General features: G+C 35.4%; 8 protein-coding genes, 2 long non-coding RNA genes and 1 other non-coding gene across 18 annotated transcripts; 5 read left to right on the top strand and 6 right to left on the bottom strand.

Moving 5' to 3' along the window:
* Positions 1-1,045: 1,045 nt before the first annotated feature.
* LOC137722147 (uncharacterized) lies at positions 1,046-2,678 on the top strand. The gene is made up of 2 exons (XM_068461121.2): positions 1,046-1,118; positions 2,050-2,678. The coding sequence occupies exons 1-2, from the start codon at positions 1,049-1,051 to the stop codon at positions 2,676-2,678; spliced, it is 699 nt and encodes a 232-aa protein (XP_068317222.1). The 5' UTR covers positions 1,046-1,048.
* A 6,921-nt stretch (positions 2,679-9,599) lies between these two features.
* Positions 9,600-10,774, top strand: LOC137723475 (nicotianamine synthase). Its single transcript, XM_068462670.2, has one exon. The coding sequence runs from the start codon at positions 9,707-9,709 to the stop codon at positions 10,679-10,681; it is 975 nt and encodes a 324-aa protein (XP_068318771.1). The 5' UTR covers positions 9,600-9,706; the 3' UTR covers positions 10,682-10,774.
* A 3,704-nt stretch (positions 10,775-14,478) lies between these two features.
* Positions 14,479-16,467, bottom strand: LOC137721771 (uncharacterized). Its single transcript, XR_011066714.2, has 3 exons — positions 16,045-16,467; positions 15,370-15,432; positions 14,479-14,684 (listed from the first exon to the last, which is right to left on the bottom strand). It is a non-coding gene; the product is annotated as an uncharacterized LOC137721771 (long non-coding RNA).
* Positions 16,468-17,601: 1,134 nt separating this feature from the next.
* Positions 17,602-21,667, bottom strand: LOC137723635 (homeobox protein knotted-1-like 1). Of its 3 annotated transcripts, none has more exons than XM_088692970.1 (6): positions 21,291-21,470; positions 20,763-21,021; positions 20,315-20,425; positions 20,015-20,159; positions 18,144-18,397; positions 17,602-18,021 (listed from the first exon to the last, which is right to left on the bottom strand). In XM_088692970.1, the coding sequence occupies exons 2-6, from the start codon at positions 21,018-21,020 to the stop codon at positions 17,818-17,820; spliced, it is 972 nt and encodes a 323-aa protein (XP_088549096.1). In that variant the 5' UTR covers position 21,021; positions 21,291-21,470; the 3' UTR covers positions 17,602-17,817. The 3 variants fall into 3 exon arrangements, with proteins under 3 accessions (XP_088549096.1, XP_068318933.2, XP_068318932.2); XM_068462832.2 differs by having other exon boundaries at positions 20,763-21,010; positions 21,291-21,374; XM_068462831.2 differs by having other exon boundaries at positions 20,763-21,667.
* Positions 21,668-25,472: 3,805 nt separating this feature from the next.
* LOC148697624 (uncharacterized) lies at positions 25,473-26,912 on the top strand. Its single transcript, XR_015961832.1, has 2 exons — positions 25,473-25,556; positions 26,294-26,912. It is a non-coding gene; the product is annotated as an uncharacterized LOC148697624 (long non-coding RNA).
* A 1,441-nt stretch (positions 26,913-28,353) lies between these two features.
* On the bottom strand, positions 28,354-36,352 carry LOC137722802 (protein SEMI-ROLLED LEAF 2). Of its 4 annotated transcripts, none has more exons than XM_088692968.1 (20): positions 35,957-36,352; positions 35,292-35,437; positions 34,503-34,577; positions 34,267-34,382; positions 33,822-33,936; positions 33,157-33,279; positions 33,018-33,065; positions 32,629-32,825; positions 32,307-32,496; positions 31,930-32,226; positions 31,697-31,843; positions 30,901-31,314; positions 30,649-30,798; positions 30,404-30,482; positions 30,204-30,316; positions 29,870-30,067; positions 29,618-29,755; positions 29,322-29,462; positions 28,964-29,170; positions 28,354-28,738 (listed from the first exon to the last, which is right to left on the bottom strand). In XM_088692968.1, the coding sequence occupies exons 2-20, from the start codon at positions 35,424-35,426 to the stop codon at positions 28,622-28,624; spliced, it is 3,000 nt and encodes a 999-aa protein (XP_088549094.1). In that variant the 5' UTR covers positions 35,427-35,437; positions 35,957-36,352; the 3' UTR covers positions 28,354-28,621. The 4 variants fall into 4 exon arrangements, with proteins under 4 accessions (XP_088549094.1, XP_088549095.1, XP_068317998.2 ...); XM_088692969.1 differs by having other exon boundaries at positions 35,292-35,429; positions 35,957-36,161; XM_068461897.2 differs by having other exon boundaries at positions 31,930-32,213; positions 32,300-32,496; positions 35,957-36,144.
* A 2,200-nt stretch (positions 36,353-38,552) lies between these two features.
* Positions 38,553-43,343, bottom strand: LOC137723471 (uncharacterized). The gene is made up of 9 exons (XR_015961831.1): positions 43,216-43,343; positions 42,816-42,908; positions 41,600-42,417; positions 41,405-41,487; positions 40,815-40,970; positions 40,183-40,585; positions 39,998-40,092; positions 39,866-39,911; positions 38,553-39,112 (listed from the first exon to the last, which is right to left on the bottom strand). It is a non-coding gene; the product is annotated as an uncharacterized LOC137723471 (transcript).
* Positions 43,344-46,237: 2,894 nt separating this feature from the next.
* LOC137723577 (uncharacterized) lies at positions 46,238-50,322 on the bottom strand. 2 transcript variants are annotated; one of them, XM_068462775.2, is made up of 9 exons: positions 50,008-50,322; positions 48,618-49,145; positions 48,454-48,519; positions 48,110-48,276; positions 47,865-48,021; positions 47,687-47,777; positions 47,183-47,589; positions 46,979-47,083; positions 46,238-46,758 (listed from the first exon to the last, which is right to left on the bottom strand). In XM_068462775.2, exons 1-9 carry the CDS (start codon positions 50,137-50,139, stop codon positions 46,486-46,488), a joined length of 1,926 nt encoding a protein of 641 aa, XP_068318876.2. In that variant the 5' UTR covers positions 50,140-50,322; the 3' UTR covers positions 46,238-46,485. The 2 variants fall into 2 exon arrangements, with proteins under 2 accessions (XP_068318876.2, XP_068318875.2); XM_068462774.2 differs by having other exon boundaries at positions 47,687-47,780; positions 50,008-50,272.
* Positions 50,323-56,927: 6,605 nt separating this feature from the next.
* Positions 56,928-62,245, bottom strand: LOC137722899 (solute carrier family 40 member 3, chloroplastic). The gene is made up of 14 exons (XM_068462012.2): positions 61,489-62,245; positions 60,856-61,066; positions 60,675-60,738; positions 60,428-60,552; positions 60,255-60,344; positions 59,994-60,167; positions 59,809-59,883; positions 59,440-59,541; positions 59,236-59,353; positions 58,976-59,122; positions 58,282-58,388; positions 58,086-58,199; positions 57,302-57,604; positions 56,928-57,213 (listed from the first exon to the last, which is right to left on the bottom strand). The coding sequence occupies exons 1-13, from the start codon at positions 61,677-61,679 to the stop codon at positions 57,308-57,310; spliced, it is 1,815 nt and encodes a 604-aa protein (XP_068318113.2). The 5' UTR covers positions 61,680-62,245; the 3' UTR covers positions 56,928-57,213; positions 57,302-57,307.
* A 2,117-nt stretch (positions 62,246-64,362) lies between these two features.
* On the top strand, positions 64,363-67,046 carry LOC137722146 (putative high mobility group B protein 11). 2 transcript variants are annotated; one of them, XM_068461120.2, is made up of 6 exons: positions 64,363-64,562; positions 64,988-65,063; positions 65,445-65,610; positions 65,684-65,818; positions 66,007-66,230; positions 66,663-67,046. In XM_068461120.2, exons 1-6 carry the CDS (start codon positions 64,414-64,416, stop codon positions 66,891-66,893), a joined length of 981 nt encoding a protein of 326 aa, XP_068317221.2. In that variant the 5' UTR covers positions 64,363-64,413; the 3' UTR covers positions 66,894-67,046. The 2 variants fall into 2 exon arrangements, with proteins under 2 accessions (XP_068317221.2, XP_088548151.1); XM_088692025.1 differs by having other exon boundaries at positions 64,406-64,562; positions 65,717-65,818.
* A 9,930-nt stretch (positions 67,047-76,976) lies between these two features.
* Positions 76,977-78,068, top strand: LOC137723601 (transcription factor bHLH149-like). Its single transcript, XM_068462799.2, has 2 exons — positions 76,977-77,168; positions 77,275-78,068. Exon 2 carries the CDS (start codon positions 77,340-77,342, stop codon positions 77,967-77,969), a length of 630 nt encoding a protein of 209 aa, XP_068318900.1. The 5' UTR covers positions 76,977-77,168; positions 77,275-77,339; the 3' UTR covers positions 77,970-78,068.
* The last annotated feature ends 50,223 nt before the right edge of the window (positions 78,069-128,291 follow it).

The following is a 128,291-nucleotide window of genomic DNA, read 5'->3' as shown; positions in this document are numbered from 1 at the left end:
TGTTCACAAAAAGTTTAAGTACAGGCAAGCTCGAAAATTTTCGCTGTCTGCTCAGCACAGTGCAAAGAATGAGAGCTGACATTGAGGGGGAGTGTTGAAAATCAATGTCAAAGTTAGGCATGGAAAGTTAGGCAATGTTAGGTATGGTTGAATAAAAATTATTAGGTGCAATTAATGTGTTTTGTGTGGTAATAAATAATCTTAGTTTAATCATTTGGTTTGCTATAAATACCCAAGTTCTCAAGCATTGTAAATCATTCAAAGAAAAACAAAGCCTAGAGCTAAAGAAGAAAAGCTTTGCTAATTAGCTTGTTTTGTGAGCTTTCTTTTAGTGTGTGCTCTATTTTCTTCTTCTTGGGATCATTAGAGTTATCTTGGATACTCTTCTTATTCAACAGAAACCTCAGGGCATCTTTGAATGCGAGGACACATATGGAGAAAGAAAGCAAATGTAGCACCATATATAATGTGTTGATCAAAGGATATAGCGTAGATTAGAGTAGTTGGGCATAACTTTCTTGCTTGTATCTTGTGTTTTGAAAAGGAAAAGCAACCCCTCCAAGAAAATGATAGACAAAAAGAAAAATGTAAGTTTTATGATACTTGTATGTTTATTACTTTGATCTTTAAAATTGAGTGTCATTCAGTCTCATATCTGAAGTTGATTATCTCACATCAATATCTTCATTTCATTTGAATTCCGTTCATAACTCTGTTAGTTTACCAACGTGGCATAAAAATCAATCTAAGTTCTAACCGTAAGGTGTCATGTGAACTAACCGTGAAAAACCAAATTTTTAAATATGTAAAATTCTGAGAGCAGGCTTACAACAAAACGCAGCGTTTAGTCCAGTCACTCAAATCGAATCCCATGCAAGAAGCCCATGCATAATTGAAGTTAGGGAAATCTGGAGTCTGACTTTTCATTCACACGGTAAGAGATTCTTCCCTGTTATTGGAAGCTTCTTCAATTCAGAGCTTTTCTAATTCCACCTCCATTCACCATACAAATCCAAGTTAGGGTTTTTATTTTCTCCCCAAAAATCCAATGGATTTCCAGAAGAAGAGAATCCAATTACTGCTCTTCATTGTTGGCATCATCGTCCTCAGTATCACAGGTTTACAGAGATATATGTGTGTATATTACATATATATATACACACGTATATATTGTCAATTTGTTTTTTCTTACTGGGAAAAACTGATGGAAATAATTTTAAAAATTGAAGTATTTTTTTCCCCATTTTCTGGGAATTTAAATTTTTTTACGTCGATAGGTAAAGATCTGCCCTTTTTGCTGTTTTATTTGCTCTTGAATCCTCGCATTTGGTTGCAAATTAACAAAATGCAATGTGTGTAAATTAAAACCCCAAAACGCTAAGAACCCAGATGTGTAATTAGGATTTTGTTATAGGAATTAGGATCTCTGTGGTGATGTGATTATGCGTTTTGCGTATGAAAGTTAACAACAAGAAGTAACAGATAGCAATCACAAATGACCATAGTTGTATGGTTTACAATGTCCCATCGTATTCCCAATCCTTCGGTTGATTCCTTAATATTTCTTTTGGTATGAATCTGAAGGAGGGGTGAGTTTGATTTGTGCTAATAGACCTGAGCTGATAGCTTAAAAGGTTTCGGATTTAAGGGGCATCATTTAAACAATGCTCGGAGAAAACCTAGTGGGAGAACCCCGACCGAAGTAAAAAAAGAGTACCACACCCACATTACACATGAGTATAGCACATCAGAAACAAAGATGAATCACTGTTTTGATGTTAATGTTCTGTGGCTGTTTAATGTGCTGATTGAATGGGGATGTAAATAAGATGTTTTATGTTCGTAATATTGTACATATGTGCTTGTTTAGACTAGAGTCTCGATTTTGTGCTCGTGTTAGGTGTTTTGAAGCATTTTGCGATTTACCTATATATATATGTGTGTGTGTGTGTGTGTGTGTGTGTGTGTGTGTAATGCAATATTCGGTTCTTAGTAATTTAGTATTTGACAATGTGTGTCAAATACTTATTTGGATTATTTTCCTTGTAGCTGAAAAATGTCGGCAACTGGTTGGGGAAGAGAGTTCATCTCAGAGTGGGAAGTTTACATTCTTGAACTGCTTTGACATGAGTTCCGGAACACTAGCTTGTTCTGTCAAAGAGGGAGTGAAGCTCTATGTTAACAACATCAGAGCTTCTCATGTTGAGACGATGAGGCATAAAGCAATTGAAGGTGCATTGGCTGATGCATTGTCCCAGGGGATATCGGCTAAAGATGCAGCCAAACAAGCACAGACAGCAGGAGCAAAGGCAGCGAAACTGGCAACACGGCAAGCAAAGCGGATAATAGGTCCTATCATCTCTTCTGGATGGGACTTCTCTGAAGCTATTTACTACGGTGGTGCAATAACAGAAGGGAGTGTCAGGGGCACCGGAACCATGTTTGGCACCTATGCTGGAGGCTTTCTAGGAGAGCAACGGCTTGGGAGATTTGGTTACCTTGTGGGAAGTCAATTGGGCAGTTGGGTCGGAGGTAGAATTGGATTGATGGTCTATGATGTGATTAACGCGGCGAATTACATACTCCAATTTGGTATACCCGAACAAAGTTCAGCTGAAGCTCGTGAAACTTCCGCCTATGAGAACTCCGAAACACATGAACATTCTGAACTGAGGTGAATGAAATGAAATATGTTCGTTCCTTTGCTTCTTTTCGCTCAATGTTATTTTGTAGATGCCAATATAAGAAAATAGATCAGTTACTCATTCTAATATGCGTATACTTTTACAGATGGTATTTCCATAGAATTGCATGCTTCGTTCTTACGCTGAATTTTTTTTTTTTTTTTTTTTTTTTTTCTCTCAAATGTATCTGGAAACGCCATTTTCCTATCGTTTTCTTATATTTTATCCTTCGTTACGTATATTCAGAAAAATAGGGGAGGGGGTAGTAAGTTTGTAAGCCTGTCGGCCCCATCTCATGGATGTCTCTGAATATTTTGAAGAAGAGACTCTCATTCGGCAAGTTGGCAACCCAACCCTTGGGCCTTTGAACATAATTTACTGTCCAAAAATTGGATCTATAACACACCTTCCCCAATAACACTGTTGGACTGAGATGGGCTAATATTCCTAGATTTGGGCAGCACTCAAACAAAGGCGTGAAGGTAGCGGTATCATAAACCTATTATGTGTTGTCATGTGAGAGGTTTGGGACACTATAACCTTAACGTGTCTCTTTCATGGTGATTGGATCTATAAGAGCAACTCCACCATTGCTAAGGCCCTCAAGGCTATTAACTATTTAATCCACCCAATGAACAGTAATTGCCCTTTATAAACAATAATTGTCTTTTGCATCTCCACTTCTACACGGAATAGCCTTGGCAATAGACAATAAAATAATAGTATTTTATTTATTTATAAAATAATACAAAATAATTTTATAAGTAATTTTGGATAAGATTTTTAATCGTTCTCGTTGTGTCACGTGTCATTATCCGAAAAGACAATTATTGGTGATGGATTTCGATAAGATTTTTATCCAATGCCGTTGTGCCACATGTCGTTACATTTTCAGAATTGTTGAGGATAGATTTCCGATAAGATTTTTAACCAATCACGTCGCGCCGCGTGTCACAATCTGTTTACAATATTTGAGGATAGATTTCGATCAAATTTTTAACGAATGACAGCATGTCACGTGGCATTATCTACAACCTAATCTTTTCGAGCACTTCTTCTGCGTCATCTTCATGAACATGCGAGGCATGATCGGGAGTAGAGTGTAAAAGGGTGTTGTTCATGAAAACTTCTGGACCGACAAGCACAACTCTAAATTTAGGACAATCTTTGACAATATTCCAACATTCCCACCGGGTGAATGATTGCTTTTGGTTTTTGGATTTGGCATTATACCAAGCTTGTGCTTAAAATGTCTACACAATGGAAGAGAAGAAATAATTATAATCAAAGTAGCTAATGTAAATTTGGGTATAGTACAAACAAATAAATAATATATTATTAACTGATCCGCTAATTTTCCCCACTTCGAAGATTACTACTAGTTTGTGCTAAGGCGTCTCTTCACATACTAAACGATTGGCTAAGTATTCTCCAACGACTAGACATCGATTTTTTGGTTCTTTTCCCACCAATTTTCTCAAGATAATTGGCATGAATAAGGCTCCACATTTCTCACAACTGCATCTCATTATCTGTAATCAAATCATGAGTAACTTCAACCCAGCTAGTACACAATGTAACATCTTCAACAAGCAACCAATTCGTACATGCATCATTAGTCATTTTGTTGGAAAAAAATTGGATTGAAACTTTAAGAGAAAGATAAGAATGTGGTTGAAACTAGTTGACAAAATGTGAAATTGTGGTGTAAGGTAGAAGAAAGCGAGAAGGTATTTATAGAAAAGTAAAAAAAAAAATTTATTTTTTGGATTTTTATTAATTTTTTATTCACATAATTAATCTCTACCGTTGGATTTAAAAAAATTTGAATTCCAACACTCCAAATTGTACCGCGTGGCACAACGATAAGATTTCATAATTTTAAACTTTTTTCCTTTTTTTTTTTATTTTTAAATTTATAAAGCCGAATAACGTGAACCGTTGATCTTAAATCCAACGGCTAAAATTAATGATAGTTGGAATTATTATTTTTACCGTTGAAATCCAACGGACGAGGAACTGTCGTGTGGCCTCCAACGGTAACATTGAGCAAGCCTACGCCACGGGCCCCAACGCCTGAAACTGGTCGGGGATGCGCCCCCTCCACGCTTGTAATGCACACGCCTGACTAAAAAAATATTAAAACCGAGCTAATGTCGCCCTGACGCCAGCGTTGCATCATACCCACCTCGGGCTCTCGGGCCAGCGATTCTCGCCGAGCCTCTTGCTTGGGCCCACTCCTGCGCAATCGCCCGAATGGGCTAGACGTGGTTGCTCAGGCTATTGCCCTTTGTTTTGGGGCTTGTCGCTAGGGCTACTCCACACAGTGGAGTTGCTCTAACACACCTTCCCCACCAACATTGTTGGACTGAGATGGGCCCTAATATTCTTAAATTTGTGTCTGTTTCATTTTAATTGGATCTATAAATCACCCTCCTCGATAACATTGTTGGACTAAGATGGGCTAGTGTTCTTAGATTTGGGTAGCACTAAAACGGGGACGCTAAGGTAACAGTATTCTAAACCTATTATGCATCATCACGTGGGAGGTTTGGGGCAATGTAAACTTAACGTGTTTGTTTCATATAAGTTGTTCTTGCTCATCACAAGTCAGAGATTGCAAATACGAATCGACTATAGATGCTAAAGCTTAGGGATGAGTTAGGATTATCAAAATCTTGTGTTCCGATTTATCTATTTATATTCATGTCGTGTTCTAAGTTAGGTAACTTGTCACGTCCGAAGTTTCCACTTATGGGGATGACTGATGAGTCCTATCAAGTTATGAATAAGGGGACGAATGATATCACCATGAAATGAGAATTGAAAGCAAATTTTGAATTTGTGAGGGCCCAAGTTGCGGCATAAGTGTGGGTCAAAACCTAATAGGCCCATCATTCTCAGGGCCAGAGTATGGCACATGGAGTCGTGTAGGTAAACACACACTTGTTGCTCAAATGGCCACTGTTCACTTCACCTTTGCCAACCAATATGCTTATGCCCTTTGCTTTAATTTGATTCTTTTTATTTAAAATTCATAAATTGTGAGAAAAAAAAATAGGAAGCACTATGATTAATTAGAGTTTGATAGCATGGGCAGCAGTTACTACACACAATTTATGATTGTAGAATATCAAATTAGGAGTGTGAATAGCATTTCTCTTGAAAAAACAAACAAAAATTAACACAAACAATCGAAGATCCTACTAAACAAAGACAAACAATATTAAATCCTAACACACAAATCATATATCTCAGAATTAATCCAAGACATCGACTTAGCACATTTGAAAATTATTGTCAAGGCTTTTTACCAAATGCCCATAAAAATTTTACCATCTAGGAGTGAATTTTGGAAGTTATGTAGACCAGATTAAAAAAAAAAAAGGTAATTAATTCAAGTTAATTAACCACATTCAAACTTATGATTAATTCATAAAGCTTGATAGTCTCAGGTTAATGCAGATGTGATTTTAGGATATGCTAGGGTAATCACATTTTGGAAGACTACATAGGTCCCATCGTAAGTTATAGATAAAGAGATCACGAACGGTAACCATTAGATAAAGTTCTAAAATATTGGAGCAAAAGAAAATAAAACGGAAAAGTACAAAAATAACCAAAATATTTAAATATGTTTTTGACTCACTAAACGATCTCAACTCCCTAAATCCATCTGAGGTTGTAGAAAAACAATGAGTTTGACTCGTCTCGTCATTTATTTTCTAAAAAGGTATTTTGAATTGGAAATGGACTTTGGAAACTTCTAACACACTATTTGCGCTGCAATTCGCAAATCTAAAATTGCTTTTCCAGTCTCGAGTCACCACATAAAATCATATCTCTAATAGAGGTTTGACCTACTTCTATTGTGATTTACAAAATGTGATCACCCTACTTAATATTTTATGTGATTTTATATATATATGAAAAGAAAAATATAAAACTTTCTAAATGTTGAACCCACTATTTCTAACTGGTAGTGCTATTTACACATCCACTTTTACTTCTCTCATACCTATTGTTAATTTATATCATTTGATTTTCTTCAATTCATTCTATTCGACGGTTGAAAATTAAAAGAGGCGTGTGAGAAATAAAAAGATGTGTGTGTATAGCACAACCCTCTCTGAAAAGAGATCCCAAACTTTAGTGTCGAGTAGTCGCGGTACTGCTATTGTCGGGAGAAGTGGCCAAATTGGCCAAAATGGAAAGACTTCTTTCTATCCATACACGCATGTTTCATCTTTTTCTTCCGACCAAAAGGGACATAAAAACATTATCAAAACCCATATAACCCTATCAGTTGTCTACATCTATGCCTTACTACCTCCCTCAGTGGATTCTCTTTAAATGACAAAAATATAAGACAGGCAAACTATTTTTTTTTATTTTTATATATATAAAAGGAATAATTTCTGGGCTGCCATTGATTGAAGGTCTAAGTAATGAGATTAGGGTTTGATTAAATTTTTGTAGTATAGAGTGCCACGAGTTATGCATGCTTCGATGGTACAAGTAAATCTTTGATGTATTAATCTCGATTGAGGATGAAAAAACAGGTCAAGCTAATTTTATCGGAAGAAGTCACCCATGCAAACCCTGGATTATATATTTGCATGAAAGAGACTTTTTTTAATAAAAGTTAGAGAGAGGGAAGGTTACACCATCTCAAGGTGCATACCACAAACCTCTCTCACGATCTATAGAAAGAGTCTTAGTCCCCTTTTTAGTTTTTATAGATCACACATCAAGAGGGATTGCTAACAACTAAACTCAAACTTAGCTTTTGATCTAGCGAAGAGAATAATCTTTATCAATTCAACCAACCCTCTTTGACTGCATGAAAGCAACTTTCATACACTTCCAAATTGTCTTTGCTTATAAGAATCTGTATACCTTTGGAGGTTAAAAAATGAGGTCAAACAAAGAGAAATTTCCTAAGCATAAAGCAATCTTGTTTGAAAGCTTGCACTACCTAAAAGAATGATTGTATCGTACCCTTAAAAAAAAAAATGGAGAAAAACCATTGAAGTAGAAGGAGAAAGTAAAGCTGAAAAAAAAAGGTTTAAATAATTATAACAATATCGTGCATTCGAAATAGCAAAGGGGCTTTTACCGAAGAGACTTGTCGACGTGAGAATATGAGTCTGATACACTAAATGTAATAATATAATTAGTTAAAAATTTTAAAAATAAATTCAACCAATTGTATTATGATAGTATGTATCAAATCAATTCCCGACACGTTGAAAAATCCATCCTTTTACTGATTGAAACTATGGTGGCCATCCAATTCCTGTAAAGCCAACTTAATCTTCAGCGAAAAAAAAAACCCAGAAAAAGCATAGTGGAAGCTACGAGGCACTTTGACAACGTCTAAGAACTCAGTGTGTATGACAACATTGTAGACACATAAAGTCCCGGGGATAAGTCTATTGCTTCTACCGTCTTTGTGGTAGATTTTTACCTGGGTGTTTGAGCTAGTATGTGCGCTTGTGGTAGCCAATTAAGGGATTATCATCATTGCTTATTTGTGCAAATTACCTCCAGATTAATATTTAATCACTGGAAATTGTACCCATGTGGTAACCCTTGTATTTGTTATTGTTATCGTTATTAATGAAAAATCGCTATCGTTTCTTGTATAAAATAAAAATAAAAAATAAAAAAAGTCCTACATGATATGTATAGTATATGTTGAACGCATCTGAATATCGAAATTATATTTTTTGTGACATCTGAATATTTGAGAAACTATTTCTATGCTATTGATCATGTAACATGGAACACCTAATTAGGGTTTAGGTGTTTTCATATCTAGGTGTTAGTTTTTCTCTTAATTTAATAAGAGACGTGCGATTAACGATTATATATAGTGTGTATGACTTTTTATCTTTGGTGAAGGTGGATGTTTCGCGTTCTACATCGTTCTACCCCGAAGAACTAATCTCGCCTACAAGTCCTCCATTTACAATCCACAACCGTAATTAAGAGTACAAGTATTATTGTTAAATGGATGATCTTGTCATTTGTCACTAGCTTTTGATCCATGAGTATCTACCATAAAATAGGTTTTGGGGACTCATTTCTCCATTTTAATTTATTTTTTAATTTAGATCCCATTTTGTGCATTCAATGTAAGAAAGAAAGAGATGGCATCATTTTCTCTCATCGCTACATCACATATAACTACTTTTCCTGCTGAAGTAACAGAACCATTGGTAGAGATAGACTTGCTACTTGTTGCTTTATTTTAACGGTCTATCGAGTGTTGTAACTCTGAAACCTATCTGTATGCCTCTTCATGGGGATAATGGCCTTGTCCTGAATCCCAAGAAAAGCCAAGACTCAAGATAAGAAAAACTTTCATGAAACATAATTTATGTAAACTCCACGCATGTAATTCTATAATTCTTATTGAGATGTAATGTGAGAGATAGAGAGTTCGTTTAATTGTTATGTGTTTAAGTAACCTAAACTCGTCATAGGCAAGCTTTTTTGGGTTCCAAAGAGTTTTGATAAACTGACTATACACCCGAAATTCCTACAATGAATAGCAAAACATGTGCACAAAATAAATCTGTATTTGGATGCACATATCTCACCTTTTATGAATAAAAATAATAATTATTGTTTTCATTTTTCCTTTTTTAGTTTAATTTTATGCTGCAAATAGAATATGAATGTTATATTTTCTTCCTCTACAAGACTATATACTGTATATATGTGCCATCACGAGGAAAATAATATGTATGAGCAAATTCTTGAAAAATAAAATATTGTCTGTATATATCAATATATGTTAGGAATATTAACTGTTACACCATGGAAATTTTGAGGTGGCAGTAGAGGTGCCATGGACCTTCACGACATGGACCCCACAAGTGCCCATAAATAACGACTCTCTGGAGTCCGGAGGATGTCACCAATATTAAGCTGTGAGATTTTTTTTCAAGGGTGTTTGAATTTTCAATCTTATTTCCCAAGGGTCTTTGATCACCATATCCTCAAGTGTCGACATGTGTTGCCAGGGAGATGCCTTGGTACAAAGAGTGTGTGAATTGTATGAGAAAATCTCAAGCTTAGAGAGCCTCAAACCCTCCCAAGATGTCAACATGCTCTTCACCCAACTCGTCCTGACATGCATACCGCCAAGTCCAATCGATGTTTCCAAGTTATGCCAAGGGGTGCAAGAAATAAGGTCAAATCTTATAAGGCTTTGTGGAGAGGCAGAAGGACTTTTGGAGAATCACTTCTCAACAATCCTAGGCTCATATGAGCACCCTCTCGACCATCTCGACATTTTCCCTTACTATTCCAATTACCTCAAGCTTAGCAAACTTGAGTTCAACATCCTTAGCCAACACTTCACCCGTGTGCCCAGCAAAATTGCCTTTGTGGGTTCTGGCCCTCTTCCCCTTACTTCAATTGTCTTGGCCTCCAATCACCTCACCAAAACCTCTTTTGACAACTATGACATCGACACTTTGGCCAACTCCATGGCTCTTGGCTTAGTGTCATCCGATCCTGACCTATCACAAAGGATGGTCTTCCACACCACAGATATAATGGATGTCACAACTGCTTTGAAAGACTATGAAGTTGTGTTTTTGGCTGCTCTTGTTGGCATGGACAAGATGGAGAAGCTGAAAATTATCGATCACTTGGCGAAATACATGGCCCCAGGAGCAACTTTGATGCTAAGGAGTGCACACGGTGCGAGAGCTTTTCTTTATCCGGTAATTGATCCTTGTGATGATCTTAGAGGGTTTGAGGTTCTCTCTGTGTTTCATCCCACCGATGAAGTCATTAATTCGATTGTCATCGCGCGTAAATACGCATTGCCTGTTCAGCATTCATCATCAATTGATTCTCAGGAGATTAATGCTGGTGCCATTAGACTTCCCAGCAAGTGTTGTGAGATTGAAGCCTTCAATCCTTTCCAAAAACTTGGCAGCATGATTGAGGAGTTGACTTTCGAGGAGCAGCTTTAATAAAACATCGATCCTGTGATGATTTTTCTTTATATGCCTTCATCTATGTTGCTTCGCATATGCAGGGAAATAAAATCCATTTATTTGGTTTAACTGATATGTGTTCAATGCGCACGTATCTGACCTAATTATATAGCTACTTATTATATCTACATATTAAATATGTGTTATGGAATCTTAAATTTTAATAAAATCACATGGAAATTGGATCCTTATATTTGGATACATAATGTTTGTTGTTTCACCTTGCACTTACGGAAATGAGAAAATCCCAATTCAAATTGTTAATAGTGGAACTAGAGGATGATTCTAGCATAATTTTAGCGCACCTTGGTTTCTCCATTCCTTGCTTCGCTCTAATTGTTAGAAATAAACACAGGTGTGTGTGGGAAGAAAAAGATTTTGTAGAATTCAATTATGGTTTTTTTTTTTTTTCTCTTTTTTTTTTTGTGAAACTTCTTCAAAAAATTCATTTTACACCCTCACAAATAAAGTTTTACATTAAAGTGTTTCAAACCCTCAACCTAGCCTACTCACCCTCATCACTAGGCTAACTCGATCAGCAACTTAATAAAATTGTCTTTTACGTAAAATATGGATAAGAATGTAGGGTTTTCTTCACAGTTTGAGTGGAGGCGATACCTCAGTGACGAAAAGATTGAGAGAGACCAGAATTTTGTTGCGTTCTGCAGTCATTCATTATTATGAAATTTGCGATGTTGAGCGATCCTCAGGTGAAATATTTAATGTTTTTTTTTTTTGCTTTTTTGGACACAAAAGGCTGTCATTGTAGGTCATCTGATAGCAAGTCGTTTAGGAAAACGACAATTGATTTGCGTGGGTCTGTCTAACTGTGATTTGTTCAAAGAGTTTCACCATTCGCGGTTGGTCTCCTCTCCCGATCCCCGTTGGTTTCCCATCACATTTAATCTGAAAAGGCAGAGATGTCCGGTTCTTAAAGCTCCCATAGACGGCGCTGTGGGAAAATGAAAGATGCAATCGCATAAGGTCTTTAAATTTGAAGGACCTTCAAAAATTTTGATATCTTATATTTTATATATAATAATGTTATATATTAAAAAAAAAAAACTTTTATTAGCATTTTAAAATCTTATAGTACACTTTTATAAGTGTAATTTTTTATCTAAATATAAAATTTAGAATGCACAATGAAATATTAGGAGTGCTAATAACAACACCTTAAAAAACGACTTTCTTTTCAATTTTATTAATTATATAATAATGTTATATATTCAAGTGAAACTCTAAAGTTAGAGTTTTTGAAGCTTTTTTTCTTTCTTTATTTGATTGCTTAAGATTGAACTGTTTTTTATTATTTAGTGAAGGTTATGTTTGTAACTTTTTTTACTTATTTAATGACAATTGTAAACTTACAATCAATGAGTCCTAAAAGTTGTTTTGATTTAAGTTATTATTTTCTAGTACCAATATATTGTCATACTTTAAAAAAATATATCTTAAAAAGGAGCCCTTTTATAAATTTCACATAGGATCTCCGAAATTTCACAAACGGCCCTGGAAGCTCCACTAAATTAACATTTAGCCTAGTTAATGACTATAATTTATGAGCCCCCTGGATATCAGCCCTCCTTGGATATCTTTCACTGTGCTTTGACTAAGGTTATATAAATCCTAGTGACTAGAGATTTCTATAGATCTACTTCCATCTGCAATAAATTACAAAATCCACTGACTAGAGATGCATGAAGTTCCTCTAATGCTAAAAATTCATTAATTATCAAATTAGCAGAAGATGAAATATTGTCAAGATCAGAAGAGAGAGCTGCAGAACCTTATATTATAGAAATATTAGGGAAAGGTACAGAGAATAGACTTTGAGGTTTCGAGTTCTCGTAAATTTTTTTACCACATTCATTTTCCTATTATATTTAATTTGCTAAATAGCTAGCAAAGTATACTTGAGGAAATATGGCATGGAGAATTCGGAATTTTTCTTAAAACTATTTTCATTGTTCGGATTTGGTCTTATAGCCCATAGCAGTGTGCTCTTCCCTGCAATCAAGTTTGGATCTCTCACCCCTTAATTTAAAAGAATTAGTGCACATAAAATATCGCTTATATGAAGAAAAAAAATCTTTAAAAAATATATTGTTCACTATTTTGGGTACATCGATCTAACTTACCCTATCAAAAATATTACATTAACCAACAAGATTTCAGTTAAGTGTACACAATATATACAAATATTGGGCTACCTTGTTAATTAGGTTAGAAAATTAAAAAGAAAATTTTCGGCAGGGGCTAGGGTTTGTAAATTGTAAGCTTATGCATATGCATGTCGAGTATATATATATAGTATCGAGTGTCGAGTGTCGACATAAAGGGAATGTTGTCCTGCATAAGTGCACTTAAAATAAGGGCCCTTTTGGAGTGGTGAGTGTTGTCATATGCAGATCTGCAATATGAATCTCTTTCTCATAGTGTCGACATGGGGTTCATGGGACTATGGGAGAAAAGCACAAAAAAGTTTATAAGCTAATTGTATGAGAAAATCTCAGGCATCGACAGTCTCAAACCCTCCAAAGATGTCAACATTCTCTTGAGTCAGGTTGTGAACATATGCCACCAAGCCTTGTTCATGTTATTGAAGTGTCCAAAGAAAAACAATTATTAACTCATTGAATTTTTGGAATAGTTAATCAATAGTGAAGTAGGATTAATATATAAGACATTAATTCAAATCTTTACAAAATAATATTGAAATTTTATATGTGTTCACATTCAATTCTAAATCAGTGTGCGTGATTCCATCACGGCTTACATCATAGTGAGTCGCATTATTTTTTATTTATTTGTATTTTTTCAAAGTATAGCGTAAATCATTTTGACTTATGAATACTTAAAAGCACCAACATTTTATTACTAATGTAGTTTGAATTGTGCGTGTTGGTCTTTTGGGTATATGAATATATAACATTACCTAAAAGATAACAAAATCTAATCATGGACACCACCTTGAGTGAGTTGACAATTCTCATCACCAACAGAAATTGCTCTTCCCCTTGCATCAACTGACCAACTATATGGCGTATCGGATGCACAAGAGTTTCCCCAATTATAAAAGATTCAGGAGATATTTTTGTATGTCACTAGTTTATTACGTGACAATCGTTTATTCATGACTAATACGTTTTTTAGTGAAAAATATTTAGTGGATGGTACTAGTTGCATAAAAGAATTCTCCAAATTTAGACTTTCACTTAGTTACATGTTTCTTACCTATCAAAGAAAATACGAGCTTTTTTACCCAACAAATAAAAATTGCATAAAACAGAGACATAAAAGTGACAATTTTCTTAACCTATCAAGTACATTGAGCTATTAGTCCAACCCGCCATATTAGTGTCCAAAGGGTATGTGTATGTTCTTCACCACAAATCGACATGTAAAATCATGAATAAAGTTATTAGACTTGATTCGCTCCAAAACAGTTGCAAAGATTTCAATCTTAAGATTAAATTTGAGACAATACTGACCTTTAGTAGCTAGATAAAAAGGTCATAAGACGTCCAATCCACATTAGGCAAATCAAAATTGCTTGGTCGGAAGACATGCACTTAAATGCCATTTAGCTTTGCCGGTCGACATTCATGTGCACGGAAGTCCTGCCTTGCACGATTCATGTTCTGACTTCAATTATATATCTCAAGTACCTAGCAACTAACAATTCTTGTGACACGCCCCGACCCCGATATTACGTGCTGGCCGACACCCGAGGGTGACGAAAGCCATTTATTAAGTGTAAATGCTGAAAATAAGGGATAAATAAGGTTTATAAATATAAAAGAATAATTAATATGCAAATAAGGACCGTTTTCAGAGCACACCTCTAAGCTAGAACACTAAAAAAAAATAATATAAAATTGAATGAAACAAAGGAGTGGGTCCTACACCGAGAGGACTCGAAGATGCCGATGCGGAAGTGCCTGGACGTCGGGATTGTATGCCTCGATTCTAAGTCCTGAAGGGGGCGCAAAACAAACATGAGTGGACCAAGTTGATATATATATAATAAAACAGTTATCAACATACTAACCCCCAGGTTTTATGAAAACACATATGTAATGATAAACATAGGTTTTCTGAAACCTAGCATGTCGTGCAATGTCTCAAATCATAATTCGCATAAACAATAATAATCACTAGTGAATGTCCGATATAACACTTCAGGCCCCATGCCGGCTCCCCGTCTCTGAGCAGACAGTCAGAGGAAAACACACTTCAGGCCCCTTGCCGGCTTCCCGTCTCTGAGCAGACAGTCAGAGGAAAACACACTCCAGGCCCTATGCCAACACCAAACCGTCGCCCGGGACGGACCGGATCTATCCCTACGTCCCGTAGCGGAAAGGACCACTAGGTAAGTACAAAACCAGTGAACATACATATATTGAAAATCAACTTCATAGTATAAAGTCATCCATCATCTATACTATAAAGAAGTGTTCTAAACATGTTCTAAATATCATATCGTCATCCATCAGATATTCTATAAGAACATGGGTTATAGGAAAAATAGTAATAATTCAAACTAGCCTTAGTAAGCATGTTATCTCAAAACGTTTCATAAAACATAATCGTAAAATCATGCTTTTCTGTGTATGCAATTCTACCATTAAAACATGCATTTTTAGAAGGGGTCCACTCACAGTACTTCGCCGTCGAAAAGCCACGCCGTTTAGCGAAGAAGGAAACGCCACAGATAATCGCCCCTAAGCACATAAAAGGTACATTTAGTCAAGCTCTACTCAAACAATTGAATTTGGGAAAACGGACATCGGAAACGGGTTCAGAACGTCGAAATTAGCCTAGGAGGGGTCCCACACGAAACGAAAAAAGTCAACGGTCAAAACCGGTCAAAGTCAAAGTCAACGCTGACCGTTGACCCAGTCAACGGTCAACGCGTCAAGTCAACGGGTCAGGGTCACGGGTCAGGGCCCTAGGGTTTTGGGTTAGGGTAATTGGGTTAAGGTAATTGGGTTAGGTGTTAGGTGGGTTGGGTTTTAGGTTAGAAACCACACAGCCCAAAGGCCTAAATAAAAGGGTAATGGGTTTGGGCTTGGCAGGAAAGGCCCAAAGGCCTTGGGTTTTTAAAGAAACAAAATAAAAATAAAAAGGAAAAGGTTTTGGGTTTTGGGCCAGAGACCAAACAGGCCTAAGGCCCGTGTGAGGGTGGAGAACGGCCCGAAGGCCTGGGTGCGCCGGAGAAGGACGCCGGAACTCGGCCGGAAAATTCCCAAGCTCCTTTGGAGCTCAAAACTCAACCAAAACATGTCATTCAATATACCAAATTGAAGCCCCGAAGGTAAGGAATCGAAATATACCCTTGGTTCCCGTCATCGTGGTCGGAGTTGGCCGGAAAACAACCTGGAAGCCACGGGTGTCCGTCGGAAACTTGCACGCCGGCCAACACGCCGTGGTTTGGCTGGAAATCGCCTTGAAAGTCACTGAGGTCGCCGGAAACTTGCACGCCGGCCAACTCGCCGTGGTTTGGCCGGAAATTGCCTCGAAAGGGGCGGTGCTCGCCGGAAAACTGGGAAATGTCTCCGAGGTGGTTTCTTCATGGTTTGACGTCCAAAACACATCCACGGGGTTAGAAAAGAGTTATAGGTGTGGGCATGGGTGTGTATGTGTGTGGGTGTGTTCGCGTTCTGCTCGGAGGGAGGGAGAGGAAGACAAAGAGAAAGAAAGAGAGAGAGAGAGAGACTTTTCAGAAAAAAAAACAAAAGAAAAGGGAAAGGGAAGGAACCGGGGGAACAAAAACATGGGGTGGGCCCCTTGGGCTTACCAATTAAGACTCAAAAACAATTTTAAAAAGGAAGGTATCCCCCAAACTTAGTGAAAATACAAAAATACCTATTTTCTTACGTAAATTCCGGAACGGGTTGTTACATCTTGGGTGCTCAGGAAGTATCCGGAAATTTGAGTGTTTTAACCGTTAAATTTCAATTTTTGTTTTTAAATAAAGATCTAATAGTTAAAATGCTAGAAGTATCGAACTATTACTATTCAGTTTGTGTATTCTGTGCTGACACATGGCCATGGGCATGAATAACTGCTCATTTGTTTGGTTCTGCAATAGTTGCTTAATTGTCATCAATAAGTATAACCACTCTCTTTACGATTTTTTCCAAATGCAAGTTAACGGTTTGGATTGAAGCAAAGTCGTTTTTTCAAGACCAGACAGCTAACAGCCTCCAAAGTCATGAAAGTGTGGGAAAACTGCATCATTCGTATAGGCCTAAAATATTTTCAATGTTTTTTTTCGGGTTCCGTATCTTTAATTTTTAAATAGTGTGGGAACGGTGCAACCTAGTTTGATTAGGGTGAGGATCTAGGGTTAATTGATGAGGAAAATGAATAAGTACACGAGGGAAATGAATAAGTCTCAATAAAATTTTGTCGAGAATTTCAATTTAGTTGAAGGAAAAAAAGTATCCCACACCAAATTTACAAATCAAAGACTATCCCCAACTAACAAGACTAATTTGATAACAATTTCCGTTTTGAATTTAGGTTTTAGCTATACGATATTGATGCTTGATTTATCTAAGACCGGTTTTATGTTAGGGTCATAGAGATGCAATTTAGCTCTTTTATGGCTTGATTGAGGAATACTTATTGTATAGATGATTTTGATGTATCAGTTCGACTCGTTGTGAGTTGGAATAATTGGTTGCTAATATCCCCTTTGTGGATGCCTTGATTTAGACCCAATTCGACCTTAAAGTAAGAGTTCCAAGACCAACTATTTTTGGCACGTCCAACAATTATTTGCCTTCCTCTCACAAAGAAGGGACACACAACAATTTTTTCTGGTAGAAAGAGTGCACTTATTCAGCTCAAAAGAAAAAGATGGACTCAGCCCAAAGGAGACTATCTACAATAAAAAGGGGGTCTAGGCCCGCACGGACAGAAAATATTACATGTATAAGAGAGGGATCACAGATACAGAATATACATACATGCAAGTCGTAACATTATTACAAGGTTCACAAATACCATATGAAAAAGAAGACATTAGACTGAAATAATCAAAGGCTCTAACGCTACTTAGGTCGAATGTTAGAATCGACCAAACACCTGATACAATGATATCACATACCATCATGAATATTTCCAGTTCCAAAACCAGTGTCAAACATCACAGGTCCTCCGGTGCTCCCACCGACGCCTTCCATGAGAGCAAACCTCATGTCTTCAGATGGTTTCCAATGTCTCTTCCTCTGGTTTATGAACCAGTTGTTGATCTGCCTTTGGTCCAATCCAGTCATCTCAGACAGCTGCAATTTCTCCTCTTCCTACATACACATGTTTACCATCGTCAAATTTTGAAATAATCCTAAACACACACATACATGAAACTAAATTTCCATTAACCTTAATTTGAACCAGAAAAGAGATGACATTGTAATGAAATTACCGTAGGATATGGCCACCTATAGTGAATAGTCCACCAATCCAATAAGGTAGTCCTGGCATCCTTCGGTAGCTTCCCTTTCTTTCTTTTCTTTAAGAACTCCTTCCTCAAACTGCTAAGGTAGCCACTGTACTTATTCAGCAGCATACCTTTCAGTTCCCGATCACCACTAGAATGAGCACCACCAATTTCTTGACTCTCTGCTGCTTCCACCGCCCCACAGTTAAGTTCCTCCTCTGAACTGCCGACCCCTTCATCTGCATTACTAAAAATTAGTCAGCAGTCCTAAGTTAAGCATATAATATTGCAATTTACATGCAAATCTCACTGCCGATCCCTTCTTTAATTTTGGCACGACCAGTAAAAAAGGAACGTATAAAAAAAGGAATCATAACTTAGTGTTTTAGAGAAGAATTCTTGATTGGAGCTGTTATTCACAATCCAAAAAATCATCTTGCAGACCTCATGAAAAAAATGAAAATAAGTGCATTTTGCGGTGCTAATTACTTTTAAGTGGAAGGCCAAAAAGAAGTAGATTACTTTTAATCTTTATTAGACGACCATGACCAGAGATTTATGGATCGTTTAAGGGCTGGTTTGGTATTGTTGTGCTTTGAAAAAAAGATGATTCTGCTGTGCTGTGAGAATAAGCAGTTGTAAAATAAAGCAGCAGAGTGTTTGGTAAACTTTTTTGTAAAAGTGCTTTTGAAAAAAAAAAACAGTATTATAGTGTTTGGTAAACTTTTATGTAAAACAGATGTGAAAAAAAACCGATTTTTCAAAGCTGGGTTTTGTAGCTTCTTGTTTTTGGCTTTTTTTCACCAAAAACTGTGAAAAAAAGCTGAAGCTGAATGTTTACCAAACACAAAGACAGCTACCAGCTTTTTTTGATACCAACTTTTTTCAGAATCACCTCAGTATCAAACTAGGTCTAACCCTATCCCCCCATTTTCTTCTACTCAGTAGTACACCAAAATTGCATACTTTGGATGTAGCTGATTAAGTTGACTAGAGTATGATGTTTCTCTCCATCCAAATTCGAGTTCGAATCTCTTTTTATAATTTACATTAGATTAATTAAAATATCTCTTGAATTAAATAAAGTACCCGCAAACTTAAACTTAGATTCGTTCACAACCTCGTCCTATTAGAACCACCCTACTATTAATTAGGACAATTTATTAATGTTTAGAAATTAGGGATTTTATGTAAAATTATTTAAAAAATTCTCTCTTCAAAGCCTTCATATGATTTGAGCATTCGCTTTATATAATTTTATGACGAAACACTAATTCACATGTTTCTCTTCATAAGTGGTTTTGATCCTCTCAAAATAACTTACAGACGGTCATAGAAGGCTTTGTGAAAGTACTTATGAATGTTTATTATTGTGAGAATGGAACAAGTGATATCCGAGACTACCGGTGGAGTTATGAGGTCGTCAGGTCACGCTTCTAACTATCCACCACCAAGTCACTTTCAAATGGTTCTCTCTCTCTTTCTAGGGCATCAGAAACACCATCATGTTATGCTCATCCCACGTGTCATGATTTGTCCATATATAAAACAGAAACCAATTAAATGAAAGCCATGTACAATCTCGTACGCATACAACCTCCTTTGGACTGATGAATAAACAGATGTACATGCATGTACACACGTGTCTTCTTCTTCATACAATTAGAAGAAGAAAAAACAAAACCAAAACCTAGACTGGATGAAAGTTAAGGGAAAATGTTTATATAAGCTACTGAGGGTGGCCTAGTGGTGAGAGTGGTTAGGGCTATGAGTAGAAGTAGGTTCAAGGTTTGAAACCCTCCAAAAACTAAGATTGAAAAAGGAAAATGTATTTACAGCTGAAGAGATTTATTTACCAGAGTGATTGTCCCAGGTATTTGGGAATGTCCCTTTACAGAGGTTGCTAAGTTGAGTTTGAATGTTGATCAAGAATGTTGTTGCTTCATCGAATGGCTTAGATAGCTCCTCCTTGAATCTATGGAGAACCCCAATATATGATTCCTTGCAAAACAACGAAAAAGATACATGTAGAAGCTCACAAATTTAACCCTAGTTTTCTGTACATTTTCCTTTCTTTTCTCAGCAATCAAACAGAACTTAAAGAGTACAAAATATCACAAAAGAAATAAATAAAAGTGAATAATTAATCAGTATACCATGAACTCGTCTAGTTCTGGATCAGCTCCTATCTCACTGCAGGTGCTCATTGGGTGGCTTACCCTTCCAATTTCTTCAAGCAGATTTTTCATCTCCGCTGGTGCTCCAACCTGTAAAAGTATAATATTCTATGAAAAACTCAAAACAACCAGATATAATTAAAACCCTGCATACTGTTTGCTTAATTAACGAATACGGCCAAATAGTGAGGATGCATTGATATGGTTAGGAGAAGTTACGTTTAGAGTAGGTTAGGTCTAAAGTTCGAAAAGTCCAAATGGAACTGAAACATTATAAAATAATGCCTGGCCTCTACTATTTTAATTTACATATTTTAATTTTCAGGGTACAGTGAGTTCTAAATAACACAGGAAATCATTAATGTATACTGCAAAAATTAAATAAAGATAAGAGACTATTCATGCACTGGTGCATTAATTAATTAACCTTTTGGCATTCTAGGCATGCAGTAACTAAATCAGAGAAACGAGGGTGACTGGCTATCCGGGACTTGATCAGATCAGACATATGATCGGATCCTAAACCCTCCGTCCCAAATAACAGCATGTTATGATCATCCACCACATGACCACCGCCATGAAACCCACCACAACTGGCGCTGCTAGTACTAGCAGACATATTTTCAACTTGCTGATGAACGTTCACATGATCATTTGAGCCAGCACATGTCACACCTGCGATCATCCTGTAAAATTCCTCCATATGTATATCGTTCTCAAAGAAAAATGTAGCCAAAAATTAAGCAACAATAATGTAGTGATAATTGCGAGGGAGGGTGCAAGTGCAAGAGAGAGAGATGGGAACTAGGAACCAAAGGTTTTTGTTGTTTTTGTTTTTGTTTTCTTGTGGGGAAATTTTGAATTTTCACATGGAAATTGACTAAGACTTTACTTTCTTTTCCAAGAAAAAACCTGAGAAAAAGGGAAAGACACAGAGAGAAAGCGGAGAAGGAACCTCAAGGTACAGTTGTTTGTGCGTGGAGAGAGGATTGGAGAGACGATGGGAGAGAGACTTCTATTGCACAACGGATGGTAGGATGGAAAGGTTTAGGGATTAGGAGCCCATATTTATGGAGATCCAGCAGTCACTTTCCTCAGAGCATTGGAACTTTGGAATTACCTTCAACCGTGACATGACATTCTTGCTACGTTTCCGAACCCTATTGGTTCAGAAACTGACACTGTAATGGTTGATGGGTCCAGATTCAACTCTTCATCGAAGAGTTTGCTCTCCTGTAATTTCTTAACCAATTTTATATCTTACAACATCCGTTAATGTAGAACGAAAATGATACAAAAATAATGAATTTTAAGTTAATATAATAATTAATCGGGTTATTGTTACTTATTAAGAACCTGTTAATGATGAATTTCTTAACAAATTTACACGCAAGTAATCCGTTTTGACTTGCTATTAAGAAAACCTTTCAAGTTGCTACAATAGCAATAATACTTGATCTCACATAAGTGAGATTTTTAAAATTTCCAAAGCACATTAAAGATATAAAGCAATTTAAAAATACTAAAACACATTAAAAAATTCATAATAATTCATTTACAAATGTGAAAAATATACAAACGTTTATGATCGCATCATCTACACTTTAACGATGAGTACATCGTCATTTAAATTTTACTCTACAAATCCTCATGAATAGTGTTTTTAGGGGGACTTCAAAATAAATAAAAATTCAAAATAATTAATATACAAGTTGAAAATGTGAAAAAAATATATAGGAAAGTGTTATTGGCACTCTAAATATCTTATTCTACATTTCTCACAAGCGTATTTTTGCTTCCAAATATAGAAAGTTTAGAGTAAAGAATGAGATTTTGGGAGTGTCAATAATAATTCCCAATATATAAACTTTTATGTTTGGATCATCTACTCTTATACAATGATTACATCTTCGTTTAGGTTTTAAAACCCTCATGCATAGTTTTTTTGTTTGAGTGCAAAATTAATAAAAATTCATATTAATTAATGTATAAGTGTGCAAAATGTACAATCGCTCGTAATAACATGCTTTACTACTTTTGTGAATGACTCAACTCCAAAATATGACACCATAATTTAACCGTAGATTGTCGTTTACACTCTATTCTTCTCACGGGGTTTCATTTTTCAAATTCTCTTTTTCGAAAACATGATCTTTTAACGAATGCATAAAAATGAGTGGTTCGGATCGTTGATATCACGTTTCCAATGTTTATGATTAACTGAAATATTAGTCGATATTATATAATTTATAGAGACTTTATAAACTCCAAGCAATAATTCCACTACCCATAAAACTCTGAATGGGATATCAATGATCTGAACTTTTCATTTTTTTGCATCCGCTAAAAGATCATGTTTTTAAAAGAGAAAATTTGAAAAAATTAATTTCGGTGAGAAAAATGAAAAGTAAACGTAAACGACAATCAACAGTTAAATTTAAATCTATGGTTTATGAGATTATAATGACGAATTTCAGAGTTAACTCCTTTACAAAAATTATAGAGTTTGTCATTACGAACGTTTGTATATTTTTTAAATATTTTTCACACTTCTACATTAATTAAAAATTTATTAAAAAAACTTTACTACACTAATAGCCATGAGATTTTATCTCACATAATTGAGATTAAATCCGTACCATTGGATTTTATATCTCACTTATATGATTATATCTGATGAGATTGATATCACTCTATCGATCTTTTCTCTCAAACTCAGCGTACAAAACAAAACTCCAATCTCCAGTTTCCCATTTTCTCTGTCTCAACTAGGGCTGGGCAAACGGGTCCTGGACCCGCGGGTAGGGGCGGGTACCCGTTGTTTGGGACGGGTAAGGGCCGGGTCCAAAATTTCTAAACACAAAACGGGGCGGGGCGGTTCGGGTATACCATATTAACGGGGCGGGGCGGATCTTGAAATAGAAGTGGACGGGCCCCCGGCCCGGCCCGTTTCTAGAATGAATAATAGAAGAAAAATTGTTTCCTCTTCCTAGTCTTCTCGAACTCTCCTCCCGACTCCTCTCATTTCACTCAGACCTCTCTCCTCCTAACTCTCTCCGATCATCCTAGCTCCATACACCACCGCTACCATCATCACTCATACCTCTCTCATCCTGATTTGCTTCTATCTTCCTCCCTCCGTCCGCTGCCATCATCATCAAGCTTCGATCTATTTTCCTGACTCACTCTCTGGAAATCAGTTTCTCTCCCTCTGACAAACTTAAAGGGACGAACAATGAAGTCGAATAACTCGTGTACCCAGCAAGGTAAATATTTTCTTCTGCTTCCTTTCATTTGCTGCGATTTTCACATGGATCTTGCTTGTTTTTTGGTTGTGATTTGATTGAAATGGTCATCTGGGTCTGTTTTTATTTGATTTTTGGAGCTGGGTTTTTGTTCTTTTGGGATTTAGTTTGGTTTCTCTGTTGAAATGTGTTGGGGGTGAGTTGGATTTGCGGTGAGTGAGTTCTCTGGGTTTACATTTTTATGTTCAAAATGAAATTAGGGTTTTCTAGATTTAGGGGTTTTGTTGAGTTCTTAAATTAAGGTGAAATTGTGTGTGTGATGTTCTTGTTTTTGGTGGGGTTTTAGTGGCGGCATTGATGTCGGTGAAGAGAGATATGAAGGATGAGTTGCTTGTGATGGCCGGTTGGGATATAAACTCCGTTGATCCTTGCACTTGGAACATGGTTGGTTGCTCCACTGAGGGCTTTGTAATCGGAGGAAAGGCTCGCAATTTTGGTGGTGTGATGGTGCCGGATTTGAAGGGGGTTGGGAAAAAGGGTTTGGAATGGGATTTGAATGATTTTAAATTGGAGAAACGGAGAAGGGATGTTTTTGTGGAAAACCGAGAGTTGAATAATGAAGCTGCGTCTCTGAATCTTAAACTCGGCGGGCAAACTTATCCCATTATGGAAGAAGTACAAACCGGGAAGAAAACAAAGACAATTGGGAATTTGGGACTACTTCAAACCGTGCAGTTTGTCAGGTGGAGGACTGTAAGACTGATCTTAGCAAATATGCACTGTAAGTACTTGCCTTATTCATTGTACACTTCTGTCTTAGTGAAGCATTCTATCTCAGACTTATTTGAATCCACATATTATGCCATATATAAATTGCAGCTAGTAGTTCTGATCAAACAAAGGATCAGGATGTCGTATCTCATTTGTTGAGGAGCTTAGCCAATCTTATTTGAATTGTATTTTGAACTTCAGATGTATTTGTCTAGATGAGATAATATTCTTGTATCTCCTGTATAGAAAGATCGTACAGCAGCATTATATAGATTAATGTGAATCACAAAGTTTACATGGTATTCGAGCCTCTGACCCTCTTCTAGGATCATTTTTTTCCCAATCTCATGGCTTCTCTTGTATCCCCAATATTTCTAATCTGGTGTTTGTCAACCTTTATGAAACGAATTACCTCCAATGGGAATGTCAGGTGAAAACCCTTCTTGGTTGGCCAAAATTACTAGCAATTTATTGATCTATCTCATCCTTGTCCTGCACCGACTGCTGTCACCAAGTATATATTTTCTGCTGTCAATCATGTTGATCACTGTCATGGCACCCGGAGTTCCCCCAAACACTTCAGATGCATGGTAAAAAATAAGTTGTGCACCCTTAATCTGGTAAGTTAATTAATTAAGGGCAATGATCATATGAACTGTCCCAGTGAAGTGATCAAGGGAACTCCAGGGAACAGCTGACAATCTCTCTCTCACTTTTGTGGTTTCTTGGCAAGGCAATGCAGTTTTGTGCAGATTGCAATCTGTGCAATCTGTGCAGTTTTCTGTACAGTTTTGTGCAGATTGCAATCTGTGCAGTTTTGCAATATGTGCAGTTTGCAATCTGTGCAGTTTTGTGCAGATTGCAATCTGTGCAGTTTTTGTGCAGATTGCAATCTGCAATCCGTACAAATTTTTTTTTTTTTTCAAACAACCAAAAAAAAAAAGAAAAAAAAAAGGACCCGTGGACCCGGCTCGAACCGGCCCATTTCAACCGGGCCGGGTAATGTCCGGTTCTTATATTAGAAAATGTAATCCCCGGCCCGGCCCGCCCCGTTCTCTTTGAACCTAGGTCCGGTCCGGTCCCTTCAAAATTGGGCCCGGCCCGGCCCGTGCCCAGCCCTAGTCTCAACTCTCATGTTCACTCTCTCTCTGGGTCTCTCCCATCCCCATCTCTCGCTCGGTCTCTCTCTCAGTAATTTCTTTAAGGTAATTTCAATCGGGGTTTATGTAGATTTAGGGATTATATGCTTTTTTTCTCCTTAATATCACTTGTATTTACAATTAAAATACTCTATATGTCATTTTGTTTCTTTCTATCAATCATTGTTCTGCGCACACCAAGTAAGAATGCATGGTTTTTCTTCCCTCTTGGTTCACTCAGAATTATCAAATTTTATAATCCATGATTTGCAGATAATAGCCAAATCTTGATTATTAATATCAAGTGAAAGATAATTAATTTGCTAATGGCGTATGTGGAAAATTGGAAATTGTCTACTTCTTGACGAGTGGTCGATTTCGAGTCGGGTTATATTACCCGTTTATTTTAACAAATGTTACGTGACACGATTTGTTAAAATATCGAATATGTTACGAAAACAACACAAATTGAAGGAAAATGATTCTCGCCGGATCCTTTTCTTAGGGATTCCATGATCTCATCCGTTCATTATATATCGTGGGATCAGTTTTCATTAGATATTATTCATATTTAATTTTAAATTTTAAATTTTGAATGGTTTCTAATCGTATAATATACAATGAACCGATGAAATCACGGGATCCCAGGATCCTAAGAAAAGATCCAACGAGGATCCCTCCCCGAATTGAATACCAAGTCTATTATTTTCGTCTTTTTTTTTTTTTTGTACCGCCACAAACGTGGTTGAAAGTGTGTAAATTTTGATTTACTTCCTAATGTTCTTGTCTTTGTTGCGTTGCAGCTTGTTTTGTAGGTACTTGCTAAAAAAAACGAAAATGTCGGACTGAGAAGTCTGCCAAAAAATATACACCATCATTGGCATATGGAAAGTCAGAAAGATTACTCACGCAAATAGTTCACTCCAACAATTGGCTTCTCCCTTTCAAATTTTCAATGACCAGGTATTGATTTTTGCCTAGAGAAATAGTTTTCCACTGCCAAAGTATAGCCTTCTTTTTCATTTCTTCTAAGCCAGCTGGTCTGATGAAACTAATCCGTGTTGACTATGGCTAGCAGCAAAAAATACAAGGAGCCCCCACCTTTTTGGATGTAATTATATGCTCTCATTATCAAACAAAAAACAATAATTGAGAATTTAAGATAAAGGCTACAAAATAGTACATTTGCGCACAAAGAAAATACAAAATAGTCCGTTTTCCTGGTCTGGGATGGCAGCCTCTCCTTGTTCTAAACTTTTTGTAAAAAAAAAAAAGAAAGAAAAGAAACTCCAAATATCATAGTTTTTTTTTTTTTCTTTTACCGAACAGTAATTAGATACGTTATGATCGAATATCAACACATGAACAATGTATAATGTATTCGAACAAGAATCCACTTAACTGATGATTAAGATTAACAACTGACGAGGCATTTCTAATCAATTTTTTTTATGGTAATATGCATGGAGTGCATGTGCTAGAATGGCATTTATGATTTCTCACATGGCAGTCTGCTGATGATATAAGATTGTACAAATAAAAGGGCTGACAAGCAAAGCCACCTAGAGAAGAGAGGCTTACATAAAACAAAAACATCGTTATTTTAGTGTTCCGAATTTATCACATGTCGACAACAATACGTGTTGTAACTTTACTAATGATCACTTGCTATGTTTGGGAGACTAAAGTAAAAGTGTATACAAGTCCTTATTCAGCTAGCTAATCACCATTAGTGTTTGAGGTAATAGCATAGAAACTATGTTGTCGAATTCATACCCTCAACAATAATCAAGTGATCAATTTAAAAAAGCTAAGATTAAAAGCGTACCAAATTTGGGACGCTAGGAGCAAAGCGTACACAGTTTCAGATAAGTTCTTACCCAACCAGCCAGCCACAGTAGGGTTTGAGCTACACGTGAAATTGAATTCAGATGCTGCCATGAAAGAGTACAGACATGAAGAGAAGAGAAAGGCAGCCAGATCGGTTAGGTTAGTAATTGTAGTACTTTCTGCAATAACAAGCAAAGAACCAATAACATGTGGCCGCAATTGCAGCGGCAAAATCAATCAGAAAGATACAACAAAAAAATTTCACCGATTTCTGATGATAAACATTGCTTGTTGCTTTTTGAGCATTAGTTACCCAAAAAATGTAGGGTTTGTTACTTGCCCTTGCAAGATAAGGCATCTAAGGATTTGCAAGGAAGAAATCATGAAGAGTTAAATAGATATGATGGTATGTTAAGTACAGTCCATCAATCATATTGTACCTAAAATTCATGTGAGGGGTTCACATTCATGTGAAGGAGTGATGTTTCGTTGTCCTGGTGTTAATATTCTCATCTTTCTGTCTTTCTTCTCGCGCAATTGAAATCATTTCATAGAAGTATTTTTCCTACTCAAGGCTAGTTATCATGACTTTTGTCAAAGCTTGATTGGCCCATTAATTTTTCTCCAAAATAACAGAAGAAAATAACAAATAAGCGTACGGAAATCTCTACTCAGATTCAATAGTGCATTTTAGCTGGCTATTCTCCATAGGTTTTTCCCTCAAAGAGGATGCAACATTTTAAACAATATGAGTAGTTTTTCTATGATCAAAGATATAGCTTGATGAGGTGTGAATGTGGCTGACCACACAGGGCTCTTAACATATAGCTGTTACCATTTAGGATTATACGTATTTAAGTACAGTATTGTTTACCCCTTTCTCTCTCTTTACACGAATACTCGTCTCTGTCTCTTTCATCACATAACTGGAGCATACAGTACAGTGTTATATGCGAGCCTCTGCATTTTCCTTTTAACCCTAAACATGAACAATTATGGAAATTTAGCAAGGATTTTCTTGAGAGAGACTACAAACCACAAAGTACATACTACACTGCATAACCCTAGTTCAATTACAGAACATGTTCGATATAACCGTTGTACAAAATACATACTACACTACGCATAACCCTAGCTCAGTAACAGGTAGATGTTCAATGTAACCATCGATAAACTGGGCATGGAAGCCCTCAAATCAGATTATCAGAGTCTAGACTAAATGTAGAGCTATTAATCCCAAGATACTGCCTAATACTTTACAGCAACGATTACACTTGAAGCGCGACTTCTCTACCAAGTTACTAACACCCAGCTGCCTTGAGGAAGTTGTCAAATGGACTAGCAGGAGGCAGCCTCATAGCCAACCAGGGGTCCTGTGCCGATGCAGCTCCATGAGCATGCCCAATGTCAATCGTTATCTGCGTGAAAATTAACGTGTTCCAACATCAAATAAAGCATAAAAACAAGTAAACTGCTACATTATAACTAGTTGCTTTCATGAAAAGAAAATTAAATATCAGAGATTCTGAAAAATCAAACTGTCCCCGTGTGGCATCGCAACAGTTCTTCCACAAGCATGGCCAGAGTCCAATTCACTATAACAATCTAAAAAAAAAGAGTGGGGAAACGAAACAAGGTCTGACCTTCTGGAGTGCTGCACGTCCATCTGCAGGAAATGCTGGAAACAATCTGTCACGACCACTGCTCTGATGATTTTCATGGGCCAACCAGTTGGAGAGTTTCTTCCTTGTCCCTGTGCCAAGGGCTTCGCACTGGCTTGCCATGGTGTTGTAGGGGAGAGGTGATGTAGAGACAGTTGTCCCCGCTACTTGACCAGCTACCTCAAGTGCCTAAGAACAATTTTGTTCAGTTTTGGTCAAATATACAAATACATTAAGAATCTGACAACGGTGAAATCTTGTTGAATTTGTGGTTGTGTTGTTTTGTACAAAAAGATGCTTGTAGACAGAGAGGGAGGTGAGAAGGGGAGCAAGTGCTTACCGACTCCATCAGCTGTCCAATGCTGATAACATGGGGCGGTATAGAGGAGGATGTAGGTATTCTGGGAATGAAACGTGAGAGGTCAGCAACAGATGCTTCACTTGTCACATCATCCTCCACTGATGAATTTGATGGAAATTCCTGCAACATGAGGTGGAGTCATTGAGAATACTCAAACTTTCAATGCTATAGCTGTTATCATTGTTGTTTTTCTTAATTGGCATGATGGATGGTTGTGATCAATGTGGAACATAGCAATCCAGCAGTAGCAAGGGAAGCTAGACTAAAGAGTATACCCCATCAAACGATGATTCCTTTGAATGAACAGGCATTTGATTTTGGTCACAGTCAAGCATTGACTGTGGGCCAAACATGAATGCATCATCAGGTGTGAATGACTCTGAAAGTTGGTTTGCCACATCTTCTGCCTTCATCTTTAAAAAGAAAATCAAACAAATCAGAACATGTCTGGTTATATGTGTGCGTGTGTTTGAGAGAGAGAGAGAGAGAGAGAGAGAGAGAGAGAGATCCATAGTAAACCATCATACCTCAGAAACCTTTGATAGGAACTGAACTAAGATTTCCATCATGATATTGTCTGATTCGTATATTTTGTTCCGCAAATCAGATAGTAACGATGAAGCCATCTCGTTATCAGTAACAGATCCATATTTACTAACATCTGCATCACGCTTTACATAAATTTGAAGATCGTCACTGATGCCTAAATATGGATCAACCTGAATCTGAAAGATAGAGGAGATTTGTTATAATGATAATGTGAAAGCCCCCATCACTTAAAAGCCAGAAAACATCATACTACGATTGCTGCAGAGTGTTCAAATAGCAAGAGTATTCAGCATCAGGATAAGGTATACGCACATCATACGGTATAAATGACTTGAGCAGAGGAATATGATAGATCTTAGCCGCAAACATCAACATGCCAATCGAGAGTACAAGCATAGATCTTTGACATGCTGGAGTCAATGTCCCTGCCAAGCATTTAAGACGTTTAAGCACAAGTTAACCCTTTTTTTTATCGGAATTAATGACTGTTTAAGGATTTATGCTGCCCATACCATTGTTAGAATCAAGGGATGTATTCCTCAGAGACAGCAGAAGTTGAATGAAGCGAACCATAAGGTTGTCAGTTGGATTCTGCAAAATTACAAATTCCAACAAATTTGTAAACAATTACAGAAATACTAAACCATGTCGTCATAGCCATGCTAATAGAGGGTATATAAAGGTGAAGTGAGAAGCAACAGAAACATAATACACGACATAAATGAAGAAAAAAGAAGTAACGCAAGAAAAACTTCACCTTCAAATGTGAAGAAATAAGCACTAAAGTAAAAGAATGAGCTATAGCCTCAATATTTGAAGGCAAATTATCAGGGAGATTTGCTTGTATCCAAAACGCAGACAGCAAGTGTGATATTTGATCCTCACTAAACTTCATAACATACGGATCCTGAGGAAAACAAAAGCCCGAAAGTATAGACTTAGTAAAGCAAGTGAAAGTACTCTCCAAATGTGACCAGTTATATAATAATTGAACTTCTTAGTATCTTACTGGCTCTGTTAAGCTGACTGTTCCAGCCGTCCTGTCAATAATTGAGCTAATTTTGTAAACATTAGGGGAATTTTTTCGGTTACACCCCTGCTTCCAGACTTCTTCAGCAGTCTCTCTATCTCTAAAATCATCACAAGCATTACTGTTCCCGTGCTTTTCGGCTTTGGGGCCATCTTTTTCCTTCCTCAGCTTTTCAAGTCTTGCTGTGATTGATGCAAAGGTAGATGCTGTATTCGATTGCCATCCTCTTGATTGGTATCCAAAACCAGATTGTAAAGATGAAGATTCGTGCCGGGGCTGGTTAAAAGTTGGAATGAGAAGAATAGAAAATATTTGGTGTGCTCCAACACGCACCTCAATATCTGGATGCACCATGACTTTCAGAAGTTGGACAAGAAGGGACTCGGGAAACACCTACAAGAAAAAAATTAAAAACGGTTCAGTATGCCGTACTTCAAAGATAATAGCAGAAAACAGTAATATACAGACTTCAATGACATCTAGTAGATAATGTTGCTTATAGAACCATTTTATCACAGTACTGGAAGCATTTTCTTCAATCAAATTAAAAACATAAATTACACATCCACCAAATTACATCTCCCTTGCGTACAAATCCAAATCCAAATTATGTCATCCAAAAGTATTGAACCAATCATTTTTAGCCTTCCCTAATAAGACTTGCAAGTATGTCTTTAATCAACCAACAGTGAATCTGAGTAATTTCCAAGAAAAAATACTAAGAAGCAATGCATAAAAATTTCCAAAAGCAGCAAAAAGTCTAAATTTCCTTCACCTGCTGCGTACGTGAAGAGATCAACGCTAATGAGATCATATGAGCAACAATCATTAAAGATCCAAGTGTTGCCCTAGCAACAATTCCAGATGGCAGATTCTCCAGAGTTATCGCCATCATGTCAAATAGTGGCCGAACATTGCCAATCTATTAAAAAACCAGCGCAGGCTTTTAGTACTAAAAGAAGCACCTCATACTGCAGCAAGTATAAAAACCACAAGTATAGAACTTACGCCTCTCGAAATTTCTAGTAAGCAGTCTTCAATGGAATTTTGTAGCATGATATTAATGTTTGATTCTTGCTCTCCAACTGATTCAGCAGTGGCTTGAAGACTCTTCCTCAAATGCCTACATAGGTCGGAGACAAATCCAATTTCTGCCAACACTGCACCAGATCGAATCTGGCTAGCCAAAGCACTAGCAACTTGAATGACAGAAGATTTGAGTTGTGGATCTTGCGAAATGGTTTTGTGGTCAAGATGACGGATCACATAGGCTAAAATCAACTGTTGATTCCCTGAAGCCAAATGCTGACATTAGAAAATAGCACCTGCGGTAAAGGGTTTGAGTCCATATGTAATTTTGCAAAGAATATCAAGATACCTGAAGCCTCCATAAAGTATGACATATCAGACAAAACCAGCATGGCCAACCCTTGTCGAGGAACCCAGTGGTGCCCAGAATCAAAGTAGACAAACATTGGATCCAATACTCGGCGCATCGTTGTGCTCTCCTTAGATAACTCTATCATTCTCTGAATACAAATTTGAGCCCACACTTTTGGTGTTTCAAACTCTTCTCTGAAACAATGAACAAAAAGTGTTACAAAAGGGCAAATGGATCAAAAGAAAATGCAATAGCATAGTTTACAATTACAAGTATCGACCAACAAGTACAAAACTCTTCCCTTTTAAACTTTCAATAACTCCTACCTCGTCAGAAGAGCAGGATCCTTCTTTTCTGGTCGTGGCCTGATTATCTTGCAGCTAGGACTAGCGTCATCGCCAACTACACCAACTCTGCTTTCACTTCGAACCACTTCATCCACCCAATTATGATGTGGCTGCCCTCTCTCATCATCTTCATTATGTGTATCTGGCTCATAGTTATCCAAGGTGACATGAACAATCTGCACTCACAAGAAAAAGGTTTGCAATGCTCAGTATTAATGAAAGAGTGGTGCCACTGGCTTGATATCTGATTTCGAAAGGACTAGTGCAACAATTAGACATTTAAATGTCCCCGAAAAGTTTGTATAAGATAACAATAATCACTGAAACATTTTTAATAGCTTGAAAAAATGATACTGGAAAAAACTAACCTCATCAAAATCAACAAAAATATATGAAAATTCTGCCATGAATTTCACCTGCCAAGGTGGAAATCTATCAAATTAACATTTTCCAACTAAAAACAACAACAGTCCTTAAGAGTTTCAAGAAGTCAAATCATAAAACTACCATGGCTGAAAGGCACTGCAAACTTGATGCTCTCAAGCTTTGGTGATCTTCACCACTTTGACGTGCAAGCTTACATACTTTGTGAACCAAACTCTCAATGGTATGTGTGTAAGTGCCGTCTGTCTGTTCAGTGATTGCATCAATAAATAAAACAAGACGTTAATCAAATGTATTACTTTTGTACATAAAACTGAAGAATTTCAATCATCCATTAACAGAATAAGAAATGCCACAGGTAACATCAACCATTATAAATACAATGACAAGATACATAAGGTAGAATTTATCCTCACTGTTCACAATTCCACTTTGACAGACAAATTCCATGTCTTACACTTTAGATGGTGTGGCATTCATGATCTAACCTCATGCATAATTCTAGAGCATAACATTGAGTTTTAGCTTAAACCGAAAAGATCTTCTAAAAATTCCATGTAATGTATACAGGTGGATACCTACATCCACAGGACTTGTGTTATGTCATGTTAAGATAGTAAAATTAAGTTTTTATTGTATCTAAAAGAGTGGTTAGATGTCCATAAAGCCGCAAAAGTGGTTTCTTTTTATTGTATCGAAAAGAGTCCATTGTCTACCTATAGACTTGCGACACTACAGCATTGAAAGGCAGATCAAACAACTATTTCGAGAGTGAACTTTGGAATCACCTGACTATAGATGAAATTAGTTAGAGTTTGGCATCCAAGTATGCGCACAGTATCTTGCTTAGAGTTGTCCAGGAGCTCAGTAACCACACTCACCAGACTGACTGCAAAACAAGCCCTGAAAGATATGAAACATATCAATTCAACAAGAGAATTACATTAAAAAATTTGAGAGAGAGAGAGAGAGAGGGACATTTAAAGCACATAAAACATAAGAACATATCCAATAATATATAAGAAAGATACGTTGTTCTTTGCCAATCTAGAAGAGAACAAAGTGAAATTGTGACTTGAGTATAGAGTTTTCCCAGCAAGCCTAATCGTACAAAATTCAATACCTATACAACAATAGTTGCATCCAAGAGACATATCAAACAGACCCTTTTTCCACAAAAATCACTAACAAACTTGTATTCAATGGTGAGAGAGAAAGGAAACAGCTACTTACATCTGCTCCTTACACAGGCAAAGCAACTTGTTGTAAGTGTCTGCAACAATATTGATGAATTTGATGTGCCCCAGTCTAAGCTCTTTGTAGCACCTATCTTCAAGAAATTTAGCAATCTGTTGAAAAATAAGCAACACCTACTGGATTAATAATAGCCTCAACAGTAAGCAATCAGTTTACAGTAAGCCAACTTTTACCGACCAAGAAATATATAAAAGGGATAGAAAATTTCATACCTTTGGGATTCGAAAAGGGTTTTTGGCAGCATATTCACATAACTTAACAATTTTTCTTTCATTGGGAGGGCCATCCTGAAAATTTTGGCACTTAACTTCAGTATGCCAGCTACTGTAAGAAAAGCATACATAATAACTAAATTCGATCTGAAATAGACTAGCAACTAGTTCCTTGTGGAGCATGCTCTGTTATTTTCTAGTCACAGAAGCTTTCAATGGTCGCCACTTTTGGCTTAATTGAGTTCTTGGGTCCAAGTATTCTAAACCTTATGTATAGATAATTAGATAGAACAATATTCTCTTTCCAAACAATCAGGTAGTTGCAACATTCTCAATCCGATAACATCATAATCATTTAGACTTTATGTGTATGATTGACAGTCTTAGTTCATAGTTTGATAACACACACACACACACACACACACACGAACATACACCTGGTACTTACAACGAAGAACCATTGTGAAACTAAGGATGATATCCAGGTTCCATCTAGATTTAATAATTAGAAGAGAAATGAAAATATAAAAAGTTCAAAGGGAATCCCTTTCAAGCATCAGAACCAACTTTTTTAGTAACTCCATTAGTTCCAATCTAAAATTAAGGAATAACCTTCAAGAACGAGAAAACAGATAAACAATTGGAACGGAAAGTCTGACTTTTGTTCCACCAATACCCACACCAAGGCACATGATCAAGCAGTCAAATTACCAACTACTATCTGCCGTTCACAACGAACGTGTCAACAATGCCATAACATTAAAGGGTTTAAGCTAGTATTATACTCACAGGAGACTTGGGAAAGATTTCCGCAAGCAGCTTTTTGTAACGCTTAACAGGTTGTCTAGATCTCGACCTCATAGCAGGGCAGCATATGCACATGCTTTCACACGCCGGGAACAGCTTTCTAGAGATGAGCCCCATTTCCTGAAAATCTAAAAAGCCTGTTCGATTAACCCAACAAATTACAGTAAACAGCAACTTTACAATCCCAGCAGAAAATCCCATATCATACATAACAAATGCATATACTATACGCACTCAAACATTGACATGATGAGGTGCAATAAGAAAACAGAAACAGAAAAAACACACAACAAGAAATATCAAAAGAAAGAAGAATTCCCACAATCTTCTTATTAAAGAAGAAACGGAACGGATGCTAAAAGGAGAAAATTTGAGACTGCATTGATACAAAAATGAACCAAAATACACAAGAAAACTGTATCACAAGAAAAACAAACATGAAAAAAAAAGGATCACAACCAAAATAAAAGTACAAATCAACAACTATTACTCTAAAAAACAGAAACCGAGTAAATAATGATAACCCAGAATCGAAACCCACATAGAAATCCAAATAAACGTGTAAAGTTTTCACCTTTGAGAGAAGAAACAGAAACCCAGAAGAAAATTACAGAGAAAAACACGAAGAAAACCAGCCAAGAACTCACCTTCTTTTTGCAGAGGCAGATCTGGATAGGGAAAATTTTACCTCCAATGGGATTTAATTTAAACAGGAAGAACAAGTAAGCGTGGAAAACAGAGAGTACGAGCTACTTCACTCCACGTGATGGGGTGTCAGTTTTCTCTTCTTCTTTTTCTTCCCTCGTTCTGAAAAAGGCACTGCTTTGTTGGGTCTGTCAGAACTTGGTAGACAAAACTTTCTTTTATTGGTTTTTTGAAGTTTAAATATTTTGCTAATCTAGGGGGAAAGATACTGTCCAAACTAAAATAAGAGGTGAGCTTTTGTTAATTAATCTTGAAAACAGACTAATTTCATTGATTAATTATTTAACTTTTCAAGCTTTTGGGAATGGTAGGGACATAAAAGAACTTACCTTTTATTTGAACTCTTTCTGGGTCTCTGGACTTTCTTTTGAACTTTCAAATATGTAATGATGTGTAATGGGAACTTTTATCCCTATGTTTTTTAAATTGTGTAGGTTGTCATGATAGCAGTATTTTAAGTCAATGCTTATACATAAGACGTTTCAACATTAAAGCGTTTCATAGATTTAAGACGTTCCAACATTAATGTTTATAAGAGTTAAAATAGTTATCGCATCCACCGATTAAACGGCCTCAAGTGACTTAGTCAATGTGTCCAAAAGCAAAAATTGAAAAAAAAAAAAGCCTATTAAAAAATTTTAGTACTATTTTCTGGCAATAAATCCACAATTATAAAAAATCTTCAATGCAATATATTGTATGTAGTTATTTTGTTCATTTTTTAGTTAAAAACTTACATGACAAGAAAGAGAAAATTTTGAGCAAAAAAAAAAAAAAAAGAGAAGAGAAAAATAAATAGAGAAATGCTAAATGGGCTCTTGTAAATGTGAGATTCCCCGTGGACTCTTTGACATCTTATATTTGTGGTAAAATATTTTATAATATTAACATGAGAATTGACGTTAAATTGTGAGATAAAATAAAATTCATAAAAAATCTCACAATTAAAGAATTTTGTCATTGTTTCTCAAATAATTATACAATATGAGACATGTAAATTCATTTTTGAAGAAATTATATGTGATGTCTTGGAGACTCCAAAAAGAGTACAAATAAAGTGGAACAGCCCACGCTTAATCAAGTTTAGGTCCCGTCATTTAATAGATCATAGTGACATTTTTATTTATTTGTAAGTGAAAATTTTTAGATTTATTTTTCACTAAAGACGAATTTAAACCATATTATTATTGCCAATTGTGAAGCTTTGCCCACTCTCTTATATTGTTAGTGTAAATAATCTCATTTATTAAGCAAATACAAATAAATAACGTTTAGGTCCCTTTCCCAATTACAATTAGTGGGGCCTTGGTTTTTGGGTTAAAAATCTTTCCCAAGAATCTTTATTGTTGTTATTCTATGTAGATGCTTGGACAAAGAGGATCATGTGAACTTTGAAATTACCTTCATTAATACATGCATCTCATTGGCTAAGATAATAATGCCCATATTTTATCAAAAACAACACCGAGGCCAGTTTAGGTCGCTTTCGTAAGAAGCATAATTTACATGTTTTGAAAAAAATTCCAGTGGGCCTAACACAATTCAGTACAGTAAGTGTTATAATTTAAGTGGTTGATTTTTTTTTTTTTTTAGTATACAACTACTTGTATTTTGACACTTCGTGACACATTGAAAAATCGCTCGTATGTTATGGTTGTGGAGGTAGCCTTGCATATATTATGTATTTAAAAAGAGTGAATTGCCAATTTAATTCCTGAATTATCACATGAGTGAAAATTGAAGGAAGATTATCTACCCTCTTATTCTCATCCTCTCATCTCACAAATTACTTTTTGTCTTATTATCTCTATAAAAAAAATCAATATAAAATGTTGATATGGCTTAATCGTAACCGTTCAAATAGGAGGGCATGAAAGGGTAGAGAGATTAGGAGGGTAGAGAATCATTCTCCGTGAAAATTAGGTCTCTAAACTATTTTTCCAGAATCAGCCCTTGAATTATAAAAATATGCCAATTACACCACTAATATTAGATTCAAAGCTACCATATTTAATTTTCTGTTAGTTTAAGTTACGTTACTTGCATGTGATACACATTTGAGCGTATGTGGGTAATTTTTCATTAAAAAAAAACAAGTATATGGAGTTAACTTTGGAGGGTAAATTAGACATTAGATTTGCAACCTATATGAAATGTTAAGGGCTTATATGTGAGAAATAACGGTATTACACTCTAAAGTGTGTCAAGTAACTTAAGTTGACGAAAAATTGGATAAAATAGCCTTGAATATAATAGTAAGGATGAAATTAGCAATTTTTAATGAATTTAGGGACTTATTTTTCCAAATATATATATATATATATATATATATATATACATTCAATGACCTAGTTTTTAGTCAGGTGATAGTTCAGGAACTAAATCGACTATTCACTTATTATGGCGTTGATGGTTGAATTCTTTATTTAATGATTAAAGAATGAGTCAAATCCACGCAGTCTATCTTTATTTATTTTTAACCACAACAAGTGCCCAGTGGTAAAGACGCAGATTCTGGTTCCCAAAATACATAAAGAATGAGTCAAATCCACGCAATCTATCTTTATTTATTTTTAACCACAACAAGTGCCCAGTGGTAAAGACGCGGGTTCCCAAAATAAAAAAAAAACAAGGATATTCTGGTTTCGAAGCTCCAAGCTGGTGAGTCTACTTGTCTGTGGCCAAGGAGAGATTGAAATACATCAGTGAATCTTTCCGGCCCCCGAAAGCGGTGGATACCTATGGACTTTTGTGGACCCCCACTTGAATGCGACTGAACAATAGAGTACGGTAAGGTCCACCCTACCTAACATAGACGCTCACAAATGCACGTATTTTTCAGGGTCATATGAAACAGCAACAATCTTCTTCCCAACAGTTCCAAGTTCCACCCTAAAAAGCTTTCACTTTACAAATTCAATTTACAGCAAAGGCTTTGACCGGAATAGAAAAACTACCGTGGAGGTCGACGGAAGGTAAAATTTTGATTTGTTTTCATCACTCAAGGCAGTACTTTGCACGCAACTTATCAAGCTTCCATGCCTATGCGATTGAAGTTGCCTCGTTGTAGAATACTTCATCCCATATCTTATCCAGGTCTGTTTTGCAAGGTATTGGGTTAGTATAATGATTATGCCCAACTCTAGATATGCGACTAAGAACTGTTCTAAAATTTTAAGCCTAGCTCTGCCTAGGTGTTAGGCGGTGTGCCACCGTTCTGATTAATGTCTAGACGTTTGAAAATTTAGAAGGGACGCCTAGACCTATTGAGGCGCCCGCCTAACCCGCCCAGACATACCTAGACACCTGTCTAGGTTGCAACTCACTTAGAAAGAAAATAAATAACTTTTCATTTTGCATTATTTTTTTAATAAATTGTAAGAAACTTGTTGAATACTAAAATAAACACAAATTATATGTTTGTTCATCATGTTTTCATTATATTTCAATACTTCATAATATACATGTCATTCTATTTTGTAATTTATAATGTAATTATATATTTTTTAAGTATAAACAGACATTTATTTACACGAAATATAATATATTTAATCTGCCTAGACCGCCGAGGCTAGGCCCCAGTCCACTACCCGATTAGCGCCTAGCGTCTTTTAGAACCTAGTAAAAAATGAAGCATATAACGGTAGGCAGAAAACTGAGCCTAACGTATCAAAACATAATGAACAATAAAAATCGTGCCACGTTGAAGGACCTTGTTCGAATGACATTTCTGTTTTCTTTCAACTAGATCGAAACCCTTAAGCTTTTTAACAAATCGAGGAATTGTAAGGATGCATACCGGCCTTGTTCGAGGATGAAAGAAAAATGATGAGTGTGTCAAATCTGGGTACCTTGGTTAACTTTTCCAAAAAATTGACGGCCAAATCCATTTCTTCACTGCCAAAGAAATCATAGGGGGGGCATAAGGCATCTCATCAAGCTCAACAAGAAAAACATACTGATGAGACATAAGCAATACTTACACTAAAAAGGTCGCCACGCATTTGATAATGTCAATTAGTACGGGAACAGTCGAAGCATTTTTGAAAATCTGCAGCAATGCAGTAGCAGATATAGACTGCATGGAAAACCAGCAAAACTAACATGAAACCGGTATGGAAAGTCAGAATTAGTTATGACTGCCTAAGCAATTACCAACTATACATACAATTTTCTTACTCCTTGATGGACATGTGAACTTGTTCATATAAATGGATTCAAATGGGAACCTCTTGGGATGGCAGTGGTCAACGAAATGGATGACCGTCATGCAAAACAAGCACACTAAAGGTCACCCACTTTGAGACGATAGAAAGAACACATGAATCTTGCATTTTGGACGTCTATATTTATGATAGTAAAACACAAGAATACATTTTCAGACTTTCAATAGTGAGGCCTCGCAGAGCACTATCTCCAGTGAGGCCTCGCCAAGAAACCTCAAATTGATATGCAGTAGTTGGTGGTGTGATGTTTTTCTCCACAGCTACAACCTTGGCTTTGGAAGCAGCTCGAGAAGCAAGCTCTTGTACCGATGCCTTCATCTCTTGCTTCTTATTTGTGGTATTTCCCTACAAAACAATCATACAAAAGCAATTAAAAATATGAAGATAATGCCTTTATGATAAAATGATACGGTAGGAGTAACGTATAAGTCTGGTAAGAAGCTAACAAATGCAGTTGAATACGGCTTCATAAACTAGTATATTTTACTTATTAGTACTACCAACAGAAAGACAAATCAATTACAACAAAACAAAAATCAAGTAGAAGGGGCAACAGAAGACTAATCCTTACGACCTTAGTGTGATCTTGAACTGCACTTATTTCTGTAATTTGAGTACTGCTTCAGACAGGCTGGATGCCGTTTCCATTTACGTTGGTATCCGACTTTCCCCTTTTCTGCATTTCTTGTACAGAATTTTTCAGCGCTCCAGATACGTTCTGAAGATTTGACTGGCAATTAACAATTACAATGAGTCAACTTACTAATTCAATGAAATAATCATGATGCTAAACAATCAAAAGCCAATCAAACTCAACTCCATCTCGCAGAAGTTTGTACTGACGAAACAAGCACGAAAACCAGATTCAAGCCTGGATTAAGCATGCAAAAGGCCTCTAAAAAGTCAAGGCAAGTATATCCCATGAATGCCTAACTATTAATAATTGTACTCGCAGGAATAATAACAACGAACAGGAAACGCTAAAATGCCCTCCCCCTTAATTCATGCACACAGTTCAAAAGTTTAAATATGCAGAAGGATAGGTTTTTCTAAAGATTTAAGTAACAATTCCATGGGTTAATTAACACTACTGAAACGGCCCTCACGAATATAATTTAGATATAGAGAACCAACAACTCCAGATGCGTGTGCAAATTTGCTTACTTTGTCATACAAAGATTTGGCCTCCGTGTACTGTTTCTTGATTTCTTGGTTGTGAGGCTCCAACCTCAGGGCAAACTCAGCATCTGCAGTTGGCTATATTCATTACATCAGACAGATCAAAATTACAATATTAGAAAAGAAACCGTATATGAGACGATATCAGGAAACAAGGTCGTTGTTTAGTTTTAAACCAACCCTCGAATGATTCTTTAAGCTTTCCAAGTTCTTTTCTAGCCGTTGCACGTCGTGAGTATGCTTTTATATAACGATCATCCAAATCCAAGGCCTCTGTGCAGTCATCCTTAGCTTCCTGAAATCTAAAGAACAAGATGAAAGTACACATATGCTTCAGGTCATTCGTGAGAAAATACCCTGTAAGAGCTTTTACACAAGCACATGGCTTGCCTACATATGAAAACTGTGAACGGGATTTTGGAAATTATTATGAGAGGGTGCCTTTAGTAGCTTGACAGTAGGAAAAGTCTAGAGGCCTAACCGCAGCTATTGAATCTAGTCTTCACAGAATCCATTGACAGCGGCATAAATGACTGGATTTTTCTTTTCAATTGAAAGTGGTGCGGTTATCAGCTGCATCAACACTTTCCTAGAAGAATTTTCTCAGGAACCAAACACAGCATAGCATATCCCACCATGCGACAAAAATTGTATACGAGGAAAACTTGACCAGAGACACGGTTTGTGGTGGCGAGCAAACATGGAACCTTACAACTTTGTATAGAAAGGGCGGGCTGTTTTATGTACGGTTTGTGCATATAAGTTTCATCTACATATACAGTAGTACATCACCAGCTATTGAACTAAATTAATAAGTGCTGCAGGACTATCCTGCAACGCCAGTTTCCGCGAATCAACAGGCAGAAAGAGGAGCCATCTTTTCATGTATTGCCTTGTAACACTGGAGACTGCACAGAGGGAGCTTCGACTGCGAATCCCGGTACTTGTATGGATTTGTACAATATGGTCCGGCACACTTTTCACGGGGAGGAGGGTAACTGAAATCGGAATAAAACATAAAAACAAAACTAATAATTATCAGATAAACTTCACGACATATATTTTTTTTAAATGGAGAGAGGTGATTGAAAACCAGGTTTGAGACGTAATGATCTCCATAAATTTTACATTTAAGGGGGAAAAAGGTGAGCAACCGAAGCCTAATTTTATAACCAGCTGCTTGTCGTCATAAATTTGAGAAACATTTGAAGCTCAAACGGCTATGAAAAGCCTCCAACAGTCGTGGAGGCTGGATATTAAGGATTGGTTCAGAAATAAGCACAATGATATAGAATTGTTCAAGACCGAAGAGACGCATAGAAGCTGTATCTAGATTTGGGGAAAAAACTACATATAATCGTAGAAATAAGTATCTAGAATTTTCAAATGCTCTTACCTGCAAGGTTTGGAGTCGAATATAGCTGGCAAGCCCATTTCATTGGGGAAAATTACAACCGATCCTGATACACCCATCATGACACATCCCGATCTAAATTAGAACGTGCTAGCCATCACGTAAAAGTGATATAATATGTGCATAGTGCAGAAGCAATAATGATATACAAAAATACGAGTGAATAAAAACCAAACTACTAAAAGTACTAGCTCCACTTCATAAGACAAATCATTGAATCTCCTGTAATACTCATTTGCCGTCGTCATTTTTCCCTGATTGGCATCTTCGCCTGATTCCCATTCTCCACTGCTGCTACCAATCAGGAGGAGAAGGACAAGATGACGGCAAATGAGAATTACAAAACTCAACAGAAAGACCAAATAAATCGAAAAGATTTTACCTTTAAATTGGGAAACGAAAATCCTCGGAGAACCTTGAGATTATTATCACCGACAAGATTGCTCTGATCGAACCAGAATTAAAAGAATACGAATTGGGTTTTGGTGAATAGTTGGCGTAATGTGATTGGAGGACGAGAGGTGTGGAGGAGAAGGAGGAGGAGAGCTGGGTGAAAGTTAGGGTTTTTGTTGCAGGGGAGGGGACCAAAGTTTTCACCATCGTCGTAGTAAAATTGAATGGTGCTGGGTTTTTCCTGGGTTTTTTTTACCGCCTTGTACGTTAACCTGTTCCCGCTGTCGAGTTCTCCAATCGGACCGTTGGGTTTGGACCAGGGAGTGCGTAGGCTAGTAACCGACGCACCCTGGTGCATATTAGCTGTGTTCATTTTAAGGTTTTCTTTTCTTTTTCCTCTTATTTTTCCTTGCTATTTTTCACAAATAAAAATAGCTATTTGTTCTACTTTTCCAGCTTGTTTGAGAGTTAAATAATGAATCTTTACAAGGGATTTATCGAAACATTTGGTAACTGTAAAATTAATAACCATAAGTACAATTTTACCGTCACGAAAAATACAAAGACTCTTGAGAAAACGAATAAGGTTTACAGACAATTTTTATAAAATATGAGCGATATTGAAAAAGTGAAGGATTATTTGTTGTTCGGTTTAGAACTTGAACACTAGAATGACATTTTCTATTTGGAAATAGCCTTACTTGGTCAATTTTATGTTCACTTAGTCATAGGATAAAGAATGTATGAGTTATGTTAGGGTCAGTCGTTCACGTGCGAATGAGAAATTTTTCATTATAAATTAGTGTGAAACTCACTTTTAAACAACGAATGCTCAATCTTTGAGCAACCGAACTTAGCAAACAATAAAGAGAAATAAGAAAACTAGTTTCCATAATTTTGTGATGCGAAACTATGTTATTAAAATGTATACTAAATTCTTACACTAGCCTCATTGGCAAAACACCATTTCTTAAAGTCACTTATTATTTTACAAAAGTTGGTTGGAATAATTGATGAAAGTGTACGTGTGATGGCACTCAAGTTCGAATCACTTCAATATTCATTATAATAAAGAGAATTGTTTTCCAGCTGCTTTCTGTTTAGAAGAAATTTCAATAGTTTTACAGCTCATTGAAAGCTTAAAGTCTATGAGTTCTACTTCCATTCTACAAGCAATTAATGACCTTAATTTACAAAACCACAAGAAACACAACAATTCAAATCAATTCAAGTCATTCAACACTTGTAACATTTAATACTACAGAACATAGAAGAATTTTTCTAAATCTACATCAATAATCCAAGAATGCTGCTAGCTCAAACATCTAATAGATTAAAATAGTTATAGATACTGTGTTGTCATAAAAACATCTACGATTAGTTAGATTTAGATTTTTTTTTTCTTCTCTCTCTCTCTCTCTCCAAACGATAGCATTTATGAGTTAAATTATTAGTTGTAAGAAAAAATGAAGATTGGTGGGGATTGAACCTGCATCATAATACATAGACTTAATTACTTATCACTACTGCGATAAACACTATTTGCAGATAAATTTTGAGTTGGGATTTGGATCCCCGTTGGATCCCCTCCCTAAGGATCAACGCACACGGATTGTTGATCAAAAATCGTGCGGCCCCAATTGAATGCTTTTTATATTTTTAAAAGTAAAACAACTTTGTTTTACATGAAAAATATAAAAAAGGAAAAAATTGTGACTGCATGATTTTTTATCAACGATCCATATGCGTTAATTCCTAAGATTCCTAGGAATAAGGTCTGGCGAGGATCCAATTCCTACGGAGTTGGACATTAGATTTCTTTTCATCTTCTACTCAATACTTTTTTTCGCTTGAATAAAATGAAAATTTGATCAAGTTAGTTGGACTACACATTCAGACAGCAATCCTCTCATTTCTCCAATCCTAGTTGACACGTACGTTCCAAAGAGTGGCCCCACGTTTGCTGGTCTCGTGGGACCCACCCAATGAACTGGAACTAGAAGTGCTATTGAGTTAAGACCGTCCCGTGGGGAATGAGGAAATTGGGCATCTGAAACAGACGGGTCAGGGGGGCGAAAACCGACGTGGCTGACGCAGCCACCGCCTGTGACGGGGCAGATGTACGTGTCTGGTTGACAAGACCGGGGACGTTCGAGTGACCGCTCTGACGACCATTACCAACGATCAATCAGTCAGTCACAAAGGACCCCGGTGGGGTGACGTGGATGACAGATCCGACGGTTGACAGCGACTCTGAGGCCCCTCTTTTCCTAGACATCACATACACGACAGTAGCGCGCGATGCGCGGGTGCTCTCATTCCTCCTTTTGTGCACCCAATTTTGTCATATCAAATGCTCTCTTCGAATATTTCACCTTTTTCTTTTCACTTTGCCTAATTAATTTTTTTCTTTTTTCTTTTAATTGTTCATGTTCGGTTTGGTGGATTGGATAAGATATGTTGTAATCATTTAAAATGTACCTTAGTCAAGTTCGTTGTTTGTTTTGCCAAACTGTGAAATAGATAAAATTGAACAAGATAGGTTATAAATCCACAATGAAGTGGGTTTTCTAACATATCCTTATACATAAGTTACAAATTTATCTTACAAATTTCTGTCAATCTAATCATATCCTTAAAGCCTAATCTTATACAGCACACCAAACATGCTCATAAAGAACTACATGGGAAAATTTCGATTGGTGCTTAAACTTTAATTTAATTGAAGCTTTTAGTCTTTGAACTATAAATTTGTAACTGGTTACTTTTTTCATATATTTTTCAAGAAATATTGTGCAAATAAGCTTTGAAGATAGTATGGATCGTTTGGAAGTGTTCTTAAAATAAATAAAAACGTTTTTGGTGAAAATATTTTTGAAACCAATTTTGAGTAAAAATGCAATTGAATCCTAAAAATAAAACACTTCATTAAATGCTTTTGAAACTCAAAAACATTTTCTCTAGAAGTGTTTTCAATCATTTTATAAGCATGTTCAAACGAGTGTGAAATCTTGACACAACCACAATCATAATGCTCATTTACTAATATACAAGAAAATCATAACTAAGCTAAACTCATAATATTACATTGACTCCAGACACCATACCAGCAGATCATCATTTGACACAAAAGAATTTACATGTGACCAACTAGTATGTGCCTACATCACCTATCTAAAATTACAGAATCTTAAAGACCAAGTTAACATAGAAATTTATGCCTATATATATGTGGTTGTCTCTAATAAGATCCACCAGGTTAACTTCCTGGTCCTCCAAGTGTTAAAAACACGCCAGGAAGATCACTTCTTTCCTTGGCTACAGATGGATTGGCTCGAACGGGCAAAAATGGTCGAGTCGCCTGAGGTTGACTGAGGCCTAGGCCGGACCCCGGCATGGAATTCCTCATTGGCTGCTCGGATAGCTTCAAAGGTGGCTCCAAATGATTCGAGTTTGGAAATGGTTTTGCCTCAGAAATGGGAACTTGGCTTGTTGAAGCGAAATTTGGCCGCCTTGAGATGATCTCGGGTCCCTGGTTTTGGCACATTCAGTTGCGTCAACAAGTTAACGTTGATTTACAAGCACGTTAGTGAATGGGACGTGTGATTTTCGGACAATTTTTTTCTCCCCCTGCACACCTTTGTTGACGAAAATAAAAACAAATGTGTAGAAGGAGAAAAGGAGCTTGCAGAAATCACTTTTCTAATCATTATGTGTTGGTTTTACAATGTAGTTGAAATAGGGAAGCTTACTGGTGCAAATAAGACTCCTCTATAAAGCCTTCCATTAACCATCGCGGTCATTAGGAAACCCGAGTCGAATGCTCCATCAACTTTGCCTTGAACCTCAGCACCCATCTAAGAAGACACAAAACCCCAATCAAAAGCCGAGAATGGTAAAGAGAAGTATAGTTTCTGTCAATTACCGACGGAAAGTGAAATTAAAGGAATGCATACCATGTTCTGAATAGGCCCTGCCTCAAAGTGTTTCGATTCTACCGCTTGAAATTCCATACTTGGTCTACCAAAGTTGGCATGAAGATACGGTTCTCGCTTCGGTTCAGTTTGATGCTCTCCTAACAAGTTAAAGTCTGCAGATCTTTGTGCAGAATTTCTAATATCTTTATGGTTGCTTGTGACATTGCGAGATTGGCTATTGGTCGGACTATGATTGAATTTCTTAAACAGATGAAAACCTCGAGAACCTGGGGAGGAATCAACAACTTTAGGATTCGGGACCTGTTCTTGATCAGAGTGTGATGGTGACGAATGCTGGGAGAGTGATAGAGAATGCTCCTCTTGCTCTGATTCGAGGTCTATTGATTTTGTACTTGTGGTTCTTCTCCTCTTTGGATGTAAAGTATCTACATTTATGTTTGCGAATGAATACTCGTTAACAATGATTTCGTGTATACCTAATAGAAAGAGTATGAATTTTATACTACATAATTTCGTGTATACCTGATTTGAACCGGAGAGATTGTTTGGGTTCTGATTCTGGTTCGTGTGTTGTCTCTCGTACTGCTACATGATTCCCCATTAGCGTAGTTTTCTGCTTTAAGCATTTACAAAAACACTCCTCGTCATTATCAAAACATAAAGGATGCACTAAAGTGCTGCACTATTACAACTTTTGTACCGTGTTAAAATCTGCTCCTTTTGAGATCCTCCGCCTATCTTGGTTCCAATGGCTTCCAAAAGTTTTGCACATGGAAACATTGTAACGACCGTTGGGATGTTCTGCTCCAAGATGCAACACCAACAACTCATTCAGAGGGCGCTCATCCTCCCCACACCTACAAGTTGAAACCAGAAAATTACGATGGAACCGAACTATATGGACATGGCCAAACTTAAGCTGTAAAAATTCACACGGCTAATTACCCTCCATAGACGGCAATGTCAGAATCTGTAACAACAGCAGTATGAGAGAATCGCCCTTGTGGCTGTTGGCCGCATGTTTCAAGTTGAGTCCACGAACAAGTAATCACATCTAGGACCCAAACATCGTTGTAATAATGTTTGTCTCCAACCCCTCCAATGACATAAACCTGCAATTTTTCCTGTAGGTCAATTGCTTTCTCTTCTGATAATAAATGTTACAAGGTGATACTTTAAATTTGCCATATACGAAATCAGTCATTTACTATGATTCAAAGATGGATAATTACCAAACTAGCGCTAAATTTTTTTTTTTTCTTTCTGAAAAGATACATATATTTACTTGCCTTTGTCCCGATATTAACAGCTGCATGACCTGCCCTGGCACCCGGTGAAGATCCTTGAACAGCCAACTGTTGCAAAACCACCACAACCTCCATTAGACTCAATTTGTAAAAAAACTTGTAAGAAACTGATATCGAAATCCTGAAAGAATAAACGGAAACGATACCCTTGACCAAGTCAGTGTGTTCATGTCAAGCATATCTACGCCACCATAATACCTATCACCACGGTCCCCGCCATACACAAGAAGCTTCTTCCCCATCGCAATTGTGCTATGACTGTCTCGAGGGACAGGAATATCGCCCTTCACCTCAGGGGAAGTCCATCTCATGGTATTGAGATCTAGGACATGAAGATCATTCAAGTAATTTCCTTTACCCTCTCCGCTACCCCCGAATATCACTAATTTATCGTCACCAACAAGGGTGGCAGTGTGACTTTCGCGGGGTGAAGGTGGAGTACCTGTACATTCCGGCCGTGTCCATACTTTGGTCACAAGATTCAGTATATGAAGATCATTTACCTTCTTAGAGCCATTTGTTCCCCCGAAAACTATCATCTTGTGCCCTAGAACAACGGCACTATGGCTGTCTCTGGGACCAGGCCCTTGACCAGTTGACACAAGAGTGATCCTTACCATTTTCTCAAGATCAAGCACAAGAACATCGCTGAAATGCATGCCGCCGCAACATCCCTAAATTGGACAAACTAGAAGGATGAGATCAAGATATAGCAAAGCATCACATGATTGTCATCTAATAACGCCGATTTCAGCATATGGAATGTAGGAATTTATTGTCTGCTATAAGAGCCAAGCAATTATCGATGTTTGATGGCGTCTAATATCTAAGAAAAAGGCCTAAAAAAGGTTCGGAATTAGTAAAACAAAATCTGAATTATGAAACTTTTTCGACTCAGAAAAATGCATACAACGAGCCAAGTACATATACTTTTGCTTCAAATTTATTTCTTTAATTTCCTCTTAATAATGTCCATAAATTAAATTTTCCAAACAAATATTAATGCAGGAAAAGGAAAAACTAATTTTTTTTTATTATTTAAAAATAAGGGAAGAATGAAAAATGAAAAATGGTAATTACTACATCAAGGAAAGCTGGAAGATAAGTATCAGCTTATGCATAAGTGTCCTTACTAATAAGAGAAATATACAGGAATCAAGGAAAAAGCATTCTACCATTGTCAAAAGAATTAAAATAGGAGGAGAAACAAGGAAACCACAACACCCAGTTCAAAAAAGCAAGTCTGTCATCACCCAACTATAGCCATATTCCAGATAACAGGACAGGAACAAGAAAAATATTACTTTGAGTTTTGACCAAAACATGCATCAAGGAAATCGATTTTTCAGAAGAAAAAACATTTCTGCATTATGTCAAACTTGAAAAACAGAAGAATTGATACACGTACATGCATACATATAATATATATATATATGTAAATATAAGCACAAAGATAAATATCATGCAGTGGAAAATTATTAGAAACGAAGAAAAAGGAGCAAAAGTTAATTTTCATGGAAGAAGATTTAAGCATACCCCAAAAATATACAAAACCCCATGAGAATAGCAGGCAGAGTGCCCCCATCTTTCAGAAGGATTAAATCCCATTATCTTTGGATAGAGCCACATTGCCTTCTTCCTTGCAGCTTCACCTCCCAAAGACCCCATTTTCTCTCTCTCCTCTCCCTCTAGCTTCTTCTCTCTTATCTCTCTCTCTCTCTCAATTCTTAAACTTGAGTATATGTATTACTTGAACACAGTGTTGGACAATGATGTAGAAATGGAGAGGGGGAGAGAGAGACGATAAAAGGGGTAAAAAAAATAAAGGACATGAACAAGGCAAAGTGATGTATCAACTATCAGTATCAAAAGACATGAAAAGATGGGCGCTTTCAAGTCCAAAACACTGTGGCAACCAACAAGCAACCAACAGAAGCTCGTGGTGAAAGAAAGATCATTTCTTTTTCCCCTCCAGCTAAGGGAGGTTTCTTATACGCTATTTCAAGCTAATCAATCGCTCTTATTTGTTTTAATTTTTATATATGACACAATTTTATAATATACTCGAGATGTTGCTAAGTGATGTTTCTAAGTCATTCATACATTGTTGTTTGTTATAACTTGTATATGTGTAGATACTGTTATAGTGACGTTTCCAAACTAAACAAACACTGCTCTTTGTTTTAACTTTATGTGACACAATTTTATTATTTTGAAATATCACTATAACGATGCCTCTACTATTTATTTAAATTTTTTACGTGATGTGGTTCTATTATTTTTATATACTGTTATAATGGCTTTTCAAACTAATCAAACACTACTATTTGTTTGAACTCTTTGGACACATTTTTATTAATTTGGGATATTCTCACAGTGACAGCCTAAGTTGTAGGATTCTTTACCCAATTGCGTGCTAATTAATCAATTAATCTTGCTTTCGTGTTATTCTCTACAACAAGTACATATATATTGAAATGAATGGAGGATATTTTTTTGGTCGAATGGAGGATAAGTCTATATGCTTGGATAGAATTTCCTACAAGTGATGTAAAATCATGGAAATGTGACTGTATGGTTATAACTCTTTTGTTTGTTTTCCCTTGTAATTATCTATGAGAAATGATAAGAAGAGTCTCTCAAAGTGAATTTTTTATAGACGTTATAAAAATCATAGTTTAACATCAATATCTATATTAACATAATAAAATATTATATAAAAAGTACAAAGTAGCAAAAAATCTATAAAGAATTCTGCTTATTAAGAAATTTCCTTATCATTTCTCACTATCTAATGTACAAGTCAGTCTCGTCCACTTTTCACGCTTGTCAAAGCGAAAATGATGGGTTTTGTGGGGGGCAGTGGGTTGTGGGGAATGATGAACGAGTGTTTGGGTTAGTTCAGGTAATCTGGAGAGCATGGGTCAAGAGAAGGAGAAGGTGAGTGCTTTTTTTTTTGTGAGAAGAAGGTAGCTGCTTTACTTTCCATTTTTATAAACGATAATGTTATAGAGATAAATTTTTTTAAAGTAAATTTATAAATTAAATGACATAATTATTGATAATTAAATTATTACGTAAATATTATTAAAAGTGTTTAATTTTTGTTGATAATACGTCATTTTTTTATAAAAAAATAAATACGTCATTTTTTTATAAAAAAATAAAAACATCATTTAATTTATAAATTTAATTTTAAAATTTGATCTCTTTAATACTATTCTTTTGTAAACTTACAATGGTATTTTAAAAATATATTTGTTCTATTATTTTTCTTGCCTTATTTTTTTCTTTAGTGTGACATGATATTGGGATTGATGGGAGTGGATCTCTCTCTCTCCCTCCTCTATCTATCTCATAATTTTTTTTTTTAAATTTCAAGGTGCGTGGGTTTTGAAGTTATTGATATCGTGCATCTAGAAATGTGTCTTGTTTCAAAGGGATTTTGGGAGAAGTGTTGGTGTGTTGGGTTTTTGTTTTTATGGGAATTCTTTTTTAGTTTTGGGGATATGGGATTGGTGTTGGTTTTAGCTCAGAAGGGTTCGGGTGTTTTATTGAACCCAACAGGATCATATTCGGATATGAGAATCTTTGAATCGTGTTTATTTATCGTACATCGTACGATCAGTTTTTATTAATTATTGTTTGTATTTAATTTTAAATAAAAATATTTAAAATGATTTATAATCGTACGATATATGATAAATAGACACGATTTATAAATTTTTAAGATCCTCACAAAGAGGATCAGGCTTCTTCTCGAACATTGATCTCTATTTTTCTAAAGAGAAATGACAGTGAGACTCTTTCAAAAGTCGAAATTTTCATCCTACACCTCTTATTTTCGATATAATAATATATTTAATGTTATACCGTAAGATGATGGATAGTTCATAAAAAAATTTCTTTTGGAAAAGTCTGATAACATTCCTCTTTTTTGAAAGTTGCAGCTTCTCCACATATGAGAGAGAGAGAGATTCATAGTTTTTGTTTTTGTTTTTTTTTTTTTTGTTCTCAGATGAAAACTGAGACTGCAGCTTCACTGTTGACTGTTAATTTCAGCCCAGACCTGCCTAGAACCAATGTAACAAAGGTCTCGTGATTTGAACCAAACTTTTGACTTTTTTCACAAGAAGTGAAAAAGAATTTGATTCATCTTGTCCAACGAAGAAACATAAGAATTGATTCCAAAAGTAGGAGAAGCAATAGATGAGTAGGTTAAAATGTAATTTTCTCTACAATTTACACATCTAGAACCGTTAGATCAAACACTTGGGTTGAATCTAACGGATTGAAGTAATGGAGTATGTCGTAGGTAGACTCTCAAGTTAAATCTGCAAAGAAAGAACAGTAAATTAACATTAAATTTCTTAATTCATAGCATGCAAATATATAAAATTATAAATAGTTATGAGAAGTAAAAGTACGGGACTTGGTTGCTAAAGAATTAGTAGCACTTCTTGTCCATCATCAATCATGACTGGACATACTGATCACCAATAACGGTTGGACACATAAAATTATAAATAGTTATGAGAAGTAAAAGAATTGGACTTGGTTGCTAAAAAATTAAAAGCACCTCCTGCCGATGACCAATCACGACTGAACACGTACGTCCAATCGTGATTGGTGATTGGCAGAAGGTGTTGCTAATTCTTTCAGCAATGAAGTTCTATCCGAAGTAAAATATCGCGAGCTGAAGGAAAGCACCCTTACCAACGTAACGTTGACAGCAGTAGCAGCAAGAGTAGGAGGAAACATGTAGAATTCACGTGACAAACACAGGGACGCGATATATTAGCACTCTGTTAAAAAAATAGATAACTGCTAAAGGAGCTTTCTCAAACACCGTCGTGTGTTATGTTTTGATAAAAAATGAATGTTAAATTATAAGATGATAGAGAGTTCAGATTGACGATCTCCAGCCAATACCACTTTTAGCCCGAATTGGTGCAAGTCCGTTTCCAATCAGGGGTAAAAAAAAGTAGTTAAACAGGCAGAGTAGATATAGAAAGCTCCTTGGCGGATTCTGATATGTACATTTCAAGCCAATATAGAGAGATATAGCTATGTATGGTAAGAGATGAAAAAAAAATAATTCTACAGTATTCTTTATAATATTAATTTTTAAAGAACTAAAATATATTCGAAGACTACCTTTCATGATCTGAGATAATTGATATTTAAAAGATGAATAAAAAATAAACTTTGAATTATCGTGTAACATCATCGATGGTGAGAGTCAAGAAGATAAAAAGTACATCTTTCAAATGAAAACAGTTCTAGCATTTTATTTACTTATTTTTTTATTAAAAAAAAAAAAAAGGTAAAAACACGTGAAGTATGTGTAGGTAGATTAATTAAGCGAAGTGATATTGAAATGAAATCATGAATGACAACAATCTTATCAGAAGTAAAGCAAGCATTTAGTTTCTCTTAATTTTGAAAAAAACTAATGATTATTAGTCAAAAATCAAAACCTTTCCCTTTCAAGTGACACATAATTTTGTTGAGAAATGTTAAACGAGCATTCAAAAGTATGACTTTCTATAATTTTTTTATCATTTTATAATTTAACGTTAATTTATATACTAATATTATAAAATATTGAAGAAAAAAAATAAGATGGTAGAGATTCAATAAGGAGTTTCACTTTTAAAAAAATTCCCTTAACATTTTTCAAGTCGATAAATTAATTATACGAGTTCAAATCCTCTAAAAAAAGGTTGTGGCCTCTCTAAAAATGTGACCCTTATCCACTCACAAACAAATCTCAACTAAGTTAACTTCTAGAAATTAATTATACGAGTTCAAATCTTCTGTATTGAAAAAAAGTTATGACTCTCTAAAAACGTGACACTTATCCAATCACAAACAAACCTTAACTAGGTTAACTTCTGTTATCTCCAAAGTTTGTTTAAAAAAAAAAAAAAAAAAAAATCAAACGTGTCAAGTTTTTAGAGAGGTCAAAGAGAGACCACAACCCTTTTTTTTTTTAGTGAAAAGTTTTGAACACGAAGGTGGTCAGATTCTACAACATTTCATATTTTCGACGAGGGCTACTAGTCTACTATGACCTGATGCCTAATTGGTTACAAGGACTTTTATTCCCTGATGAGCAATTGGTCTTTAGCGATTTTATACGGTGATTCTGAGTATTTGATATTTTAGATTTTTTAACAGTTAGATTATTGATGAAAAATATTAAGGTTTGACAATTAAAACATTCAAAATATCTTATATCTCGAAGTACCATAGAATTTTTTTTAGTCCAAACCGTAAATGCTGTTGTAGAAAATATTATTAATGTTATTACTATGATGCATTTGGCGATTGTGATATTCGCAACACAAGTTTAGTTTCTGCAAAATCAAATTAAAAACGTATTGTTTAATCAATTGTTTATCCTGTTCTTCGTATCTGACACGTCACAAGATCATGTCACGTAATTTAAGAGATAGAAATTGCAATACATAACCTAATATACTCCATATTTTACCCTAGATTCAGAGGTGCTGAAATCAATAGTCTTTTAATCAATAAATTCAATTAAAGTGTTAATATATCCATGCATGGCACAAACACTAACATAGAAGTTTGACAGCAACAGTTTTATTTATGTGTTCTTGGAAGAAGAGGTGAAGCAAGCGTGACGGGTACGTGCTGTTACTGTTAGTAAATTGGAAACCCGATGCCCGTAGATGTATAGCAACAACATAATCCAGTTTTCCAAACTCGCACCCTCCCAAGAAAAAGAGAAGAGTTTTGTATTTGTGTAGTACGAGGGAGATGCCATAACGCAATCTGGCATATTTCTATGTCCACTGGACTTAGGCTCCCACTGCATTGCATGCATTATTGTTATCGAAGTTTTTGGCATAACATTAAATGAAGATATTTTTCAGTGTCATCGAAACATGTGAAGATACAAAAAGTGTCATAATATAACTGAATGGATACTGGAAAATATATTCTCTCTACTTATATTATGATACATGATGTATTGACTTGTGTTTTGAGTACATAAAAAGATCTCTCCATTAAACAATACCAACAGTCACCAATAATATAATAAAATTATTTACCACCTTAAATTCATGCAGGCACTCACACCGACCGTGCACTCAATTTTTCGAAGCTAAACCTCCAGAATTTAAGAATTTGGGGTGGATTTGGGAGAGCCAAGGATTGCTTCGATGGGTTATAGAAACGGTATTTTTATTGAGAAACACGTGTCGCATGCTTCGTTAAAAAGTACTTGGACTCTTATAAATATTTTGACGTGTTTCTATTAGCGGAATTAATAACGAGCATAAGTGCTTCTTATGTACGTAAGTAATCGTCAACGAATCTAAAACTTATTTATTTGTAAGTGAGAGGTTTTAGGTTCGATTTTCGCCAAAGAAGAATTTGAACCATATTTTTGCTAGCACATTGTGAGGTTAAATCTACACCCTCTCTGTTAGTGTAGATAATATTGTTTGTTAAAAAAAAAAAAAAAAAAAAGAGTAATCATCAACAAACCCTAGTGGGAATAATTTACATCAACAAAAGTCAAGTTCATTTATGTGTTTTTTAAAGCATCTCTAATGCAAGGAGTCAAATATTTAAGTCCAAATATAATGCAAAATATCTCAAATGCACATGAGACTTAAAACTTATATTTTGCTTTCGAGGTAAAGTGGGACCAAAATTTAGATTTCAATATGAGATTTGAGTTCAATGTAAAGCCCATGTCAACTAGAAAAAAATATTAATCAACCAAGAAAAATGAGATTTGAGTATTGAGTCCAATCATCCCTAATGTACATAACCCAAATTGTTTCAATGTTTTCTCCTCCAACGCAAAGACTCAAATCTTAAAACTCAAAATGAATCTTAAGATTTAAATCTTTACATTGGAGAAGAAAACTAAAATATAAATCCGCTACCTTTTTGAGACCCATATATGAGAATACAGGTCTAGAATTTAAGTCTTAGGCCAACTCCAATTGAAGGGTCCAGAGGGCCAGATGGTCGAAAATAACCCTAAAACCATTTCCAATCAAGGGCCAGGCCAAAAGGCTCGTGGGCCCCATTGGACAAAAAGGACCAAAAAACCAACTGGCCAGGCCGGGTTGGAATTCAAGGAATCTAGAAGCTGGTTTTGGTACACAACGCAGCAGCACAGACCAATTGCCGCCACCCGTTTGAAACTATTGATGCAAAATACCACAGCTTTTCATCCCTCTGTACACGTACCAAAAGGATCGCTAATGTCTCAACTTTTGGTGCTTTTTCCTCTGCTTTTTCACTGCATTCATGGTTTTAATGACAAAGCCATGATGCACCGGGGGAAACAAGTTGCAAAGTTACCATGAACGAGGAAGCCTCCGGAGGAATATTGGAATACGATTCACCACGATATTTCAGCAACCTTGTGACAGCATTCAGTTCGCACTTCGAATAAAGCGTGATTGCCGGGGAACAACGATTTTGAATAAAATCAAATGCTTTACAAATGGTTCAAAATGTATGTACAAAGTTGAGCCTGTTGAAGCTAATCAGTATCTATATCAGATATTATACAAAGGCGTGCTACAGATTCTAGCCAAGAAAACGTATGAACTGTGACCACGAACAACAAAATATACCTCACCGTACTATCGATAGAAAAATGTCGGCATCGTAAAAGGTCTTGCTACTATATCTTGGTTCTGATTACGTATAACAGCCTTTGCACCAGGGCCATAGAAAGTAAAACTGCAGATAGTGCAAGTTCATTCAGACTTGGCTGACATGTAAAATGTATAAGAATTAATAGCCTCAATCATGTAAAAAGACAACTTACATCAAGTTATTGACACCGAGCATCAAAAGAGAAGAGACTTCTTTGTTCGTCTGATGGATTCAACAACCACCGGCAGAACATCAACGCTGCCCCAACCACTGATAGGAGTGACAGCACTGCTAGAAAGCCAAAATGTGAAACGTCATTGGCAATTATTGCAATTCCCCACATTGTAAACTCTGCCAGACTGGCAACAGCAACTTCTGTTGCGCCAATAATATTTGCTTTGGATGATGGAATCCCAGTTTGAAGAATCTGTGCTGCCACAACATCGTATGACATGTGCCCCAGCCTTGATAATACCTGCATACAAAAAGGTACACGAAAATAAAGACAACAACAAAATGTCTAAAAAGCATGGCAAAAAGCACCTGTTCTCCAATATTCTCTCTAGTACATAGAATTGCAAGTGGAGCATCTGCCACTACAATTGAAACGATTGCTTTGATGACTAGCCGACGCAGGCAGCAGTCACTACTGAAATCTCCTCATAAAAAGAAGCCTCAACATTATCTAAATTATGTACAGATTTAGCAGAGCAGTCTAAGAATCCCCAATTCTGAAAAGAATTCCTCATCATGCTCTCAGATCTAACCTAATATCATAAATCCCATTCCCAATTGATTCACTACTTAATTTTCTTAGCAGCTCATACGTAACTATCATCCGAAACCCAAATCTTGTTTCTTAACTATTAAGTCCTTTCTTCATAAGTTTTTCTATTTCGGTTCACATTTAGTCTCTTATCTCATATAGGAAAAAAGAATGATAAATAAATTCTTACAATCAAACACAAGAAGAATACAAGGGGGCTCTGCTGGGAGGAGGATCCGCTACAATAAACAGCAACAGCAACGGTGAGAAGTGAAGCTTGAAATATTAATCCCGCCGCTCCTGCCTGGATAAGAAGCTCCATCAGCTATAGACAGAGTATAATGTGACAGTGGACTGTAACATGATAACAATGCAAATTAGCCAACCTTTAAGATGCCAAGTCGCCTGACCAGGCTTGCCGACACAAATGTCGCTGCAACACCCATAAAAGCACACAGTCCACTAAAACCTCCGATAATAGATGGATTTAGACCTGTTGTCACAATACCTTGGAGTTAGAATGGGGCTTAAAAAGAAGCCAATGAAAAGGTTTATATAACCACAGCAGAAGAGGCGTATAAATATGTCTATAATTGAAAATCAATGATGAAGTCATATTCACACTAGAGCACGATTTAAGTGACCTCCTTTTTTGCCTACACTCTGGATGTAATAACAATATGCATGAATCAGTAGGGTTATTGACTTCTAGATGTTGTGCTTAAGAGCTTTTTCTCATCACAAGTGAAATTTATTGTTATTAACACGTGCGTTAATTGGGTATATTTCAGGGTGGCGTGCTAGTGGGTCCAACTCTCTTGGCCGAACTTCCTTATTTTTCCTTCCATGTATTCCTCCTCCCTAACCCCCCCTCTCCCCCCCCCCCCCCCCCCCCCACCAAACCGCCCCCACGCGCGAGGGGATGAATAGTGTTTGCTCATATTCTAACCGAGCTATTCAGTGCTTTCAGAACCTGGGCCTTGAATTAATTGCAAAATAATAAAGATCTTTCATAAAATGCATGCAAAATGGGACAAAATTCCGACCAAAAAATATAAGGCTAAAAGGCATGACAAGTACCACTCTGCGTTAGAAATGCTGTCATCAAACTGCCTGGAGTGAGTACAACATTAAAATAGAGCAGCACATAGGCTAGGCTAGCAGGAAGAACTGGTTGCTGCATGTACTCCTTCCATCCAAGTTTAATAGCTGCCACACCTTTATCCACTGATTCCAGAAAACAGAACCAGTTGGGAACTTAGGACAGTATCAGAAGTATCTTTCGATTACAAAAGAGGTGGTCAGACCTCCTTGTATAAAAGATAGAAATATAAATTTACCTATATCGTTGGTATCAAACAGAGATACTTCTGTAGATGTTCTACAAGAAGTTTGTGAACATTTTGGGCGGTCAAGAACCCCACTCGAAAGCTTGTTGGTCAAACATGTGAGAACAATCTGAGAAATGGAAATTCTTAAGTCAATAATAAAAGTGACAATTTTGAAGCAAAATATTGAAACTGAGTAAGGAGAAGAGAAATTACTGCAAAAGGCAATGACCACACCATCAAACCTCCAGAAAATTTCAAGCATGTTACTGGGTCATATTTTGATAGAAGAATGCCAAATAGTGATGCTCCGGCAATCTGTAAATACAAAGTTATAAATCTCCTCAAGCTTCCCCCAAAAGTATCATCTTTTTTCTTGAAAGTTCTAACCAAAGTAGCATGTACTGGAATTAGCCCGAATATTATCTAGAATAACCATAACCATGTGCCTAGAATTTGTTTAACTCCAAGGAATATTTGCAAATTAAATTTCAAATAAAAGGGCAAATATTTCACCATTGACCACATATGAAAAATCCATGGAGATATTGTTAAAGAATAAATGATCATAAGATTAGAAAATACCTCACAGAGAAGATCAATTCGATTAAGAACAGCATTTGCTTGGGCAAGCGCAATAGGCCTGTTCACTCCTGCCAACTGTTTACACGGGAATGTTTAAGCCAAAGAAAACTTGGAAGGATAAAAACTATGTGTGTGCATGTGTATGAGTATCCTAACGAAACAAGGAAACGTCAAAATAGCAGTACCAGCACCACCCAATCACGCTCCATAGCAATCCCCAATGCTACACCAGATAGCCTCTCCACAGCCCCAGCTAGTACAAGTACAATGAACCAAGGGCGGTGAAGAAGGGATGACACAGAAGGAGGAACAGAATGCGCATAGATTATCAGCGCTGCAGATAATAACTGAGCAGCTGCCTGAATGAAAGAAAACAGTTAGAACACAAAAGTTTGAATATTTGTCCTGCATACATCTTTGGGTGCAGTGCAAACCAAACTACTCACCTGAATAATATTAAGACAGTTATACGCAGGTACCCTGGGGAAATGATCCATAAGTGTGCCAACTAAGGGGCCTCCAGCAATTATCGCAAGCTGTTTAAAATAAATTTGAGCTAGTTAGGAAGTAATGTTTCCTACCGCTTTTTCCTATATACTTAATTTATCTCAATAGCAACCTTACTAAAGAAACCCATAAACGCCACTGGTAGAAGGCTTGGATATATCAATGCGATAGCAGAGGGCCAAGAAAAATTCCAAAATTGCTCCACTAAATTTCCAGCTAGACAACTAGCATAGAGAGCTGAAAAATTATGCCCGTTGGATCAGAAATCACCTCAAGGATTCCAAATCATTCACATCAAAGACAGCTTAGGAAAGATACATCACCATGCTTTACTTGGACTATTGAAGGAAGGCTCTTACCATATAATCCCATTGGATGGGCCGGAGTAGCTGCAAGCGTATGTTGCTCATCTTTTGATAAAACCTAAGCAAGGGAAAAAAAAATGACATGATAAATCTGACAAGACCTAACAGTAATGCAGTACTGAAGTGTTAATGAAAAAGAAAAAAGAAAAGGTTCATAGACAATCTTGTAACTTACAGGCAGTGTCGTCAAGAGACAATCTACATAAGTATCTTCAGTTAGTAAACTCAAAGATTCGGTCTCAAGCATATCAACAATTGGGACTGAGCAACCAGAGCAACCAGGCTCTGCAACAGATGATTCCTCCTGGACCTCATTGTCAGTAGCCACGTGGTTGAAGTGTACATCGGTGTTGGTTATTGAACACCTTGAACTAAAACTGTCGAATCTGTTATCCAAGGCACAGGAAAAGCAACACTGTTAATATAAACACAAGATTCGTAGTGTTTTTTCGATTACAATGTTGCCATTGCTTTAAAAAATTTGAACTCAACTCTTGAAAGGGTGTCCACCTATTTATTTTATACAAACTTAAAAAAACACCTTGATAGATACCATTAAGTACAAGTCCCACTAAGATATAACAATCCAAATTCAAACTTCCTGCCCTTCTAGTTTCTCTTATTTTCCCTACTCATCCCATTCTCCTTCACTTTTCATCAATCTAACAAGCTTATCATGAACTTGATTACATCTTTGATTACCAAACCAATTGAAGTAAAACATTTCAAAATTCCATAACTTTCTTCCATTTTCTTTCACTTTCACAAGCAAACCAAATGACATACAAACCAAAAGCACAAAGCTTACCTCTGAGAACCCACAGAAAGGTGCCTCAAGCCCAACCATCTGCCAGAATCAATTCGATAGCGAATTCGAGAGGAAGGCCGTGGTTGCCTCGATGAAACAGAAGCCCGGCAAGCAGGGAATAAACTAGTAGATGAATTGAAGGAGAGAGAATACTGTGAGAGAGTAACCCCAAAACCGCTACCCGAAGCCATTGATTCTGTTGGCTCCAAGGCTTCAAATCCCAGTTGGGTTCTTGCCCACTCATGCAGCCTCCACAACTAAGCTACCGTTTTGCTCAGTTTCCCAAATTTTCTCAGAAAATCACAGAGGGCACCTCGCAAAACTTAAAAAGAAGCTTAAAGTATGGTCTTTTTGGGTTAATTTTTTCTGGATTGTAATTCAAAAGATACGAACTTGGTTCAGATAAATCAAGATTTTTCTGATGTTTTGGGTTTGACTTGCAGAATTGTAGCCAATAACAGACGGGTTCCTCTCAGACTCCATGAACTACGAAGAAAAAATGGGTTTTGGGGGGTGGAATTTATGTGGGTAAATTGAAGGAGAGGGGTTTGGTGATAAAAAGTTGATCACTTGAATAATTTTATGGGGGCATATTTTTTGTGGGTTTTAGCTTGGTTTCATGGCCTTATCCATGCCTGGTGTTTTCTGAGTCCGCCGGTTAGCGGAGAGTTCAAAGTGGTCTTGTTATGTCGCACTGTTTGTGGCTGTAAAATTTCATGGGTGAAAAGAGTTTGAAGGTGTGGGGTTGGGGTTATGGGCCATAAGCGTGAAGTCCAACCCCACGCCGTGGACCCATATATGGCCACTTTGCACTATGAATAATCCAGTTTTATACGTAAGCATTAGGAAAATGAGTCGTGTCGTCAACTCACTATTAACACAAAAGGACATTTATAACGCTAAACAAGATATAACATGTTTAAAGTTTACCATGATCAGCATTTTAAAAGTACGTGCAACCAGGTGCGGATGGAAATACATATCGTCTGAGTTCAGAAAATATACATATGATGGTTTTTTGAGGATCTTTCAAATGTTTGGTACGGGTTTCTTTTGTGTTCACTAAATGTTTAATGTAATGCATGCTAAACATATTTCGACATGTTGCATCGACAATACTCGACAAATTCTTTTTATATCACTCATCAGATTGCTTCGGCATATGCTGATATCTATTAACATTTGCACAACAAGCCTAATAAGTGAATGAACTGATTTTTTTTTTATGCGCGCTTCGCACTTTGTTCCTATCTAAAAAACTTGTATTTAACATTGGGACTTCCAAAGTTCAAATCTTAGATCAGTCACTGCATGCAACGACCTATTATATATTGTTGTACTAATGCATTTTACCACTTTTTAGCATAGCACATTTTGATTTTCATCACGAAGAAGGTGTAGGGTTGTTTTTGGTTCATGGAGTTTCTCGTTGGGTTAGGAAAAAAATTCAACGAATAACGCTGTCGTTTAAAAAAAAAAAAAAATCCAAATGAAACATAACAATGTAACAGCATGATTTATTTAAAACCACATAATAATACACTAGCCTTCCCGTACGTGCAGAAGACATTTTTTGAATCATGACGTGTTACGCTAAAAAGTACTTATTAATGTAGATGAAAATGAATAATAAATATATTTAATAAAAGTGGTATTTTAACTAATCAAAGCAGCTGAATTCATATTAATAAAAGTGGTATTTCAATTTCCATCTACATTTTATTGAATTTACATTAAGATTAAAAAAATAATATTTAATAAACAACTGATTGCTAGCCTATTGTGAGGCTAAGCCCACTCCATTCCCTTAATGTAGATAATATCGTTTGTTAAAAAAAAAAAAAAATCATTAAAGGTTTTTCGAGAACCCTCCAATAATTGAATGAACTGATTTTTTTTCTGCGCGTTTCGCACTTTGTTCCTATCTAAAAAACTTGTATTTAACATTGGGACTCCCAAAATTCAAATCTTAGATTCGCCACTACGTGGAACGACCTATTATATATTATTGTACTAATGCATTTTACCACTTTTTAGCATAGCACATTTTGATTTTCATCACGAAGAATGTGTAAGGTTGCGGTTGGTACATGAAATGTGGAAGAAATTCATGTTTCTTGTTGGTTAGGAAAAAAGAAATCAACAAATAACGCCATTTAATAAAATAAAAAAAGAAGAAAAACAAAAAGCCAAATGAAACATAACAATGTAACAGCATAGTTAATTTAATTTGCACATAGTCATATAACACTAACAAGATGTCACATAATTTAAAGTAACATCTAAAAGAAATTCAGATAACATTCCATAAACCACATAATAATACATGTATTTTTTTATGTGGTTCAGAAGATTGAAGTAATGAGAAATAACAAGAATTGAATCATTATTGATACAAGGGGCCTTTAATTTTAATTTGCTTAAAAGGCATTTTATTCAAGGACCTTTAAAAGTGCTCATTTTAGACAATGTTTGTGTCTCCTATAGGAAAATTACTTGTCATTTGCTTATAATTAATGTGTTTTTACCATACGAACATTATAAACAAATCATTCATACTCTTTATCATCATCTAAAGATTATATTTACAAAAAATATTTCAATTTAGAGATCATTTAGACACTCATACACATAAAACAAATAAACGATTCATCATAAATATGCTATTTGTAATTTGTAACCAACCATCGATCGTATACTATACAATCAATTTTTATTATATTTAATTTTAAATAAAAAATTTATAATGATTTCTAACCACGTCCGATTCTCCGACCCTCCCGAGTGTATATACACAAGTTAATCCATCTTGCAGCAACATGTGCATAATCTGCATGTCTATATGTCGACATCTGGCTTCTCGTTTCGGGAAATGTACAACTGGAGTTGAGTGGAATCCATTAAAGTCAAGCTCTCTCTCTAAACATGGAAGCAAGTGAGAGCGAGAAACAGAACATGAATTGCAATGTGACAGTTTCTGAGTCTGATGGGAAGAGCTTGCTGGAGAACTCGGAGATTGACAGCTTCTATCAGAGACTCAATAAGCTGCATACTTCATCTGGGCTCAACCTTGTGTGAGTTTTGCTATTTTTTCAGTTTTTTTTTATAGTTTTGGGCTTCTAAGTTTTTTTTTTTTTTTTTTTTTCTCTCTGTTTTTCTTATTATTTGCTCAAGTGGGTTCAAGCAAGGATTTTCATGATGGGTTTTGTCCACACAAACACACAGATATGCATATATGTACATGCATGCATGCATGCATGCCATGTTTGGTATTTGAGAAAATTGTGGGGAAGAAAAAAGCAAAAGTTAGAATCTTTGTTCACAAGAAGCAAAGTCGGAACTTTCTAATTCCTAAATCAGAAGCTGCATGTTAAACCTCCTTTTACTTACTTATGCATGTGGAATATTTGGGGAGCTTCTGTGATTGGAATGGTGAATACTGGTTCAGTTAATTTAACCTGTTCCCGGTTGGCGATATCTTTTTGGTTGCACTGTGCAGTTTTGATCTCAGACAATCAATGCTGGACTTGCATTTGTGTTACAAAGAAGTTACTGCAAGAGGAGGGTTTCTTCAGGTAGTTTGTTTCCAATCATTTGACGATGGTTTCGTATTTATGTAGTGAAAACCAAAAAGAGAGTCCATTACCTCGTTCGTGTTTTATCAGATGTTCCAAAAGGGACTAATAATTTGTTTACTTTGATTGTGTTGATTTTGAATCATGGAACGATAAGTTTTCGAAGTTCTGAGCTTCCAGATTTGGGATTATCTAGTTGAAATTAGAATGTCTTGGTTGTTTAGGAGAGAACATGAATTGTTGAAGTGCTTAGCAGCGCGTTCCTATGCAGTTACGGAATCATTTATTAGATGAAGTGGTTTTCAACTTTTCACCTTAAAATTTGAAGGGATGAAGTTGCAGCACAAGATATTAACTAGACCTATAACGGTTACTTTCCAGGTTACCGCTGATGAGAGATGGGGCGAAGTTGCACTCGCCTTAAAATTGGATTGTGACAGTCTGCAGGATTCTCAACCTCTCTTAAACCTTTACGCACTCGTTCTCTACCAGTATGAAAAACTTTACTACTACAGGGAACCTCAAGCGAAAGCTGCTTTTACTCTAGGTAGAGTAGCGAAATGCATGTTTTCAATATGTTTGTATTACCTTTGTTTTTCTGATTAGGATAAAAATATCAGGTCATGCTTTTTATAATATTGGGGATGTCTCAGCAATGGAAGGGCAGTGTAGGGATTATTCATCTCAGATGTTACCAAATCTTGAAAATTCTCATGTGGAGAAGACGACGCGCAAAGAGAATTGTCAGCCAATAGGTATGTCACAGTTGCTTACTTGGTTGATTGAATTCAGCAAACTAAAAACATGACATGTTGCAGTTGTACATTTAGTGGTTATCAAACTTCTGAAGGAACAGAGAAGGTCGTGGGGCCGATTGTTTTCTTTGTGATGCAAAATTGTGAATTCAGCAAACTAAAACATTACATGTAGGAAATTTGATTAGGTTCTACATCTGCAGAACAGAAGCAGTTCCCCCAGCTGCACTCCCAGAAAAAAGAGATGAAAAAACGTGGCGGTTTTCCACGAGGGACACAAAGTGCTTATACTATCTTCCTCAGGAAAGAATGTGAGCGGTTGAAAAGTTCTGCTCCGGAGCAACTTAAGGGTCGAAGGGTCTTAGACTTGGCCGTCGGTGCATGGAGGTGCCTCTCTGAGAGTGAGAAACAGGTAGAGTTACTCAACTTTTACATAGTCTACGTTAATGTTCAGCCACTTGGTTGCATTCGTTTTTACGTGCTTCGTGGTATGCTATTTTATTCCCTTGAAGCTTTCAAACTGTGCAATCAGTATCTTTTATGATCTACTTATGTTCGGGTCCAGTGTTTATTTGCTTAAACTGAGTCTGGAAGCAAAGTTAACAAGAACTTGTGCATTTGATTCCCAAAATTTTATATTAAACTAGTCCTCATTTAGTGTTGAAATTTTAAAAACGTATTTTTCCTAATACCGCACTTCAAGGACAATCAGTAATTTATCAAGTGGACAATGTTCGGCGGCATGACTATTTAAACACAGGCTGATTATTCCTTTCTTTCTGCAACTAATGTCCTTCCTCTGAGTGTCGGTATGTGTAATTGTGTTTATTTTTTTTCCTTGCAGCCATATATTGAGGCAAGTAAGAGGGTTAAAGAAAAAAGAGTGGCCCAAGAAATGACGGGTGATGAGGAAAACCAGGGCATGCAAAATGCAGAAAGAGGAAAGAAGCCTTCATGTTCACGGAATCAGAGCTGCCGCGCGGCTTTGCAGTCTGATAGAGAAAAATCCTGTGTTCAAAATCTGTCAGTGAACTTTCAAGAAAGTCTCCTGGAAGGGATTGACTGGAGTAAGTAATGTGGTTCACCTAAGGACTCAAGAATTTCGGGTGGGGTTTGTTTTTGAAATCGGAGACTCTTTATATTCCGGGGAAGGTAGGTCTTGTACATTTCTTATATATGTTACAATCTTGCCGGTCTTTCGTGTATATTTTGGAAATCCGTTCCCCTGGATGGAAATGTGGTAGCCTAGCCCTTATGTTTTTGGTGGTGAGCGGCTACAGACGGGGTTCGAAAATGCATCCTCAGACCCTTCCCTTAGTGTAAAGAAAGGTTTTTAGCTAATCGTCTTTTGTTTCAACCGCGACTTTTCTTCCATGATATTTCTAAACAATCTCTCTCTCTGAAGAGAATCTTCTCTTCTCAGAGGCATGGAGAATGATCGACTGTGTTTACAAATGTTTGAAATGACAAAGTTGGTTTCGGCACAGATAAAATGCACCGTGTAGAGGACCGATGGATGCACGAGAAACGAGCTTACTGTCGAATTTTGAAATTTTGGTTACAGGTTAGATCATTGTATCCTAGTGGACAAACGCCTATGTAGGTAAGGGCGAACTTTTGTTAAAATGTCTTGAAGCTAAATGGAAAACAAAGAGAGTTCATAGCTTTCAGGCGGAAAACGCTCCAGTCTCGGCAATAATTTCGCTCGTCACTTACTGCCTATCACAATTGGGCCTAGATGTCAATGAGATTTTTTTAAGTCACCAATTTATTACGTGTTAATCGTTTATTAGATGAATAGTGTACTGTTTAAACACGTTTGTAAGCATTTAATAGACGATGATAGTACTCAAAACAAATCTCGGTTGGATGAGAGAATTTCTAAGTAAATCCGTAAGTTAATTAATCCATTTTACATCAACATTCGCATAATCTGCATGTTTGTATGAAGACATCTGGCTTTAGTTTTGGGGATTACAAATGTTGAAGGAGAGCAGAGTGAAGTCATTGAAGTGAAAGCTATCTCTCTGTGCAAACATGAAGGCTGAGACCGAGACACAGATCATGGATTCCAATGCGACGATTTCTGGGGCTGATGGGAAGAGCTTCCTGGAGAACTCTCTGAGTGAAAGCTTCTATCAGAGACTCAACAAGTTGCATAACTCATCTGGCCTGAACCTCCTGTGAGTTTTCTCAAATTTTGAGGGTTTTTGGCTTCTGGGGTTTCCTTGTTTCTCTGTTTTTCTCCCTATTTTATTTCGAAATGTGCCAGAAAGCAATGATTCTCATGATGTGTTTTGTTCATATTATATAGGCTGTGTTTGGTTTTGATAAACTTGGGGGGTAAAAAAAAGCAAAGTGGCAACCTTGTAATTCAAAAATGCGAAGTTGCATGTGGATATATAGGCAGCTTATATATACATACATATATACACACACACATAAATTAACGTATCATATTATTTTAGAAACGAAAGGGTCAGCATTTTGCTAATAAGCCGTTATCTTCTGGCAGCTTTCAGAGCCATTATGTGCGAAAAATGGTGACGTTTTTTTTTCTAGAATTGCATATGCCGCTTAGAATCTGCATCACTTGAAATTACATTTGTTGTACCGTATATTAGGCTTCAATATTGGGACCTCACTGCTTAGCCATGTAAAAGCGGAATGAAATATTGAGGTCCCACTACTTAGCCCATGATGTATGTAAGAGGGGAAGGAAACCCTTATTCTATAAAAGGATCCTTCACCCTCACTTTAGGAGGAGGGCAAAGAGAGCAAATCCTAGCCTCTATAGCCTCCATGTACATTGTAACTCTCAATTTACATAGTGAAACTGGATCGACAACAGTGTGAACGTAGCCCCAACTTAGGATGAACCACATTATATATTTGTATTTTTGTGCGTTTGTGTGATTTACGGTCGGATTTACGTTGTTCCAAAGTCTCACTGATTTTGTGCATCAACAACATTATAATCTTGTAAATACCATGGAAAATCAGAAAGTGAGACTCGGTTTTATTCCTTATCAGTAACAAGCTTCGGTTTAAAGTTCTCTCTCTTTATTTGTACAAGAAAATTTTTCATAGCTGATACAAACAAGAGTCTCATCAGATATCTAGACAAGGAAGAAGCTGAACTTCTTTCTGGAGCTGAAAGGGGTTCGGCCTCCTGTAGCAAAACACAAATCTTTGAAACGCCTCAGAAGACGATCATCAGCTGACACACAGACCGTTACAGTTGATGGCGGTCCGTATCCAACGAGGGTAACCTGTCTATTAAAATATCAGTAACCGAAGGGTATCATTTTTCAAAGGTCCCCAATCCTCTCTTCATTTCAAAGAACTTGTAGCTTTCAACTTACTACTACTGTTTCGCAGTGGTTTCTCATCCTATTTGTCAAATTTTCTGGTGTTGCATGGCCCTTTCCGTATTTGTCACGTAAAGATTCTAAATGCAGGAAGCTCGCAGTAAGTTTAGCGTCGAAACTGAGCCTGAAACCACGGTTTCCATTGATCCCGTGGATGGATATCTTAGTCCAGAAGGATCAGCAATTCTTCATTTCAAGAGACCCTCACCCTCAGCTTCAACGGGGGAGAATAAATTGCAAGGTAACGCTTATTTTCGCGTACAAACCAATCAGGTCTGCCAAAACAATCGAATTGCACGAGCTGTTTCAACAAATGTGAATTGAATCAAACTTTGCTTGTCTTGCAGATTTACTATTGCAAGGAAGATGAGGTCCGGTTGTATCAATCGTTATTATTCCAAGCACCCCTCCGAGAGGAAATTGCAGGATCGTGTAAACTTTAGGTGGTTATATAATTAAAACATAAACAAGGAGTTGGCTGACTTGATCGTAAAACAATAGCCATTGGATGCCAAGCACAATGATGTCGATGCAACAACACCAAAGTCTTCTACAAAGCATCTAACCGTATACAACTACTTTATGGGAATCGTTTATTGTGTGTCTAGGGTTTGCATGGACCTTAGTATTTATACTGGTTAAGGTATTAAGATTCTGTCCATAAAGGAATCCCAAATCTCACATTTTTAGCCTATCAGTTAGGTGTCATAATCAGATAAAATCAAGAATATTACAAGACACCTAATATAAGATTGATATCTTTAGGAAATCAAATCACAATATCTACATTAATCTTCAATATTACATTCCTATTATATGTTGTAGACGATTTAGGGTTGATTTACATCGGAATAAATCCAACATATCTAACCCAGAAGAAAGCGCACTTGCATGTTATTGCATCAAAACATATAAATGTTGACTAATCTGACTAACATGGAACTTGGTCATACGTTGTAAAGCCAAAAACTTGAAAAAGCAGCTTACAGCTACCGGATGCGCGCTGACATTATCTCCTACAATTATTTGTTCACCGTGATGGCAATATCTCCTACAATTTTTTGTTCACCGCGAAAATTGGATACCAAATTACACATAGCAGCTATAGTTACTAAAAAGTATAAAACAGTTTTGCCCTAACTAAAGCATGAGATTTCCTAATTGTGTTTCTTCTTTTACATCATTATCATTATTGTTAAAGAGTCTTGCTTCTAACTAAACAACCGTCCATGTGACCGACCATCCACGAGCATGTAGCCCGTGTGACCAGATTGTCAACCGTTGATGCATGTGAACAATATTATCGAACCCAAGCCTGTGCTTAGTTGTTATTTGTTGTCATTAGTTTAACATAAAACACCATGATTATGGTTCTTGGGACAAGCAATGGATGGATTGCTCACTAAGACACGCACACTCGTGCGCACCTGTCTCCATTTGATCAAATGATGAAAGTGTGATCACTAATGAGGATTAGGCACCTAATTAGGGTACCCGGAAAACCAAATATAATTATTTAGGTTAGAATCAATCTTTGACAAAAGCTCTTAAGACTTAACCAAATCATGTGAATATGTACCATGTTTGTTTAATCAAATTAGATTAAATAATCACTCGCATTATAATATTAGAAGAGATGACAACTTAAAACGCGCTTCTGCCACCAAATTCCATGTTTATCTTCTTCCCAACATTGTTGTCTGAGTGTTGAATATTTAGTCCATTGCACTATCTAATTGGCTCTACCCACCCACTTGTACTAATTTCATCCTAATTTAGTTGTTCAAACATTTGAACTTAATTTTAATTTCGTTTAAAAGATGTGATTATGAGACGGAGGCTTATATCAAAAGGGATAGAGAAATACCTAGAAAGACTTTAAAAGAGATTTTAAGAAAAGATATGAAATACTTGAAGTTAACGGAAGACATGGCGCAAAACCGAGTGCAGCGCCATTCGATGATTCATACAGTCGACCTCACTTAGCTAGTGGAATAAGACTTAGTTGTTGTACTTCAAATTAGGGTTGTTCATAAAATAAGCATCTCAAAACTTCTACTCGTGTCACAAAAACTTACAATACAATTTTGAAGAGAAAAGAAAAACTCATGATGGACTCAATTGTTGTTAGACCTAACTATTACTTAGCTCAACACTAACAATTGATGATAAGTGGGGATGAACAAGAGCTGCTAGATTTTCATTTGAAATATCTTCTTGTCAGAACAGACTCCTTAACTTCGGAAATACCTTACCAAGATCCCAAATCCCAAATGGGTGATTAGAGGTGGAAACAAAGCTAGGATTCAATAAACAATGATTGAAGTAACAAGACTAAAGATGTGATAGTTTTTTTTTATTTTTTATAACAGTTAATTCTTAAAGTGTCTCTCATTAGCATTAACAACTGTGAGAATGAACTCTTCAACTGCCTCTCTTACTAATTAATCTATAAGAGTTGAAGTCTTCAAGTTTCATGATTTTCCCCAAGACAACCAAATGGAGGCTTGACCAGCAAGTTTGATTCAGATTGGAAATGCAGCTACATTAATTGTATCAAAGTCAAAAACCTAACAATTTAGAAAAACATCCCCCCGTGACAGATGAAACCAAAGAGATATAGAGTTTGCTTGTCAAATTAAACATCATAATTATTGATTAATGAGAAAAAAATATAATTAAAAAAACTGAATGACAAAGATTTTTAATAATAAATTGAAGAAACCCATGTTAGGGAGCAAGGCTGCACCAAAACCAATCAGGGGTTTCCTGTCTTATGCAGTCACAGCTCACAGGTCTTTTGGTTCATCTTTGTGATTCAGTTATTTAGTCCCAATCAAATTATTTTATTTAGCGGGGAACACCAAATGAAACCACATTGGCTATTTTTTCAATTAGTTTAGAGAAGGGATAAGTAAGAATATTGCGGAGGATGCAAAGGAAATTGTATAGTGAATTAGCAAATCCACAATAAACTTGTAGCTTAAGTCATTAAAAACAGTTAATTTTGTAATTGAATTTTTATATTCGATGCTCGGATAGTTATTGTTCCTTGATTAACTCGAGAAGACATTATCTCACCGTAGTCAAGGTTGAATCTTTTACCTCATACGACAATTATCATTACTTATTGACCCAAACCTGAGAAGTTTGGGTGAAACTGTCACAGCCCGACCCGGGATGACTATTTTTTCAATTAGTTTAGAGAAGGGATAAGTAAGAATATTGCGGAGGATGCAAAGGAAATTGTATAGTGAATTAGCAAATCCACAATAAACTTGTAGCTTAAGTCATTAAAAACAATTAATTTTGTAATTGAATTTTTATATTCGATGCTCGGATAGTTATTGTTCCTTGATTAACTCGAGAAGACATTATCTCACCATAGTCAAGGTTGAATCTTTTACCTCATACGACAATTATCATTACTTATTGACCCGAACCTGAGAAGTTTGGGTGAAACTGTCACATCCCGACCCGTGACGGATCACTTCCCGGACCCGCTCCACCACCGTAGCACGATATTGTCCGCTTTGGGCCCCACCACACCCTCACGGCTTTGTTTCTGGGAACTCACACGAGAACTTCTCGATGGGTCACCCATCCTGGGAATGCTCTCGCGCGCTACTCGCTTAACTTCGGAGTTCCCATGGAACCCGAAGCCAATGAGCTCTCAAAAGGCCTCGTGCTAGGTAGGGATGAGAATATACATATGAGGATTACTCCCCTGGGCGATGTGAGATGTCACAGAAACTAAGTGGAGGTCCAAACCGATTGATGTTGAAGAATTAGCGGATGAATTATGGATAGGGGTAAAATGATACTCGAACCCAAAACTAACTGGTTCTCCCCGAAATGCGTTGATGCGCATCAATTAGCTGGACATCTAGGGGTAAAACATTGTTTCTATGCAGGCTGCTAAAGTGATACCAAATCAAGACAAACTTTGAATACAAAATATGACCTCAAAATAACAGAGGTCAAAGTCGGCTAGTGAGACAATATCAAATCAACTTCATCGTAAAATTCAACGTTGAGTATCATTTTATAACTTAACAGGAAAAAATGAACCTGTCTCACCACAGAGTTATAACTGTTGATGTATAACGTGTATTATTTTATGCTAGAAATTTCCAATCCAAGTGTTTTGCATTGAATTAAACATACACTAATTTTAATTAAACCCAACTTTTTGGTAATGAGGTCTGTCTCACACAAGGAGACAAGCTTTCTGGCATGTAATTAGTTGGAGGATCTTATTTTTTTTTAGATTGTTTATATCTTCCAATTTGTGAAATCAGGCCCCTTAATGTGCTTACATAACACATGTTCTAGGGTTTAAGATAATCTAATCGATCAAATATTGCTTCATTGATAAGATTAAGTGGAATAATTATTGTTATTAATTAGTAGATGAGATATTTAAATAAATAAATTTAGTAGTGGAAATTAGAGAGGCCGAACTTTGGCACAATGGAAATATTATTCCTGTGTAACAAAAAATCAAGAATTTGGTCTCTTTACAAAATAAAGATAAGATTGTGTACGATAGATTTATGGTTTTGTTAAGTTGGTGTCGCTCATTTTAGCGAGGAAACCACAAAAACAAAAGGAAAAGAGCATGTTGGAAGACGAAGACGTGAGGCAGGCAATGTGGATCGAACCCGGCCACATCCTTAAATTAGGAGGTCGTCCAAACTCCAAAGCCGCTGATAGAAAATTACAAAAATAATGGTCCAGATGATTGAAAGCGCCATCAAAACAACCACATGCCTCTCTCTCTCTCTCTCTCTCTCTCTCTCTCTCTCTCTCTCTCTCTCTCTCTCTCTCTCTCTCTCTCTCTCTCTCTCTCTCTCTCTCTCTCTCTCTCTCTCTCTCTCTCTCTCTCTCTCTCTCTCTCTCTCTCTATTTGGGCATTACCCACTAATCATTGCTAAGCTAAAAGACAAATTCCATTTGTCCCCAAAGCCAGTTGATGGAAGCCAACACATTTGGGTTTTTTAAAATCAGCTATTTCCACATCATCAATCCACCAAAAATAAATCCATAAATAAAAACCGAATATATTTTCTCAAGTATCATCTGTGGATATTTCTTTTTCGTTATGCAAGCGATATTAGGGAGTGGATAGTTGAACTTAAAATCTTAGCAAATAGAGTGAATGCATTTAACCGGCTGAGCAATACGCATGGTGTATTATCTCAAAGTTTTTAATATTATTTCATTTAACACATAATTAAGTAATTTCTCAATTGACAAAAATATATGATAGTCGCTTTCTGGTTGCTAACAAATTGATATTCACGTATATTATAAAGTTGGATTGTATTCAATTTTAACCGTTGTAACCGTGTTGTTATCATATCTACCTCGAATTAATCAATACGCAAAACGATATAACAATAATGATGCATTAACTCATATTTATTTATTGCCAAAATGAGAACAATTATATATCTATATCCAAATGGATTTCAAGTTATAACGTATAATGTTCGAGATTGTCACCCCAAATAAACTACTATACTATATCAGTCAAGACATGGAACTATTTAAGATTTTATTGATTTAACACATTCGAAATTTTAAAAAGTGGACTTAGTGGAAGATTGCAAATATTATAACAAAAGAAGACATGCCGGCCTTGCAAGACAAGAATCACGACGACCAGACAGACCCATGTTTTTTGGCAAATTTTCCGGTGACACGTTGCCCCGTGGATTGAAGCTTTCACTCTATGATTTGGTAAATTTCAAAGTGCATTTATAATATAGGGCGAACTCAGGTGGAAGGTAAAACATCTATCGTACTTGACAATTGACATTATTTTCACTTTACAAATAGAATGTTTTCATGACTTAAACTTGTGACTATTTGATCGCTAAAAAACAATTTTTCCGTTGTGTCAAAACTTACTCACAAAGTGAATATAACATTTTTGGTAAAAAAATTTATTGGAATTCAATGCGGCACGTTTGAAATGCATTTTATATTTTCTTAAGAGACGTGAGGATATGTTTCACCTGCCAGGGTGACGTACAACTCAAAACATTTATATCACAAAACACATTTCCAACTCTGTTTAGACCGAAAAATATTTTGGTGTGCCAAAAAAATAACTCGATACATTAAGTGTAATTTAATACAATTGGACGGAAATTTTAAGAAAACAATTCCAACCAATTGTAGTATGAGACTGGTGTACGGAGCCATGATCTCGGCACAATGAAAGTTTATCTGCTTTAGACTTTAGTTGCATCTAATGAAGGTTTACCTGCTGTAGTTGACCTAATTAATTTTTTAGTTTTCTCATTTCTCATTTTTTTTTATACATAAGCAATATCAGAAAAGAGAGAAACGCATGACATAATTCGAATGCATGAGCATATACTTTCAACCATTTAGAATCGGTTTGAGATTGCTTATGTAGAAAGTTTTTTTTTATTTTTTATTTTTATAATAAGGATGTTAAAAGTTTTATAGATCAAATACCGTTTTTACGATTAATAAGCAATTTTAAGCATTTATGTCAAACATAGTTACACAAACACAACTATGCTAGATTTGTAAGAGTGGGGAGTCCACAATATAAGTACTTATACAAAAATACGTCATTGCTTTCGGTTGTTAAGAAGCATTTTTAGTTTTCAAAAACAATTTTCAAACGGAGTCTTAAACTACAAACCCATTAAATTTATTTTAATCGTTTTATGTGAATTTTGTGAATCACACGCAAATAAATGTCGCGTTCATTTAATTGAAAGTGAAATAACCCAACATTCACTATTAGAAAAACAAAACTAAAGAGCCCACAAAACATTGTCCGATTGATGAAGATTGCACATGTTCCCAATCACCAGCATGTTCAACGGGGAGGGTCTCTTTTGTTCTTTACTACTAGTGCTCTATTATTTTTCCAATCAAACTTCAGCGTTACGCTGCTAATTCATCCCAACGTCTTTTTCTTTTTCTTTTTTAAATTTAATATTATTAAGAGGAGGAATGAGACTCAACTCGACTCTATTATAATAATTAAGGGAATGAGAGAGTTTCGAACACAGAACGTATAGGTGAAAACACAATACACTATCCAGTATGATATTGAACCATATGCACATCATCCCCATGTTTCATAACTTCCCATTTACCAATTTACTTGTTTATTGTTCCTAATATTATTAAAACAGATTAAATCCCAATGAACATCTAGAAATATTTCTTTCAAATATGAAAATGAATTAAAAGAGAAAAAGAAAATTGCGAAGGCTAATGTTCTAAACGTAGCCTTACTACATCCTAGTCGGGACACTCTCACAAAAGCATAAAACTCTCATATATTTTAATCTCATTTGATTCTGTGTCGTTCTCAGTTCTCACCCTATTTGAGAGATATTATGGTTAGGAACAATAAAAGACGGAAATTTAACTTCTGTTACATTAGTCATTAAATAATTAAACTTTGTTTTACAGGGTAATATGATAGGTGACTGAGGTACGTTCTGATGTCACGTATAAAATTACTGAAATAAAAAAAAATTAAAATAACTGGTGATTAAGATGTTGAGGTTCTATCCAAGCATTCAGAGTTCAAAATTCTTATCTTTGAATTATTATTATAATTTTGTGCCATTTTCCCTTAATAATAATTAATAAATAAATATTTTAAAAATACCCAAAATAAATACTCTGAATGAAAAGGAGAGGAAAAAAAAAAAAGAGTGAGAGAGAGAGAAAAGAATAGAAAGGTAGAGGGAAAAAGGAGGAAGAGGGCGGCAATAAATGTGATTAAGGTAACACCGCGTTGTTCCCGTGAACTGCTTTTATATTCACTCTCAAGCCCTTCCCAGTCTCTCCCATTCCCATTTCTCCTCTCTCCCTCCCCCCAACCCAACACCCCCCCCCCCCCCCCCTTCTCTCTCTCTCAAAACCTCCACCCAAACAAACAACTCAAACTCCGCTCTCTTTTTATCACTTATCAGGTATATAGATACAATCCTACATGTGTGTGTGTGTAAATATGATTTGTTCATCTTCTTGTTTTCATCATCGTAATATAACAATCGTTTTGTATGATTATATTTGCAGGTGTGTGTGTATATATATCGGTGATTGTTGAATTGCACTCTCAACATATTTCAATATCTTCTTCCATGGCGGCGTCGATGATGTCGAACTTTGACGGAAGCCTGGACGCGTTGTCGATGGAGTCGAGCCGGAAAAAGCGGAGAAAAACCGGAGTCGTTGAAGAGGATCACAATCGGAGCTCAGAAACCGGAGTCCGATGGAGATCCGAGACGGAGCAGCGGATCTACTCGACGAAGCTCGCGGAGGCACTTCGTCAGGTGCGACGGAGATCGTCTACGTCGTCGGCGGCGGTGGCGAAGGTAGCGGGAGGCGGGAGGGACGTGAAGGAAGCGGCGGACCGCGTTCTGGCGACGGCGGCGAAGGGGACGACTCGGTGGAGCAGGGCGATTCTAACGGCTCGTCTCAGGATAAGCAAAACGATTCACAAGAAAAGAAAGGCGAGGGTGACCGGGGACAACAGGTTGAAGAAAACGGAGGTTAGGAGAGAGAGAATAATGTTACCAGTTGTGCAGAAAAAAGTTCGGGTTCTGAGCCGGTTGGTTCCCGGTTGCCGAAAGACGTCGCTGCCAAACCTTCTAGAAGAAACGACCGATTACATAGCGGCTTTGAAGATGCAGGTCAGAGCCATGGCGGCTCTCGCCGAGTTACTTTCCGGTTCGCCGGTGAACCGTCCCGGTTCGAGTGTCAACAGTTGACGCTGAGAGCCGGCCGCCTCGGGTTATTGTGCCAGGTGTTTTTTCCATTTTGTAATATTTATAAATATTTTAATCTTATGAAAATTTTATTTTCTTGTATTTTATTGTATACGTAGCTTTTTCTTTTCTTCATTGCCCCGCTATCATTTTTTTTCTTTTTATTTTTTAACCGTTAATTTATTGAGTTGATGGAGTATGCCACCTAATTTATTCTCATTTATCAACAAACACTGCTAATTAAACAGCGTGCTTCCGGCTTCTAATTTTTGTCGTTTGCTTTTAAAATTGTTATTAGCGTTTGAAAATATCCGTGCCTATTTTTATTTTCTTTTTTAAATTAAATTTTTTTTTTACCATATTTCTTAGATATGTGCAATTTTTAAAATATAGGCATTGGTGAAATTATCTATATGCAAATTTATGAAAATATCAATGGATATATCGATATCAATTTCGATATCGGTTGCTTTCAATGAAAATGATGAAAATTTAAAACGAAACTTTAGGGAATGTCAAGCACTCGTTTTGATGAAATATAAGATAATAAGAGTTTATCTGATATTTAATTGATATGTCGGAAATATTAACGAAATCTGTCGATTTTAGCCAAAATTTAAGAGTTTTTATGGTATGTAGTGAAGTTTAGACTTCAGTCCCTTCTATGTCTTTCTCTGATTTTCAAATATTTTCATGGAAATATCGACTATGTCGAAGAAATTTCAAACATTGGATACATGGGGATCATGCTTCATTTTACTAAACTTCAAATAATTAGTCTTCTTTAATTTAAATTAGTGTAGAATATTGTTTATGTAAAAAAAAAAAAAAAAAAATTCGAACAGGTTATCAACAGAAGTGTGGTTAGTCTTGCGTTTAAATCTCGACTAAACCAAATCTATTGTTTTCTATGCAGAAACAAAAACCATAAAGGAAAAGTGATTAGCTCCTAAGTGCGATTATGACTTATGATGCTACGATTATATTCTCTACTTTACTTTGAAGCTAGGCAAATAATATAAGGGCTAATTTTGGGTACTTAGAGCAGTGTGGTGCAATTATAAGTCGAATTTTCTTCTATGTGGTTTAAATTACTTTCGGATAAAAGGAAACGACATGATCAAGGTCTAATTCATTTTGGGTCGATCTTTCCCAAAATGAGAAATTAACCAACATTTTTTTTATTCATTTAGTTTTAAATCAAAGTTGAAAGCAGCTTTGAATCCTTTTGCACTCATGTTCGTATCTCTCATTTCGTTTAGTTTAATGTCAACTATTGCTTTTGTAAAAAGTCTAAGTTGAAACCCAAAATATTGTACAAAATTTACCTTAGTTTTGATTTCAATGAAAATTTGCAAAATGGTAAGTTTGGCTTGTTTGAAGTAAAAAATTGGTCTTCTTGTAAGTTTGTAATCAAATGATGAACTGAAATCGGTTCACCCGACTCCTGACTTTAGAATGTAGAAAATAGAATGTATCTGACAATGTAGTCTAATATCCTAGTTGATAGGCTGTTGGAGTTCCACCTATGTGTCCCGAGTTTGAAACTCCCTTATCCCTTAATTTATTGTTATGGTTTGAAACTTCCCCCCCCCCTCCTTTGAATAATAATATGAGGGAGTTTCGAACCCTTCCCCCTATCATATTAGAGTTTTTTTCTATTTTTTTGGTGAATAAATGATATTATCTACACTAAAAAGGTGGGGGAGTGGACTAAGCCTCAAAATGGGTTAGCAACAATGTGGTTCAAATTCGTCTTTGACGAGAATCGAACCTAAAACATCTCACTTATAAGAGAAGAGGAATACACTAGACCGTAGTACTAAATGACAACTATTATATTAGAGTTAAGTACAATGAACTCTCTTACTATTGCGGTCAATTATGTCTTTCCCTTAAGGCCCACCAGATGAATGATGGAGATTAGAGACCATGTATGCTAAATCTCTTCCAAACCTTTCTCCTTTTTACAAAAATGGACCTGCAGCTTAATTGCTTATCGCTTGTATTGTATGGCACTAAAGACTTCTATTTGTCTCATATTCACCGATAAAATCTTTCACTTCAAGCAAGAGTAATGCTCCACGTACCACATTTACTGATTACCTTGCTAATCACTTCTTTAATACACATGAACTCTATTTGTATACATGAAACTCACATGTATTAGAAAGGTGATCAGAAATGTGATCCAAATAGCTACACTCTTCAAAGCAAATAATTTGCAGCTCGGTTAGTAGTAGTCGTCGTCGTCGTCGTCGTCGTCTTTCATGTACCACACGATTATGCATTCGTCTCCTTTCTGACACCGTCCCTTCCAATAATTTAGAAGATAAAGTGAAACTAACTTCAGAAGAAATTTAAAAAAAAAAAAAAAATTTAAGATTTTTTTTTTTTGTTGTGGGGGGGGGGGGGGGGGGGGGAATCGCGTTAGTCCCACTTCCACAAAATTGTGGGTCTTACAAGATACAGCCGCACATCATGTGCCTCAGGGACCCTACAATTCCAAGGGCACTGACCCTCCAACAAGTCCAAACCCTAATTCCAAAAAGCATGCATGTGCGTGTAAAACAAACCGTCACATGCTATTTGAAGCAAATGGGATATGCCCTATAACTAAAGGGCAATCAAAAGTATTGCTCCACAAGCATTCAAATGTTTAGTGTGGGGGAATATTTATACAAACATTTTGGTCCCAAACAAGGTTTTATAGGGCATGTCCTACCACCAAAATGTCACTCTTAGACATTTCATATTCCTATTATTGGGAGGGGTTAGCAAGTCTGGTTACGGCTCGAGACACGTGTCGTGTTGCAAATGGAGACGGGACGGAGGCTAGGACCATCCCTATCAAGTTGTACGTGTAGAGATCAAAAGGGTTTATCGAATCAAGGACCACATATTTTGTGTTCTTGTTGGCTTTGCCAATGCATGCTCCGTCTGTTTTATCGAATCACATTATTTGTGTGCTTTTCTTTTCCCCATTTATTTCTTCATTTCAAGCACACACACTATATCCTCACATGCTTCCATGTGCGTTCTTTTAAAACCTATCTTTTTCTTTCCTTTACTTTTGTTTTTTAATTATTATTTTGAGTCCCATGGGTCTACCACACGAGAAATATTTACCTGCGTTATGAGGAAGAGACAATACAAAATGCAACGAGAGTAGCTTAGGGTCTGTCTAATAATAATTTCGTTTTCACTTTTTTTTAAGAAACAAATGAATAAAAATTGAGAACTTATTTAGTAACTGTTAGGGTTAACAAAATTTGGCTTGGTTTTCATTTTTATTTAGACTATTTAAAAAATAAAAAACTAAAATAGTTATAAAATAGACTATTAGCTTATAACTCTAGTGCAGATTAATTAGCACCACTTACAATTTTGAACTCTCATACATCATCTTGGTTCCGTAAATTTAAAAGTGAAACTTAGAGGTATACTTTATGAAACGAATATAACTCTTCGAAGCAGACAGTGGCGTAGTTACATTGACTAGAACATATGTACTATTTTTTACTCACACGACTTTAAATCCTCCTCTTTGCACTTTATAGTAATTTAAAGTAAAATATCGTTTGTATCAAAATTTCGATTAATTTTCCTCTTCCTCTAGCTAGCTAGTTTGCATCGCCACCGTTCATCAAGACTTTAAGATAAATCTTATCCAGAATCTGCAAGGAGAATTAAAGGCCTAATAAAGAATGTCTGACCAATGAAAACTCGTACTATCCATAGAGATATAATATCAATATCATGTAATTTCATGATAGCTGATCGCTCAAATGGTCCAACAATTTGAGCTCAGGAGGGTATGGAGGTCCAAGACATAGCCTTCAAGTTCGGTTTTACAATTTAAATCGCAACACCTGTTCCAACTTGGCATGCAACGTGTCGTTTTCTGGATGGGTACCTGATTATGACATGGATAGTGAATGTGCCAAATTAGCCTGCGCTGGTCACTTGCAGCCAAGTGACATGTCGCCATCGGACCAAATCATCAAATAATGCCCGCATATTCTTCTGCATTATTTTTCTCATATTCTTTTATCATCCTGGTTTCTATCGATCGACAGACCTTGATCAGGTCACATATGCAAACAGTTAAATCAATTTTGGCTTATGCCTCAGCATTATTTGACGTATATAGCTGATTTTATCAGTTGTAAAGTTTTTATTTTTTTAGAAAAATTAGTTTGGAAACTTAGCTGCATTTCTGCATACTTTCTTCCATGTTCAAGAACATATATATATATATATATATATATATATATATCACATCACTTTCAATTCTAATATTTGACATAGCTCTCAAGTTCAATTCAGTTGTATTTGTGACATCCCACATCACCCAGAAGAGTGATCCTTATATGTATATTCCCATCCTTACCTAGCGCGAGGCCTTTTGGGAGCTCACTGGCTTCGGAGTTCATCGGAACTCCAAAGTTAAGCGAGAAGGGGGCTAGAGCAATCCCATGATGGGTGACCCATCGGGAAGTTGCTCGTGAGTTCCCAGAAACAAAACCGTGAGGGCGTGGTCGGGGCCCAAAGCGGACAATATCGTGCTACGGTGGTGGAGTGGGCCCGAGGAGTGGTCCCCCCCCGGGCCAGGATGTGACAATTTGGTATTAGAGCCTAACCCTGGCCGTGGTGTGCCGACGAGGACGTCGGGCCCCTAAGGGGGGTGGATTGTGACATCCCACATCACCCAGGGGAGTGATCCTTATATGTATATTCCCATCCTTACCTAGCACGAGACCTTTTGGGAGCTCACTGTCTTCAGGTTCCATGGGAACTCCGAAGTTAAGCGAGTAGCACGTGAGAGCATTCCCAGGATGGGCGACCCATCGGGAAGTTCTCGTATGAGTTCCCAGAAACAAAACCGTGAGGGCATGGTCGGGGCCCAAAGCGGACAATATCGTGCTACGGTGGTGGAGTGGGCCCAGGAAGTGATCCACCCCTGGCCGGAATGTGACATATTTCTCGTATGCCAATATTTTTGTGAATGCCTTTGTGAATTTGTACATTTAACGTTTAAGATTAGGTTGTTGTTGTAAGTTTGTTTTCTTTGTAAAAGGAGCTAACACTTAAATATTTCATGCGCAATGTATAAAACAAAATATTATGGATATCTACAGTGAAGATAGTGTTCCATTTTCATTGGTAAGAACGGTTTCCATTATTCTTTTATGTCTTTGTGTTGATTCATTAATCCTCTTGTGTTTTTTGGTTCATATGACATTCAAAAAATTTGTTTATTGAATTTGAGCGCATGACTGAAAGCACACATTTGATCCATTTAGTTTTATATATTTTTTAATACAAGTGATATTTTGTTTTTAATTAAACTAACTGCAATTTGAACTCAAAATGTATATAATACAATACATGCGCTCTAATAAATGTGATGACGCGCACCGTTAAGTTAAAAGATTCAAGTTTGGATATGGATTTCAGTTAAACAAAATTTGGTTGAACCTAATTGCAATATGTACCTCTATATTCCACACAAGAGAAAGAGATCATATAAGTTAGGGATTTGCCAACACCACATATATGAGGGCAGCAGTAAACTACAAAATAGAGGAAGTACTTTAGAGTTGTCAAAGTCCACAACCACTCTATAAAGGAAGGCCCCAACAACATTGGACGCACTTGGAGTTGGCCCCCCAAACCCAAAGTAAGAGGACAAAATGTGTGTCGAACAAGCCTTTTTTGGCTGGGGACCCTGCAGCTGCAGGTGCACTGCAGACACTTTGTTTTGTGGTGCTCTCCATAAAATTAGATAATTGGCAACTCGTGGCACAACCTATGAGCACACATACGCATTATCCATCTCTAATCTTCTGATTCTTAGTCTTGTGACAAAGTTGACCATTAATATCACATTACCAAAGTTTTTGGGGACCCTATTGTTATTTTGCCGAACGTGGCTTCTTGGTGGCAAAAGAAAAGGACCTCTAGGGTTTTGCCGTGCTCTGCTGCTTCACTTGTTCCCAACCATTATTTGCTGATGTAGGTCTTGGTTGGCATTTCGTATAGAAAAACTCTTGGTTGGGATAAGGATTCAAAAGTTAAATGCTACTCAAACTATTCTTAGTGGCGGATCCAATAAACTTTCATGTTAGGAAAGATGTTCAAACGCTATTTTCTCCATTCCTACCAAACAATCTTAATAACTCACGCAACTCAATCCTTTTAAGATTTTTGTAAAACAGTTTATCCTCATGACAGGTGTAATTAAAGTGAGCTTTCATGAAATTTCTGAAACATCATAGGTAGCAAAAAAGGATAGTAACAACGGCTATTGTCAATTAATAGCTTTTTACTTACCCTAATGTAGATCTGCCACTAATTGTTATTGTGATTGTTTATAACAAACCCTGCTACCTGGTGCGAGATTTATACGCACACAAATTAAACCTTTTTTTGTCAATTTGTAGTATAAGTGTAAGTAGGGATCGTTCTGGACCGGGGATTAGGAGGGATTGTTAATCACTTGGATTTGACTCAAAAACGTAAAAACACAATATAAAACACTAAACTAGACTCAAAGAATGTAAAACTAAACTTTAAAACACTAAGACAAACCAAAGACTCAAAATGCTTTTAAAAACACAAACTAAAATGATTTCTAACTAAATTGACATTAAAGTAAAGGGGGATTTAAGTTTATACGAAAATTGAAATAACGAAACAAGTTAAATAAACTAGATAGAATGTAAATATGAAATTGATGAAATGGAATGAATGGATGATAGAATAGCTAAGGGGGTCATCTCCACATATGTTACACTTGCATAATAAAAAGATTTCCAGTTGATCTTTCGATAAATTATGAAACTCATCACCCCGGGTTAATTAGGTCCGCTTAAATTAACCGTCAAGTTTTCCTTAAGTTAATGAATTGGATGGGTTAGCGCAACGCAATTCACAACATTCTCCAAAAGTCCTTTACGTGAACAGTACAATAAAGATACAATCAAAGATCATTAAGCATTATGAAAACTATAAGTGTTGACGAGGCATTCGTTACTATGATGAGCATGAAACTCGTGCCAAGAATTCATTTAACGCGATTGTTTATAAGCAACCTGCACTACTTGTGAATATAAGTTCATAACGATTAGGTGAAAATCACTTATATTCTAGCGTCATATTCATGCATGAAAATTAAGCGCGCATTCTTAATAAACATACATAAATAAGTTATCAATCAAACGGTTAAACAAATTGAATCAACAACTTATGAAATGCAATTAGAAGTAATCAAATCAAAATGCAAGCATAAACATATATTTCCAATCACCCCCTAGCTAAGGGGGGGTTTAGTTCCTCATACAAAACAAAGAGAATTAAAATTAAACATTGAAATCAAAGAAACACCTAAACATTCCAACAACTCAAACTTGAATTGTATGAACGTTTAGGCCCTCTTCTCTTCCTCTTTATTGTAGCGTAAGGTCTAAGGATAGTTGGTTTGGGGGAATGGAAGTGTGGAATGGAGTGAGGAGTGATGGAAATGGAAAGATGGTTTTTGGATTCTAAGGGAGACTCACGGCTAAGAGAGAAAAGGATGTGTTTGTGGTGTGTTGTGTATGAAATGAGATCTCCATGAATGAATGAATGCAAGGGTATTTATAGGAGTAGTGGAGGGAACATATGGCTATGTCATTTGTAGGTGAAGTAAGTGTGTGAGGTTGGTGAAGTAAGTGGAGGTTGTAGGTGAAGTAGGTGGATGTTGTAGGTGAAGTAGGTGGATGTTGTAGGTGAAGTAGGTGGAGTACATGTGTTTAAATGGTTGAAATGTGTAGATGATTATGAGTGATAAGTGATAAGTGTATGATATGTTAAGTGATAAGTGAATGATTATGATAAGTGATAAATGAATGTATGATATGATAAGTGGTGAATGATAAGTGGTAGTGTTTAAGTATTTAAAATAGGGAACAAAGCCCTTCCTTGCCATGCAAGGAAGGGAGACACAAGGAAACACACGACAATGTCCTAAGGTTGCTAGGAATGTTGTTTTTGTGTTCTAAAATGCGTAGGAGTTTTCAATGATGCTCAAACATGAGGTCTTTTTAGGATTTAACTTTCCTACTTCAAGTCTTCAATTTCGTCCATCCTTTTGGCTCCAAGCATATGATATCCATTCCAATCTCTAATTTGCTCCAAAAGGCTCCAAAAGGCATCCTTTTGCATACTTTGCCCTTAGAACCTGAAAACACACAAAAGAAGCATAAAGAACTAAAATAACTAAAGAAACATAACGTAAATGTACGAGAACAAGCCATTTAAGTCGCATAAATATGCTCCTATCAAATACCCCCACACTTAGCTTTTGCTAGTCCTCGAGCAAAACAGAAAAACAAAACAAAAAGAACAAAACACAACCTACACCGTCCAACAATCGTATCAGGGACTTCCAATGCACATGACAAGTTAAAAATCATTATTCCCACAGATTTTAGTCATCTTCTCACTTGAATACATTCTTAATCATAGTCACCACATACTATTTCACAATTAAGCATTTAAAACACTGATTTGAATGTAGTAACATGCCTTAGAGAATTCCCTCAAATCCTTACAAGATATGCACTCAATTTTCACACAGATTTTCTAACTCCACACCCTAAACTAATTATATGTGAGAAGATTGATGTAAACATGAAAACGAACACTCACATATATGTATCATAAAGAGAGCAATTTCTGGAGTTAATAAACATCTTTAGGTATGATCTCATGAATGGAATGCTACTACTTAGAATCGAGAACCAGTGACACCATAAGCTCATACCAAGTTCAAACTCCACAAATTGAAACACATAACACTCAAGATAGAAGTCACGGGTTGTAATGGGGCTTGGGGTGTGTGGATAACAAAGAAGGGATATGGAAAACAAAGGTTCTTAAAGAAATAGTGAGCAAAGCATTTGAATCAACTTAGAATTCACTTTTGAATGAAAACTCAACTTTTGAACAAAAAGGGAGAATTTAGACAATTTACGCCCAGAATTGGTGTTTTGGAACCTTTCTTCAATCACTTATTCTTTCATTTTTTTTTTTCAAGCTCTTTTTTCTTTCTTTCTTTCTTTTCTCTTTTTTTTTCTTTTCTTTTGAATCTCAAAACATCAACACTTAAACATTCTCTCCCCCACACTTATTTTCTTTCATAATGTAACTCAAAAGGAATTCAATTAAGTCATGCTCACTATCTTTTAAGAACAAGGGTGGGGATTGTCCTAAACTAGGCTAGGTGAGGAAAATGTGGGTAAACAAAGAATAAAGGCTAAACAAGGCTCAACGGGGTTAAAACTTACAAAATATACGAAGTATGGGAAGTAAGGCTATTTGGCTATGGTGGTGGTCACTACACAACTTCTTCTTGAATATGTGTTATGCAAATCAATAACATGCTTTGAATGAAATGGGCATGAGTTCTAGCATTTGGAACTATATGATGAAACGCCTTCTAAGTAGTAACCAAGCAAAGAATAATGAGATCATGCAACGACTTTAGAAAACAAGAAATCACAGATTATACTCTCCAAAGAACGTTATAGGCTCAAGTCTCTCAGGGTTGTAGCGTTTGTTTGAGTTCCTTCTTTCAAGCATGTTACAAAAACGAATTTTTTTTCTTTTATGATTGCATGTGAAGTCATACATTATAACCATAACCAAACATATACCAAGAGTAAATCAAACTTTTCTCTATGTTTATAACTCTTTCTAACCGTCATGCAATTATAAACCAAATCCTTATCATTGTGTTGGAAGGTACCCTAAGACACAAACACACAAAAACAACTCAAAACACTCTTTTTAGGCTTTTTTTAAAACATGTTTTTCAAAATTTTATGTGATTTTCGGAGTTATAAAACAAAACACGCTAAAACAGTTTAAAAACACCTTAAAAACATTTAAAACAGCAAGGAACAACACTTGAAGTTATGGGTGATAAAATTCAACGAATTTGCATCAACATACTTAGTTACCCCCCCACACTTAAATCAAACATTGTCCTCAATGTTTTAAGCATAGATTCACACAAAGCATAAGTAAACACACAAAAAACACTTAAACATACTAAACATGGCAGAATGTAATTAACAAAGAGAAGAGTTTAGGGATGCAAATCTGGTTATGAAGTGTAAATTCCATCTTCTCCTTGGTAATTGCATTGAGGCTTTGATCTTTGTGATTCCACAGGCTTACTCTTGAACTGGTTTCTGCCCATCGTTGATTTTCCTTTGTGCTACTTCTTGAACTGGGCAGCAGGATGGTTCTTTTGGTCTCCCCCGAAGGTCTGAACTTACCCCTTTTATCTGTTTCTTTGTTCAATCTTTGCAGGAGTGGTCCCTTCTCTGGAAGTGTATCAACCGTTGAAGATGACTACTCGAGAGCAACGTTAGGTAAGCAATCAGGAATAGATTCCAGGCAGTCGGCTCCAGATCGGAAGACTGGCTCCAAGTGCCGGCTGATTGCTTCTTTTACTTTGCCATGCAAGTAAGAACAAGGACAAAGAAAAAGACAGGGAAAGAGCATGATATGAGATACTTTTGCTTTTGACCTTGATGATATGAGATACCTTTGCTTTTGAAGAAGCGGTGAATGAATCAGCACATGTATTTGTTGTGCTGTTTCCTCCTAGGTCATCTGTACTCCAGGCATCTGGTATCATCTTTGGGGAAGAAAAAATTGAGTATTTCGAAAGGCTTTGCTGGGAGTGCGCCCTCAGAGGTGAGGGAGAGTTGGGCATTTTCTTCAGGTTTGCCCTGCCATAAAAGACGAAGGTCGACATATATAGAGATAATAGTAAGTGTTGGTACTTTTTACCCTTGTCGACAAACGTTTTGATCCCGCAAATCCGGCTTTTTGAAATAGTGGCGCCTCTTCGATCTTTGAATACGCCTCTTCGATTTCTGAGTAGGCGCCCCTTCGATTTCTGAACGACGCCCCTTCTCTTTGAACGACACGTGGTAGTGCAGATGCGGCTCCTTTTGACAAAGCTGCACGCGTTTTCTGAAAAGCAGAGAAAGCGTCGCCGAACTTTGCGCTTGTCGGCTAAAGATGTGTAGTTACGATGATGGCCTCCACGTGTTTTCTGAAAAGAAGAAATCTTTTGACAAAGTTGAACACGTCTTCTGAAAAGCCGAGAACGCGTCGCCTAAATTACGCCGGAAAATCCGGCTCTTTGAATCGGTGGACTCGTCGCCTTGGCTTTTTATAGAGCTTTCGATCACTGCCAACATACACACTCTGAAGATCTCCCATTCTTGAAAATCGTCTCCGGCCCTTCGAAATTTAACTCCATCCACCCATTCTCTTTGAACACTTTTGAAAAAAAATGGCAAACTCATCGAACCTTAGCTTAGATTTGAGTCTCAGCAGCGATCCGGTTGCGCCCCGTCAAGGTAATGTATGGCGCCCTTCTTTTTTATCTTCTAACGGTCCTCTTTCAGGTGAAGACTCTGTGATGCAGGACGCCACAACAGTTATAATAGTAGCTAGGAACCTCCTCACTCCAAAAGATAGTAGGCTGCTGTCAGGACGGTCCGATGAGTTGGCCGTTCAAGAGTCCCTTGCACTTAGTGTTCAGTGTGCGAGCTCTGTGTCCAACATGGGCCAACGCCTGCTTGCTCGGTCCCGCCAAGTGGAATCGTTGATGGCAGAGGTGGAAAGTCTTAAGCAGGAAATCAAACAGCTTAAGTACGAGAATAGAAGTTTGCATGTGCTTGCAAATAACTATTCGGCGGGCATGAAGAGGAAGCTTGATGAGCTGCAAGAATCTGAGGGTCGAATTCACAATGACCGTCAAAGGCTTGCGTCTTATCTCCAGAGGCACCTTTTTCCTGGGTCATCCAGCGTTTGGCCAAGTATTGAGGCCTGGAATGCTCTAGCTCCGATGCCTTCCGCTCCGATGCCTTCCGCTTCTATGCCTCCTGCTTCTATGCCTTCTGCTCCTATGCCTTCCGCTTCTATTCCTTCTGCTTCGACACCTCGTAGTGGGGCTTCACGTAAACATCCTCTGTGAAGGCTTCATCTTTCTCCATGTTTAGTATCTTTCTTATAGGGAACAAAGCCCTTCCTTGCATGGCAAGGAAGGGAGACACAAGGAAACACACGACAATGTCCTAAGGTTGCTAGGAATGTTGTTTTTGTGTTCTAAAATGCGTAGGAGTTTTCAATGATGCTCAAACATGAGGTCTTTTTAGGATTTAACTTTCCTACTTCAAGTCTTCAATTTCGTCCATCCTTTTGGCTCCAAGCATATGATATCCATTCCAATCTCTAATTTGCTCCAAAAGGCTCCAAAAGGCATCCTTTTGCATACTTTGCCCTTAGAACCTGAAAACACACAAAAGAAGCATAAAGAACTAAAATAACTAAAGAAACATAACGTAAATGTACGAGAACAAGCCATTTAAGTCGCATAAATATGCTCCTATCACTACCAAACAAAGAAAATAGTGGCATAGAAATACTGAAAATTGTCTTAAAATTCTTAATTTTAGAGAACTAAACAAGTTGTCCCAATGAAACCTTTTGTCATTAACACTAAACTTTCGATATTATAAACATAAATGCATCTATATGATTTTGTTTTTATCTTGAAAGGAAATGGAAGCATTGAAAACCCTCGTGTTTTTCTCAAACTTTATCGTCACTTCCTCTAAGTTTTGGGGTGAGCAACTTATGTCAACTATCTCCGTTACACCACTATGAAATGAAAGCATTCGCCAAGAAAAAGCAGCAGTTCCGCAGGTTTCAAACAGTCTAAACTCTGGGAATTTCAATTTTCAAAATCAGAGAGACTTGTTTGCCAGATCAAATTGGACGAAATCGAAAATTAAACGGAGTCTACCTAATAATTCAATTAAATTAGGCCTGCAGACATGTATTTCCTGTTCCTCGATTAATGAGGCCAGCTTTTCTCTTCCTTTTTAAATTCCTCCAAATTGTGGCGTGAGCAAAATATGACAACTTTCTTCAGTTTTTGAGCAGAGACTCGATTAATTTGGTCCGTTTGAGAGCTCTAGCTAGGGTAAACTTATTCAGCTCTTAAAATAAAAACGCGATCAAATAATGGTATTTCCAATTTGGCATAGTATCCAATGTCCTCTATCGATCAAATAATGATATTTGCATATTGACATAGATTTGCTAGACTCCCAGCCAGTCATCTCACGTTTCCTTGAATAGTGAAACCAAAGAACTAAATCACTGCCCAGGTGGGAAGTTAATGAACGCAATAACGCTTGTGAGAAATGAAGTACCAACCATGCTACCACGTATAGAGATCTAAACAAGACGGATTTGGATCCTCTCCGAGGCAACTGGTCGGGATCCTCCTGACCAATGTTAGTGGACCGTTGAATTTTTATCCAACGGCTACAAACAAGGGGGCCCTCTAAAAGTTATAATAGTTGTAACCGTTGGATAAAAATTAATCCAACAGTCTACTAACATTGGTCAGGAGGATCACGACCAGTTACCTCGGAGAGGATCCAAATCCAAACAAGACTGACAAGTTGTCCAGATGGATCTGTCAACATTCACTATAAGGTTTTGATATAACCATAAATAACTTCTGAAATATACCAAAACATAGCGCCAATGAATTCGTTCGCATTTTTTCTTGAAAGAAAATGGAAGCATGGGAAAATACTTTTGCTTTTGTCTAATATCATATTAAGGTTCGCCAAGTTTTGGTGTGAGCAAATAATGACAGTTCCTCAGTTGCTAATTCAATTCCCCTGAATTTGTTTGAAGGTTCCACTACGGTAACTATCTTCAGCTTCTTAACAAAAGAAAAATTTTGCGGGTTCTAGTATTCTATATCGAATCCCGATATCTGGAAAGGCAGAAAAGAAACAAGCAAAGTAATCGAAGTCTCCAAAATAAAAAAGATTAAAAAGCACTATATTCTCTTGAATCTAGACATGATAATAAAAAGAGAAGTCAAGAAGAGGAAGACAAGTAAATAGCAACATAAACTTCAACTTACATAAAAAGTAAAATTCATGGTAAATAGATATGCTTATGGCAAATTGTGCGGGTTCCATTCCTCTTTAAAGAGAGAACATTGCCCGGACTATCACAATAGTGATCACAATATGCATACACAAATTACGAATAAGATCTAATGGGACTGGCATGGATCCTTCCTTGTCGATGACCCAAAATTGTAAAGAAAAACCGGTTCAAATCGCAAAAGAAATTTGCGGATTGCAAAAAGAAAGAGTGTATAAGGTTTATGATTTTCTACCTCAATGGCAACTTCGTTCAGAATAAGACTTTTAACCATGCATAAAGTGCCGAAAACTTAAAACACTGTTAAAATCAAAATGTTCTAAAGGATTTAAATGAATCTCAGCTTTTTCTAAACATTCAAACTTTCCAAGATTTGGGTTATTCATCAAATTCCCAATCCACACCGAAGAATTTGATGGAATATAAAGACACATGGCAGTAGGGATAGTGATGACTGCCATGTCAGCAAATATTGTTGGAAAGATTGATTAGAATCTAGTGGGATTTGTTGGAAGATTTGGATAAGATTAGTTGGGATTTGGCTAAGATAGCTATGAGGGGTTACTTAGTCATTATGTATAAAGACCCTTTATATAGCAACCAACTGTAATAACTTTCATATGCTTTTCTAATACAAATTCGTATTTCTCAGTAGCTCTTATCTTTCTCTTTACAGTTCTTGATTTTTCTGGGTTCTTCAATCTTTAACTTTCACAAGAGATTTAATCTTTGCAAATTATCATAGATCACTCATAATAGTTAATAGAATTCAGATTTGGAGCAAAAATGTTCAACACTTTGATGATGCTATTTTGGACAAAATTTCCAGGTGATATATAAAGATGAGGATACCAAATCATGACATATATTCTGTTTTTAGTTAACCAATTATAGTGTGCCATGTGTAATAAGTTTGTTTAGTTCGTTAAAAGAATATTGTAAATAGCTATGGCTATATATATGACAATTGGTGTAATTATCATTTCATCCAATGAAAGAGAAATATTCAGAAAATATTGTGTTCTTAGGTTTCTATATGGTTTCATCGCCAACCGCCTCACGACCTCTCTCGATCCTGTTATTTTCCGCTATGCTTCTCTGATTTCTCTGCAATTTGCTTGATTTCTTCGTCGCTCTTGTACTTCGATCTTGTCTTGTATCTTTTGATCTCTAATGGCGCCTCCTTCTGCGTCTTCTAAGTCGGTGCCCGATCCAAATCCCAATTTTTCTTCAAACCCTAATTCTTCTCAATCTTACACATTTCTCACGATCCAAAACATTGGCAACATGGTGCCTATCAAGCTTAAGAGATCCAATTACCTGCCATGGCGAGTTCTCTTTGCCCTAATTCTTCGGCATTATCGACTTCTTGGTATTGTCGATAGCACAAAACCTTGTCTTGCGCCTCTTCTACCCGATCGATCTCTGAATCCAACGTTTGAATCTTGGTATGAGAAAGATCAAAACCTCCTGATTTGGTTTAATTCTACACTGTATGAGGAAGTAATTCCATTTACTGTTGGAGTTTTGTCTTCTCGCGATCTCTAGCTCAAACTCGAACAACGATTTGGGGGCGTTTCTAATGCACACATTCATCAGCTTCGATCGCGACTTCAGAGCTTTCAAAAAGGTTCACAATCAATGTCTGATTACCTGCAAGAACTTAAAGAGATCTCTGACTCTCTCACTGCCGCTGAAGCTTCAATTTCTGATCGTGATCTAATTACTATCACTCTTGCTGGTATTCTTAATGATTTTAATTCTTTCACCGATTAGATCATGCTCCGGTTATCTTCTACCTCTTTGGATGAATTGCATGGGTTGTTACTCACCAATGAGCTTTCTATGACTCGTTGAAAGAAAGCTGTCTCATCTAGCAATGTTGAACCTTTTCATGCTCTATCTGTACAAGGTCAACCATCTCTTCTCCCCACACCGCCTCATACGTATGCAATATAGAATCAACCACTTCAGAACTCTTTTTGCTACAATTCGAATCGAGGATGGAACAGTCGTTACAATAGTAATCGTGGAACTAGAGGTATCTCTTGAGGAAATCAATATACCAGTGGCTTCACTTGCAACAACAACAATTTCAACTCTCGTGGTTCATCTTTTGGTCATTGGGCATCGTGTCAAATTTGTGGCAATCCCAGTCATAAAGCTATTGACTGTTTTGATCGCATGAATCCAGAGATCTTTGGTCGAATCCCTCTGCTAAACTTCAAGCAATGAGTGCACGCTACACTGCAAAGTTCTATCCCTCTTGGTTGATCGACTCTGGTGCCACCTCGCACATTACCAATGACATTTCAACCATCAATTTTCCTACTACCTACACTGGTGAAGAAAAAGTATACATCAGTGATGGTAAAGGTCTGTCAATTATCCATCTCAAAGCTTGGCACTCTTTCACTATGATGTTTGGGCTCCTGTGCTTTATGTTAGTGGTTTTTGCTATTACTTGTTAGTAGTCAATGATCATACTAGATATAGCTGGTTTTTTCCTTTGAAAGAAAAGTCTGAGGTGTACTCTACACTTGTAAACTTCAAAATTTATGTAGAAAATGTTGTTGGAAATAAAGTAAAGGTTATCCGTTCAGATTCAGGGGGTGAATTTGTTAGTTCTTCATTTCTAGCTCATTTCCGTTTGCATGGCATTTCTCATCAGCTTAGTTGCCCACATACTCCTGAGCAAAATGGTTGTGTAGAAAGAAAACACATACATTTAATAGAGACAGCTTGAAATCTTTTGGTAGCATCTCATGTTCCTAAAAAATATTGGGTTGAAGCTATATCTACTACTCTCTATTTGATTAATCGATTGCCTATTTCTGGTCTTCTCAATTATCCGCGGAAGTTGTTGTTTCATACCTTACCAGATTATACAAGGCTTAAGGTCTTTGGTTGTAGTTGCTTCCGTTGGTTAAAACCTTATGTTTCTTCTAAGTTGGATGGTAAAAGTAAGGAATGTGTTTTTCTTGGATATAGCATGCAACACAAGGGATATAGATGCTTAGATCTTCTCACAGATAGAGTATATATCTCTAGGCATGTTGTGTTTAATGAGAGCTATTTTCCTTTTCACCAAGTTCATCTTCCACAGCCTTTTCCTGCCTTTGCCCTTGTTCCCTCTCTCATTGATCTTCACTTTCCTATTCCTTAACCATCATCTTTAATCATTGACTCATCTCTACCAACTGTTACTCAACCTGTTACCTTAACCTCATCATCTTAACCTTCTAATCAATTACCTTATACTACTTATGTTGACCATCATTCTTCTGCACCAGCCACCAATATTCATCCAATGATTACAAGGTCCAAAAATGGTATTTTCCAACATAAAGCTTTCTCTGCCACTAAGCATCCTTTGCCATCTAGTGTTGATTATATTCCCACTACTTATACTTAAGCTTCCAAGTATAGTGAATGGAGAGTAGCTATGCAAAATGAGTTTAATGCCATGCGCATCCTGCATTTTCTCAATCTTATTGAAGCAGCGATGTTGGATAATACTTTGGTGAAAGAAGCGGGAGTTCGAATAGCTCGCTTGCAGCTATTTGATACGGGATCGTTGATGCTAGAACTTCTCGTCTATTTCCTCCAATTTATCTAGCCGAGCAGTGACACCTTTAATGTCCTCTTCATTATCTTCCTATCTACACTGCAACTGTTCCAGATGGCGGCTAAGAGTCCCAATCTCCTGTTGGCTTCCCTTGAAACGAGATATACTTCAGTTTAAAAGATTCCCTTTGCAAGAATTAATGCACTTTAGCCAACGGTCCACCTCACCTAGACCACTCTTGATACTCCAACTTTTCTCAATTGCCTCATTGCATCTATCCTCCTGAGGCCAGAAGGCCTCGAATCTGAAAAGCTTATTTCCTCTGGGAATAGTTAGCTCTGTGCTCATGATTAACAGACAATGGTCCGAGCCACACACAATGCCATAAACAACAGAGGTGTTAGGCCAACAGAACTGCCAACTTCCATTAACTAGGTCCCTATCGAGATGTTCCTGTACCAGGCTATTATTTCTTGTGCCTCGCCAAGTGAAGTTTGGGCTGTTAAAACCCAAGTCAAACAGTCCCATAATAGACATAAACTCGTGAAGATATCTTGGTCTTGTGTGGAAATCCTCCCTATCGCCTGATTTCTCAAATTCCCATTAGAACTCATTAAGGTCCCCCCTACAAAATCAAGGGTCAGCAGTGGGCTCCAACATCCCACTAAGCCAATCCTAGAACTCCCTATTCTTTGCCCTATAAGAAGTGCCATATATCCATGAGGCTTAAAACCAATCACAATGATCATTATCTCGTATCATGGTATGGATCAAATTCTTAGTCGCAACTTTAATAGTAATTTCCACAGGATTGTTCCACCAGAGGCTCAACCCACCAGTCGTCCCCACTGGTGGAACATTCGATCCATGGGTATACCCCATTCTTCTTCTCACCCCTTGTAATCTATGGTTTTTCATCTTGGTTTCAGATAAAAAACACCAGAGAGGGTCTATGTTTCCGTATGAACCTGTGAAGGGCTCGAACCACTGTGTCGAACCCTAGACTATGGTAGTTCCATATGAGTACATCATATCAATTTTGCAGCTGTTTGAGGCTAACCGCCACCACCCCAAGGTTATTTCCCTACCATTCGCTCCCTGAGCTCTTGACTTTCATCTTCAGCAATACCGTCAAGGTAGTCCCAGATATTGCTTTCTTCTGTCACCAGGACATTTTGCAGGTCCTCCTTTGCAAGGATTGCCTTCTCAATTGCAGACCACTGTTCTCGTTCTTCCATGTATTGTGCGGCCTTCCCCAACTTTGGCTTTCTTCTTGGGAGATTGCACTCCCTTATAAGACTTCTTGTTAGTGCTTCGCTTCAAGCCCATCGTTTCAAAGATATTGGGCTTTCCTTGGGTAATCTCTAACTCACATGGAATAGCCATATTAAAGATTACAAGATTCGGGGATGGGTCTCTAGAGATCCCCTGCACTATTGGGTTACTTTGTAGGCCACCAGATGGAGATGACACCACATTTGGGCCTGTCAAGTGCAGCGGGCCCCTCATTGACACATTGTTCCACCATGTCTTGAATGCTTACACCCCCCGTGGGCTTGAGTATCCGGCCCAATAAAATTAGGGTAGCCATGTCCAAACCCATTACCCCTCAAAATTATATTCTGAGCCTCACGTGGCAACACTATTTTCATGCGTTTGTAACACTATTTTTCATTGTGAGCTATCTACCTCAATTGCATGTTCTATCCCCCTTAAAACCTGTTCATCTCTTAGAGCCTTTTCAGGAACGTACTTTGTCAATATAACGTTAGCAGTAAAAAAGACAATTAACGTTCCACATGCATTGGGAAGTATCCTCGGAATATACATCCCACGATTCCTTTATAATAGATTTAGCATGGGAAAATATATTTTGAAGAACATGAATATGATAGTTTGTAGTTATGGTAAGATAAATAAAAAGATAAAATAAAAAAATAAAAAAATTTGAAAAGAGGGGGATCGCTATGAAATTAGTGACTTTATTTCAATACAATTGCTAGTTAACTAGCGATTATACTCTAATGATCGCTAGCTCACAAGCAACTCCCTTCAAGGACCATAGGAATAAAAGTACCGATCATAACATTTTTACCCCTATATATCATAGCCTATATATAACGGGGTTATTTTGAAGATGGTAAGAGAAATAAAAAAATTGAAAAGAGGAGGATCGGTATGAAATTACCGACTTTTCTAAGCTAAATTGCTAGTTACTTAGCGACTGTACTTCTATATGATCGCTATCTTACTAGCAACACCCTTCAAGGACAATAGGAAGAAAAGTACCGATCGTAACATTTTTACGCCTCCTTTTTTTCTTTTTCTTTTTCCATTGAATTTCTTTTCCTAAAACTATTTTTTATTGATTTTTAAAGTTGAAAATATGAAAATATCTTTAAATTTAGGTTTGAAATCATTAATTTCAATTGTTTAAATATTAATTATAATAGATTTAGCAAGGGAAAATATATTTTGAAGATGGTAAGAGAAATAAAAAAATTGAAAAGATGGGGATCAGTATGAAATTAGCGACTGTGTTTCAGTTAAATTGCTAGTTAGCTAGCGACTGTACTTCTATATGATCGCTAGCTGACTAGCAAGTTTCATCAACGAAAATAGGAAGAAAAGTACCGATCGTAACATTTTTACCCCTCCTTTTTTTCTTTTTCTTTTTCCATTGAATTTCTTTTCCTAAAACTATTTTTTATTGATTTTTAAAGTTGAAAATATGAAAATATCTTTAAATTTAGGTTTGAAATCATTAATTTCAATTGTTTAAATATTAATTATAATAGATTTAGCATGGGAAAATATATTTTGAAGATGGTAAGAGAAATAAAAAAATTGAAAAGAGAAGGATCGGTCTGAAATTAGCGACTTTGTTTCAGTTAAATTGCTAGTTACCCAGCGACTGTACTTCAATAGGATCGCTAGCTTACTAGCAACTCCCAACAAGGTCAATAGGAAGAAAAGTGCCGATCGTAACATTTTTACCCCTCCTTTTTTCTTTTTCTTTTTCCATTGAATTTCTTTGCCTAAAACTATTTTTTATTGATTTTTAAAGTTGAAAATATGAAAATATCTTTAAATTTAGGTTTGAAATCATTAATTTCAATTGTTTAAATATTAATTATAATAGATTTAGCATGGGAAAATATATTTTGAAGAAGGTAAGAGAAATAAAAAAATTGAAAAGAGGAGGATCGGTATTTAATTACCGACTATGTTTGAGTTCAATTGCTAGTTAGCTAGCGACTGTATTTCCATATGATAGCTAGCTTACTAGCAACTCCCTTCAAGAACAATAGGAAGAAAAGTACCGATCGTAACATTTTTACCCCTCCTTTTTTTCTTTTTCTTTTTCCATTGAATTTCTTTTCCTAAAACTATTTTTTATTGATTTTTAAAGTTGAAAATATGAAAATATCTTTAAATTTAGGTTTGAAATCATTAATTTCAATTGTTTAAATATTAATTATAATAGATTTAGCATGGGAAAATATATTTTGAAGATGGTAAGATAAATAAAAAAATTGAAAAGATAGGGATCGGTATGAAATTAGCGACAGTATTTCAGTTAAATTGCTAGTTAGGTAGCGACCGTACTTCCATATGATCGCTAGCTGACTAGCAAGTTTCATCAACGAAAATAGGAAGAAAAGTACCGATCGTAACATTTTTACCCCTCCTTTTTTTCTTTTTCTTTTTCCATTGAATTTCTTTTCCTAAAACTATTTTTTATTGATTTTTAAAGTTGAAAATATGAAAATATCTTTAAATTTAGGTTTGAAATCATTAATTTCAATTGTTTAAATATTAATTATAATAGATTTAGCATGGGAAAATATATTTTGAAGATGGTAAGAGAAATAAAAAAATTGAAAAGAGAAGGATCGGTCTGAAATTAGCGACTTTGTTTCAGTTAAATTGCTAGTTACCCAGCGACTGTACTTCAATAGGATCGCTAGCTTACTAGCAACTCCCAACAAGGTCAATAGGAAGAAAAGTGCCGATCGTAACATTTTTACCCCTCCTTTTTTCTTTTTCTTTTTCCATTGAATTTCTTTGCCTAAAACTATTTTTTATTGATTTTTAAAGTTGAAAATATGAAAATATCTTTAAATTTAGGTTTGAAATCATTAATTTCAATTGTTTAAATATTAATTATAATAGATTTAGCATGGGAAAATATATTTTGAAGAAGGTAAGAGAAATAAAAAAATTGAAAAGAGGAGGATCGGTATTTAATTACGGACTATGTTTAAGTTCAATTGCTAGTTAGCTAGCGACTGTATTTCCATATGATCGCCAGCTTACTAGCAACTCCCTTCAAGAACAATAGGAAGAAAAGTACCGATCGTAACATTTTTACCCCTCCTTTTTTTCTTTTTCTTTTTCCATTGAATTTCTTTTCCTAAAACTATTTTTTATTGATTTTTAAAGTTGAAAATATGAAAATATCTTTAAATTTAGGTTTGAAATCATTAATTTCAATTGTTTAAATATTAATTATAATAGATTTAGCATGGGAAAATATATTTTCAAGATGGTAAGATAAATAAAAAAATTGAAAAGATGGGGATCGGTATGAAATTAGCGACAGTATTTCAGTTAAATTGCTAGTTAGGTAGCGACCGTACTTCCATATGATCGCTAGCTGACTAGCAAGTTTCATCAACGAAAATAGGAAGAAAAGTACCGATCGTAACATTTTTACCCCTCCTTTTTTTCTTTTTCTTTTTCCATTGAATTTCTTTTCCTAAAACTATTTTTTATTGATTTTTAAAGTTGAAAATATGAAAATATCTTTAAATTTAGGTTTGAAATCATTAATTTCAATTGTTTAAATATTAATTATAATAGATTTAGCATGGGAAAATATATTTTGAAGATGGTAAGAGAAATAAAAAAATTGAAAAGAGAAGGATCGGTCTGAAATTAGCGACTTTGTTTCAGTTAAATTGCTAGTTACCCAGCGACTGTACTTCAATAGGATCGCTAGCTTACTAGCAACTCCCAACAAGGTCAATAGGAAGAAAAGTGCCGATCGTAACATTTTTACCCCTCCTTTTTTCTTTTTCTTTTTCCATTGAATTTCTTTGCCTAAAACTATTTTTTATTGATTTTTAAAGTTGAAAATATGAAAATATCTTTAAATTTAGGTTTGAAATCATTAATTTCAATTGTTTAAATATTAATTATAATAGATTTAGCATGGGAAAATATATTTTGAAGAAGGTAAGAGAAATAAAAAAATTGAAAAGAGGAGGATCGGTATTTAATTACCGACTATGTTTGAGTTCAATTGCTAGTTAGCTAGCGACTGTATTTCCATATGATCGCTAGCATACTAGCAACTCCCTCCAAGAACAATAGGAAGAAAAGTACCGATCGTAACATTTTTACCCCTCCTTTTTTTCTTTTTCTTTTTCCATTGAATTTCTTTTCCTAAAACTATTTTTTATTGATTTTTAAAGTTGAAAATATGAAAATATCTTTAAATTTAGGTTTGAAATCATTAATTTCAATTGTTTAAATATTAATTATAATAGATTTAGCATGGGAAAATATATTTTGAAGATGGTAAGAGAAATAAAAAAATTGAAAAGAGAAGGATCGGTCTGAAATTAGCGACTTTGTTTCAGTTAAATTGCTAGTTACCCAGCGACTGTACTTCAATAGGATCGCTAGCTTACTAGCAACTCCCAACAAGGTCAATAGGAAGAAAAGTGCCGATCGTAACATTTTTACCCCTCCTTTTTTCTTTTTCTTTTTCCATTGAATTTCTTTGCCTAAAACTATTTTTTATTGATTTTTAAAGTTGAAAATATGAAAATATCTATAAATTTAGGTTTGAAATCATTAATTTCAATTGTTTAAATATTAATTATAATAGATTTAGCATGGGAAAATATATTTTGAAGAAGGTAAGAGAAATAAAAAAATTGAAAAGAGGAGGATCGGTATGTAATTACCGACTATGTTTGAGTTAAATTGCTAGCCAGCTAGCGACTGTATTTCCATATGATCGCTATCTTGCTAGCAACTCCCTTCAAGAACAATAGGAAGAAAAGTACCGATCGTAACATTTTTACCCCTCCTTTTTTTCTTTTTCTTTTTCCATTGAATTTCTTTTCCTAAAACTATTTTTTATTGATTTTTAAAGTTGAAAATATGAAAATATCTTTAAATTTAGGTTTGAAATCATTAATTTCAATTGTTTAAATATTAATTATAATAGATTTAGCATGGGAAAATATATTTTGAAGATGGTAAGATAAATAAAAAAATTGAAAAGATGGGGATCGGTATGAAATTAGCGACAGTATTTCAGTTAAATTGCTAGTTAGGTAGCGACCGTACTTCCATATGATCGCTAGCTGACTAGCAAGTTTCATCAACGAAAATAGGAAGAAAAGTACCGATCGTAACATTTTTACCCCTCCTTTTTTTCTTTTTCTTTTTCCATTGAATTTCTTTTCCTAAAACTATTTTTTATTGATTTTTAAAGTTGAAAATATGAAAATATCTTTAAATTTTGGTTTGAAATCATTAATTTCAATTGTTTAAATATTAATTATAATAGATTTAGCGTGGGAAAATATATTTTGAAGATGGTAAGAGAAATAAAAAAATTGAAAAGAGAAGGATCGGTCTGAAATTAGCGACTTTGTTTCAGTTAAATTGCTAGTTACCCAGCGACTGTACTTCAATAGGATCGCTAGCTTACTAGCAACTCCCAACAAGGTCAATAGGAAGAAAAGTGCCGATCGTAACATTTTTACCCCTCCTTTTTTCTTTTTCTTTTTCCATTGAATTTCTTTGCCTAAAACTATTTTTTATTGATTTTTAAAGTTGAAAATATGAAAATATCTTTAAATTTAGGTTTGAAATCATTAATTTCAATTGTTTAAATATTAATTATAATAGATTTAGCATGGGAAAATATATTTTGAAGAAGGTAAGAGAAATAAAAAAATTGAAAAGAGGAGGATCGGTATTTAATTACGGACTATGTTTAAGTTCAATTGCTAGTTAGCTAGCGACTGTATTTCCATATGATCGCCAGCTTACTAGCAACTCCCTTCAAGAACAATAGGAAGAAAAGTACCGATCGTAACATTTTTACCCCTCCTTTTTTTCTTTTTCTTTTTCCATTGAATTTCTTTTCCTAAAACTATTTTTTATTGATTTTTAAAGTTGAAAATATGAAAATATCTTTAAATTTAGGTTTGAAATCATTAATTTCAATTGTTTAAATATTAATTATAATAGATTTAGCATGGGCAAATATATTTTCAAGATGGTAAGATAAATAAAAAAATTGAAAAGATGGGGATCGGTATGAAATTAGCGACAGTATTTCAGTTAAATTGCTAGTTAGGTAGCGACCGTACTTCCATATGATCGCTAGCTGACTAGCAAGTTTCATCAACGAAAATAGGAAGAAAAGTACCGATCGTAACATTTTTACCCCTCCTTTTTTTCTTTTTCTTTTTCCATTAAATTTCTTTTCCTAAAACTATTTTTTATTGATTTTTAAAGTTGAAAATATGAAAATATCTTTAAATTTAGGTTTGAAATCATTAATTTCAATTGTTTAAATATTAATTATAATAGATTTAGCATGGGAAAATATATTTTGAAGATGGTAAGATAAATAAAAAAATTGAAAAGATGGGGATCGGTATGAAATTAGCGACAGTATTTCAGTTAAATTGCTAGTTAGGTAGCGACCGTACTTCCATATGATCGCTAGCTGACTAGCAAGTTTCATCAACGAAAATAGGAAGAAAAGTACCGATCGTAACATTTTTACCCCTCCTTTTTTTCTTTTTCTTTTTCCATTGAATTTCTTTTCCTAAAACTATTTTTTATTGATTTTTAAAGTTGAAAATATGAAAATATCTTTAAATTTTGGTTTGAAATCATTAATTTCAATTGTTTAAATATTAATTATAATAGATTTAGCGTGGGAAAATATATTTTGAAGATGGTAAGAGAAATAAAAAAATTGAAAAGAGAAGGATCGGTCTGAAATTAGCGACTTTGTTTCAGTTAAATTGCTAGTTACCCAGCGACTGTACTTCAATAGGATCGCTAGCTTACTAGCAACTCCCAACAAGGTCAATAGGAAGAAAAGTGCCGATCGTAACATTTTTACCCCTCCTTTTTTCTTTTTCTTTTTCCATTGAATTTCTTTGCCTAAAACTATTTTTTATTGATTTTTAAAGTTGAAAATATGAAAATATCTTTAAATTTAGGTTTGAAATCATTAATTTCAATTGTTTAAATATTAATTATAATAGATTTAGCATGGGAAAATATATTTTGAAGAAGGTAAGAGAAATAAAAAAATTGAAAAGAGGAGGATCGGTATTTAATTACGGACTATGTTTAAGTTCAATTGCTAGTTAGCTAGCGACTGTATTTCCATATGATCGCCAGCTTACTAGCAACTCCCTTCAAGAACAATAGGAAGAAAAGTACCGATCGTAACATTTTTACCCCTCCTTTTTTTCTTTTTCTTTTTCCATTGAATTTCTTTTCCTAAAACTATTTTTTATTGATTTTTAAAGTTGAAAATATGAAAATATCTTTAAATTTAGGTTTGAAATCATTAATTTCAATTGTTTAAATATTAATTATAATAGATTTAGCATGGGCAAATATATTTTCAAGATGGTAAGATAAATAAAAAAATTGAAAAGATGGGGATCGGTATGAAATTAGCGACAGTATTTCAGTTAAATTGCTAGTTAGGTAGCGACCGTACTTCCATATGATCGCTAGCTGACTAGCAAGTTTCATCAACGAAAATAGGAAGAAAAGTACCGATCGTAACATTTTTACCCCTCCTTTTTTTCTTTTTCTTTTTCCATTAAATTTCTTTTCCTAAAACTATTTTTTATTGATTTTTAAAGTTGAAAATATGAAAATATCTTTAAATTTAGGTTTGAAATCATTAATTTCAATTGTTTAAATATTAATTATAATAGATTTAGCATGGGAAAATATATTTTGAAGATGGTAAGATAAATAAAAAAATTGAAAAGATGGGGATCGGTATGAAATTAGCGACAGTATTTCAGTTAAATTGCTAGTTAGGTAGCGACCGTACTTCCATATGATCGCTAGCTGACTAGCAAGTTTCATCAACGAAAATAGGAAGAAAAGTACCGATCGTAACATTTTTACCCCTACTTTTTTTCTTTTTCTTTTTCCATTGAATTTCTTTTCCTAAAACTATTTTTTATTGATTTTTAAAGTTGAAAATATGAAAATATCTTTAAATTTAGGTTTGAAATCATTAATTTCAATTGTTTAAATATTAATTATAATAGATTTAGCATGGGAAAATATATTTTGAAGATGGTAAGAGAAATAAAAAAATTGAAAAGAGAAGGATCGGTCTGAAATTAGCGACTTTGTTTCAGTTAAATTGCTAGTTACCTAGCGACTGTACTTCAATAGGATCGCTAGCTTACTAGCAACTCCCAACAAGGTCAATAGGAAGAAAAGTACCGATCGTAACATTTTTACCCCTCCTTTTTTTCTTTTTCTTTTTCCATTGAATTTCTTTTCCTAAAACTATTTTTTATTGATTTTTAAAGTTGAAAATATGAAAATATCTTTAAATTTAGGTTTGAAATCATTAATTTCAATTGTTTAAATATTAATTATAATAGATTTAGCATGGGAAAATATATTTTGAAGATGGTAAGAGAAATAAAAAAATTGAAAAGAGAAGGATCGGTCTGAAATTAGCGACTTTGTTTCAGTTAAATTGCTAGTTACCCAGCGACTGTACTTCAATAGGATCGCTAGCTTACTAGCAACTCCCAACAAGGTCAATAGGAAGAAAAGTGCCGATCGTAACATTTTTACCCCTCCTTTTTTCTTTTTCTTTTTCCATTGAATTTCTTTGCCTAAAACTATTTTTTATTGATTTTTAAAGTTGAAAATATGAAAATATCTTTAAATTTAGGTTTGAAATCATTAATTTCAATTGTTTAAATATTAATTATAATAGATTTAGCATGGGAAAATATATTTTGAAGAAGGTAAGAGAAATAAAAAAATTGAAAAGAGGAGGATCGGTATTTAATTACCGACTATGTTTGAGTTCAATTGCTAGTTAGCTAACGACTGTATTTCCATATGATCGCGAGCTTAGTAGCAACTCCCTTCAAGAACAATAGGAAGAAAAGTACCGATCGTAACATTTTTACCCCTCCTTTTTTTCTTTTTCTTTTTCCATTGAATTTCTTTTCCTAAAACTATTTTTTATTGATTTTTAAAGTTGAAAATATGAAAATATCTTTAAATTTAGGTTTGAAATCATTAATTTCAATTGTTTAAATATTAATTATAATAGATTTAGCATGGGAAAATATATTTTGAAGATGGTAAGAGAAATAAAAAAATTGAAAAGAGAAGGATCGGTCTGAAATTAGCGACTTTGTTTCAGTTAAATTGCTAGTTACCCAGCGACTGTACTTCAATAGGATCGCTAGCTTACTAGCAACTCCCAACAAGGTCAATAGGAAGAAAAGTGCCGATCGTAACATTTTTACCCCTCCTTTTTTCTTTTTCTTTTTCCATTGAATTTCTTTGCCTAAAACTATTTTTTATTGATTTTTAAAGTTGAAAATATGAAAATATCTATAAATTTAGGTTTGAAATCATTAATTTCAATTGTTTAAATATTAATTATAATAGATTTAGCATGGGAAAATATATTTTGAAGAAGGTAAGAGAAATAAAAAAATTGAAAGGAGGAGGATCGGTACGTAATTACCGACTTTGTTCGAGTTCAATTGCTAGTCAGCTAGCGACTGTATATCCATATGATCGCTAGCTTGCTAGCAACTCCCTTCAAGAACAATAGGAAGAAAAGTACCGATCGTAACATTTTTACCCCTCCTTTTTTTCTTTTTCTTTTTCCATTGAATTTCTTTTCCTAAAACTATTTTTTATTGATTTTTAAAGTTGAAAATATGAAAATATCTTTAAATTTAGGTTTGAAATCATTAATTTCAATTGTTTAAATATTAATTATAATAGATTTAGCGTGGGAAAATATATTTTGAAGATGGTAAGAGAAATAAAAAAATTGAAAAGAGAAGGATCGGTCTGAAATTAGCGACTTTGTTTCAGTTAAATTGCTAGTTACCCAGCGACTGTACTTCAATAGGATCGCTAGCTTACTAGCAACTCCCAACAAGATCAATAGGAAGAAAAGTGCCGATCGTAACATTTTTACCCCTCCTTTTTTCTTTTTCTTTTTCCATTGAATTTCTTTGCCTAAAACTATTTTTTATTGATTTTTAAAGTTGAAAATATGAAAATATCTTTAAATTTAGGTTTGAAATCGTTAATTTCAATTGTTTAAATATTAATTATAATAGATTTAGCATGGGAAAATATATTTTGAAGAAGGTAAGAGAAATAAAAAAATTGAAAAGAGGAGGATCGGTATTTAATTACGGACTATGTTTAAGTTCAATTGCTAGTTAGCTAGCGACTGTATTTCCATATGATCGCCAGCTTACTAGCAACTCCCTTCAAGAACAATAGGAAGAAAAGTACCGATCGTAACATTTTTACCCCTCCTTTTTTTCTTTTTCTTTTTCCATTGAATTTCTTTTCCTAAAACTATTTTTTATTGATTTTTAAAGTTGAAAATATGAAAATATCTTTAAATTTAGGTTTGAAATCATTAATTTCAATTGTTTAAATATTAATTATAATAGATTTAGCATGGGAAAATATATTTTCAAGATGGTAAGATAAATAAAAAAATTGAAAAGATGGGGATCGGTATGAAATTAGCGACAGTATTTCAGTTAAATTGCTAGTTAGGTAGCGACCGTACTTCCATATGATCGCTAGCTGACTAGCAAGTTTCATCAACGAAAATAGGAAGAAAAGTACCAATCGTAACATTTTTACCCCTCCTTTTTTTCTTTTTCTTTTTCCATTGAATTTCTTTTCCTAAAACTATTTTTTATTGATTTTTAAAGTTGAAAATATGAAAATATCTTTAAATTTAGGTTTGAAATCATTAATTTCAATTGTTTAAATATTAATTATAATAGATTTAGCATGGGAAAATATATTTTGAAGATGGTAAGAGAAATAAAAAAATTGAAAAGAGAAGGATCGGTCTGAAATTAGCGACTTTGTTTCAGTTAAATTGCTAGTTACCCAGCGACTGTACTTCAATAGGATCGCTAGCTTACTAGCAACTCCCAACAAGGTCAATAGGAAGAAAAGTGCCGATCGTAACATTTTTACCCCTCCTTTTTTCTTTTTCTTTTTCCATTGAATTTCTTTGCCTAAAACTATTTTTTATTGATTTTTAAAGTTGAAAATATGAAAATATCTTTAAATTTAGGTTTGAAATCATTAATTTCAATTGTTTAAATATTAATTATAATAGATTTAGCATGGGAAAATATATTTTGAAGATGGTAAGAGAAATAAAAAAATTGAAAAGAGAAGGATCGGTCTGAAATTAGCGACTTTGTTTCAGTTAAATTGCTAGTTACCTAGCGACTGTACTTCAATAGGATCGCTAGCTTACTAGCAACTCCCAACAAGGTCAATAGGATGAAAAGTGCCGATCGTAACATTTTTACCCCTCCTTTTTTCTTTTTCTTTTTCCATTGAATTTCTTTGCCTAAAACTATTTTTTATTGATTTTTAAAGTTGAAAATATGAAAATATCTTTAAATTTAGGTTTGAAATCATTAATTTCAATTGTTTAAATATTAATTATAATAGATTTAGCATGGGAAAATATATTTTGAAGAAGGTAAGAGAAATAAAAAAATTGAAAAGAGGAGGATCGGTATTTAATTACCGACTATGTTTGAGTTCAATTGCTAGTTAGCTAACGACTGTATTTCCATATGATCGCTAGCTTAGTAGCAACTCCCTTCAAGAACAATAGGAAGAAAAGTACCGATCGTAACATTTTTACCCCTCCTTTTTTTCTTTTTCTTTTTCCATTGAATTTCTTTTCCTAAAACTATTTTTTATTGATTTTTAAAGTTGAAAATATGAAAATATCTTTAAATTTAGGTTTGAAATCATTAATTTCAATTGTTTAAATATTAATTATAATAGATTTAGCATGGGAAAATATATTTTGAAGATGGTAAGAGAAATAAAAAAATTGAAAAGAGAAGGATCGGTCTGAAATTAGCGACTTTGTTTCAGTTAAATTGCTAGTTACCCAGCGACTGTACTTCAATAGGATCGCTAGCTTACTAGCAACTCCCAACAAGGTCAATAGGAAGAAAAGTGCCGATCGTAACATTTTTACCCCTCCTTTTTTCTTTTTCTTTTTCCATTGAATTTCTTTGCCTAAAACTATTTTTTATTGATTTTTAAAGTTGAAAATATGAAAATATCTATAAATTTAGGTTTGAAATCATTAATTTCAATTGTTTAAATATTAATTATAATAGATTTAGCATGGGAAAATATATTTTGAAGAAGGTAAGAGAAATAAAAAAATTGAAAGGAGGAGGATCGGTACGTAATTACCGACTTTGTACGAGTTCAATTGCTAGTCAGCTAGCGACTGTATATCCATATGATCGCTAGCTTGCTAGCAACTCCCTTCAAGAACAATAGGAAGAAAAGTACCGATCGTAACATTTTTACCCCTCCTTTTTTTCTTTTTCTTTTTCCATTGAATTTCTTTTCCTAATACTATTTTTTATTGATTTTTAAAGTTGAAAATATGAAAATATCTTTAAATTTAGGTTTGAAATCATTAATTTCAATTGTTTAAATATTAATTATAATAGATTTAGCGTGGGAAAATATATTTTGAAGATGGTAAGAGAAATAAAAAAATTGAAAAGAGAAGGATCGGTCTGAAATTAGCGACTTTGTTTCAGTTAAATTGCTAGTTACCCAGCGACTGTACTTCAATAGGATCGCTAGCTTACTAGCAACTCCCAACAAGATCAATAGGAAGAAAAGTGCCGATCGTAACATTTTTACCCCTCCTTTTTTCTTTTTCTTTTTCCATTGAATTTCTTTGCCTAAAACTATTTTTTATTGATTTTTAAAGTTGAAAATATGAAAATATCTTTAAATTTAGGTTTGAAATCGTTAATTTCAATTGTTTAAATATTAATTATAATAGATTTAGCATGGGAAAATATATTTTGAAGAAGGTAAGAGAAATAAAAAAATTGAAAAGAGGAGGATCGGTATTTAATTACGGACTATGTTTAAGTTCAATTGCTAGTTAGCTAGCGACTGTATTTCCATATGATCGCCAGCTTACTAGCAACTCCCTTCAAGAACAATAGGAAGAAAAGTACCGATCGTAACATTTTTACCCCTCCTTTTTTTCTTTTTCTTTTTCCATTGAATTTCTTTTCCTAAAACTATTTTTTATTGATTTTTAAAGTTGAAAATATGAAAATATCTTTAAATTTAGGTTTGAAATCATTAATTTCAATTGTTTAAATATTAATTATAATAGATTTAGCATGGGAAAATATATTTTCAAGATGGTAAGATAAATAAAAAAATTGAAAAGATGGGGATCGGTATGAAATTAGCGACAGTATTTCAGTTAAATTGCTAGTTAGGTAGCGACCGTACTTCCATATGATCGCTAGCTGACTAGCAAGTTTCATCAACGAAAATAGGAAGAAAAGTACCAATCGTAACATTTTTACCCCTCCTTTTTTTCTTTTTCTTTTTCCATTGAATTTCTTTTCCTAAAACTATTTTTTATTGATTTTTAAAGTTGAAAATATGAAAATATCTTTAAATTTAGGTTTGAAATCATTAATTTCAATTGTTTAAATATTAATTATAATAGATTTAGCATGGGAAAATATATTTTGAAGATGGTAAGAGAAATAAAAAAATTGAAAAGAGAAGGATCGGTCTGAAATTAGCGACTTTGTTTCAGTTAAATTGCTAGTTACCTAGCGACTGTACTTCAATAGGATCGCTAGCTTACTAGCAACTCCCAACAAGGTCAATAGGATGAAAAGTGCCGATCGTAACATTTTTACCCCTCCTTTTTTCTTTTTCTTTTTCCATTGAATTTCTTTGCCTAAAACTATTTTTTATTGATTTTTAAAGTTGAAAATATGAAAATATCTTTAAATTTAGGTTTGAAATCATTAATTTCAATTGTTTAAATATTAATTATAATAGATTTAGCATGGGAAAATATATTTTGAAGATGGTATGATAAATAAAAAAATTGAAAAGATGGGGATCGGTATGAAATTAGCGACAGTATTTCAGTTAAATTGCTAGTTAGGTAGCGACCGTACTTCCATATGATCGCTAGCTGACTAGCAAGTTTCATCAACGAAAATAGGAAGAAAAGTACCGATCGTAACATTTTTACCCCTCCTTTTTTTCTTTTTCTTTTTCCATTGAATTTCTTTTCCTAAAACTATTTTTTATTGATTTTTAAAGTTGAAAATATGAAAATATCTTTAAATTTAGGTTTGAAATCATTAATTTCAATTGTTTAAATATTAATTATAATAGATTTAGCGTGGGAAAATATATTTTGAAGATGGTAAGAGAAATAAAAAAATTGAAAAGACAAGGATCGGTCTGAAATTAGCGACTTTGTTTCAGTTAAATTGCTAGTTACCCAGCGACTGTACTTCAATAGGATCGCTAGCTTACTAGCAACTCCCAACAAGGTCAATAGGAAGAAAAGTGCCGATCGTAACATTTTTACCCCTCCTTTTTTCTTTTTCTTTTTCCATTGAATTTCTTTGCCTAAAACTATTTTTTATTGATTTTTAAAGTTGAAAATATGAAAATATCTTTAAATTTAGGTTTGAAATCATTAATTTCAATTATTTAAATATTAATTATAATAGATTTAGCATGGGAAAATATATTTTGAAGAAGGTAAGAGAAATAAAAAAATTGAAAAGAGGAGGATCGGTATTTAATTACGGACTATGTTTAAGTTCAATTGCTAGTTAGCTAGCGACTGTATTTCCATATGATCACCAGCTTACTAGCAACTCCCTTCAAGAACAATAGGAAGAAAAGTACCGATCGTAACATTTTTACCCCTCCTTTTTTTCTTTTTCTTTTTCCATTGAATTTCTTTTCCTAAAACTATTTTTTATTGATTTTTAAAGTTGAAAATATGAAAATATCTTTAAATTTAGGTTTGAAATCATTAATTTCAATTGTTTAAATATTAATTATAATAGATTTAGCGTGGGAAAATATATTTTGAAGATGGTAAGAGAAATAAAAAAATTGAAAAGAGAAGGATCGGTCTGAAATTAGCGACTTTGTTTCAGTTAAATTGCTAGTTACCCAGCGACTGTACTTCAATAGGATCGCTAGCTTACTAGCAACTCCCAACAAGATCAATAGGAAGAAAAGTGCCGATCGTAACATTTTTACCCCTCCTTTTTTCTTTTTCTTTTTCCATTGAATTTCTTTGCCTAAAACTATTTTTTATTGATTTTTAAAGTTGAAAATATGAAAATATCTTTAAATTTAGGTTTGAAATCGTTAATTTCAATTGTTTAAATATTAATTATAATAGATTTAGCATGGGAAAATATATTTTGAAGAAGGTAAGAGAAATAAAAAAATTGAAAAGAGGAGGATCGGTATTTAATTACGGACTATGTTTAAGTTCAATTGCTAGTTAGCTAGCGACTGTATTTCCATATGATCGCCAGCTTACTAGCAACTCCCTTCAAGAACAATAGGAAGAAAAGTACCGATCGTAACATTTTTACCCCTCCTTTTTTTCTTTTTCTTTTTCCATTGAATTTCTTTTCCTAAAACTATTTTTTATTGATTTTTAAAGTTGAAAATATGAAAATATCTTTAAATTTAGGTTTGAAATCATTAATTTCAATTGTTTAAATATTAATTATAATAGATTTAGCATGGGAAAATATATTTTCAAGATGGTAAGATAAATAAAAAAATTGAAAAGATGGGGATCGGTATGAAATTAGCGACAGTATTTCAGTTAAATTGCTAGTTAGGTAGCGACCGTACTTCCATATGATCGCTAGCTGACTAGCAAGTTTCATCAACGAAAATAGGAAGAAAAGTACCAATCGTAACATTTTTACCCCTCCTTTTTTTCTTTTTCTTTTTCCATTGAATTTCTTTTCCTAAAACTATTTTTTATTGATTTTTAAAGTTGAAAATATGAAAATATCTTTAAATTTAGGTTTGAAATCATTAATTTCAATTGTTTAAATATTAATTATAATAGATTTAGCATGGGAAAATATATTTTGAAGATGGTAAGAGAAATAAAAAAATTGAAAAGAGAAGGATCGGTCTGAAATTAGCGACTTTGTTTCAGTTAAATTGCTAGTTACCTAGCGACTGTACTTCAATAGGATCGCTAGCTTACTAGCAACTCCCAACAAGGTCAATAGGATGAAAAGTGCCGATCGTAACATTTTTACCCCTCCTTTTTTCTTTTTCTTTTTCCATTGAATTTCTTTGCCTAAAACTATTTTTTATTGATTTTTAAAGTTGAAAATATGAAAATATCTTTAAATTTAGGTTTGAAATCATTAATTTCAATTGTTTAAATATTAATTATAATAGATTTAGCATGGGAAAATATATTTTGAAGATGGTATGATAAATAAAAAAATTGAAAAGATGGGGATCGGTATGAAATTAGCGACAGTATTTCAGTTAAATTGCTAGTTAGGTAGCGACCGTACTTCCATATGATCGCTAGCTGACTAGCAAGTTTCATCAACGAAAATAGGAAGAAAAGTACCGATCGTAACATTTTTACCCCTCCTTTTTTTCTTTTTCTTTTTCCATTGAATTTCTTTTCCTAAAACTATTTTTTATTGATTTTTAAAGTTGAAAATATGAAAATATCTTTAAATTTAGGTTTGAAATCATTAATTTCAATTGTTTAAATATTAATTATAATAGATTTAGCGTGGGAAAATATATTTTGAAGATGGTAAGAGAAATAAAAAAATTGAAAAGAGAAGGATCGGTCTGAAATTAGCGACTTTGTTTCAGTTAAATTGCTAGTTACCCAGCGACTGTACTTCAATAGGATCGCTAGCTTACTAGCAACTCCCAACAAGGTCAATAGGAAGAAAAGTGCCGATCGTAACATTTTTACCCCTCCTTTTTTCTTTTTCTTTTTCCATTGAATTTCTTTGCCTAAAACTATTTTTTATTGATTTTTAAAGTTGAAAATATGAAAATATCTTTAAATTTAGGTTTGAAATCATTAATTTCAATTATTTAAATATTAATTATAATAGATTTAGCATGGGAAAATATATTTTGAAGAAGGTAAGAGAAATAAAAAAATTGAAAAGAGGAGGATCGGTATTTAATTACGGACTATGTTTAAGTTCAATTGCTAGTTAGCTAGCGACTGTATTTCCATATGATCACCAGCTTACTAGCAACTCCCTTCAAGAACAATAGGAAGAAAAGTACCGATCGTAACATTTTTACCCCTCCTTTTTTTCTTTTTCTTTTTCCATTGAATTTCTTTTCCTAAAACTATTTTTTATTGATTTTTAAAGTTGAAAATATGAAAATATCTTTAAATTTAGGTTTGAAATCATTAATTTCAATTGTTTAAATATTAATTATAATAGATTTAGCGTGGGAAAATATATTTTGAAGATGGTAAGAGAAATAAAAAAATTGAAAAGAGAAGGATCGGTCTGAAATTAGCGACTTTGTTTCAGTTAAATTGCTAGTTACCCAGCGACTGTACTTCAATAGGATCGCTAGCTTACTAGCAACTCCCAACAAGATCAATAGGAAGAAAAGTGCCGATCGTAACATTTTTACCCCTCCTTTTTTCTTTTTCTTTTTCCATTGAATTTCTTTGCCTAAAACTATTTTTTATTGATTTTTAAAGTTGAAAATATGAAAATATCTTTAAATTTAGGTTTGAAATCGTTAATTTCAATTGTTTAAATATTAATTATAATAGATTTAGCATGGGAAAATATATTTTGAAGAAGGTAAGAGAAATAAAAAAATTGAAAAGAGGAGGATCGGTATTTAATTACGGACTATGTTTAAGTTCAATTGCTAGTTAGCTAGCGACTGTATTTCCATATGATCGCCAGCTTACTAGCAACTCCCTTCAAGAACAATAGGAAGAAAAGTACCGATCGTAACATTTTTACCCCTCCTTTTTTTCTTTTTCTTTTTCCATTGAATTTCTTTTCCTAAAACTATTTTTTATTGATTTTTAAAGTTGAAAATATGAAAATATCTTTAAATTTAGGTTTGAAATCATTAATTTCAATTGTTTAAATATTAATTATAATAGATTTAGCATGGGAAAATATATTTTGAAGATGGTAAGATAAATAAAAAAATTGAAAAGATGGGGATCGGTATGAAATTAGCGACAGTATTTCAGTTAAATTGCTAGTTAGGTAGCGACCGTACTTCCATATGATCGCTAGCTGACTAGCAAGTTTCATCAACGAAAATAGGAAGAAAAGTACCAATCGTAACATTTTTACCCCTCCTTTTTTTCTTTTTCTTTTTCCATTGAATTTCTTTTCCTAAAACTATTTTTTATTGATTTTTAAAGTTGAAAATATGAAAATATCTTTAAATTTAGGTTTGAAATCATTAATTTCAATTGTTTAAATATTAATTATAATAGATTTAGCATGGGAAAATATATTTTGAAGATGGTAAGATAAATAAAAAAATTGAAAAGATGGGGATCGGTATGAAATTAGCGACAGTATTTCAGTTAAATTGCTAGTTAGGTAGCGACCGTACTTCCATATGATCGCTAGCTGACTAGCAAGTTTCATCAACGAAAATAGGAAGAAAAGTACCAATCGTAACATTTTTACCCCTCTTTTTTTTCTTTTTCTTTTTCCATTGAATTTCTTTTCCTAAAACTATTTTTTATTGATTTTTAAAGTTGAAAATATGAAAATATCTTTAAATTTAGGTTTGAAATCATTAATTTCAATTGTTTAAATATTAATTATAATAGATTTAGCATGGGAAAATATATTTTGAAGATGGTAAGATAAATAAAAAAATTGAAAAGATGGGGATCGGTATGAAATTAGCGACAGTATTTCAGTTAAATTGCTAGTTAGGTAGCGACCGTACTTCCATATGATCGCTATCTTACTAGCAACTCTCTTCAAGGACAATAGGAAGAAAAGTACCGATCGAAACAATTTTACACCTCCTTTTTTTCTTTTTCTTTTTCCATTGAATTTCTTTTCCTAAAACTATTTTTTATTGATTTTTAAAGTTGAAAATATGAAAATATCTTTAATTTTGCGTTTTAAATCATTAATTTCAATTGTTGAAATATTAATTATAATAGATTTAGCATGGGAAAATATATTTTGAAGATGGAAAGAGAAATAAAAAAATTGAAAAGATGGGGATTGGCATGAAATTAGCGACTGTGTTTCAGTTCAATTGCTAGTTAGCTAGCGATTGTAATTCTACATGATCGCTAGCTGACTAGCAACTCCATTCATTGACAATAGGAAGAAAAGTACCGATCGTAACATTTTTTACCCCTCCTTTTTTTCTTTTTCTTTTTCCATTGAATTTCTTTTCCTAAAACTATTTTTTATTGATTTTTAAAGTTGAAAATATGAAAGTATCTTTAAATTTAGGTTTGAAATCATTAATTTCAATTGTTTAAATATTAATTATAATAGATTTAGTATGGGAAAATATATTTTGAAGATGGTAAGAGAAATAAAAAAATTGAAAAGAGGAGGATCGGTATGAAATTAGCGACAGTGTTTCAGTTAAATTGCTAGTTAGCTAGCGACTATAATGCTATGTGATCGCTAGCTTTCTAGCAACTCCCTTCAAGGACAATAGGAAGAAAAGTACCGATCGTAACATTTTTACCCCTCCTTTTTTTCTTTTTCTTTTTCCATTGAATTTCTTTTCCTAAAACTATTTTTATTGATTTTTAAAGTTCAAAATATGAAAATATCTTTAAATTTAGGTTTGAAATCATTAATTTCAATTGTTTAAATATTAATTATAATAGATTTAGCATGGGAAAATATATTTTGAAGAACATGAATATGATAGTTTGTAGTTATGGTAAGAGAAATAAAAAAATTGAAAAGAGGGGGATCGGTATGAAATTAGCGACTGTATTTCAGTTAAATTGCTAGTTAGCTAGCGACTGTAATTTTATATGATCGCTAGCTTACTAGCAACTCCCTTCACGGACGATAGGAATAAAAGTACCGATCGTAACATTTTTACCCCTCCTTTTTTCTTTTTCTTTTTCCATTGAATTTCTTTTTCTTCTTGCGTTACTTTATTTGGATTCAAACATGTTTTATATTTATATCCTTTTTTTTCGAATTTTTTGACATGGATTATAAGAAAATTTTCACCAAAAATACATTTTGTAGAACATGAAGATGATAATTTCGTGTTGTGGTATGGGCAAGACGAAAATTCAACAAAAATAAAACTTAAAACAAATAAAATTAATGGTTTAGACGCAGGGAGACGTAGTCCAAACTCACGCCCAAGCCCAAACTTATGCGGCCCACTAGAAAGCTCAAGGTGTAATAGAAGCAGTGGAGGCCTATGAGATTTAGTGTTTAGGGGCAAGTGAATAGTAACACCATGAGTTCAAGTGTTTAGTGGCGTGTTAATAATAACACCCTGAGTTCGGCATGTTTCATTGCCCAGCGTATTCAAATTTTCTTCCATTGCCACAGCACAGCGAAGAAATGTTTTTTTTCCCCTTAAATAGGGGTTACTATGTTACAACTTATGACTTTAGTGCGTATCCTATCATGGTTGATAGTGACTTATAATATGCCTACCCCAGGCAACAATGCATTGTCTGGCTAACTATGGTTGACCCTTAAGATTAAAACGAAACCATACCCCCCATTGATAACGGCCTATAAATGCCTTATTCCGACACCGATGTTTCATGCAGGCAACAACAGTCGACCCCTGGAATTAAAACTAAACACACCCCTTATAAATGCCTTACCCCTGGCACCTATGTTTCGTACGACGAACCATGGCTGACATATGACATTAAAACTAAACCCTACCCCCTATAAACGCCCTACCCTTGACATAATTCGTTTGTACAGGCAACAATAGTTGACCCATGAGAATCGAACTTAAGACTTCTTCCTTATAAGTGAAGAGTGATTTTTTTTTTATTTTTTTTTATAACAAATCATATTATTTACATTAAGGGGATGAGAGTAAGCTAGCAATAATGTAGTTCAAATTCACTATTCACGAGAATCGAACATAAAACTTCTTACTTACAAATGAAAAGAAATATTATTAGACTGTAGTACGAAGTGCAAGATCATAATTATTTGAACCAATGCATTGGGAATCTATTATATACATCTGCCTATATTTAGCTGATGTAAATATGAGAATTTTCAGTCTTTCCATGCTTATCTCATCATAGCCTATATATAACGGGGTTATTAGCACGAAGGAAATATAAACAAACCGATTGATCGGTTCTCTCTCTTTCATCATGTTGCCTGTCCCGCTCCTCTCAAAATTGGGTAACTATGAAGTTGAAGTTCATGGCGTTTAAGTGAAAGTGAGTGTGGTTGAAGATGGTCGGTTGATTCGTGAAAAAATATCAGAACTACGGGGTTTCTTGAAATCCCAAGTCCCTGTTATGGGACTTGACTTTAAGCCTGGATCTTCCTATGCCCAAATGGTGCTTGTTTGTGCCGGATGTCGTTGCTTGATCGTCCCGGGGCTAAAGGAAGCACGTAAGTATATTCCTGGGCAGGGTTATGTAGCTGAACGTAGAGTACAAGAACTTGAGCAGCTTCTCGCTGATGATACTATAGGTTTTGTGGGCATGCGACTGAAATTAAAACTCTCCCAGACCCTTCATTATAGTAAGTTTAAGATAGGTGCAGACCTGGGTGATTTGGCAGCCAAGGTACTGAAGAAACCCAATCTCGCAACATGGGGATTAGCGAAGTTGGCAAGTGAAGTTGGTTTTGATATCAAGCCAGTTGTAGGCACATCCTTAGGTGGAAGATGTGTTGTTCCTGATTGGAATGCCACAGTTTTCTCTGATGAACAGATCAAGTATATGCAATTCATGATGTTTATGCTTCCTACCTTACTGGCAAGAAGCTTTTGAGCATGCTTTAAATCCGTTCGCTTTTGGAGCTTTTGGGGCATGATAATAAGTATTTATGTTTCTTTGTATTTGGTTTCGTCAATGATTTTGAAGGCTTTCATTTGTGAGGAGGGCCTCTTTCTTTTCCAACAAAACTACAATGATATCAAATATTCTCTTTTCTCTGCTTCACTTTTTCTTCCGACGTTTCAATGTTTTACATCTGATTTTTCATGTAAATTTATAGCAAGTTCTAGAGAAAATTAAAGGTCAAATTAAAATGAAAAATCATGTACGCAATTCCAAAAAAAATTGGCAGATCAGCAACAATTGGTGCGTATTGTGCCATAATTTGCCCGGCAAAATTAGAGCTCGTTGACTCGAGGAACTTTGCCCGACAGCAGATTTCGACGGGGGCAAGTGTGTAAACCGTTGGGCAAAGGTCCACAATGACCTTTTACCCAAAAAAAAAAACAAAAGGGTCCACAATGACCTGTAAAAAAGTGACTAGGATTCTTTCATTTCCTATTTCCATCTATTTCTCTCTATTCCTCTCACACTCTCCATTTTGTCTGTCTCTGTCTCTGTCTATAAAAAATTAACATAAAATGTTGACGTAGCTTAACCGTGATCATTCAAATGGGAAGGAGAGGGAAAAAAAAAAAGAGGGGAGAGAATCTTATTCCGAAAATAAAAACCACCTACACAACTTTTGCTTGACGACTTTCTTGTATGTGCCTAACGAACTGGTCCATCGAGCAAAATGGGACGGCCAAATGGGATAGCATCATTACCGGAGGCATAATGGGATGGTCAAGCATATATCAACTAGTTATGATAATTAACTAAATTATATGAAAACAGGCACAATGTACAAAGAGTGGAATCAAGTTGCACAATAGAAATTGTGACCTACATTTGAAAACAGAAGAAAAATGTTGCTAAAGATTTAGAGAACATTCAACGTCCCACTACTAGGTTATAAGAGCGATTTAATTCATCAATTTTCCAATGCAAAACTTTGCAATTTACGAACAAATGTCCTGTCAATAAGCCAAAATTAATGAAGAAGAGTTAACAAACCAGAGTAACATGTACAGAACAAAAGTCGAGTAAATTTTCTTTTGAAAAAGTAGGAGTAAAATGATACTTAGAGCACTTCCAACGTGCTCTTTAGCCTGGTGGACCACCTGCATTTCCAATCCAGTTGCCTCCCAAACTAGATCCAGCCCATTCGGGCTATTGGGGAGTCCGTGGGAGAGGGCAGGCGAGAGTCCAAGGCCCGAGTGCCTAAGGGGAAGTGATGTTAGGCTGATGTCATCACGACGTCAGCCACGTTCTAAAATTTTTTATGTTAGGCGTGTAGGCAACACGCGCGCGTGTAGGCAACACGCGCGCGTGGGGGCATGTCTTGATCAGACGATGGGGCCTGCATGTCAGGCCCACTCAGTCACTTTGAATCTGGACGGTTTGATTTCTAGATCAACGGTCCAATTTTTTCAAATTTTAATTTTTTTAGAAAAAGAAAAAAATAAAAAATGTTTGGGTGGGCCACGTGTCTCATTTTGGACTGTTGGATTTCAAATTTTTTGTAATCCGATGGTCCAGATTAATTAAGTTGATATTTTTTTAAAAAAACTAACTAAAAATCTGAAAAAAAATTATAATTTTTTTTTTTGTAATAAATACCTTACCATTTTCTCTCACTTTACAACACATTTCAATATTTTCAACTACTCTAAATAGGTAAGGACATGTCGCACGATTGAATTGGTTAAAAATCTTATCGAAATCTATTCACAAAAATTGTACTTTGGGATAATGACACGTGGCGTGACGAGATCAGTTAAAAATCTTATTTGAAATTTTAATTTATTTATAAAATAAAAAGTACTAATATTTTATTACCTATTGTCATAGCTATTCAGTTTAAGAATGGAGATGCAAAAGACAATTACCATTCATTAAAGGCAATTACTATTTACTGGAGGGATTCAATTGCCAATTGCCATAAGGAGCCTTCCTACACTGTAAGTGCTCTTAGGTATATTGTTTGGGACATTCTGAAAAATAAAGTCTAAAATAAAACCAAAACAACAAAAACCCTTTTCCAAACAAAAGAAAATCTCTCTTAAAAACACAAAACCGGGAAAAATAGAAAACCCAAAACAGATGCAATCACCCCTCTCTCTCTCTGTCAATATCCTTCCTCCCCATCTCCGTATTGGACGCGACCAAGTCAATTCAGTCACCGAAATGATTTAATTAATTAATTACCAATTGGAAAATAACCTAGATGCCACGGCGGAGCTGGAGATGGAGGTGGTGAAGACGGAGGAAAGGCAGTCGTACTCGGTGTGGGCAATCCCACCGGACGACGTATCCTGCAGGATCAAAAAGCTAATGGGGGGCCTCCGAGCTGAGTTTGGCGGTCCCCAGATCGAGCCCCACATCCCCCTTGAGGGTTCGCTCCTGCTGACGTGCGAGGCCGCGCTTGCCAATCGATCTGACCTATGTTTGCGTGCGTTTGTTGCTAAAGTCGATTCCGTGGTTACTAGGGTTTCCTATTACCATCCTGTTGCCCTCGTTTTTCATCTGCCCGAAGAGCTAAATATACACTATTTTCCAGATTTATTTTTATTTTTTATTTACATTATTTGTTGTAGTGGACTTAGTGGTAATTATATGAATCAAATTTATTTACAGCACGTGTGAAAATTTATTTTCTCAGGTCGAGATGGAAACTGGTGTGGATTTCAATCTGTGGAATCGTAAGTTGCTGGCATAGTAGGAGAGCTCGTTAATTATTAATGTTTTTATTTTGTATTTTAATCTATCTGTTTTTATGTGGATTGATAGATAAATTACTGATTCATTTGCATGCTTGTGCAAGAGAAATAATTTGTTCTGCGATGTTACTGTAATTGTTTTGCAGCTCCATTGCCACAGATGAGTCTCCTCTATGGGCATCTGACAGAAGAAGAGAGGAAAAAAGCACAAGAAAAAGTTTATATTTTGGATGAGAGCATTACTGGCTTGAGTTTCCCAGTAACTCACATTGTATTGTACCAAACTAATTACAAAGATAAAACTCTCAGATCTTGGGAGAAGATTGCTGAATACCGCCTCCATTTCAATAATTAGATGTATGGATTACATGCTTAAGTTGTGGCTTGTATTTATATGACTATACCTACAGACTTAATTGTATAACTTGCACACCCTCTCTTGTGGCCTTATGCCTTTATTTATACTAGTGAAGTAGGTTTTTCTTGCCTTACAAGTAATACAACAAGTCATAAAGGGATTAGATCTCCCAAATTCTATTGGAATCCTACTTCTAGATTTACATAATTACACTCCTAAATAATCATAGCACTCCTTTTGAGTGTGTAAAACTTAAGAAGTAGTTGCATCAGTTATTCTCAGATGATTGCTGAAGTCTTCAATCAACATAGGCAATACACACGCGAATCTAGATTAAGGTTGCATTAAGGAAACATAAACTAACAAAAACATGACAATGATAAAACCTAAAGCGGGACAAAACCCAAAGTATCAGAGAAAACTGTGAGAAGTGCAAAGTCAAAGCTTAAAGAAACAAGTGGCAATGAAAGCTCACTTTGGGGTATGACCAGTCCAAGACAGGTGCCTCATTAAAACCTCGTCAAGTTAGCAAAACTCAGTGGGACAAATGCTCTTGAACTAAGGTAAAAAGAAAACATTAAGGTCAACTCGGTATCCTCCATATATTCCCCTTGAGTTCGACAAAACTCCATAATTAGACTTCTATCGGTGTAAATTGGACAGTTTACACATTCCAATTCCGCAGACAAGCTTCTGAAAATTGAATTTCAGCAATGACTTAGGTGAAGAGATCGACGAGATTGTCTGGATCTTGTAATGCTCTTGTTGCTAATGTGAAAAGAAGAACTTTGATGTAATACGCTTGGTATGGTCTCCTTTGATGCATCTGTTTTAAAGTCGGTATATACATGCGAAATTATTCTCAAATATCGTTGTTAGGACATCAATGGTAGATGACAATCCACAAGTGCTTCGTATATGCTATGCAATTGCTCTCAGCTATGTAGACTCACGAGCTGTCTCTTAGGATGAAAGTATTCAGCATGGTTCGAAGACATAACAACTAAGTTTACTTGGTAAACCTTCAAGAAATTGCAGTCTCACCAATGGTAAAGACATAAACCACCTAGGATCTTATCATGTGTGTCTCGGATAAATATCTAGCGTTAACATAACCAACAAGGCAAGAATCAACATTGGGATCAAGAAGGCGACGACAACACTCGTATCATGTCTTTAACACCTTTCAGTGTATGCGTGTATGCGCATGACTGTGTCTCGCTATGAGCTTCACATAGAAGGATATGTCCAGCCTTGTACACTGAGACAAGTACAACAAAGCGCCAATTGCACTTAAATATGAAACTTTAGGCTTTAAAACCTCATCATCTTCCATCTTTGGACAATATGAGTTTCGTTATGCACCAAGCGTACGGACAACCATGGGAGTACTCAAAGATAATTTTTATCCTTGTTAAAGCAGCGTAGCACTTTCTTGGTGTAGTTCGAGTAGTGGACCAGAATATCATTAAAACAATGCTCGATCTCAAGACTAAGACAATAACGTGTTTTCAGAAGATCCTTCATCTCAAATTTCGGCTTAAGGTGCATAATAATTTTCGTTCCTCAAAGTCCCACTGAGATTCATGTCATCAACATAGATTGCAACAATTGCATATCTGAAACTAAACTTCTTAATAAAAACGCATGGGAATAGTTCATTATTCACGTATCTCTGACTAGTTAAATACTCGTATAAACGGTTATACTAAATTCGTCTGGTATGTTTCAACCCATATGAATATACAGTTACCACATCCATAAGCTACATTTCAAGTCTTTCAGAAACTATTAGGCTTACGAGTTAATGGAACATTATCACATCCATAACAAGTGAATGTGTATCCTAATAGTCAATCACAGGGCATTGAGAGAAACCCTGTGTCACAAGGCATATGCTTATTTATCACTGTTTCATTCTTCTCATTACACTTCCTTACTAAAACTCACTTGTAACTAACCGGTTTCATATTGAATGGAGGAGGAAGAAGACGGGTTCTGAAGAGCTGTTGGGTGGACGAGAGGTGGTAATGAGGAGATAGGAGATGGGATGAACAACGGGTAGTGTGAAGGGCAGCTTCTAGTTTCCCCATGAATTAATCTTATTTCAGGTTTTTTATTCTTAATTTAAAGCCCTTTGCTTGAGAACAGAGAATTTGAGTCAAACTGAGCAGAATGGGCACCATATGAGCAAATATCAAGCTTGGATATATTTGATCTTAGAGATATGAGGGGATAGGGTTTGACTTCCATATGCGCTAGGTGATCCCCACAAATTCCATGTGCGTTATGTTGTTGGAAGAAATTATAAAGGTCCAAAGTGATTTTGCGAAATCTGGAACACGTGACAGAATTGAAGGCCTAGTGGTGGCCGACATGGCATTGCTCGTCGGAGTGGGAGGCTTAACTACAGCTGAGATCTAATAGTTTTCATCTCCAACACAACTACCATTCTCCACGAATTTGAAGATCATTCTGGCTACCAAAATTAAATTATGCTCTGAATTTTTCAAGTCCATGTACCATTTTGACTGCAGAGAAAAGCGAGCTAAGGTCGTATGAGGGAGGCTCGTCGAGCTCGTCTATGGCGGCTTTGGCATAGAGGACGAGGAGAAAAGGTCCCATCGTGGAAGATCATCGTCTTTTCTTAGTTTTGACATTTATATAATTAAATTGTTGTAAAATCGACGATATGTGTGCAGTGAAACATAAAGTAAATGAGACACAATATTTACGAGGTTCGACAAATGTGCCTACGTCCTCGGGGCAACAGTAGTACTTTTTTTCATTACGTGAAATAATAGAAGTACAAAAATAATTCTCACTATTTTCTCTCTTCTCTCTTCTCTCTTGCCCAGCTCACTGGTATTTTATTTTGTATCTCTCTTCTTTCTCTTCTTCATCTCCTATCTCTTTTCTTTTTGTCTTTTTTCCTTTCCTCCGTATGCTCTCATTTTATAGGCAAAAGATTAATGTAGCAACACCATTGCTTTACAAACTTTCTTCATATGAATAATAACTCATCTGACTTTTCTTTGGATGAATAGTAAAGAATTATTCATGTGGGCCATCCACATATTACATTACAACACTCCTCTTTGGATGGCTATATGTCAATTTCAGTTGCCTCGTTAAAACCTTGATCAGTTTTGGATGCTCCCCCTGATGAGTATCTCTCCCTGATTTCAAATTCTTCAATATGGCTAATTACTAAGTTGATGAATCTAATACCTTACATGATAGTTGGAGTGTTATCTTTTGAAGGTGGTTTACAAGCGCTCCAAATTTTAATGGGCCGCAAGCATTAGTCAATACATTCATGACTAGCTTCATGGAGATCAAGGTTCTAAAAAATGTTAGGTGCTAGTCGGGTGGCGGGTTGGCGGGGTCCAGGCAGATAAGGAAATATAGTAATGTAGATAGGATAATTAAATTTAATATATAATTATTGAGTAAGGTTAATTAAGGGGATAAGTAGATAATATGGTAATTTATCATTCTTTTAAAGTAGGTTAATTAAATTTAATATATAATTATTGAGTGATATGTTTTTTTTAAAAGAAGAACATACATAATTACACACACATATATATATATATATGAGTATTTTAAGTAGATAATATGGAAATATAAAATAGAAGACAACAAAACCTTATTTATATATCCTTATAAAATATTATTTTAAGTAGATAAGTAAATGAAAAATAAACAACTCAGTGGTTTGTGGTTGAAAACCAATCAATTACTCTATGTAACCCACCACCCCACGTTTCTCACATAATCCAAGGTGGAATCTGGTCCTATTACTGCCTTTGACCCTTGGAAAGTAGAAGCCTTTCTTTTTAAATTTATTTTGTTTCTTCTTCTTCATGCAGAACTCAAACTTTCGTTTCTTCTTCTCCCTCGCATAACCAGGCTGAAATCCAGAAGCTAAGCTTAAAACCAATCAATTGCTCTCTCTCTCTCTCTCTCTCTCTCTCTCTCTCTCTCTCTCTCTCTCTCTCTCTTCGCGCTTTCTCTCCCCTCATCCACGCATAGACGGCAAGCTACAGAAATTCTGCATAAGGCTCCGATGATATGATAAAAATTGAGAATTGCAGATCAAATCAAGAGTTGCAGATCCGATGAAGAGCTGTAACGATATTCAAAACGCCTAGGGTGCTGCCTAGCACCGCTTATACCACCTAGAGCACCCAGTTAGCGCCTAGGCAGCCGCCTAAATCTTCCCCGCCTTAACTGAACGTTTTGGCCTAAATCGGATCGGAGCTCCGCCGCCCAACGCCTAAGCGCTGCCTAGGCTAATTTTTAGAACGGTGATGGAGATATGTATTTATAAGAGATATGAAGACGCAACAATGAATCCTTGCTTCCTTGATCGTTGCAGAGTCGATCTATTTCCATAGGTAAATACAAATCCTTTCTGAGAGCGATTTGTATGCAGGCTAGAGAGGTATTCAAATTTTGCTTGCCCAATAAGACCATGGCTATTAGTGAGTTCTTTGGAATAGAACAAGCACATGTCTATAATTTCCTGGGGATATCAATAAAACTTTATTTCATTGCAATACTCATTTGTTGGTATTATGCTCCACATGAAGTGTAACATCTTATTTGCTAAATACAGTAAGGCACATATTTCATTAAGATATGGTACTCTTGGACCAAATATCAATTTATCATTTCCTTCACAAGGATGAATGATCTTTCTTAATGTCTAAATACTGGTTAATTATTTGAGTATTCAACTCATAATCTTTAATCCATATGGTTTTTTTTTAATATCATAAACATTTTGGATAAGATTTGTGTTGGCATATTATTCGATCTACACCTCGAGACAATATTCCTTTCAACGCTTTATAATCTTTCTAGACTCTTCAGGAATCTCATTCTAATATTATTAACTCTTGCAAGAGATTTAGTATGTTGCTACAACATCATAAAGACAGTACTCACTAAGACAATTTATACCATCTATTGATATTGAGTACATAATTTATGTTTTACCTTTCCAGGGTTTTCTTCAAGCAGTCTGAGTCATTTAGGGATTTTCTACACTTCATAACACATTCTCCTTTGGAATTTATACAGAGCCACTTGCTTTCATATATACTTGAAGGATTTACTTATGAAGATATGCTTTAGGCATTTCATAACGCTTCGTGTAATATATAATTTTCCATTTAAATGAACAAGTTTCACAATGGGAAATTATGTTTACAATATCACAATTTCAGGTTTCAACTAGGAACTTTGTGTCATATCATGTTGAGTGTAGTTCAGTGTATTACAAATGCCCATATGTAACCTTATGGGTTCGACATCATTTGGCGATTTGTACAATAGGTCCATTTTTCCACGTTCTTAATAAATTGTAATGGAATTGCCTTCCTCCATGTTGGCAAATAGTTTTGCTTTTTGTCGACGAACAAAAGAACGTAGCTCAATATCAACACAGCTCTTTGATGAATTTAGTAGCTACTGTAAAACCAAAATTAACATTGGTAATCATCAATTCGTGATCTCATAATTCTCATGTGCATGCGCATGCGCATGTATATTTATAAGCATTTCATTACTTTGGATATCCCTGCCTTTTCAGGGGCTTTACATTGTCTCTTCTAGGACAGTCATCACTTATTAGATGAATTGTTTGAGAATTTGGATTATAACCTCCTCTAGAGCATTATAGAGCTTGGATTTTTAATCTCCACTTATGGGGAGTTGAATCATTGGAACCTACACATTAATCATGCTTTAGGCATGGGATATATTAAAATTGCCATGTCCATGGATTAACCTTTTGGAACTTGAATCCATACGGCGACTGTTATGCTTCGGGCATGCAACAATTCAGTAGTGCCAAGTCTATGGATAGTCTAACTGAGACTTCAATTCGTGCGGCATCTCTGTAATTTATAATCAATTAGTAATTTTCATTACCTTTTTGTACATCACATGTATTATATAAACTGATAATGTTTGTTGGGGATGTGACTAAGATTCCCATCTTGAACTTTGGTCTTTTATGGGCTCATCGTCGATCCATTTGCTTCAATCTCTTGCATAACAGAAGTGGTGCATAACCTTTGCCTTTGAATGGCCCTTTAAAGCATCACTTCTTGGTGACTAATTTGTACTTGGCAGCTTCAGTGTAAAGAGCCAACATCGTACTAACTGTCCTGTGACATTGGTGACTTGAAACCTAGCTCCAACAACAGTTGAAGATGACTACTTAAGAGCAATGCAAGGTAAGCAACCAGGCAAAGGTTCCAGGTAATCAGTTCTAGACCGGAAGATTGATTTCAGGTTATGACTGATTTTTTTCTTTCTCATTGTCTTGCAGGTAAGAGTAAGGGCAAAGGAAAAGACAGGGAAATAACATGATATGAGATACTCTTGC

The sequence above is a fragment of the Pyrus communis genome, chromosome 4, assembly GCF_041283825.1.
Source record: "Pyrus communis isolate YQ-2024b chromosome 4, ASM4128382v1, whole genome shotgun sequence".
Lineage (NCBI taxonomy): Eukaryota > Viridiplantae > Streptophyta > Magnoliopsida > Rosales > Rosaceae > Pyrus > Pyrus communis.
The sequence above is the reverse complement of the archived record's forward strand: the minus strand, read 5'-3'. Positions and strand labels throughout refer to the sequence as shown.

Coding starts and splice junctions, on each gene's coding strand:
- LOC137722147 (XM_068461121.2), top strand. CDS start 1,049: ATGGATTTCCAGAAGAAGAGAATCCAATTACTGCTCTTCATTGTTGGC. Junction 1,119..2,049: donor CATCGTCCTCAGTATCACAG/GTTTACAGAGAT, acceptor TTTTCCTTGTAG/CTGAAAAATGTCGGCAACTG.
- LOC137723475 (XM_068462670.2), top strand. CDS start 9,707: ATGTGTTGCCAGGGAGATGCCTTGGTACAAAGAGTGTGTGAATTGTAT.
- LOC137723635 (XM_068462831.2), bottom strand. CDS start 21,038: ATGGAGGAATTTTACAGGATGATCGCAGGTGTGACATGTGCTGGCTCA. Junction 18,398..20,014: donor TACCTGGGACAATCACTCTG/GTAAATAAATCT, acceptor TTAGTAATGCAG/ATGAAGGGGTCGGCAGTTCA. Junction 18,022..18,143: donor ATAGGTGGCCATATCCTACG/GTAATTTCATTA, acceptor ATGTGTATGTAG/GAAGAGGAGAAATTGCAGCT.
- LOC137722802 (XM_088692968.1), bottom strand. CDS start 35,426: ATGGGGCTCATCTCTAGAAAGCTGTTCCCGGCGTGTGAAAGCATGTGC. Junction 30,317..30,403: donor ATCCCTTGATTCTAACAATG/GTATGGGCAGCA, acceptor AATGCTTGGCAG/GGACATTGACTCCAGCATGT. Junction 30,068..30,203: donor AGTCATTTATACCGTATGAT/GTGCGTATACCT, acceptor TCTATCTTTCAG/ATTCAGGTTGATCCATATTT.
- LOC137723577 (XM_068462774.2), bottom strand. CDS start 50,139: ATGGGGTCTTTGGGAGGTGAAGCTGCAAGGAAGAAGGCAATGTGGCTC. Junction 49,146..50,007: donor GGGTTTTGTATATTTTTGGG/GTATGCTTAAAT, acceptor TGTCCAATTTAG/GGATGTTGCGGCGGCATGCA. Junction 48,022..48,109: donor GACATTGCCGTCTATGGAGG/GTAATTAGCCGT, acceptor TTCAACTTGTAG/GTGTGGGGAGGATGAGCGCC.
- LOC137722899 (XM_068462012.2), bottom strand. CDS start 61,679: ATGGCTTCGGGTAGCGGTTTTGGGGTTACTCTCTCACAGTATTCTCTC. Junction 60,168..60,254: donor ACTGTCTTAATATTATTCAG/GTGAGTAGTTTG, acceptor TCTTTCATTCAG/GCAGCTGCTCAGTTATTATC. Junction 57,605..58,085: donor TATTCTTCTTGTGTTTGATT/GTAAGAATTTAT, acceptor TTTTGTATGCAG/GTATTATCAAGGCTGGGGCA.
- LOC137722146 (XM_068461120.2), top strand. CDS start 64,414: ATGGAAGCAAGTGAGAGCGAGAAACAGAACATGAATTGCAATGTGACA. Junction 64,563..64,987: donor TCATCTGGGCTCAACCTTGT/GTGAGTTTTGCT, acceptor TGCACTGTGCAG/TTTTGATCTCAGACAATCAA. Junction 65,611..65,683: donor GAAAGCTGCTTTTACTCTAG/GTAGAGTAGCGA, acceptor TAAAAATATCAG/GTCATGCTTTTTATAATATT.
- LOC137723601 (XM_068462799.2), top strand. CDS start 77,340: ATGGCGGCGTCGATGATGTCGAACTTTGACGGAAGCCTGGACGCGTTG.